This window comes from Phymastichus coffea, unplaced genomic scaffold, assembly GCF_024137745.1.
Source record: "Phymastichus coffea isolate CEN01 unplaced genomic scaffold, Cenicafe_Pcof_1.1 PCOF00239, whole genome shotgun sequence".
Taxonomy (NCBI): domain Eukaryota; kingdom Metazoa; phylum Arthropoda; class Insecta; order Hymenoptera; family Eulophidae; genus Phymastichus; species Phymastichus coffea.
In genome coordinates, this window is record NW_026707050.1 from 1 (window position 1) to 135,138 (window position 135,138).

Here is a 135,138-nt window from a genome sequence, read left to right on the forward strand (position 1 = left end):
CCGGAAGCAGCTGAGCTAACTTCGTGTTGATTTTCGCAAGATCTATTTTACTGCCCTGTTTATGTACAAAATTACACGTATGTGAAAGCCCAAGTATTTGGTTGAGTTTTTCTCTGTTCAAAGCCCTGGTTTCACTGGTATGGGGAACGGTCGGAGCTTAACATTCTTAAGGTGAGAACTGAGACTGAGTTTAGATCCTCACATGTCTCTGGTGCTCGCCTACGGAATTCCCTCCCAGCCTCTACCAAATTCACAATGACTTGCTGTTTTCAGGGATGGTGCGTGTAAATACTTTCTTGGCCTCGACCCTTAAGTCTGTATCGCAAGAATGTCTGCATTACTAGTCTCTCTGTAGTCCAAGATACATTTTACTAGTCTTGCTGAGCTGTGATAAAGTATCTAGACTTGATTTCTCTATTTATGCGTTTGACATATTTACATGACTTTTAATTGTTTGTTATTGACTCACAGAGTGTCTATACAATACTTTATTTATTCATATTTGTAATAATCTTATGATAGGTGTTCGACCAAATTATGTGATATTGTCAAACAATGTACTTTTACTTTTGCCTTTTACCTCTCTTCCGTCGGATGGCTGCACGCGCTTTCGAACGACATTTTTTTTTTCTCGTTCCGCTCTAAAGTCCCCCCTTCCTTTTCCGCGTAACGGTATAGACGATGGAAAACCTTGTCAAAAGAACGGCGTCGATCGCGCGCTCGAACGACGTCCGTCCACTCAGCTGTCCGAAAACAAGAGGCTCCCGGATAAATCCGTATTTCTCGGAACTCCCGGCTCTTCTGGCGCGAGCTTGCGGTGAGTTCCCACGCGCGTACAGGTGTAGCTGCCAAGAGCGCGCTCTCTCGGCGTGCGAGCTCTGATTTATGCGTCGCGGGCTTGGCTGGCGTAGCGATGATCGCCGAGTGAAAGGGGATCGCCCGTTGGGGACGAGGCTGCTAAGTCGGTCTTTTTCCTTTCTTTCATTGTTATTTATTTATTTATTTTTTTCATATTCGCCGCCAAGGAGAGGATAGTTCGCGGACACGACTACGTCGACGAGGATGCGCTATAGCCGACGCGCTTGCGCGACCCTGAAAAAGCGCGTGAAAGGAGGGCTCGGGTCCGTTTTGAAAACCGGGCGACTCGCGCGGTGGGCTTACGCAATCGGCCGCTACTCCACGTTGCGCAACGATCCTCCTCGCTCGTCTTCCTGGCGGCGCGCGCGCCTCCCCCGGCGGAGCTCGCCGACGAGCCGCGCCCTCGGCAAGCCAAGACGGACGAGCTGCCACGGATTTTTCGGAGCGAGAGGCGCGCGGACGCTCGTAAATCATGCTAACTCAGCGATGCGCGCCGGTTACGAGTCATTAGTACCACTTTACCGATCCCGACGACCGCGGTCGCTGTCCGACTCTTATATAGTTACACATGTATATATATATGTGCCCGCATGTGCACTCGAGCTGCCTGTCCGTCTTTCCGTAGCTTCCTCGGCACGCTCGTGCGTTTCTCGAGAATGACCATCGCAGCTTCGAGACGATGGAGTTCGATGGTACGTTTTTCTCGTACAGGGACGAATCTAGAGGTCGAGCGTCGATCGATCACCCGAATCATTCAAACGGCATCGGGGACCAGCAGTTTATCATTGCTAAAGTTACAGTCGAGAGCTCGACGAGGCCTTCGTGGCCACCGCGATGAGTCGGTTTGCGCGACTCCGACGCCAAGAGCGAGACGACGATCGACGCCCGCTTGTCGCAAAGCGGCGGCGAAGCGGGACACGCACCGCCGAGATCGCGACTCTTCGGACGTCTCGTCCGTGGCGATTCGTCGGCAAAAGAAACCGCGCTCAACTTTGAATACGCGTGACGCGACTCCATTTGCTGGCGATGCGACTTGCTGAGCCAGCCTCGAGAACGAGCAGCGGGAATGGCGAAAGCCACCGGGCAATTAGCGCGCACGACTCGGAAATTGCGCGCGTCGCGCGAGAGAGCGAACTCGGCCGTGAGTCTTTGCGCGATATTACACGAGCAAAGTGAAAATTTCCGTTAAGGCGGCTCTGCGGCCGAAAATATCGCGGGCAGAGTCACGTGGGCCAATACTTCTCGCGAAGCTCCGAAAATATTTCCGCTCGCGCGCCTGCGAGATAAATCGCGCCGCACCGAGAGGGCCGATTCTTCGCCAAGCCTGCGGCTCCGACGTGGCGCTCGTGGTCGGAGAGCTGACGGGGCTCGGTTGAAACTTTTGTCTCTTTTCTCCGAATGCTCGACGCCGTTGGATCGATTCGGAGAAGAAGCCTGGACGAAGCGCGCGGCCTCCCGATTTGCGGGGAAATATGAATTTCCAGCGACACCGTTCGACGGCTCCATCCAACGGGATTTTCACGAAAGACTCGATTGAAATCCCCGGCGACTACTGTTCGTAGGTAAGACAGATATCTTTCTTGTTATGCGCCAAGTCATTCGGAAAAGTTTCGGTGATTTCTGTGTGGACGTGACAATAATCAATAAAACGATTCGTTAACGACGGTTTATTGCAAGCACAACACTGATACAATTTATGTTTATTCTCTTCTGACGGCTTTCATTAGGATATCTTTCTTCAGCTAAAAAGCCTCCAAATGAGCCCTGAGAAGGTATATACATTTTTTAAATAATTAGCTTGACTTTACATTAAAAAAAAAGAAAAATAATCTTACAGTAATTTATCACTTACCTAAAATAGCTGGAGCTAAATTCGTGAGTATCATATAAAGACCAGCAACACTGATCATGATGGTGATCCAATGGTCTTTCATTTTCAACAGCTAGTTGATATTCAATGTAAGCTACTGTTTAATATATTCACGCTTGAAGCTTGTCTCTCAATGAAAAATATTTGAGCTGACGTAAAGTATAGGCAGCATGGCCGAGTTCAAGTATAAAGACAGAGGTAATTATGATAATTTCAATACTGCATAATCGAGTAACTACTGCATTATCATAACTGGGCTAGCCAACTATTTTATTTTTAACAATTTTTTTGCAAAGAAAATATTCAACTTAATATATAATACGGTGAGTTAATGGTATTTATTAATGATCAAAGTAATATCACATGTGTAGAAGCTTGAAAGAAGGAATTAAGCTTTTAGATATGAAAGCTCAGTTGTTTAGCAGCCGTTCAAGTAAACATTCCAGCTTTCTTCAAACAGGCATTTCTCATTGTTTGCGAAAATTGCACGCGAAAGCACGTGCATTTATCAGAAAGTTGTGCGATACGAGAATTGCCGACTGCATCCACTGCGCGTATAAGACATACGCATAAATTTCTCTTTCGAAGTAAAGCTCGAAATAGAAGCGGAAGAGTAATACAGGAGGGCCAGTCTTAGGCATTTGGAATCGCTCTGTGAAACGGCTCGAGAATGCGACGATTCATTAGCCTAAAAGATTATCTTATCCGCGGCGTGACGCTCGCTTGTCGAAATGGTCTTTTCATGAATTGCAGTCCGCACAGAGACGTATGTTTAATCCGGTCTGCTCGACTGATAAAATATGAGCCAGCGCTTGCAAGTGGAGACGCGTGTCTGCCTTGTCGGCCTGCAAAAATGCACGGCGGTGGCATTTTGCGCTCTTGCCTCTTGTGATCTTTCGATCGTTCGAACGTCATCTCGCGCGACAATTCGAAAACGAATAAAGAGTCCGCTAAATATAACTTCGCACGAGTCATGCAGCTTTGGAAGGATTCTTTCACAGAGATGCATTTATCAGTAAAACACTGCAAGACAGTGCCATGGGAGGAGCAATGTCATTGTTTTCCCAATGGCGCACACGTGCCAAGACTCTCTCTCTCTCTCTCTCTCCTTCTCGTAAGACAAGATTTTTGGGACTCGTCCGTGCTCGCGCGCGGAAAACCAGTGAGTCACAGGTAGCCAGTTGCAACGGCCGGACGTAAAGTGACTAGAGACAGATTATTTTGTTGGCCATGAGGGTGAGATATTTTTTACAATATTTAGCGAGGCAATAGTTGCGGTCGGTGTGATGTTTTATATAGATTTAGTTAGAATTCAGGAGATTATTATGCATGCAAGTTTATCACGAAATTTTTTAATCGAATTTTTCAATTGATTTTTCACTGTTTGCGGCTATTATAATATTCTATTAAAAATGCAAAGCATCCAACGTCGAAATAAATAGATCAGAATCAACAAATTATAAAAACACGTAAAACACTTCAACGTTACTTTCTCTGCGTAAATGCAACTATCGTACTTTGTTGTGACATAAAATTGATATACGAGATATGTGCTATATTACTGTGCTACGATAAGACTTGCAATTCACGTCATTGGATTTACTTTCAGACGTTAAATCACTTTAGCAGCAAAAACGAAACTTCGTTCGAAATTCTCCCACATGACAATGCACCGCACAATGAATTTCTGGATTCGTCGGTGGACGCCGAGCTCAAGCAACTCCGAATTGACGCGTCAAAGTTCCAACAACAAAATCTAGGAAGTAAGACTGAAGTGAAAAACGCAAAGGGTCAAACATATCTTCACTTGGCAGCCAAGCAGAGAAATGGAGACCTGTTGCGACTGAACCTAGATTTATACAAGCGCGATGTGAACGCAGCCGACTACAGGGGTAACACGCCGTTACATCTGTTGCTCAGCTCCAATCACGCTACTAGCAACGACGACGATTTGGTTGATTTCGCGCGAATTCTTTTAGACAATGGTGCGAAGGTTGAAATGAAAAACAACGAAGGAAAAACACCGTTGCTTGCCACAGTTGCTCATAGCTCGATACAAGTACTCGAATTGTTATTGGAGTATGGAGCTGATTTCAAGGGTTGCGACAATCGAGGCTTTGGTGTGTTGCACTACCTGGCAAGTTCACCGAATAATGCAACTGCCTGTGCGAGTCTTTTGCAACTACTATTGAAGCTTGGATGCGATGTAAATGCTAAAAGTCAACATGGACGAACACCACTATATGTTGCCGTTTGTACAGGTCACAATGTGTGTTTTGATCTCTTGATTGAACGTGGAGCGAACATTAGATGCAGAGATGTGAAATTCGACATGACAATACTGCACGTGGCAGCCAAATATGCCAAACATTACGTACTCAAAAGATTAATGAGAATCCTGAATAAGGGGGATCCTTGCGAAAAAGACGGTAAGGTAAATTAAGATTTTCTCCAAGCGTATATAAAAAAATAACTAACGTTTTTTTAGCAATGATAAATGCGAAACAAAAAGATGGCAGAACAGCTTTACATTTAGCCACACGTCACAAACTCACCTTCATCCTAAATGTTCTGCTGCGTAACGGCGCCGATGTCAAAGCCATCGACTCTTACGGTCGAACAGTTTTACACTACGCCTGTCAGTACAACAACGCCGAAGCTTTCGATATTCTAATGGACTTTGGCGCGGACATAAACGTTCAAGATAAGAAAGGCTTTACTCCAATGCAGTTGAATGAAGAAGTTGAAGCAATCGTTTGGCTAAGGGTGGTGACAAGAAATGCAAAATCGATGGCTGTCGGTCTTCCCGTCGTTGATTTTCGTAAAAATCTTCTCCAGATTATGCACAAGATGCAGAGTTATGAGAAGTATAACGTTGAGGTATTTCATATGAAGCAGACAATGATCAATTCAAGTGTGTCAGTCTATGACTTGCTACTCGATGAAGACAAAATGTATAAATACAGGAATAATGTGGTGTTGAAAGAGATTGTACTTTTTAGCAAATTATTTCCTAGTTATAGAGAAATGCTCATTGGGAAGTATCGCAGAGCTGGTGTGAGAAGATACCTTGTTATTCTTGCTATAAAAGCACTGTTAAAAATGATTGGTTATAGACTGGATGATGTTTTAGGCAATATGATCTTTGAAAAGTTGAGTAATGCAGAGTTGCATGCTTTCATAGAGGCTGCTGTGACAAACAATCAAGACTGTGATGTAAACAATTAGTTTTATGAGCATTGAAAATAATGTACATATGTTTTCTTGTGATTTTATTATTATATTTACTACTTTTTATGATAGTTATCAAGATTAAACAGTATTTGTATGATAGCTTCCATACATTTTGATAAAAATATTTCATAAGAGTTATTCAAAATATAAAAACACAAAAATTAACTTACTCATCATTAAAATCATCTTCCAGTTGTAGATAGGGTCTTATACGACTCATAATACTGTCTATCATTGACTGATCAAGATTAGATCTTAGTTTTGTCATAGTCCCTGATCTTGGATAATGTCTTTTCATTTTGTACGTTTTTTATTTGCTTGAAAAAATATAATTAATTACTACAACTTTTACTCTGTTCATCTATTGGGATCAATAGTTCAACATACCAACACAATTTAAAATATAAAGAATGTAAAAAAAAAACTTGTGTAATGTTCCTAATTAGCAACGTGACCTGTTAGTAACAGATTATAAAAGTACTTTAAATGACTTTTTGTTTACATTACTTGTGTGATTTGTCAAAATATTTCACATGAATGATACGAACAACTTTTCGACAGCTTAGCTGAACTTAGTATTTATATATCGATGTATCACTGCGTTAAGTTAGCTCATCGCATAGCAGAAATGTTGTATTGGATCGACTATTCTAGATAACTTCAATGATAATAATCTAAATTTTTGATTCACTCAATAGATTATAAGCAGTTCCAATGTATTATGGAATTTTATAAAGCACTGTAAAATGTAAAAAAAATAAAACGACTGTTCGGCCATAGTATGAGCTAAACGTATTTGCGATTCGAGCGCCAAAATTTCCGTTCCGCCATTACAACGTTAGTCATATTGCAGCTCTGTCTGATAAATTTCTACGAAAACTATCGATAACTGAAGAAACTATACTCTTTATAAAAGAGAAAGGCAACAACAAAACTAATTAAAATCCTTTTGGTGAACGCGAATTTTTTTTTCCACTTCTATATTCGGACCGGAAACGATGGTACTGAAAGTTCAAAATAATTTGAGAACGAGTTCGGATACGTTGGTTTGCCATCTCCGCATAACGGTACAAGTGGATAAGTTGTAGTGCGACTTGTTGATCGTGAATTGCTTTATCAAATTCAACGGAATTAGAAAGTTGGTGTATTACTTTCAACAATTAGTATTTAACACTTTTTATATTTACAGGAAATATCTCAAGTAAATAGATAATAAGATAAGGGGGTTTCTACATAGTGTCAAAAAGAAAGTTTTTTTTTTCAATTTTTTTTCAATGTAGGGTACATATCTGATTGTTGATAACCGACGTCCAATATCTCCTTATGTAGAAAACCTCTTATTGCACCAACATTAGTATGACGTATATCTGAAACATAAAAAATTTTATAAATTGCTAAGATGATTGAAAAATAAAATAATCCTTTCAAGTTAAAACGAAGCACTCCAAAAGTCGATGTATTTGTTTTTTTAGTTTGCATAGGCTGCCATCATGTATTCTTTTGTTGAAATTCAAAAATACGGTATCGACGTTCCTTTGGCCACTCGTGGCGACAAATTCTGCCAGACTCCACTACATCACGCTGCTATGAGCAAAAGTTTGGAAATTGTCCAGTTATTGATAGAATACGGAGCAGACGTAGAATGCGTTGCATCGAAAAATCGAACGGTGTTGAATTGCTTGCTTGACAATGAGAAAAACGAGGATCCCAGTCAAGAGGAAATCTGCATACCTATTTTAAATCTGCTGATTTCCAATAAATGTCCGATTGACGTTAAAGACAGCAATGAACAGACATTATTGCATCTAGCTGCCAAGTACAAGCAGCAAAAGATCATTAAAATTCTCTTACCATTATTAAACAAGTTTATTGATTCTGTTGATATTAATGGGAATACTGCCTTGCATAATTTATTGAAAGCTATTAAAAATGAAGATGGAATAGAAGAGTTAAAGTTTCTTTCCACAGTAAAGTTATTGTTGGAAAAATGTCCTACTCTAGTCAAAAGTAGAGATAAATGGGGCAACGCATCTGTTCATATTGCTGCTCAGAATAAGCAGAAGGCAATAATGAGACTGTTGTTGGAGTGCGATAAAAATAATAAAAGCAAAAACTGACAAAAATGTAGTGAAATAATACTTGCGTTTTTATTTTCATGGAATTCCAGTAATAAATTTTAATAATATTATAATTTCAATGTTATTGTGAATTTCAACTCAATCAGCGAGAATTAATAGGTTTTGTTTCTATAACACGATCTAAAGAATACTAGTTCACGTTTATGTTTATTTGAATGAGAATAACGATTGTATATGTAAATATACCAAAGTAAACATGCGAGTTTTCAAAATACTCAAAAATTTTCAAACAATCGCGTAAAATATTGTGTACATCTGTTTTCATGTCTAACTTACTCCTACGAATTAAAATTAAATGTTTCTTTAGTGGGAAAGTGAGAATACTTGGTAATATCTTAAAAATATAATGTGCGTGCATAATTGTAATAAAGTTATCGACTTGAAACCGTGAAAAATCTTGTTAATTTATTTTTAAGTCGAGATTAATACGTTGGACGACATCCGATCCAATCTTCATGCGAAACATTTTTTTTCGCTTCTTCGAATTTTTCGTGCGAGTTGCATCCTCTAATTATTTCGTCGAATGTTGGGTCTGCCATCGAGTGTAATTTTTCGCGGAATTAAAACGCGATCAAGAAACGGTTTCATTGGAAAGCGTTCGGCTTAAGCATTCGTCTCTCAGCGAAAGCAGCTACAGCAGCCGAAAAATTCGATAACGCAAAGCTCGAAGCTGGGAACGAATCAACGATCTGCTAATCAACGTTGCCGAGCGGTGCCGCTCCATCTCGCCGTTTATATTCTATCGCTCTCACCCCGTGACTCTCGACGGCAAGACGAAAGAAAAACGCACTCGCGCAATCACGCGTACAAGCGACGCGCTAAAAGAATTATCGACGCACGCGAAACGGGAATATTGCATCTCTCTCGCGCGAGCGCGCGCGCGCCTGGAATCGCGCCAGCAGCAGTGGCATCGCACACCTTATTAAACGCGAGGCTTTCGAAACTTAATTTTTTTTCACGGCCGAGACCGTTCACCTCGCGGGCAATGGTGGCTGGGAGTTTGCCCGTATATTTAGCTCGGTTGGAAAGTGCGCTTTTTGAACGAGGCATTGTCGGCGGGATGCGTTGACCCGCGTGAATACTGCAATGTGCGCGAGCGCCTACTTGGTTCATTGACACATCCGCGGCCGAAAAAAGCTCGGGAAATTTGGAAAAAGAGCGAGATACGTAGGGGGATCGGTGCGCGGGGTGAAACGGCGGCGGCGCAGGCTTGACGCTTGGGTGTGTATCGGCGTGGGAGGGGCAGGGAGAGAGAGAGAGAGAGAGAGAGAGGCATCGAGCGAAAAGCTGCGCGCACGGCTGGCGTCGCGACGCCGCAAGTGCGCGCGCGAGGGGGGAGCGTTCGCGTTTCGTTTAGCCGGGCGTCGCTCTCTCGACTCAGTACCTCACGATACGTAAGCTCGTGCGACGGTGGGTCGCGCTCGATCGGGTCCACGCAGGCGTTTTTTTCTTTTTTTATCTTTCTCTCTCTCTCCTCTCTCGATCTCATGGTAGTTACCCCTTCGTCGGTTGTGCTTGTGACAGTGAATCTGAGAATCGGCCAGACTGCAGCCTTCCTCGTCGTCCGCAAGTTCTTCTGACGCGCTCGAACTGGATCCAGTGATTGAAAATTGCAAGGATCGGATCAAACCTGAAAAGAAACAGCGCTCGGCTCGAGGTTCCGAGAAGCTGTACATAAGTGATCAGCGTCTCTATCTCATCAAGTGCGAGCATTGGGGGCTCGAGAAAATTGGAGCGAGCGAATCTCACGTCGTTCTCGTTCCCCTCTCTTGGGCGCTCACTCTCTGCGAGCCTCCTGGGTTTATTCGCGTGCGTGCGTGCGCGCGTACAGCCCACGTATTTCAAGATGCATGAGTAAGCGCTAAAGGGGGCGCAAAGGTCAACGCCTGCTTACATCTGCCGCGAGGGAGCCAGGTGCTCGTAAAAGCTCGACTTCGCGCGGCGGCCCAACCGAAATAGATGACTCGGGATCATAGTCTGTGCGCGTGTGGCATAACGCTTTCGCGGAATCGGCGCAGTTTTGACGAGTTGTTCCGCGGGCAGGAGTAATCGGCATCGTCGGCCGTACGCCTCGAAATAGCCGGATCGCCAGCGTGGGTGAACAGCTTCCGAACAGCTGCGGCGTTTCTAACCTCAAAATTAGAAAGCTCGGTCAATCCGGGCCGTCCGTTCGAAAAAGTCGGATACGAGGAAAAGTTGGTCGAACAGCGCGAGCGAGCGAGCGAACGAACGAACGAGCGAGCGAGAGAGAGAGAGGGAGAAAGCGGATACGCTGCACATGGTAAAAATAAAACGGCCGTGAAGCTTCGGTCTGATCTGGCGATGTGCTTCGCCGAAAAATGGGCTGCTCGGCGCGCCGGTGAAAGTTAAAAATATGCGCGACCTGTCGAGGAGGCAGCATCAGCATCAGCATCAGCAGCAGCAGCAGCAGCAGCAGCGCCGGCGGCGGCGACAACAGCCACGATGAGCGGCGACTGGTAAGGTCAGGGGAGCAGGACAGCGAGAGAGGACCGCGGAGCGATGCAGGTGGACTACGGCCAGCAGAGCCTGAGACGCAAGACGCGCTCGGCCTCGATCTGCGCGCCGGGCTCGTCGAGCATGGAGCAGATGCTGAGCGCCATGCCGCCTATGGGCAAGGAGGGCGGCGCCGGCAGGGAGCCCAGGACGTCGGCGCTGAAGAAGGACAGCGGCAGCGCCACGCCCGAGAGCAGCAGCACGCCCAACAAGAAGCGTCGGCCCGCCACGAGGTCGCAGAGCGCGCGCGCCTCCGGGGCCAACAAGAGCTTCAAGCGGCGACAGGCGCAACAGGGTGAGCGCCGAGCGTCTGCTCTCGAGCAACTGGTGGCGTCCCGCGGGCGTCGCTCGCCGGCCTTCCCGAGCGGTCCTCGTCGCGGCCCGTCCGACGGTCTACGCGCGGCCGAGGCGCATCGCGGCTCGACCGGTCCGACGACGCGACGAGCTCGCGGCATTGGCTCGCGCGATGGGGCCGGGACTAATCAAACCGAGTGGCGTGCGTGCGGCGCGTCGCGACGCCGGACCGCGAGCCGCAGGTGCGCTGATTGACAATCGTTCTCGGCGGAATGCGGAAACCGCGGGGCCGTTGATTGGCGTCGGTTTCCCAACTGTCGCTTCCCGCAGCGCCCGAATTCGCTGGCGCGGCGATTGGTACGCGATCGAGCGTCGCGGACCGCTCGGTCGGTCCGTTTCAGCCGCCAAGTGCACTCGCTCTCCCCGCCGTCCTTACCTCGGCGCGCCCGGTGCAATCGGCGCTCGCGATTCCACGGCCAGCTACGAGAACGAAATGTCTCTCGCGCTATTGTCACGGGTGCGACGTCGGTGACATTCAGAGAGAGAGAGAGAGAGAAAGAGAGGAAGAGAAAGAACAGCCGTTCTGTCGTTTGCTCCTCGTTACTCGAATCAAGGGTCGAGCGCAGTGGCTCGTTAGTGTAACCCTCGCTCCCGAATTGAGCGTGGCGCGGAGCGAACGAATCTCCCGACGGCATGGCCGTCGATGCGCGTTCGCGCGCGCTATCGTCGAAGTTGGCATCTCACGGCCGGACGATCGCCAGCGACGACAGAACGCTCCTGACAGCCGGCCGCGTGCTTCGTTTGAACGCGCGCGCCGCGCTCCAACCGACGAACATTCGCCCTCGCGTTCGTTCGCGATCCAACGGACCTCCGGGATAAGGTTTTCCTCGACTCGAGAGCGGGAAGGTTTTTAATTTGCCACGGCGCTCTCTCGTTTCGCGACGCACCGATCAACCGATGCAACGAAAGAAAACATTTTGCGCGCGTGCCAAATAACAGCCGCAACGTTGCGCGACCGGCGGGAGTCCTCGAGTCGATCGGGGAACCCTTTCGTTTCCCAACGCGAGCGTCCGCGATCGAGCGACGCTTTGGGCACAGCCACGTAGGGAATAAAAAGTAAGACGAGAGACGGACGAGCGGCGCGAAATTTCCAGAAGCTCTCGCGAAAGAATCATCCCCGCGGTCGTGATCGTCGCCCGCTCGCAGCTCGTAACAAGCCCCTCCCAGTATCCGCAGAAGGCATGCGCGAATAACGGCAGTCGCGCGCCCGGAGAGCGCGCGTTATTTTTAATCACGGTAATAGGAATAGCGCGCAGTCGTATACTTGTTCGCGCGTCGTTCCGAAGCAGCCGGCCGGGTTGGGCGGCAGCGAAGGGCGGGAGCGGGTGCTAATGGTCGTCGTTCCCGGCGCGCGGCCGATTACAAGTGTACCCACCTACACGTCGCGTGACACACGTCGAGAGCGCGGCTGCTTTTAGAAACCGATAATCGATATGTACACAGCCGAAGAGCGAGAGAGATTAGAAACGCCGGCGCGCTGGCAATTTTTTTTCGCTGCGCGCGCGGCCTTCCGACGCCGGCGCGCGTGCTCCTCCGAGAGAATTGCCCCTCTCGGCCTCCGGTCGCGGGCTTTGTTCTCGGACCGCCGGCCGACGCTGCGATTTGCCGAGGGACGAGCAACGGGTTGTGCGTCTGCCAGCGCGAGCTTTCAGCGGAAAAGCAAAGAAAAACGAACGAACGAACAAAGCCGAAAAAACGAGAGGCGAGGGCTCGTTATGCGCCGTCCCTCGCGGTAAACCACGCCGTTCTCTCTCTCTCTCTCTCTCTCTCTCTCTCTCTCTCTCTCTCTCTCTCTTTTGAGCGCGAGTGTCGTTGCAACGACGACGTCGAACGGAGCGGTCTGGTAAATTGGCGAGCGGTTGGGCCAAGAGCAAGGCCGCGTCGACGATGCAAAGCAACGATCCGCGAGCCTTCAGCGGTGGCTTTTGCGCGCGCGCTCCCGATTGAGACGGCGCCGCGAGGCTCCTTCCCGCGACGCTGGGATCGATACGTGGGCGGCAAACGCCTCCTCCTTACCCCCGCCGGCGAGAGTTCGGCATTGTCTCGTCCTCCGAGAGTCAGCGTGCGTTGGTCGACCGAAGGGAACTCGAGGCGACGGACAAAATGCACACGGGCGTCGATTAGACGCTTTGCAAAGCTTCAAGGATCGATGGGGCCTCGATTACGTGCTCCACGTGTTCGCCCCTTCTCCCTCTCTGTTCGTGTGTCGCCCTGGCGCTCTTGGAGCGCGATTCTCTCTCTCTATCTCTCTCCCTTTCTGCCTCTGGCTACGGGCGGGGCGCAGCGACGAATGTCCGTCGGATTCGCCTGCCGCTTCTCCCCGGGGGAAACTCGTGCCGATCGGATCGGCCGAGCGCAGCCGCGAGTCCAGCGCGAGTACGGAACGCGAAACGGAATGCGCCGGAGTTCGTGCGACGATCGCGCGGGGAACCGGGAGAACGGAGAGGCGCGCAGCTGGGCTCCACGAGCGCGTTAACGCGGGAACTGCTTGTGCGCGCAGCGAGGGAGCAGGAGTACCAGGACGGCGGCGGGCCGCGCTCGGCGCACTGCAGCAGCGAGCCGCGGCTATCGGAGAACGACGCGAGCCCGGGCCTGCGGCGTCGCGGCAGCCGGCGCGGACAGAGCGCCTACCAGCCGCACCAGCGCAAGCACCAGGTGAACGCCTATCTGGACGTGCCCGACGCCAACGCCGCCGCCGCGACCCTGCAGCGCGACGACCTCCTCGACGAGGACCTCTACCGCCTTAGGAGCTTCAGCCTCACCAGCAAAGGTATGCCCCTGGCTCGGCTTCTTCATCCGCTCTCTTGCTCTCTTTCCTCTGCCCTTCGGCCCCCCCCCCCCACCTTCCCGCACTGCTGCACCGTCGCGAGCCCATCTTTTGGCGGCCTGGACGGATGGACGGACGGCCCAAGTCCACCCCCGGCGACGAGGACGATGACGCAACTTTGCGCGCTACCGAGCGAACACTCTCGGCGAACGAGAACGCGACGGCGGCCACGTGTCGCGAAAGCTCCGCGCTCGTCGACTCGCGGCCGACCAATTCAGCCGCGCCGAGGCGGCCGACGCCCGCGCGCGCAATCGCTGGTCGCGAGCCACTTTTCGCAACTCACTTCCCCGTCCGATCGGCCGACGCGCGCCGACGGAACGTCCCATTTCAGGCAGCAGCGCGCACGCAGGCTCGGCACTAACGCGATCCGCAACTGGGCTTTCGCAGGTGTGATCAACCGGGGCGACTCGTTTCGCAAGAAGCGCTCGCGCTCCAACTCGCTGGCGCCGGCCGAGGGCGGCGGCGAGGCGACGGCGACCTCGGCGGCGGCGACGGACGAGCAGCAGCAGCAGCAGCAGCAGACCGGCAACAAGTCGGCGGCGGCGGCGGCGGCACAGGCGCCGCCCAAGGAGGTCGCCTCGTACAACGTGGCCGTGCTGGGCGCCCGCGGCGTCGGCAAGTCCGCCCTCGTCAGCCAGTTCATGTCCAGCGAGGGCATCAACGCCTACGACCACGTGCGCCAGAAAGGTACGCATACGAGCCGTCGGCTCCTCGCGGAGCAGTTCCGCCGGCCGGTCGCTCGAGTCTTTTCGTTCGCGTGGCTCGCGGTCGTTTCGCGGAAGATGCCGCTCGCGTCAGGCAGCGAGTCGAACGACGAGCCAAACCGTTCGCGCGCGCATCGCCGGGGAGCGAAAGGCAAGGGCGAGAGAGAGGAAGACTGGAGGGGCGCACCGGCTCGCGAGTGTCGCGATCGCGCGCGCGCGCGCAAAAGTTGGAATGTAGGCCGACGAAGTTTCGAGGCGGCGTTATAACGACAGCGACTTGGCTGGCGCGCTGCGTGGCTGTGCTTGTCTTGCAGATACGCCGAGCGAGCAGTCGGTCTTTGTCATGCTGAACGGTGAGGAGAGCGAGCTGCGCTTCGTCGACGTCACCAACATAAAGGTCAGTTCGCCCCCTCCCCCGCGGCTTCGAAGTCGGGCCCGAGAGCGCGACGCCCCCTCCCAACCCGCGCGAGCCGACTGAACGAGCGCCCGCGTTCGCAGGACCTGGAGAGGCTGGCGCAGCCGCACGCCTACGTGGCGATGTACTCGGCGACGGACAAGGCCTCCTTCCAGCGAGCCGAGAGCCTGCTGTCCATCATCCACGAGCAGGACATCCGCGGCAGACCCGTGATCCTCGTCGGCAACAAGATCGACCTGGTGAGGTCGCGAGCCGTCTCCACGCAAGGTCAGTGAGCCGCGAGCCGCGGAACGCGTCCGCGCGGACACAGGCGCGCACTCCCGAGCTCCCGAGTCGCGGGCTCCCCCCGATCTCGCGCGCCTCCGCCAGCGGCGAGCCATAATGACCGGCCGACTGCGCGCGTGCTCTTTTCAGACGGCAAGTGCCTGGCGTGCACGTACAAGGCCAAGTTCGCGGAGATCTCGGTGGGCATCAACCACAACATCGACGAGCTGCTGGTGGGCATCCTCAGCCAGATCCGGCTGAAGGTGGCGCACAGCCAGGCGGGCGCCTCGGGCTCCGGCGACGCCGAGCACTGGTACAAGTCGCGCGGGGTCGTGCGCGCGAGCATGAAGGCCAGGCAGATGCTCACCTGGCTGTTCGGCAAGGAGGACCGCAAGTTCAAGAACTGCGAGAACCTGCACGTGCTCTAACTCGCGCGGCTCGCGCGGGAGCCGGCGCTCCTCGTCGTCCTCGCCTCGGCCTGCCAGGACGACGGCCGAGCCGTGTGCGATATGTATATTTACGTGGGAGTGTACAGATGCACCTGTGTCGGGGATGCTCGCCGAGCGCACGCAGCGACGGTGCGCTGGATCCGTTTCTAACTGGTTATCGCGAGCGAGTACGCGAACACGGGCTGCCCGAAGCGTTGCGCGCTTTCTTGTGATCATTCGCACAAATTCTATCGGACAAACAGTTGATCGATCAAAGGATATTTATACGCAACTTTTATCGTACGCAATGTTGAATAATGCCGTTACAACGTTATTAATTATTATATACGAGCAGTTAACCGAGGTAATGTAACACGTTCAATCATTCGACTAATATCGTGTGCGCCGATCGATTGCGCAACGTAGAGTAACGAACACTTGGCCGGCGTGAAAGTGTAGGCGTCCGAGACAATCCATGCGAACTGCAATAACGTACTTTTCGATTTCTTCTTTTCTAACACACAGATCTTCGATGTTACGAGCTGAACGGACACCAGTTGTCTCTTAGTCTTTCGTTATCTATTTTTCTAATCAAAAGAACAAAGCCTCGACTAATGTTCTACTTTTGAAGATTTAATCTTAAGGTTTTTTGCATAAGACAATAAACAAAAAAAATAACGCGTGTCCCGTTTCCGTTGAAAGCGCACTCGTCGAGACAGTGAGAGAGAGGGGGGGGGGGCGATAGCGATAGAGTTGAATGTATTCGGAGGCACACGTTGAACTTACTCAAACAGTGTTGTAATCAAAGCTCTTTTATCTCTATTTGCCAAACTACTTGTATTATCGTCGTTACGGTGTAAAACTTGAAAAAAACATGGCTGCTAATGCACAGCTTTCAATTTTGGGGGCCAGCAAAACTCTGAGTAACCCAGGGAACAAAAGATTAATCAAGAGAGAGCGAGAGAGAGAGAGAGTGAGAGAGAGTGAGAGAGAACAAAGAGGAACATTTATATAAGAAGCGTTTTCAAACAAAAAGGTGTCTAACCGCATATTTAATTATTGTATTTATATACTCGTAAGGAAAGCCGCAAGTGCACGAAAACAAATCTAATGCTCTACGCCGCGCATACGACTGCATTGTCGCGCGATACAAGCCATGAAAATTCATAAAGAAAATCGATGGCGGCCTTATACGTGCAAGTACGTATGGACCTTCGTTTCAATATATATTTAACCGTTGCGCTTATAGAGTGGAAAAAAGAATCTATCCGAGTTGATCTCTTATTTTTTGTCCCCGATCTTCTTCCTCTTACTCTTCTTTGTTGTTGTTGTTGTTTTTTGTTCGCTGCGTACTCGTATTAATAATTTTTCATGTCTGTTTTTTATCTTCGACGACAATAAAATCAAAACAAAAAATAGAGAATTTGTTTTCCAAGTTACGTATTAATAAACCGTACAAAGCCAAGTAAAAGGATGAGATTGCCATGATTTTGCCATGCGTACTGCGCTAGTTTTTACACGCATCAGTCGAGTTGAGCCTGCCAACGATGTGCGAGGCAGTAGGGCGTAGGCGCGCTGCACTTGCGCGTTACTATTTATTTATTATTATTTTTTTTTTCCTCTTTCCTCGACGATGAAATAAAAAAGTAAGAGTATTCGAGCAAATGTGTTTGAATTTCGAAACCCACATCTCCCTCACGCTCCTCCTCGCTAAGTAAAACAGAGACGGCGAGACGGACGCCCCGGGGGATCGATGAAAGCGCGATACGCGGCTCGTTTGGGGTCGCGAGCGACGGAAATTGGCCACGCGCGCGGGCTCGACGGCCGATCGTCGTCCTCGCGCGCGTACGAGTAATCTTTCGAGTATCGCGCGCGAGAGTTTTACTTTTTTCTTTTCAGGGACGCCTGTCCCGCAGTTGGCTGATTCGCTCGCGCGAACTGCGAAGCTCGGCGAGGGGCCGGGGGAGGCTGCGAGCTCGCTTGCGTAAGGGAAAAAAGGCAGCAGTGACGTCAGTGCGCGGTTCGCGCGAACTTCGTACGTTCGAAGAGGCGCGCGCCGATCCTTTTATCCGAGAGGCTTGTTCGGAGCAGATGTCCGATAAGCAGGGCAAACGCGCGCGCCGCGCGAGCCTCTTATCGCTCGCGCGCTCGTGCCTCTTTCTCCGTGATCTTTTTTCGCCGCTGCTTTTAGTGCATTTCGGCGTCGCTCGATACACGCGAGAGCCCAGTTTCACGAGTAATCGCCGATAATCGAGATATCGCCTGATGATTAACGAAATGCCATAATGCATATAATAGCCAACTGAATATTCTCCTGAAGCTATCTTCGTTTATTTTATACGTATTTGTTACCGTTTTATTCGAGACGAGACGGTTGAACCCGATCGAGACGTATTTATTCTTGGTAATGACGTTTTTCAACGAGCTTCAGCGTTAAAAAGAAAGAGTTGATTGACATTTTTAAGTTTACAGTTTTATTTTGATATTTTGTAGATAGCAATAATAAAAGCAATCAACAAATATTGTTTCAATCATCTTCTTCTCCACCTATCAAAGGATACAACTCACATCAACATTGAGAAGTGTCATTTATTTGGAAAAATATCATAGACATTTATAATTGGCATAGACAAAATGACGCATGGCTATGTGGGCGTCGCATAAAACTGAATTAGAATCAACCAAGACAAACAAAAATTGTGATGATTGGCCGAAAATGAAAGAAACATAATGGACAACAGGATATCAATTAGCCGTCTCCTAATCCTGTTAGACGACTGAGTATACTTTCAAACGTTTTCAATGGAGACATAGTTTTTGCGCAGAACTGTCTTGCTGTCCCTGGAGCCTCAGCTGGTTTAAGACGTATTATATGCAATAAATGATATTTGATTGTCGGTCCAGCAATATACCTGTAAGTGATTGGTTTTTATGAATCACCACGTGCATCAAATCGCGGATACGGCATTATTCCATATTTCGAATATTTCTCTTTGCAAAAGCCATTTTAGCGTAGCGTACACGGGCGAATCTGAAAAAAGCCTTTTTCCACGCGTCCAGTTAGATCCAATCCATCCTCCCGTTATCCGCGCTTTACCATCGAGGCGTCGATCAACATTTTTTCAGCGCCGGCAATAAATCATTCCGGATATATCCGCTGTTTACGCAGGAAAGACAGTTCTGTTACCCAGCGGGAATTGTGCATTATTATCCGGGTATCGTAGCGCACGTTAATTCATTTTTTTCCCCATTCCTGCGTGCGATCGCTCGTCAAAGGAAAAGCCACTCGCGTAAGGTGGTTGGCCCCACTTGCTACTTCAAACGTAATCTGCTTTGCCTCTCATACCTTATGCAAAGAAGTAGCGTCATCTGTCGTTGGTTTTACGTACCGATCGGCCAGTTTCATTCTCAAGTTTGTTTCCATTCGAGGACGTCGTACGATTGCAGAGTGCAGGTATTGTAGGTGCAGATGAATTGTAATATTTAAATATTATTTTCGGAATTATTTTAGCGTTTATACATTGAATACAAATGTTTTTTTAGAAGGCAAATAATGTGTATATAACCTTTCAATTGAAGATAATTTTTTCAGTGACACTACGTGAAAGTCGATTAATTCACAATACAAAGCTGTAGGTGTTCGATGGTTTGTCGAAAATATTCACATAGCTTTGACAGTATGCAGTTATGGGGATGTATTTCCTCGATAATCCAATGTGTTTGAGCCCTCTCGTCATTTCCAAATACAATGATATTGATACTTTATGGTCAAGCCAATATTGAAAGGTTTAAGTTTTCAAATATAAGAATAAATCTTTTTTTATTCAGTACAATTATTTTATTATATTTGAAATAATTATTTAGTTCTTATTTTTCTATACTTAGTTATAATTTTTTATGAAGTGTGTGCAAGTATTTATAGAAGTAATACTTGTACCTTAATAACTCCAGTAAATTGATATTGCCAGTTTGAAATTATTGCACTTATCCAGTTTGAGTTCAATTAAATTAAAGATTTTCACGGAAGACAAGCTTTTCTCCTCAACAAACAAGTCTTTTTGAACAAAATTCAATAATAAATCATGTATGTACGATAGTCGCTTAAAAATGTTTGCTAGATAAATTAAAAATTAAATAAAAAAAAACTTTTCATATGTTATTGGAAATTCTTTTCATTTTTAGGATTAATAATGAGTGTCTTAGTTAACATAACTTAGTTTATACTTAAGAAAAAAAAATAATTTTTTGAATCTATCACAATGAATCTATCTGTTATAGAAAAAGAAAATATATTTTATAAAGTGTGTAGCTAAATATAATTTATTATACCAGGGAACTGGTTGGATAGTAATATGATAAACTTTGTTATTTGAGTATCAATTATCTTAAAATCGATGAAGCCCTAAAAAATTTTAAATTAACAGATTTACATATGGTAAATTAACTTTTGAAACTCATTATTTATTTTCTGATAAAGCATTCAATAAGTGAAAAGATGTCTCATTATAATCATTTTAGAGAATATCAATCCCGAATTAACTGTTGTAAAGTGAAAATTATATTTTTATACAACGATCGGCGAGAAATATTTTAATAATAACTATCAGCTAAATTTGAACTCCACGCCGCCCATTGATGAATGGATGTCGCATTGTAAAAAAGCTTCAGTGCGTTTCGCGAACAAATAAATGATCAGCAGAGCTTTTTCGAAAACGAACAACGTTACAGTGAAACAGGTGGTTTTACAGGATCATTTAGAATAAAAAGAAAATTTAGAGTCTGTTGACGTGGCAGTCAAGTAAGAAGACAACGACAAGTTGGTATAGAATTCACATATAGCGATTTTCAGTATAAAAATTATAAGGAGCTTTTCACGAAACAAGTATTGGTATTATTCACGCTTCGTGATTTGTAACTTTCTCAAGTGCAAGCAGAAACAGAAGGATTATCTGAAAGCATTTATTACTAAAGTACGTTCTAGCAGATAGAAATGCCAAGACCACGATGACTACTGTGATTGCGAAGTAACGAAAAAAAAACTCGAATTCGTCACGCGAACCCCATCGAAGATCCAATCTATCATGGTGAGTATACAACTTCGGCGAAAACAAATACAATTGATCGGTATTTCAGTTAAAGTTTTTTTTACGAAACTATCGTTAACATATTATTTTTTATATCGAACTATTATTCACTTCACGCGAATGTTTTTCAGCATATTTCTATAGAACTAAAACTTTCAAGCGGAGTACAGTTAATTTTTCAATAGCTAAATATATTTTACAGAATTCCATATAAGAAGAAAGCGAGAAAAGTCTACTGCTGCAATAAGTGCCATTGCAGAACATTACGAAAAACAGATTTGACGAGATGCACGATTGCTGATTCGCTGACACGTAAAAATTGCGGGAAAAAATTAAAATCTATGAGAGGATTGGAGACTCATCACTGCTGTTGTCGATTGCAATTTCTTTTTAAATGCCAGATCCGCATGGTTTCCATCACTTTTAAGCTAGCAACGAAGACTCACTTGGAGACGGCGCATATTGATTTATTTCTCGGCAGAATTCAATATAGACACTTCAATGAGATATGGATTGATTCTACAAGAGGTAATTCAATAAATAGCGATATATCCCATAGGATAAATAACGAGTGTAATACGTACATACACGTCTTGTTTGTTTTCCCTTCGCTGCAGATTTCACAGCATACCGCTAAGAGAATACGAACTAATTGGCATACTTTGCAGATGAGTTTATGGGAATCAAAAAGTGTCTAGAGGTAAGTAATTACTATTTGAAAATAAGAACACTTATAATTTGGCGAAAAGTATTAATCGTTACTTTACTACTACTTCGTTGCAGCAAGCAAATCTGCATTTATGCCGAAAGTACAATCCAACGCGAGCAAATTATTGGTCCATTAATAATCATTGGAAAACTAAACGTAGCAAGTATGACATTTCGAAAAAATTATTTGTCTCCACTGACGGAAAAAAATCGGGTATAAGAGGTCAAGACGATTGACATGTTTTATTTATTAGAAATTCACGATTGTAGTTACTACTATTATTGAGTATATAACGTTTATTATGTGCTGGGATTGTTGAGTCAGAGCAGTTTTAATATTAAATGATTTATATAAAAAAATAAAGGCTATGGAAAGAGTAAATCATTGAACATGTTTTAATCCGTAGCAGCCATTTGTGATCATCGCAGAGCAAAACCTATTATAACTGCGTAAAATGCAGATACACGTGGACGACAAGATTGCAGCTGTATAAACACATTTTAGCCTTGCACATGGTTGACGATAGGACACTTGTGAGCTCCAAGTATGGCAGCGAATTCCGTTCAAGTTGCCAAAAGCGATTAAAAAGGCATTGAAAAATTTGTGGCATTTCTATTTATTGTACATGTCGGCTTTGTTTCAGATCTTTCAATGAGTTTCGAGGTATGAAAAATCACCTTCATACACATAATTATCAGCCGGGTGATGTAAATTTTAAAGACATTATCAAAGAGAGCGCAACCTTTAGAAAGATGATTTTCTACTGTGAAGTCTCTTTTTATTAATACAATGTTATAAATATGTATATAACCTGCGTTCCTGGCTAACAGGACTAAATGTTACAAGGTTCTATGAGAAAATCGGGAGAGAAACCGTGACATGCGAAACAACTGACGATTCAAGTTACTACCTCAATGGTAAGTAGATAAACGTTAGTACAACGAAGACCGCCTTACATACTATTATCGAAAACAGGAAATTAAATGTGGTTCTAGGAATCCAGAATTTGCTCGAGTCAGTCTGTCTCCGCTATAATGCAACAGTTCCACGGCAACGTGACATTTGTATCGAGTGTAGGATACGTCCAACTTTTCGATATTTACATTGCGACGAATACTTGGTAAAATATTTCACAGCTGCTTTGAAATATGTAACTCAAACATGTGAAAATAAAATAATCAAAATACTCGTAAACAGCAGAAGCAACAAGAATATTCAAGCAGCTATAGATAGTTTTATACAGTTATACGGTCCCTTCCATCTTCTTGATCATTCCTATTCTCTTATTAAAAATTAATTGACTTCAGAAAAATGAACTTACCACGGCTGTAACTTCAGAATTGATGATTATTCAACGTTGAACATCTGTGTGATAACGCTTGGGTTATTGATTGATTATCCAAATTTTAGATTATTTTTACAAGTTTTGTTAATAAATTCATAAAGAAGTATTGATATTTTTTCAAGCGTAGACATCTTTTACGAAGTCAAAGTCTAAAAAATAATTATTCAAAAGAAAAAAATGTTAGGAAAGATATGATAAATACCGGAGAATAATGTATCACGTTTTTCCGGCCAAGATATCATTTGAACATTCCAATACATTTGTATGAAATTTGTTAAAACTGTATTTGACATTATATACCTTGAACACTTGCCACGTAAAAGAATAAATTATTGAATCGAGGATCTCTCTTCACTGAGAGAACATATGGAAGTTTGATCAATTTTCAAGATTCCATTATCAAACGTGAAAGATAATATTTATGACTTCAAGAGCGAGGTCGCAGTGTGTTGTTCGTTTTTGCTAACTAACCGAGAACGTAGAACAATACCAATTTAGTTTGTACAAGGAGTTTTTTTAACGGATTATCCAAAAGCTTCTCCGTATAAAACATCTAAGTTTTGATCTATTTGGTCAATTTTTTTGAATCTTTGCAAAATTTGGGCTATAAAAATAATTCAACACATTAAAATAAATTTCTGATAATTTTATTTGCTATAACGTATTTCTATGAAAACTTAGCTAAACATTTCGTTTGCTTCATAAAATAGTCGCAATTGATTTTTACATACAATTACAATTTAAAAAAATTCGCCTTTAAATACTTCACGCCATTTTTACTCAAAATTAGTTTATTTTCAACTAGGGTACAAGACGTGAATAACATTTAAAAAAGAGCACAATAGGAACAATGGAACATGCCAAAAGTGTACGCGTATAGTCAATGATAATTAACAATTTAGAAGAAGTCGCATTTATTTCATAGAAGTAATGCACCATGTACAATTATCATTGTTCACTAAAAAAAGAAATTACTAAAGGTTACATAGCTCTGATGGAAATAATCCACAAAATAACTGCATACGGATATCAAATAAAAAAAGTATATTGAACACAAATAATATTCGTATACAGCAGATATACACGTTCCATATACCTTTGTAAAAAATATTAATAAAATCTATAATTAAGTATACTTTTTGAGTCCACTTACATACGACAAAAATAAAAACGAACATTGCTGTATCTCATACACGATTATACATATAATATTATACATATAATATTATACTATTTCTTTCAACTTTCATTTGTCTAAATAAAAGTTGATGTCCATGCAAATATTTCTTTTCATCGATATCCAAACGAAAATGAAATAAACGTTGTATAAACTATCTTACGAAGTACAATTGCCATTTCATAGTAAGCTCGTTTGTTAAAAAAGAATACAAGATACAGTAATTAATCGACAATGTAAAATGTTGAATCACGTTCAATGTCTTAAGAAATCAACTTGGTAGACTGAAAGTTGCGCTCTTAAAACAGACTAAAAATACAGATCATCTCTTTCGAAAAATACCATTATCTTATCTCCTAGAAAAGTTTCATCCTCCGTATAGATTCGCATCAAAAGTTATAAACCTCCAACATTATAAAAAGCATTCTAATTTGTTTTTCTTCAAAAAAGGCATTAAATGCAAAATACAATATCTCGTTAAGTATAAAACTATACCTTCAATGCGGAGCATTTTCATTCGCTATCACAAAATACTGTCTCGAAACACTTTTACGATCTCGCGCTACACATTATAGAATTAACAATATCATATTTACCGAAATGTCACAGCGAATACATCGAGTATAATTTTGCACCGTTCGTTAGATTATTTTTCCTCGCAGAATTCATTTGAAGCATCGTCCCGACGTCACTTCCTCAATTCGAGAACGCGATTTTACAACAGTTACAACATTGGAATGTTTGAGATTCCAGCCCCAAAAATATCGTCGTTGTCTCTCAAAAATGCACCTATAAAATGCTATCCGCTTGAAATCAGGTCTTCAAGTTTCAGTTGACAACAGCGTCATCGCTTTCGCGCGCAAAATCAACGTATCGATTACACAAAAATTAAAAACAAAAGTCCTATAAGCTACACAGCACCAACGTTATTATGTACAGTTAAGCCGTCAATTCCTACTGATTATGCACGAATACTGTTATACCCTGGAAATGTAATTGCAAGCGAGCGACTCGTGAAAACAGTCGTAGCTATGCGATTTTCAACGGAGTAGGGGCATCGTTGCGCAAGTCGAGGCAGCGTCGGACGACGACGGCTGGCCGAGCAGATCTCAGAGTAAGCAGAACCAGGACGATCTGCGACGGGATTCCGGAGCTGGCTGCATGCGGCGCGTCAGTACCTTCAGTAGCTGGCAGTGCACTCTAAAATCCAATTAGCACGTTACACGACCATCCCGCGGAGGTTTATTTGCCAAATACGAACCGTTCCTCGCTACGTTGTCCCATTAGGAGTCTATGCACGCGAAGTCGACGGATTCGCGTCATTCGGGCTTCTATTCCGGGTCGCTTCTCGGTTCATTTTATTTGTTTGCTGTCCGGACAGCAGCGCGATTCGATTGTAAATCTCGCGGGCAATTCGCGCGAAATTAAAGATTCCAGCTGTCGGTTTGCGTCAGAGAAAGCCAAGATAAAGCGAAACTCGCGCGTACGCTCGCGCAATAAAACTGCGCTGTGCAGCGGAAGAAAGAACAAAACAAACGAAAAATCGAGTTTTTCTCTCGCGAGATAACGGCTGGCGACGAGCGCGAGCTCGCCGCGCCACAATCTCGAGAAAACCTCTGGAGCGACAAAATCCACGCGCGCAAATCGAAATTTACACGGACAGTCCGGGTAATCCGGAGACGAGCGCGAGCCTACCTGATCTTCACGCTGGCGGCGTCGATCACCTCGCCGTCGCAGTTCCACACGCTCAGCGCCGAGCTGCTCAGCTGCGACTTGAATCCGCGATTGGGCTTTGCCTTGGCGTCCGGCTCCGGCTGGTCCTGCTGCCGGCGCTTCGGCTCGGAAGCGCGGAACGTGAATTCTCGGGCTCGATAGACTTCGACGAACGGCAGGTCGTACTGTGCGATGCGAATCGTTGGTTTTTAAGAAGGCAAACGGGAAAATGGCGCGAGTCGGCGAGGCTGATTGTCCTTGTCGCGGGCGACTCACCAGCGTCTTGTCCTTGCTCCCGAGCCTCAGCAGCATGCGGATGTTGTTGATGAGGGAGGTGTGCCTGACGAGTATGACGTCGACGCAGCCGTCGCCGATGTGGCAGTGCGGACTAAAGCCCATGGGACTCTTGGCGCAGGCGCACGAGACGTTCGCCCCGTTGACCATGAAGAACTTGCCCCGCACGGTCAGCCACCCTGGCGAGCGAGCAGAGCGCGTGAGTGTGGCGCGAGGCGGCGGCCGTACGCGAGGGCCCGGCGACTCACTGGAGAGGCGGTCCTCGGGCCCGCCGGGGCCGGAGCGTTCGCTGCAGCGCGGGCAGTCGCGGGTGCACCTCGAGCCGGAGGCCGGCTCGTCGGTGTCCGAGAGCAGCATCACCTCGCCCTCGTAGCCCTTGTTGGCGATGATCTTCTTGAAGCCTGCGCGGACAGCGGTAGGCGTCGAGAGGCGTCGAGAGGAGGCGCCCCCCCTCCTCCCTCGCGGCGCCTCGGTCGCTCACTCACCCGAGTAGTCGTACCTCTGCGGCCCCATCCAGCGGAACTTCTCGCTGTCGCGCACGACGTCGCCGAGGTAGCCGTAGCTGAGTATGCTGGCGTAGATGCGCAGCAAGCCGGTGCCGTCGCCGTGCACCGTGGACAGATCGAGGCCGGCGGTGTCGCCGAAGATGATGTGCAGCGCCGCGGTCTCCGCGTCGCAGGTGCCGTGCAGGCTGTAGGCGAGCGTGTCGGTGCTGCCACCGGGGATCATGCCCACGGGCAGGCTCGGCTGCGGCAGCGGGGCACCCGGGTCGTTCAGGTCCAGGCGCAGGTCGCGCGCCGCGCGCCAGATCAGCCCGTTGAACAGCTCGGAGAAGGTGCCGTCGCCGCCCACGCAGACCGCCGCCTGCAAGGCCCGAGGCCGCCGCCTCGCGTTAGCCGGTCCGTGGGCCCGCGCCCACTGGGGGCTCGCTCTCACCTGGTAGTTGTCGAGCTCGCAGGAGAGCAGCGTGTCGCGGATGTGGCCGGCGCGCTCGGTGACCACGACCTTGGCCTCCACGCCGGCCAGCTGCATCAGCGGCGCCACCCGCTTCTCCCAGATGCGCAGGCCCTTGCGCTTGCCGCCGTACGGGTTCACGAACAGCAGGATTTTCCTTGGGCGCTGCGGCAGCGCTGCGGCCGGAGCACGCCGTCGGTCAGGTCTCTCGCGTTGCGTGGAGGACAAAGGGGACAAGCGCCCGACGCGAGACGAGCGCGCTCCAACGGCTATTCTCTCGAACGTCGCGACCTATTTCTCGAATTGAAAATCCCCTCCCGAGTGACAAAACGCAATCCGAATCATTCCCAGTCGAAGGAAAGCCGAAGGATGGGTGTCGGGGATCGATGGCGCGAATCAAACGCGAGCGAACGTAGGAAAGACGGAGGTTCTCACCAGCGAGGTAGTTGTTGATGGTCTTAACCCAGGAGGCGATCTGGCGTGGATCGTCGTGACTCATGGTGACGGTGTGCTTGCGCCACTTATTCTTGGCCGCTCTGGCAGCGTAGTTGAGGGCGAAGCTGGTGGGCGCCTCGTCCTCGAAGCTGCTGCCGCCGCCGCCGCCGCCGCCAGGCCCGTAGGTGGCCGATATCACATCCGTCAGCGCCAGCTTCCATCGCGCTGCCGACAGCCGCAGTGTATCGCATTGCGGGTTCGCCGGTCGACGCTCGCGACGAGGATCTGCCTCGTGTTCGCGCGTCGCGACGGCGGACTCGGGATCGTCGTCGTCGTCGTCGTCGCCGTGCTCCGATCACGCGAGCCTCGAGACGACGAGTCGCGACGCGGAAAGTTCGGCTGCGGCTCGCCATGCGCGCGACGCTCCTCGAGCGTGATCCTTGACGCAAACCGGTTCTCGGAAACGCGATTCGCTCTCCGGCATCCTTGATCGGCGCGACGATCGATGGTTGGGACTGCGAGACAAAAAAGATAGGAAGAAAACACGAGTGAAGAGAGCGCCTCTCGAATCTCCTTGCGCGCGATGTATATTTTACGAAAGACACGCGCGCGGATCGTAAATTAAAGATAAGCTCGGCGCGCACCGACTTTCGCAATATCACGCACGCGATCTCGCGAAGGTTCGTCGGTCGGGCCTTGACGACTTGCTAATTCGGAATCGAGTCTGCGCATCTGCGAAGTCGTATATTGCGCGCGTAGGAAAGACAAAGAGCGCGGCGACCGTTACCGACCTCGTTGTCACCGTGGCGCCCCGAGTGCCACGCGACCCACGCGAGCACGACGAAACCCGCGGCACTCTCGCTTTCCCGTTGTCCCGCACGCGTGGCGCAGCCGTACGTACGCACTTTCTCCTCGTTTCCGCGGGCCCTTTTTACTCTCTCTCTTTCTCTCGTGACCGAGTTTCGTCGTTGCTGCGCGTGCAACGCGAGATCGGAACGCAGCCGGGGGCTCGCGAAAAGGTTTGCCAGCCCCGACGGAGGATCGAAGCGCGAGACAAAAGGGAAAAAAAGAACGCGACTTCGGCGAACGCTTGAGAAGGAGGAAAAAAAGTTCGGTTCGCCGAGCGAAACGCGCGCGCGCGCGAGAGAGCGAGAAAGAGAGAGACAGAGAGGGAGAAGGAAAAAAGCGTAATAACGAGCGTTCGCGTCTATGCGGCGAGCGAGCGACGAATGGAAAGTATGCCATGCGGCAATCGTTCTCGCGTTGTGCGTTATTACCGCGAAAACGACCCGCGTTTCTTTCATTCTCATGTTTTCCTTCGGCTCCGCGGCTCGCGGACGGCTGCGAAGCGTAGCGCGCGTTACGTAAAGAATACGCGCGTACGTAGTGCGCCGATCGATCACGAGAGCGACTGCTCGCGCGCGACAGATAAGCGCCCGAGAATAGTTGCGCGCGCTCCGAGTTTTTGGCAGCAGCGCCTGCCGCACTGCCAATGACACTTTCGAGTTACGTTATCGACACCGCTATAGGCAACTGTCGCCGGTGCATGCGCACCTCGGGTGTCTCGCTTAGTCCGCGCTTGCGGCGCGTATAGGCAGAACGACTTGTCGCGGCAGGCTCGCGTTTGACACGTCGTTCCGAAAACAGTTCCGAGCGTCAAGGCGACGAGCAGTTGGTTCCGCAAATTCCTGGCGACACGACGAGCGAGAAAGAGAGGGAAGGAGGGAGGGAGGGAAGGAAAGAGCGCGCGAGCCGCCGCAGCCATGATTTGCGCGAGGATCAGCGCACGTGTACTCACTGTAAGGCGGTCGCTCGGTCTCCCAGACGAGCGTGCCCCTGTGGAAGTAGACGCGGCAGCGCTTCCGGCGGATGACGAAGGTGGTGAGCAGCACGGTGCCCCGCATGGGGTCCTCGTCCTCGTTCGCGGTACCCATGCTGCCGAGTCAGCGCTCTCTCATGCCTCCAGTCGCGTATGCTCGCGCCGTCGACGGCGTTGTGCTGTTCGACGCTTGCTCGCACGCTCGCTCGCGCGCGCGCGACCCGTGCCCGGCAGCTCGATCGAGTGACTGACTGCGCTTTCGCGGAACAGCTGGAGCGGTCCGCGCAGTCTCGCGGCCGCGCGCGTTTCCTCGGTGTGGTGGGAGGCTACCCGTAGGAGGAGGCGCAGGAGAGAGAGAGAGAGAGAGAGAGAGAGAAGCGATCTCGTTCCGTCGGCCAGCGTGCGCGCGCGATTCTCTTCTCTTTCTCTCGTTGCTTGATAAGCGCGGTTTATTTCGCCTGATTTACACCAAGGAGCGACTTTTACAATTGCAGACGAGAACGGCTGATTGTTGGCCGTCGACGACCTGGACTTTGCCTCTTGCGAAGGCTTCGATCGATACGGCAGTGGAACTTGCCTTGCTAACGACGTACTTTCATTGATTTGACGGGTTTACGTCTAACGATCAATAATCGTTAAATTTTACGATTGGGAGAGAAGTACAAGTACAGCTTGAGTTTTACGAAGTTACTCAAAACGTGCACGGACGAACACGTTGCCGGTAAGTTATAATTGTGTCAAGGTTGAAATCGCGCATTTACGCTTTTGGAAGCTCTCATTCGCTCGTACGAAGCTGCATTGCGCGAGGAAGAGTTCGAGCGCGCGCTCGCGTTATTCGATCCACTGGCAGAGTCCCTGCTGCCGTTATTACGATGCACACAGGAAGGGTCGGTGGCGAATCTTATCAAGCGTGTGTGCGCTGCTCGAGGAAACTTGACACACGCGCGATGGAATAAAGGTTCTGCCGCACCGTCGAGATCGTACGTGTGTGTACATCGCGACAAGTGCTGGGCGATTCGTTTTGCGATAAGCTTCGCTCTCTTCGACTGCGCTACCACAGCCCGAGACGATGGTTTTAATGAAAAAGGAAGACGAGCTCGATTTCTCGAAAATTTTATTGATCTTGACAATTGCTTTCAACTTGAGTTATCCATTCTTAGACAAGTTGAATCTCTTTTGTTTTCGTCATCTTGAAAGCTCCACGTCGGGTGCACGTCTGGTAAAAAATCGCAAGCACAAGCCTCGACTTTCGCGAAACCGGGATCATTGAAATCTTAGCGAAGTCGTTCGTCAATTCCAATTGCTCGGAGCTGTCGGGTGGCTGGTTGTCTTCTCTTTACATATGTCTTTGGTGACAAGTGACGAGCGCACGAAACTTGACTTTCAGAAGAAATTTGAATTTAATTTTTGTCAAAGTACTCCGGGACCGCGACAAGTTGCCGATTCTCTTGGAAAAAACTTGGCGATCCTTTTGCGCGAGTAAAGTCGTTGGCAAGTGCGATGCTATAGCCGAGACCGATCCGAATAAATCGACTTTTCCGTTCGCGGAGCCGAACGCAGTCGACATCTGCCGGGTATGGCGGCAAGCTCTCGCGGTCGGAGCTTTTACCGACGAGAATGCGCGCGATATACCGCGGAGAGGGACGGACTGCGAAGCTGTCATTAATCGACGCGCACGCGGTACAGAGGTTTCGCGGAATGATCATAGCGCCACTTAGACACACAATCCTCGAGCTCTTTATTACACATAAAAATGAAAACAAAAATAATTGACCGCGATAAAACTGTACGTCGCTATACAAATATATGAACTAATGGAAGAGTCGGCTCGCCGCGGCGAGTAACGTGCTCGCGGCCTGTGCGTTTTCACCGCGTACAGCCGTGCTTGGCCTTTATCACAGCGTGTGGCGCTCGGCAGGCTCCGTCGCCTAGGCGTACTGGGCGACTAGCTCGCGGATGCTCGGCCACATGGCGTCGGTCGTCTGGCCGGAGAACGAGCGCAGCAGGTTCAGCTCGCGGTAGTAGTCGATCACCGGCCTCGTTTTGGCCGCGTACTGGTCCAGGCGCGCTTGCACTATCTCCGGCTGGTCGTCGGAGCGCTGCATCAGCGGCTCGCCAGTCACGTCGTCCAAGCCCTGCGCATAAAGAAAGAGAGAGAGAGAGAGAGGGGGGGTAAGCGAGAGTCGCGCGCGTGACTTGCCAAGGGCGACGAGCTTGCGCCAACCTTGACTTTGGGGTCGTTGAAGCCGATGTTGTAGACTCGGCCGCTCGGCAGATGCACCCATCGGTTCTTCAACCTCTCCAGTATCACGGCGTCGGGCACGTTCATGCTGATGACCAGCGACACTGGGTGGATCCTTTGGAGGGCCTCGGCCTGCGATAGCGTCCTGGGAAATCCTGCACGCACACGCAGACGTGCAATCAACGACCGTGCATCTCTTTGGCGCGCGCAGCCGTGTAATCTCGAGACTCGACCGTCTACTCACCGTCGAGCAGCCAGTTTCGATCGCCGACAGCCTTTATCTCCTCGCTGATAAGCGCTATCATCGTTTCGTCTGGCACGAGGCTACCGGAGTCCAGATATTTCTTCACCTCTTGTCCCAGTGCTGCGTTCAAACAATAATCATCATTGTCGATCAGTAGGAGCAGACGATTGGTCGCGACATGCTAGCCCGAAATAAAGCATCGTGACGAATCATTTTTTTAAATTCATCCTCATCGAGAGGAGACATATTTTCGCGACCGACACGATCGCCAAAGTGTTTTCCTCCCATCAATTTGGACGAAGAAGCCCACGCGACGATACGCTGATGAAAAAAAACACTGGTAAGGAGTCTCACGGGCGAGACGATCAATTGGCGCGCGCGCGTTTTCGTCAATGCCGTGACCGTCGATTGCGAGCCTCAATAAGCCGCCGACGCGAGTCAGGGAAATCGAGGCTGCAATCGCGTCGATGCGCGCGATCTGAATGTTGATGAATAACCGAATGCAATTGGATTCAATATTTTTTTTCGCGCGTCACACGACGACAAAATTCGAGATGGGTATTTCACGGGCTTGTTTTGCTACTGAACCGTCAATTTTGACGGAAGCTTCGTCGCGAGCAGTAACGTTTATCGTGCAAAGTTCGTACTCTCGGTCGAACTAAATAGCGCACTGACATCTCATCGTGCGCTCTTATCGTTCGACGTTTCTCCAATAGTCCGAGCGATAATCGCACTGCGTATATCCGTTCTCGTAAATATTGCGTCGCACACTTCGCGCTCGATGCAACATCACCGAAAGCGCAAACAAAGCATTGAAATGGAATCATACCTGTACGATTGGCTATGTGCTGGCGAAGCTTGTCGCCGCTGGACAAGTGACAAACGCTGAACTGGTCGACGATGCGCGCGGAGATGGTGCCCTTTCCGGAGCCCGGCGCCCCGAGGATCACCGCCCTGAGCGCAGCCGCGCGCAGGTTTCCTGCCATCCTCACCACCGCCGCCTCCTGCCGCTCGTCCTCCGATCTAAACGTTTACGTTACGGCATTAGTGTGCTCCGCAACTAATTTTAGTCCGTTGATCGACGAGCGCACCGAGGAGGATCGCTCGCGCGTATCGATTTGTGCCCGATAGAACGCTGAAAATTTCAAACGAGCCACACTCGCCGTACCGCGAGACCATGCACGCCGCAAACTATATAGCCCCTCTAAAGCTTGGGGAACGGAAAGGAAGAAGCGAGATGCGTATGCAGGCGACGAGCGCCGGAATTTTCGCTGGGCGATGCTTGCGTTGCGTCATGCGACAATTACAATCACGCGTGCACGTGCGCCCCCCCCCCCCCCTCTCTCCCGCCCCATTCCCGGGCAGTCCGCGGTCTCGGCTCACTCGTCGTGCATATAGACGCTCACTGTTCCACGCGTATACCCGTCGCTGTTGTTGATCAGTAGTTGCACTGGGACGACAGTCGTGGGAACGCGTGAGCAGCGAGCCGAGATATATTTGGCGCGAATGCCGGCAGCGGACTGCAATACGCGAGAGCCAACTGTCGATCATCGATGTTGTCTACCCCCACTTTCGGCGCGATCTCGCTGATGACCCCCCTCCCCCTCCCGCTCCAACATCCCGCTCGCGCGTTATCAATCCGCTCGAAAAGCTCATCTGGAGGCATAAAGCGCGAGCTAAACTGTCGGCGCGACGCCAAAAATTTTTTGGACTCGGCACGACGCGCTTTCTATGTATGTATATACTTACCGCGCGGGAGAAGCTACAGGCGCGGTGTCGTCGTGGACGTAGTAGTGCAGGCAGCATGCGATCGCGAGTGTCAGCGCGACGCCGACTAATAGTAGCAAACGAAGACAGATACTGACTACTTTTGAGTCCATGACATTTGTTTCTCTCACTCCCTCGTGCAGCAAACTTTGTTTCCAAATCAACTTGGTTTATCGACTGATGTTTTCGTTTCTCACGGGAGCACGTCCAGCACAATATTTTTACTTGGAGAACGTACAGTTTTGCTTAATTAATTACTAAGTATTCGATTCTTGTTACGAAAAATTATGTTAACGATTCCTTTCCAACTCTACAGTCTCTACACTAATGTCGAAAAACATCAATAGATTCCCAAGAATCGATTATTACTGTTCGATTCGAATACTTTTTTCGAGGAATCGTACATCTCTATTGCTGTATTATCATATTTATACTATCTACTTTCATCCTACAAATTGTACTTGACTTGTCACTTGACTTCATCGTCTATTGATCAAATCAATAACAACTACATTGGTCGCAACTACTGACTTGAAAGGTTAGAGCAGTATCATCATTGTAAAAAAGCTCTCTTTGTGCAATGTAATAAAAATAATTATTACCTGGCCACGAAAAAGACATTTTTCTAATTGCTTTATAGCAATGACTGGTTGGACTTCATCATGACCCGTATCACTCTGCTCGGACTTGCATGATGATCTGGATAAGGTTACGTAATACTGCATATTCGTGTACACAAAGCGCGCGCACTAGTATATGCGAGCTACATACGAATTTGAAATTAGGCGGAACGTGAGAAAGGTTCTTTTAGCGATTGAAAACAAGTAATTTATTGTCTTTGAAAATGTTTTATTTAAACATAGCTTTCATTTTTCACGAGTGAATTGTCTGATATATATATATATATATATATCGATAGAATTAATTTTTTTACGAGTCGGCAACGCAGTCTTGAAAAGCCAATAGAAGCTACATTTGATGATTTTTGGCACCAACTCGATATCACGACAAATTTAACAATCGTTTAGTTCCTGTATGCTTAATATACATCAAGAAAAAGAGAAGGGTAAAGTATTCCTGTTTGTTAGATACAGTGAGAATTTCAAATAACAACAATTTTGAATCTTAAGACTGACGCAAATCTGCAATTCTTTGAGGATTAATCATTAACAAAGTAGTTTTATTTATCTACGCGAAAAATTATTACGTCAGGATCTAGGCCCACCTGTCTTCACATCTACAAATGACAAATCTTGCATTACAAAAATACTTATTGTTATATATTTTCGTCGTTCTTAATACTATATAATTCTGATGTATTTTTTCAATTTATAAAACACACATGCTTTAAGATACAAAACTTTTCGTAAAGTACAGGAAGACCTAGGAATAACCAACGCATCACTTTCTTTCTTTCTATAGTTTAAAATTTGTCATCTTAGTTTATAAAGTTGATTTTATGAGAGAAAAACCGATTGTTCACAATAAAGGAAAAGTGCCTGCCATCTTATGAGCTACGTATACGATTAATCGGATAACAAAACAGAACTTATGTGGTCTCAGAAATATATAGGATAACAAATATTTTATAGAGCATAGTAATGGACCGCACTTTTTTTCCTTCTCCGAACCAATTGTTGAAAACGATTAAACATAACTGCAACCATAAGTATCCAAAAAGGTAATACACGTAAACATCAAAGTCTTTTAAAGTGGGAATGGTAAATAATATCTGTCCTTCCATCTAATGACTTGGAATTACCAAAGCTCGCCATCCTTTTCTTTTGCTGGCACTTCAATCACTCGTGGCTTGTCAATGATACGCGCAGTACGACTGCCCTTCTCAACTATTCCAATAATCCAAGCTTGGTAGCCTTCCTGTTTCTCGATGTCTTTACAATACGCTGCAGCCTAACAATAGAAAAAGTACAAGTTAATACGTCATTTGCTATGCGCGTTTGCTACTATTGAATTAAATTTCTCAAATTTCACCGACCTGTTCTCGAGGTAGACAAATCAACAATCCACCGCTTGTCTCTGCTGAGTGTCCTTGCAACAATTGGAACATGTTACCGCATGCCTTGGCTACAGCAGCCATCTTTGCGATAACTGGCAAGTTGTGAATGACAAAAGACACGTCGTTTTTTTGATGTTTGGCGAGATTCTGTGCATGACCGAGAAGACCGAAGCCCGTGACGTCTGTCGCGCCATGTGCATTGTACTTGTGCATTAATCGGGCAGCTAAATATCGATGACATCATTTTTAGCGATAGTGATTCTATAATCGAGTATAACATTCTAACAAACCTATTCTGTTGAGTCTGGCCATACTATCCATGGCACGTTGGTAAGCTTTACGTACGTCATCTTCACTAACAACAAGTTTGATGCGATTCCAACGATCAGGTTGATCCAACCACTGATGGGCGTTGACGGCTACTTGCGTACCCAGAGGCTTCGTCAATACCAACACATCACCAACTACTGCGTTGTCGGGACTACAGAAAAAATAAAACATACAAAGTATACGGAAAAAAGTAGTTCGTGGAACATTGACATGGGAAAACTTACACGATATATTCATTTGGCTGACAAACTGTGGTAGCGACACCGCCGATAGTACACCAGGGGTTAACGACAGTTTGACCGCCTGTGACTGTTGTACCAGCTTCCAACGCGGAATCTTTGAAGCCTCTCATTATCAATGGAACCACAACATCTCGTTCTTTTTCCGTCATCTTTGTGCTAACTCCCAGTAGCATCAACATATTATCGCACTCGGTCACTCCCATCGCATACAGATCACTCAATACATTGGCACATGCGATCTTACCTGACAAAACGTTTGTATTTTCAATATCAATTTCAACTTGATTAAGTAAATAAATAATTACACAAGTTGTCTAAAAAAATTTATGAGCGACCTGCAACCACTTGCAGAGGTACACTAGGAAACTTCCACAAGTTGGTTTTTTTATATATTAATTAAATAATGATAATATATACTAATAATAAATTATAAGCATGGATGAGAATAAAAAGGTAAAAACGCTAAATGGGTGTAATTTACCCATCATGTAAGGATCGTCGACGAGTGGGTAGAAGAAATCTGTGGTTTGTACCAGGCTAAGGCCACCATGTCTTAGTGGGGTTACAGAGGAATCCATGCCAATACCTGCAGAAAGAAAAAAAGAGATTGTAAAATTATCACTCGGTGGAATAATAGCATTAATTTTTGAAATTTGTACTTACCTATGCGCGGCGTAGCCATATGCATGAAATGAGCATGCTCATGATCCTGGGCGTTACCATCGTCGGCCTGCAGTCCCTCAAGAAGTTTACCAAGAATCTCCTGAGGGACCTTGCACCCTCATCCTTTTAGGTCGGCGAACCGCGTTAAGCGGAAGGTTGCGTCCAGGTCATGAGCTGCTGGATCAAATGGCCTACGCAGTGCAAGGGCATTGGGATTTCCACCCAACTCCAACTGGACAGTCATATCCTGAGTCACTTGTACACTTTGTAACTCTGCCATGTTCAGGTCCACTGTGTGTATTCCGTCGGTTGGGGTTGATTCTCCTTCACAATGGAATTGAAACCAAATTTATTGTTGCACAGAATATATTTTTAATCAAAGTTTTTTTAACGTTTTAGCTTTTTTTATTTTTATGAAAATAGGTTTATTGAATTTACTTTTAGTTAATTACAATTAACATAAAATTCAATTGCCAGATTACTTTATTTGATCAATGATCTATCAAATATTGTTCTGTTTCAATAAAACTAGTGCTATTAAGCGCGCTCTTTATTTGAAATTTTTTTGTTATTTATTACATTATTTTAAGCCTTTACGTGTCAACTTGGAAATTCTAATGGGCACAAATAAATCGTGTTGTTTGAATAAATAGACTACATATATTCTTATACATTGACGAATAAAAATAGAGCTTGCACCCATTTTTTCACAGAAACCGATGAACTTTTACTCACATCACGATATATCGGAAAAATAATCCAAAAGATTAATTCCACTTGTGATCGATAAATTATACTATTATAACACACTAAACTTTACATACTTAATAGTAGTGATTATAGCTCCAATTTTGTATTAGTACAAATAACATTTAATATCGTGTGCTTTTTGCTGTCTATATAAATACACCCGTGAATATTCTTCAAATTTAACGGGTTTAATATTTTGATAATTAGTTTCCATTAATCGCATACTTCTTAATTTACAATATACGTTAGATAAAAATATATTTTCGTCTATTTTATTCTATTCGTTATCTTTCTCTTTCTACCAAATTTTAACACGACAATATTAATTTAAGTATCATAGATGGTTATAAAAATAACGATTTGTACTGATCATTTCAAAACGTAACGTCTTATAATATAAAAACGATTTATTAATGGCATATTTTCATTCTTGCAGATTATTATCCATGTTAATTATTCATAAATTCACTGAATTTGCTGGTGGAATATAAATCTCACACTCCTAGATATACAATAAAAATATATCAAAGTATAGGAAAATTCAAAATTTTGTGCTCTTAGCATCAACCAATCACAACGCTAGGTGTCAGCGACTCATCATTTTTTTAAGATAGGAAAATTGTCGCAAACGTCCTATATTTTCATGCAAAACATATTTTAACCATGATAACCCCCCTCCGAATTAACGAACTTTTCTATATTTGAGAGTTTTACTATCAATAAAAAATTTGGTGTATATTTTATCACATCCGCGTGTCAAATATTGTTGATGCTATCGAGTTAAGTAATATTTAATAACACATTAGATTTTATAATTGAAATTTTACCTTACAAAAAAATTATTATAAGTGTTTAGTAAAAACTTTTTGTCAGCAGCAATGAAAAGTTGTAAGTGAAGTATAAATCTCTAGCAAACCAAATTTTTACAGTATTTTACAATTTATTGCATTATTTTGTTGCAATTTCAAAGTATAGTGCTTTTGCGATAAACATTGGCACTGAAGATAATTAAGCATTTCTAATTTTGCCTTTCAATTTCTACAAATCGCACGCTTTCGAACACAAGCGTATGCGCTTATGTAGCGTCACTGTTCTTTGAAGACATTCGTTCCAAAAAACAAAGCGCGCTCAATTCTTATTTTGACAAAACAATTCCATGGAACTAAGGAAAAGAATAACAACTCTATTTGTGACAAATAGGGATCCATCATGCAACGTTAAAAAAGTGATGAAAAGAAATTTGATTCATTGTATTGATAACCATATTCCTTTGTAATTTTTCATTTTTATTTTTTGCATGTTTTTTTTAATAAATACCTCAGGAAGCTAGAAGTTACACTAGCGAAACGTTGTTATGAAATGTTAAGATTTTTTATTTTTATTTATTTACATAATTTTTTCTGTATTATTGACTTATAATTTAATAAAAACTCTATTCACGGTAATTCAAAGTTCTTATGCTACTTGCGTTTACCCCATGAAAATAAGAGTTGAACACATTTTGTTTATGCACAATGAATGTCCCCGCCAAATTTTAACTTAATTAACTCATTTATTTGAAAGAAAACCTGTATAAATCTCTTTCTACTCAGCCGGTAATGTTTTTCTATTGAACATGAAAAATAAAATACTATTTTCTTAAAAACTGAAATATTATCTGACATATCGTGTCACAAAAGAATTCATAAATAATTAAACAAAATATTCTATTTTTTAATATGAGTAGAATTTAAACATATTATTCTTTAAAATCTTTATTTATCCCTGCAGAAATATTTTATGTAGAATACTTTGAGACAATTATTTTCTAATCAAATTTTCTGTCGCGAAATTACATGTTTAATAGTATTTTCTTTTCCAATAAGTACTATTTTATGTTTTCTGTTCAATTACAAAAGCATTACGTTGAATAAACAAAATTTCAAAATTCATGAAGTGTTAATACGCGTGTAGAATTGATACTTGTTCGAAATGAACCCGGCCTAAATAAATATTAATAAATATCAATAAATAAATAATTTTATATCTTTTCAAAACTTCATTAGACATTAAATAGCAGGCAAAATCGACGAGAAAACATGCAATTGTTTCGAACTCGGTTTTCCTTACTACATCAAATTAAATTACTACATTTTATAAATTTAAATTTAATTAACTACCCTTTCATCGATTCCCATTTTTACGCAATGTAGAAGTAATTTTCGATTTAACCACTCGCATTTAAAAAAAAATGTAAATTAAAGAACGCGGAAAAATCGGCTACATAATAGGGCTCATCAACAAGCAACAATTAATACTCTGATTTTTAGAAAAAATTGTGAATGCAACGTTTGAGGTTAGAAAAAGCAGGAGCACACATACAATCAATTTGATTAATTCATAAAATTAGCGGAACATAAAAAAAACTTCGCATTTCACTAAGCGGCAACAAATTCAAAGTCACAATAAATCAAGTCGAGGAGCCGGCGAATAATATACGAATGATGAGAACGAGCGTCGCGTATTTGGCCCGGCCGACAAAGCCTTAAAGAAGCATCCGAACAAACGCACACTGACATAGCAACATAGGTAATGGAGCGACTACGGGCACGCACACACTAACTGAGGCAAAACGGTGGCGCGCATTTTTTACCGGCACTTTTTCATCACAAAATGAACGGTTATGAAAAATGATGACATTCTACACTAACCGCGATCTGGAGAGTCGACGATGATCAACCAATTCGTTGAGGAATTCGTGGTGAAGGCGTAGTTTCGACGAGACTGGGAAACGAGTGTGCAACGGCGTCGGAATCCAAAATGGACGTGGAGTCGCGTCGCCCGTAGCGCCTACTTCGCTGACCAGGAATGTAGCAAGACTTTGGTGGTTTCCCGACACGATGATTGGTGAGCAAGTTTGAATTTTTTGCCAGGGGCGTAGGTGGCTTCATGGAATGTGTTTTTTTTACTTTGTTTTCTTTTTTAGCATTTTCTTTTTCACTAACATGGCCTCGACGGCCTAATCACCTATTTTATAAACAATTTTTATTTGTTTCTAAAACGCAGTTTTAGACGTTTTCTAACTACATTTTTCGAAATATTTATTTACTTTTATATTACTCATTCTCCTGATGATGTATAAAGACAAAATTAAAGTTGAAAAGAAACAAGTAAAGGAGTAAAGGAAATAATTACAATTGACATTTTAATAATTTATTTCGAATTATTCATGGTCTATCAATATTTTAGTCATAAATACATATAAAATTTGCCATCAATGCCACTTTATTTTGAATAGTAAAAGTAACTAATTTTTAATGAAAATCATTTTAAGACTTTAATTTAGAAACACTAATTGAGAATTTTGAAAATTGCTGTCAATGTTATTGTTTCCATATTACAATTGGTAAATTGTTACACAAAATAAAAAATAGGAAATCTTATGAATTTCTTATAATCCCTTAACATATATAGTAATAATAGTAACATTTATTTACAACCCATGAGCAAAGATGTAGGTTGTCTTGTATTAAACAAGATAGTATCCATACTCATAAAAAATTATAAAATAATTACAATACAGATGTAAAAAGTCTGCATACTTGATGTTTTTTTATCACATTGTCCATTAAATAAATGTTTGATGATAGATTTTTGAATAATGTTATATGATTGAAATAATGCATATTTAGGCTAATATCACTAGGTACATTCACATACTTAAAAAATTATTGCTTACACTGTAATGGTAAATTTATTTATCCTACTACTCTGTCTCATTAAAGCTTCTAATGAGATATAAAGTCTGCTCGTAAAAAGTGAAATGCAATGCAGTCATAAGAGCAGCTTTAAATTGACTTGGACCCAAGCCTTTAAACAAACCTGGTACACCTTCTTGCTTAGCAGTTAAAACAAGACAGTCTACTAAACCATTGCATTTAAAAAAATTTCCAAATCCTTTTCTACCATGCTCAAATCCTTGAATTTGCAGTCGCTTTCTTGCCAAATCAAGAGGATAAACTATAGTTTTTGCCACTAGACCAGCTAGGCAGCCAGCAACCAGAGTATTTATGATACCTATCTTTTTGTGATGATGCTGAAATAAATACAAATTGAAAATTTTTACAAATTTTTGAGATGAGATATTGAGAGATTTTTACACAAAACTAACTTACATGATCTTCTGGAATATCAGCATCTGGCTCAAAGAACTTTATATCCTTTACAATTTCATATGTTCCAAATTGTAAACCTGCATGTGGTGCTATTTGAAGTAATGTAGGCAACAAACCACGGAAAAATCCTTTTGGAGATTCTGTTTTATAGATTATCCTGCAAAATTTTTTTTATTAAAAAAATTAATATAAATTAAAATAAATAAGCATAAGATACTAACGCGCATGAATCTAAAGTTCCTTTGTATGTTTGACTTTGTGTAGATTGTGCAATTAACCTTGTCCTTATTGTATCTAATGGAAAGGATGTAATGGTAGCAAAACAACCTGCTAAGCTACCAGCTAGGAAATGAGTAGTTTTATGTTTTTCTTTGAGGTATTCAAGTGTTTCCAAATGTTGATTGATAATTGTATAAACATAAAACTGAAATTTAAAAAAATGTGGAATTTATTCGGCTTTATAAATCAAGTAACTTAATAATTGCTTATACAGACTTGATTGGTTCCATAAATTACTGATAACAGTTGAGCTGGAACATGACCTTTCCAAAGTGCACGGAAACTTTCTTCCTTTGCGATTAGCTGAAATGACTGTATCATTGATTTATACTTACTGTTTGAATTTTTTTTAATTGGCTCAACTTGCAACTGAAAAGGAAAAATGCAATTTATTAAATGTCAATAATTTTCATAATTATTAATTAATCATTGCCAATTGAAGGAAGCATGATCTTTATATAACAGCAGTTGTTTACAAGCATTTAATTCATTACTACACTAGTTCTATAATTATATACCGAATGTGACATTGAAAAATAGTAGTGCATAGTAAATAAAATAGTTATGATTATTACTTGAAATCTAATCTTGACAACATCTAAAGGTTGGCAAATGAACCTTGTCAAGCATCCGCTGGCTGCCCCAGCAATAGCGTGGTGGTAGCCTGGTTCTGTGGAAGCATACACCATGATCAGTGATGTTCCGGAAGTTTTCCTCACTGAACATGAAAAGCTCTTGGTAGGCTCCTCTTAATTGGCACTCAATTTTTCTGATGAAGTCACCTGTTTTATAACAAGCTGCCACAACAGCTGTATTTGATATGTAGAAGAGTTACATGAAACACCAAAAACAGACTTTTATCACTGAACTACTGACCATACAGTTATGAAACACGTAACTTGGTTTGTTTACAACCGTGAAAAAGTCACGTAAAAAATTGTAATTCACTGTACTTACGGTTTCTCTCTAATTATTTTTCTATAGTTCTGCGACTGTTCAAAGTAAATTCGAGATCGAATTCTTATATAATTAGTACTGTTGTCTCGAGTTTTTCGAGAGTTCGTTCACTAAGAGCCGCAATACACAAACACCGAATAGATGTAACCAACCTTCCTGACTCTCATCACGTACTGTATCGTATATATAGCGTATGAAGACATCTACACTTATATAGTACTTACGCTACACAATATCATACGTGTAATCGGAGCAGAACACTTTATACACTCATCAGTTTTCTCAGTCGTAATTCCAAATCATCTGGAATGTGATTTTTGCATTTTTTCTTTATGACAATTCTATTCTCTCCATATGGTTTTAGTTTCCTTTTAAACACTCAAATGTGATACCAAATAATGTATCGCCTGACTATTTCGAAAAATGTTTGCGCGCTTTTTTACTCAATACAATTTTTAAAGATTGCTTAAGTCAGAGTATCTATGAAATGTTGATTTTGCTTAGTTAACCTTTATATAAACAATGCTCCATTGTTACAAATGAAATATAAGTTACTAGTGATAAGAGTAAATTATCTGAGATTTTTATTTATCTAGAATAATTTTGCAAACATTATTGACAATTCACGTAATTTGAGTGAATATTTTACACGTAAAGTATACTTTTTTTGAATAATTGGTAAATTGATAATTTTCTTTCCAAAATATTATTTAATAAATCATTGTTCCTACAAAATTCATGAATGTTTACTCCATTTTAGGAGGAAAATACTGATTCTTGCAATATATCAATGAGATAAGCTTGTTATTTGTAGTAAGCAAGTTAACAATTTCATTTTGTTGATAGGTAATTTTAATTATTTAATATGAACCGAAATATATCAAATTTCTATGATCTTTTAAAGCAATGTGCAAATGTAAATGCATATTTAATAAAAATAAATGTCAGACAGAAAGCTCAATCTGTCAGGGATGAGCATCCAATTAATAAGGAACTCAAAGAAATTATTGATTTTAAAGCTACAAATAACAGTAGTTGGATTGCAGAGGTATGTAGTATACTTTCATAAAATTTCATTAGTTAGATATTTTCATGTGGTTTTAATTCAAAAACCATATGTTGACATCTATTTCTTTTAGTCAAAGGTGAATTCATTATGCTTGAAGTACAACAAATTAAATAAAGATGAAAGAGCAAAATTTCTTACTTCGTTGGCTACTCAATATGCTGTTGATCACGATAGAATATGTCAGCTTGCCAAAAGACTTGCTTGCAACGAGGTCTGAAAAGAACTATAAGAGTCTTAAAAATGTTTTTAAACATTATATCTAACTTTGAAATCTTTTAGCCAAATAATCCAAACCAATTGATTGCTAGAGAACGAGCATTGAAAGATACTCTAACACCTCCATACCATTGGCTATTTACTCGAGTTGGCAGGTTGGAGCATGGAGTCAAGTTTTTGGTAGATTTAAGAGCTAATGTGCTTGTGAGTATTTTATGCAGTCATGAAGCTGAAAGTTATAGTAATCATCATTTAAATATAACGATATTGTCATTTCTAGGATATTATAAGTCAATCTTCAAAAGATTCTGATAAATCTTTGTCACTTGGTCAGATGGATGTTACTTTGAAAGAATTATTATTTTTCTGGTTTTCAGTTGGATTTTTAAAATTGGAAAGAGTTACTTGGCAAACTCCATGTGATATTTTGCAAAAAGTGAGTATTGTGAAATTTGTGTAATTTATTTTTATACAATTATTTTTTATACTTTAAAGGTTTCTGATTATGAAGCCATTCATCCTATTAAGAATTGGGCTGATTTGAAAAAACGTGTTGGTCCTTACAGAAGATGTTTTATATTTACTCATCCATCTATGCCTAGAGAACCTTTGGTAGTATTGCATACAGCTTTGTGTGATATTATACCTGGTAATTTTTAAAAATATTTTACAAAATGACTTTGAAATAAAATTTATTTTAAATTATTTTATATTTCAGATACTGTGAAAGGGATTCAAGAGGCTGAACACAGAATTCTTGGACAAAAGCAAACTTCTAATCATGAAAGTATGGAAGAGGATAAAAATAAAATCAAAACTGCAATATTTTATTCCATATCTTCCACTCAAGTTGGCCTGCAGGTCTTTTTGTTTAGACAATTCTTTAAGAATCCCTGTTAATCCCAGTAACTAACTAAAACTTGTTTGTTTATAGGGCATTGAATTGGGGAATTATTTGATAAAAGAAGTAGCAAAACAAATAACTTCAGAATTCCCTATGATTGATCAACTCTCAAGTTTATCGCCTATACCTAATTTCCGTTTATGGCTTTTGGATAGAATGAAAAGAGGTATAATTAATTATTAACATGACTAATTTGATAAAGTAGCAAAGATAATACTTTTTACAATAAATTTTTCAGATATAAATACAGTTTTCACTAAGGCTGAGCAAGATGCTATAAGAAAAGACTTGGATTATGATAATGCAACAATTGCAACCAGGGACTTGTATTTAGATTTGAAAAAAATTTTTAATAATTCTTTATGGTCAAATGACAAAAGATTAACATCTACTTTAAGAGAACCATTACTTCGAGCATGTGCATGGTATTTATACAGAGAAAAACGACGAAATTATGCCTTGAATAATGTTGGTTAGTAAAGGAAATGGATATTCTAGTTTATTTATTTGCTTTTTTTTAATTTGAGTGTTTAATTTGAAAAATCTATTTAATGTTATATTTAATCTATTTAATTTGCAGCAAATTTTCATTTGAGAAATGGAGCCGTTATGTGGAGAATAAACTGGCTAGCTGATCCTTCACCTAGAGGTATGGCAAATAGTTGTGGAATCATGGTTAATTACAGGTATGTTACAGTTTGATATTTTCTTCTACAATTTTTATTTTACTGATTATTATATAATGATTAATTCTAGATATTTTCTTGATGAGACTGAATCTAACAGTAGAAACTATATAGAAAAATACCAGATCAAAGCATCAAACACTGTGATTCACTTAGCTAAAGAGGCTGAGAAATACTTTACAACTGCTCTTGTAAGTGTAAAATGAAAAGCAAAGGTGAAATTGTAAATATTATTATTTAATCAAAATGATATATAATGATATTTTTTACAAAACATGTTATATTTTTTAAGAAATATAATTAAATTATCATTACAAAACAGTCTATTTTACATGTTAACACTGCCTCATTTTCCTATTTTATTAGATTTGCTATATTTCTTTCTTGTAATTCGTAGTTTTTTTTCACTTTCCTCCTCATTCTCACTCTCACCAGAACTCTTTAATAAGTCACCATTGGTTTTATCATTATCATCATCATCAGGAAAAAGATATAATTTTTTATCACTGCTAAGTTTTTTATTTGAATCTTCTTTATTATCACTAACAGTTTGATCTATAATAATTTCATTATTTGAACCATCTTCAAGAATTGATTCCTCTTGCCAAACTGTCTGAAACAGATTTTTATTCTTCTGTCTTTTTCTTCTTGACAGTCTCGTACCATTTTTCTTTTCTACTGGTTCTTGTAGAACAAGCGGTTTCAATTTTTTTGGATTCTTTAATGGTGTTGGATCACTCAACACTATTTCTCCCGTTTTTACCAAATATTCAGCATACTGTTCTGGAATACTTTTCAATCTGTTAATTTTGGCTTTGATTTGACGCCAAGTGAGTTGATTATAGTTTTTACGATCTCTAACCATTGCCTTGAAAAATGAAGTCATTTTGTGCATAATAGTCCTCAGAAAATAAAAATTTTTAGACATACCTTATAATCATCCCCATACTTATCCATCATATAAGTAGCAAATTGCACTTCATTATTAGGTAATCGAAAAAGTTTCGCTCTAGGATGTCTGGCTTCTTTCTCTAAACTTTGTGCAACATATAGTTTATTAGGAACATTTTCCTCTACATTTTCGGTTTCACTTTCATCTTGTTGACTATTTTTTACAGTTTCTAAAAATGTTTGTTTTAAACTGGGCACCTTTAATACATCATTAGGATCATATGCTAAGCCCATTTGTGTCAAATTTTTTATCGTTGATCTCGTTGCTTCCCATGATTCTTTAATTTGTTTGCTGAAATAAATATATTGAATTGCTCGATTTATTAAACTAAACTATAAGCTATTAACCAAATATGAATGATCAAAGAATTAACTATGAATGTCACAAAATAAACACATACCACTCAATATTTGGAAGTTTGTTCAACTTGTTCCTTAGTCTTTTTCGATTAACATTCGCTCTGAAACGCTTCCTGCGTTTTAATTTCTTTATTTTCGTCATACCGTTTTTATTTTAAAAAAGCAACCTTAAAAACTTCCTTGCTACACGTGCTTTTAATGTTTGCGATAATTGCGTCTTTGTTTTTCATGACATTTAGTGTGACGAAGAATTGTGAATTTAAAATAATGTAAAATAATCTATAATAAGATAAAATAAGTCTTGTAAAAGTGAATAATTCTCCTTTGGTTGTGATTTTCCGTCTAATTTTCTAAAAAATTAATCAACTTTAGTAATTAATTTAATAATTTCGTAAAAATGACGTCATGATACTAAAAAAATAGCGACGAGGGAAATCCAATTAATCGAGTAAGCTCAAAACGTCAATGTCTTAATGACAATCAATTTTAAATCCAACTAATCGATAAGTAAATAACAGATCTATAATTGAAATCCGTACTCGTTAAATTCATACCATGATATTTAACAGAGAAAGCAAAAGTTGACAGTCACAAATCTTCAATTTGTCCAATTCCGCAGCATTTCCTGTTACTCTCGTCTTGCGATTGGTGCTACCCCCATCCATCTTTGTCGTCTCGGTAGCGAAAGGTAAAGTGTGTGGCTGACGAGGACGACGGACGGCGCAGTTGCTGCAAACGGTAGCATTGTTTCATTTGGTGTGTGATAGACAGTTGGTGTTTGATTAATTAGCTGCGAATTATGGGGGCTGTTCATCGGAAAAAATCCACAACTTGCAGGAAAAGTCGGGTGAGTGTACGATATCTTCAATCCATCACATATTTGGGCGTATATCCATTACGAAGTGTGAGTCACAAGCGAAGGGTAGACATTACTGCAGCTTCTGGAAAGTTGAATATCATGTGCACTTGAGAGAGAAAGAGAAAGAAAGAGACGCAGATTCCCTAATTATGTAATTGTCGCGATATAAAATAGTCTTTAGCTTTGTATTTGTGGTCTTTTCGTGCGACGATAAGATAATTATCGATTATTCTTAGTATGTTTTGATTTCAATCATGGCTGCGCTTTGTTTTCTTTCTTTCGCGAAGGATTTTCGTTGAGTAACCTATTTTGCTTTGCATAAAAAGTTCATATCCGATTAAAAAAGCACACAACGCGAATATTCTTATTAGAAATAAGAAAGGGATAAATGAATACGACTGATGATTTTGTCTTACAGGTCAGTAGAATGGTGTCAAGGTCATACTCCTAGGAAGCCAATTACAAGCCCAGGAGTCTTCAAAGCAATCCAGATACTCTGGAATCTAATGCTTTTTTATCTGATTTTCATTCCTACGGAATAGAAAAAAAAGCGCTTGAGATTTGCAAATTTTTCCTTTGAACATTAGTACTGTACACACATACTCTCGCAGATATATAACTTTGGTTGTAACAGTGTCGTTTGAAACTCTAAATTGCAAAAATGGGATCCACAAGACCGACTGACAGGTCTCTTGGTGAGACTACTTTTTTACCTCAATGGATGAAAGGAAAGTTGGATAAAAGGTAATAAGCTAATATTTTATTTTAACTACTACGTCGGTTGCATCTTCTAGAGTGCAACATTATTACTTTACAAATTTAAACTTAACTCGACAATTTTTACTGCTAATTAGTTCGTATACAATTTAGTCTAAAAGTTTGTAAACTTTGTCGAGCTAGCTTATTTTTTTGCTACTTCCTAGTGCAATTTATTAAAAATTCATTAGCTCTTTACGTAAGTGTCTATGCTAGTATACACAAAAGTGTTTGTGTCACGACAGTCTTTTTCTGAATTTACACAGTCACATACTTACATACTTGCATGTTTATTGAAGTGTAATAGCTTGATTAGCTGTAAATACTTCGATTAGCCATTGATATAACTATAAATTTCAAATTGAACAAACATTCGTGGTAGGTGGAATAAAACCGTGAAACAGAATCACGCTAACGATCGCGACATTTTTCGGCACTCGGCGATAGAGAGAAAAAGTTGCCTTTTGTTTTTATTAATAGCCTGTCGCGTTTGCGTCCTTGGTCGTCGTTTCATCTACTTCTACTTGCACATGCAGCGAGAGACAAGAGAATATATATGCACGTGCCTGTCTCTTCCGTACCGTCGCGCGTAATCTCAATAACAGTTGCCGCCGCTACGAACGCCTTCATCTGCGCGCTTGTTTATTTCTCGAACTTTCTAGCGTTTTTCCTTTCTAGAAATTTTCACCGGAATAAACTAGACACATGTATCGAAGTAAAGTAATAGTTTTTATGTAATTACATTAGGCAATAAACATTTACAATTGTTTACGCGCAATGGAGCGCTCTTCAAACAAAACAGTACAACACAAAATAGAACAGACGGTCACATGTAACTTTCCTAACAATTTTCCGCGATTATTGTTATTATTATTTACTATATTATTTTTTTTTTCATCGACGATGTTTCTTAAAATAAATTGCGCACACGCCTATATCGACATGTACAAAAATCTCTAAACACGAAATTCTGCCAGTTCATACCTATCTTGCCGTTCTTATCCGGCGCGTGGTCGCGAAATCGGAGTCGAAGCCGCCGTTAGAAGAACAAGCGACGCTTGTCATAGCGTCTCCGCGTGGCCTTCTTGCGCGTGATCAATCCCGTGGTGATGATGATGGCGACGACGTACCTCTCGCATCGTGATCGTAATCTCTCCCACATCAGGGTGGGTGCATCCATGGTCTCGTCCAGCCACAGCGACTTGCAGTCGCTCCACGAGTGTTTGCGCAGCAGACCGAACCAGCGTCTGCATACACGCTCGTTGCGTACGCGGTCCAACACGGGCAACCACCGGAATATCAGGATCAGACAGTCGTCGTTCAGGTCGCTGATGCTCGTAGTCGAGTGCATTTTGTCTTGACGGCTCATGGGTCACGACTGACACGACGTTGCGTTCCCCCAAGGCAGAAGGTTCGTTGCTAAGGCGCATGGATCACGACTGACGCTGCTTCGAGTTTCCCCAAAGCAGAAGATCTGTTGCTAAGCGCATGGATCGCGACTGACGCTGCTTCGCGTTCCCCCAAAGCAGAAGGTCCGTTGTTTAAGCGCATCTTTTCTTCCTTATTGGTTGTCTGGAAAATCGGACTCGTCACCCTACATTTCTACGAAGGGTTTTTCTCTGTAGGAGCGTGACCTTGGTATGCAGGATAAAACAGTCTCCTGAACCTCCCCTCTCTTACCGCTCCACCCAGGAATCTGGTACAATCGCGTTGTTATTCAGGAAGATGGAGAGACAAAGAGAGCAGACGTTTTGTTCCTTTCTTGTTGAAACAACTTTATCTGAAAAACTGCGATGGTCGGTCGCGGTCGAAAACGAGGGTTTTTCTTTCGGGGAATCGTGACTCTCAAATGCAACAAGCGACGTCACCAGTAAATTTTTTTTAAATTACGCGTAAAAGGGTGTACTTTGATGATATGAAGCAAACAGTAATCGGCCGCACGTCGGTGCTGGATCGGCGCTGCTACCAAACTTACTGATTTATCTGCATCGTAGGCTCTGTGAGCATCCACTATTATCGCTCACTGTATTGCATCTAATGATCACTCGATGAATTTTAAAACGGATTCTCAAAGAAGAAATGTCAAGTAATTCAATGAAAAAGAAATTTTTTAAATAAAAATAACACTTTTTGTGATATGGCCAATTGTTTAAAAAAAAATGTTAATAACTTTTGGAAAAATTGATATTAAAGTATTGTTTGCTTAATATCTTCAAAGTACATCCTTTTACGTGTAATTAAAAAAAAATTTGTTTCGATAACTTGAATGGTTGCAAAGATATAAATTTTTCGTCAAACATTTTCAATTGTTTATAACTTTTGATATAATTATTATAATCGATATAATCTAACAATCCATAGTTAAGTAAACTACCATATAGGCAACATTTAGACGAAATTTCAAGAAAATCTGAAACCTACCTCTGATAAGCTAATCGTCATAGTTTAGAATGTGCCAAAGGCAGATAAGGTTTCTCGAGCGTGTCTGCATTGTTATAAGCGATTCGCCATTATCTTTCCGAAGTATCAATTGTATTCTCTCGTATTCCCATTTAATTATGCGACGAAGAAAGAAAAAGTAAATGGCTCTTGATCGTCGTATAAGTACATTCGTGATCTATTCGTCAAAAGAGAAACAGCAGTGTTCATAAAAAACTCGTGACTGAGAGACGATTCCTTATATATTTCGGTTGGATAGCTCGTTTATTCAGTTATAGTATAGCTGCTTTATTTTTTCTTTTCCTTTTGGCACGCCTTGAAGATTTTCCGTCGCGCGCAACGCGATTTGAGCTTCGCGCCGAGTGCCAGGTTTCTCCGTGACGCCTCGCTCGTCACAGACAAACTGGATGTTAGGCTGTGCGCGTGGTGACGTGAGAGAGGCGCGCAAGGACGAGAGAAACTGGTAAAAAATGTTGCACTTGCGCCAAAAAGCGATTGCAACACGCGTCCGAACGTGCTTCGGTCGCAATATCGGGGCGCGTTCCCGACGTCGAGGTTTTGCGTTTATATGTACGTGTGTGACGTTCGTTTGATTCGTCGAAATGAGGGGAACGCGCGCGTGCCGTCGCGGAAGTTTACCGAGATCCGGAGGAAGATTTGTTTTGTAAACGTTTGATGTTTGTTGGTGTTGATTTCTTATCATTAGTTCATACAGTACCGCTCAATGACACTTGCCACTAACTTGATTAAAAACTCAACACTATAGCTCGACTTAAGGTAGTTGTAAAAAACCCTGTGGGTACTATTTTGTAGGATTTTCTAGTATCTATCAAGTGGTGTAAACTACATATCTGTTTTTGTTTTTAATTTTTTTTCCAAAACTATGACGTCAGAAGTAAAAAATGAAATGATTTTTTGTTTTGCCAACTTTGATGCGATATAATTTAAAGGGAAGTGAAGTGATGGGAGGTAAAATCTGTCTTTACCATTTCAAAGCTTGTCCCAAATACTAGAATGTCCCAAATACCAGAATACCCACGTCCGCGAAATTTTTCTTCGTACGATTTTTTTGAGCTATATTGTATTTTATTAAAAAACACATGTTACGAATCAAATCGTTATATCTCGGAAAATATGCTCTTTACAAAAAAAAACTCTAAAGAAAACAGTTGCTGCATTTTGGTCACATAAAACCATTTATAAACTTATATAACGATAAAATTTTTTTTTTAACTTTTAATTTTTTGACTTGTAATTTTTTACATTTATGAAAAAAAAAAACATTTTTATAACAGTTTTACAAGTTTATAAATGGTTTTATTTTTTGACCCAAATGCAACAACATTTTTTTTTAGAGTTTTTATGTAAAGAACATGTTTTCCGAGATATAACGATTTGATTCGTAACATGTGTTTTTTAATAAAAATACAATAGTCGAGATATAAAACTTTAAAGTTTTAGGTTTTTAGTCAACAGGATGGTAAATGTCATTGAGCGCTACTGTAGTAGTGTACCCGGCTGACCGAAGAACTCACTTACTACTGCGAGCTGGATGGTTCGTGGGGATATTCGGATAAGGGTATTGCCCTCGAAATATTCCAGATCTTGTTGTTCCTCCGCGTAACTCATCTTATGTTTGATTTTCGTCCGACGATGATATGCCATTGTCACCGATAGCGTTTTGTTTACCGATCAATTGATTCAAGATAAAATTAATCATGTAACCCAACATGTGAATTCACGATTTGTAAATAGACCGAACGAGGCAAGTGGCGGCCTGTCTATGTGTGCACATGTGAGAGAACATGTGGGGGAGGGGACGAGGGTAGAGTTCAATGACAGAATTGACAGGTCAGCATCTTCAAGCACTAACAAAAGTTACCCCGCGTAGTGTTTAGAAACAGCTGTTGAGAGGGGAGAAGGCAACAAATGGCAACGCTGCCTCGGAGCAAAGGCATCGACGGTGAGCAGAGCACGATTCGGACTCAGTGTTAATGATGACCAGCTACGTGTCGCTCGCTGTCTCTCGAATCTTAGCCTTAGTTTTTAGTTTGTGTACCATTTGACGTTTCGCGTGCGCGCGCGTGATCGCTGATCTCTCGTTTTGGCTATGAAAGCGTATTGATGCAGGAGCGACGCCGCTTCCAGTGCGCCTACGTGGGCAAGGCACTGTTGAATAACCTGTGAGTGACATCTGTTTCTGTCCCGTGAACGTTTTGACGTTTGCGTTTCGTTTTCAGATTCGATTACACCGACAGCACATTCAGTCCGCCAGCCGACGAGGCAGGTTTCTTCTACATCCGCTATCCGAAGCACGAGGAGACTAGCAGCAATAACAACAAGGTCGAGCAGAAGGAAGGCTTTCGACCCATCAACGAGCTGTTCGATCACGCCGAGGCCAAGAGCGTCGATTTGAGTAAGCATCCGCTGCCATGTCAACCGTTCATTCCTCGTGACGCTGGACAAGGTGCGATTCTCTTGTAAAGTGGAAAGGAGCAAACCTTGAATAATTAAAATTTCCTTTTACGACATTTATACGTTATACGTTGAAAAGCAATCTCTTCGTTCCTGAAATTCTAGTTTACAAGAAATTGCGGTTTCGCTTGTGGCGTTATGCGTATTCGTTGCTAATCGTATCTCGTTCACTACAACAAACATTCTTCAATTTACTTCATACTTAAATTGACTTTTCTTGAATTAAGTATTTTTTTGAAACAAATTATTATCTTTTCGTAAAATAAGAAATGTGTTTTCAAGAATTTTGTTGGTAATGTCGTTGTTTCGATATTTTCCCTTTCTGCGTAACACTTTCACTTTCCATTTTGAGTGGTATTTTTATTTTCGACACTCCGTGCGGAAAGTGCGTTTTTCCCGCACGCTCGGCAAAAAACGTGCGTTGAAAATCGCACTTTCCACACGTCGTATAAAAAAATACGGTACGGCACATGTTCGGGAAAGAGTTTCTCGTCTCGTATACCTTTTCACCCTCGCTTCGCTCGAGCGTAAACGCCACACGAGACAAGAATCTATTTTCCCGCACTTGTATCGTAATGTACTATTTTATACTCTAGTATTCTAGAAGAACTAACACGTAAATCGTGCATGAAATTCCATGACATTTTGTCATAAAAATCTGTATAACATAATAATTTGAAATATTGCAGGTACCGAGCCAAAAATCGTAGTGGCGAACAAGCCGAAAACACGTCCAACGGCAAACGATGATTTTAACAACAGCACGACCTCAGAATGTGGCCGCTCGATCGTTCACGTAGCCAGTCAGATTATGTCATCAAAGTTCAGCAAATCCACCTCCTCAGACTCAACATCATCCAACAGCGAGGAAATCGCTGCTCAGGTAATTTATGCAACATACCGTCTACGTTAACGCAATTTTTAGAGTGCGCGACTATTAGACTTGCTGAGGAAAAAATTTGGAAGTAAGCTATATAGTTACTGCAGTTATTAAATTGTGAAGGCAAATTGTTTTCTTTATTTTGCGGAGTTAGCGTCCACTACTGGTGTCACCTCCGTCATATCTAAATTAAGAAATGCATGTATAATTTGAAAATTTGTTCAGGATTTTGAGGCGTTAATATAGTTTTGATATTCAACGTGGTGTCTTATCAAATTTGTTATTATAATACTGTTACTTCTTATAATTTATTTTCTGTTTACAAATATATTAACATAAAAAGCTTTCATCAACGTCTATTTTATATTTAACAGCAACATCGAAGAGGCAGTAAATCCCTTCCCGCAACACCGCTGACATCGCCGAACATAACACCAGACAGTTCGCCAAAATCTCGTCGCCGTAATCGTTTCTTCGCTGGTGCCTTCGTACCTGTAGAAGGAACCGAGGGTCGCAAGAATGGCTGGTTATTGAGCAGCATTCTTGGCCAGTCTCGCGAACTCATCACGTCAACGAAAATCGACGAAGAAGAAGAAATGCAGCCTGATCCACTTTCTCCACGAATAATAAACCGTAAGAAGTCCATCTCTTCTCAGAATCTCACTTACGTCGGCAACGAGAACAAAGTTCCCAAGGTCTATCTACAGCCTAAACCATCCGAGCTGAGAGAGATGAATTTTTGGTCTCCCACATCCATGTAAAACTACAGTTTAAGATTTTCATATGAAAACGATTTAATTTTTTTTTGTTTTTTAATTATTTTTCATTTTTTATTCACTTGAAGATACACGTTTCTTACTAAACGTAAGTGTAGCTGGATAATGTCAAGTATTATCAGTAAGCAACGATGAATTTTTATTTTAACAAAACATTCACATGATCTTTTTTTTGTTTTCGTGTGCTTTTTTCCACGTCATTGAAACTTTTGTGAATTTCACGTTCTTTTTTTTCTCTCATCGTATCTACGTAATTCGAGCGTTAATGTAGTAGGTAGTTGTTGTAATAGGCTAGTTAAATTAGAGGACGATTTAGCCGTCAGGCTAGAACCGAATTTAAGATAGTTATAATCGTGGACAGGTTGAAAGTAAGTCTTTTAATTGCCTATTATTATTGAGCAAGAAAAATATATATATATTTTTAAATTTTCTTCATCGTCATGGTTCGAATGCATCGATTTTAGTTTTATTATCTCTTCCAAAATGTCGACGTTAATTGCCGATCACTTTGATTAATTATTACACATTTACTAACATTTTTTTCTGCCATACGTTCAAGTAACCTTAACAGTTATGGAATCATTGTTTCAACGATGATTTAAGGATACTTGAACGTGCTAATTATTAAATCCAACTATGTAATCCTTACCTCTGAAAAAATGAGTCCATAACCGGTGGATTTTTCTCTGCCTTCACCCGATGTGAACTGCAAACTTAGTTGAAATGGACGCTAAAGTTAAAACGGCAATGCGATTTTGTATGTTAATCAATTGAGCAATTTTCGCGAAAAATAAATTTTAACGTCGTGTATTGCGAAACATGATATTGCTCTCTAGGTAATATAGATCATCGTATTACTGCTTCGCTAGCACGGCGATCCTTTGTAAAAAGTGCGTTGTTGAATAATCTAATGGAATATCAATCAGAGCCAAGCGACCATTATCCAATAATAAAAAAGTTTTGATGTCGAAATCTTTCACAAATTTGTATGAATCTTTGGATGCAATATATTTACATGTTATTGATTTTTATCAAGCAGGTAAATAAAATAAACAAAAGTCAGGTTCAATTACTTCGACGTCGAGACATTTTGCGAAGTATTTAGTAGCTTTATAACTAATAATTATCTTATACGATCGAGTGTGTAACGCATGCGGTGCGAGATTTTTGGATCTCGTCACTTTAATGTTTTGGAATTGTCAGTATCTATTTGAAATAATAAATTAATATATATACAAATATATATATTACACACTTTTAAAACATTGTATTTTCATTTTTTATCCTCTATAGCAAAATTCGAGATAGATATTTGTTAAGTTGTTCTTTGAATCTACGCGGTAAGCTTTCAATAATTCTTTTCACAATAATTGGACGCTCGGATTAACACCGATATCATTTCTTAAGTATTTTAAATATAGCTTACTTGTGTACATTATAGATTATTTATTTTATCTTTAGCAATAAGATTTAATCGTTTCCCGTTACAGACTTACGTAGTAAACAATATATAAATTATTTATTTTGTTTTATGTCTCGCCACCTCTAGAAATAAGAGTAACGTCAATATTTTATTTAAAAAAAGGACTTCAAGAAATACTTGCTAATAAGTCTATCAATTGCAGATTAGAAGAAAATATTTAAATTAAATATAAAAATACGTTTTTTTATCAAATGAAATAGAATTATTAATCTCTGCATTGAGCTGTTTCAGAAGAAACAATGACGAATCTACAGATAGTTATGTAATGGCGGCCCGTAATTAGACACATGCATACACACACACACACACACACACACACACACACACACACACACACACACACACACACACACACACAAACAAACAAACAAACGCACGCACACACGCACATACACAAACATAAGAGAAAAAAGAATTATAACGCAAGGTACCCACTACCAGGTAGGCCAATCACATGCAAAAATAGACCTGTTTTTCAAGTGTCAATGGTTCAGTTCTCTTCCAACCTAACAACTGATTATTTATTGCATTCATACGACCTATTATTTTCTAGTTATTATTACCACAACTAAATTTACTCGAAAGTTGATAAATTCTTCGTATCTCGCATCAATCTCCAGTTATAAATGAAGATTTCCGTAGAACCGCAGTTGTTGGAATAAGAGCCAGGGCTGTTTCAGGCCAGATCTGGTCAGAAGAGCCAAAAAATGATCGAAAGAGGTCGACGTGAAGGCAAGCTGAAGCAAGTTTTCTTGCAAGAAAACTAAATTTTTCGAAGAGGCAATAAGCACTGATCATACTCGTTGATCAACTAGTTCTTCGTCAAGTATCGCGCAACATGTCGGTACAACTTGAAACTCACTTTTATGCGCTTCCTTTGGGTTACAACAATATTCAATTTTTGAGGAAATCGGTTATTGTGTGAGTAGCTGGACATCTACGACAAATCCCCCCCCCCCCCCCCCCCCCAGTTTATCGCATCCTCAAGCCACCAAGAAATTATCAATCAAAATTTAATCGACTGCGTAGTAAAAAGAACAAGTTTTGTGAGCAATCGGTAAATTCGCCATGTAACAGACAACTATCGTAAACCGCGACACGCCCGAACACGATTAGATAAAAACTACGTACAACTTACAATTTTGTAGGAAGAAGCTCGGTCTCGTCGTCTACCTTCGTGTATATCGCACAAACATGCAGTGGTATTGATTTATGCAGTTTGTGATGTAAAATAAATAAGGGTGCCGCAAAGCCGACACGTTTTTTTTCGGTACGGATAATAGTACCAACGTGACTACTGACGTTCTAATTAACGATTTTCCTAACCTCCGAGCAGACGACGAAATATCGTTCTGCCGTGTTTATCGCATGGTAAAAGATGAGCAACTGCTAATGTTTTTCCATCGAAAGTTCGTTCAGTAATTTTTGAAGATCAATATTCAAGAGCATTGTCAGACTTGCAGACAGGGTTTTGACGCGTTTTTTTTTTCGTTAATCTTAAGTACCTAAAATAAATTGATAAGGATTTATTGAGATTAACTTTGTCTTCCTGAAATATTTCGATTCGCAAATGTTTGCATAATGAACAATATAAAGATGCGTGTGATTCACAAGATGAAAATAAATTTCAGAATGACTAAGTGTAAGCAATATTGAAGCGTAATCATTCAATCAGCAGTCAATATAGCCTTGCAGCAATATTTTTATAAGCTTTAGTTGTCATTTACATTGATGAATACACATTGATGTAGCAATTCAATGAAAAACACACGAAACGTTATTTGTTATAAAAATTGAGTATGAGCTTTTATTTGTCAATAGCTCATATAAAAATTAGAACGAGATATATTTAATGACTGAATTAAATTCAATGTGAAAATATTACAGAAATAATACAGAAAGATGGCAGAAGTGAAACTTTGTAACAATAGCATTAGTCAACCTTTCACTCTGACAACAATGAGAAACAACAGCCTGATTAGATCATTTTTATTACCCCAAGATATCCACATAAAAGACAGAGAAGGCAACAGTGCATTACATTTTGCAGCTACAAACAGTGATACACACCTCTTGCAAATGCTGCTAAATGCTGGGACTGCTGTTAATGATAGAAGAATAGATGGATGTACTCCACTTTATACAGCCATTGAATCTGGACAGGAAGAAAATATCAAGGTACTTTTAAATCATGGTGCAAGAATTGATTTGAAAAATTTATTCAGCAAGACTCCACTACATTTGATAGCTTGCTTAGATTATCAAGATGCCGATAAAACTGTGAGGCTAGCGAAGTTAATCCTTAATCGAGGGGTTAATATAAAGGTACATTTTTGTGAAATTCGCTTCAAAGAAAATAAAAGTGCTTGGATATTTTTCTAATTTTTCATTGGTATTTCAGATTTTATTGAATGAGTGTACAGATTCTGGAGAAACAGTATTGCATCATGCTGTTTTAAGTAATAATGTGAAACTTATTAAACTATTGTTAGAATATGGAGCCAATATCAATGCCAAAAATAGAGATGGCAAAAGTCCTCTTTACTTTGCAGTTGAGTGCAGTAATACCAAAATTTTAAATTTTTTACTGGAGAATGGGGCAAGAGTTAACGACAAAATGAATCATGGTTTTACAGCTTTACACGAGGCAATAATTCAGCGATCAGAAGACAACATTGAGTTACTTCTTAGTCACGGAGCTGAAGTAAATTCCAAAGATATTTATGGTAAAACGCCTCTTCATTTGGCTGCAAGGCTAAATTACTTGGATGAGAAAACTATGGATAAAATAGTGAAACTGCTTCTGGATAAAGGAGCAGATGTCAATGATCACACAAATTCTGGAGAAACTGCATTTCTTTGTGCTGTGATTAATGGCAATGAACGATTGGTCAGACTATTTTTAGAACATGGAGCAAATGTAAATACCAAAAATTATGATGGCAAAAGTCCATTACATTTTGCAATACAGTACAGCAATAAAAACATAGTAAAATTATTACTTGACAAAGGAGCTTCAATAGATGACAGAACGAGCGATGGCAAGCTGGCTCTTCATGTTGCTGTTGCAGTAGAAGATGAAAATATGGTAAAGATTCTACTTAATTATGATGCAGATGTAAATGCAATTGATAAAAGTGGTAAAACTCCTCTATCGTTAGCCTTTGAAGTAGCCCATATGAGAAGTATATATAACCCATGGAATGGCTTTAATCCATTTCACTCTCATACAGGATCGGACGACAATATCTTTGATTTGCTTATCAAACATATAGCAAAATTCACCAATGTGTGCGAAGAAAATCTAAGAATGATAAATAACAACGAGCATTTACACCAATTCTACGTGGACTGTCAGATTGAATTATCGAGAATGAAGAAGGGTCGCGTATGCGATAACATATCCATGTACAAAGTATTAACCAGAAGTACAAATGCACTAGTGTCCTATTCTAGAAACAGAAACCTCGCAAAAATCTTCGATTCAGATCGGTACGCACGAGAATTCCCCATTTATTATCCCATGTTAAAGCACCGATTTAGCAAAGCGCAATATCGGCGAAGATTAATGGAACCTTCAGCGGTGACTTTCGCATCGCTACTTCGGCCGTATTCCTTGCCAGACATCGTGACCAACGAAATTCTAAGCTACCTGACAATAGAAGACTTGATGAATTTGCAAATGAGTTAACGGGCAGTTTTTATTTCATTAAGTGAAAATTGATACTTCGAAATATTGTGATATATTTTTTAGACGTTGGTGCATCCGAGTGTACTATTTATAATTGTCAATGTTTTTTTTTTAATAAAATCGTTAAAACTGTTATTAAAAAATTAACTTGCGTTTTGTTTTGTAAGTCTGATGCAACTGTTTCTAAATAAACCAAGTGACATCACGAGAGTAAATAACATGTCGTCACTTATATTAGTATAGCTCCAGAAATAAAAGGTTCGTAGAAAAATTTCGCGTGAATGCTGCCTATACTATTGAAATTGCAAATGATGTGCGGTTTGCGGTGCTTTGTTTGAGAACATATCAAGAGAAAATCAATTCAAACGGCCGAGTATTCAAGGAGCAATGAGAGAAAAGGAAAAAATAGTGATGGGAGCGACTCTGCTCTGGAGAGTTCTTTTTTATTTATGGTATGGTTTCCACTTGCAACTTGCAGTGCAACATTTTTTTCCGACGCGACTGATGTTAACGCATAAATTCAAAGTAGTTCTTAATTAATTCATTTGTTTTTATGCACTTCGAGTACACTTTACCGCTGTGAGTTTTATAGTTCATATTTTACAAAATTAAAAAACAACTATATCATTCCTTCCGAATTTTATATATATTCGTCATTAAAGACAGAACATGATTATTGTCATTTCAATTCAATTTTAAATAAAAATTTTCTTATCATTTTGTATCTTATTTATTAAATGTGATTTTCCAAAAACCGGTTGAATATATACCCAATTGTCGATGATAATTGATTCAGCAGTATAAAAATGCATAATGTATGAAGACGAGACTCAAATTGTTCGCTCATTGCTTTTACGTAGTTCTTTAAAAATAGATCCATTCAAATCGCTTTGAAATATTTCTATCCAATCAGAGGAGCATCGTAAAAACAGCATTAATTGTTCATTTTTTCGCGCGAGATCCCCACTACCGTAATCTCTGCGGGCGACAGCGTCGCATGTCTACTCTAGCTACAGTCCACTCTGTAGCTCCTGATCAGTGATCGCGCAGTTCAGCATCGGCGTTTTGTAAAAAAAAAAAGAAAGTCGCGTGTGCAAACACAATACATGATGAATAACAATTAAACGATTTCTGTCTCCAAGTACAAAAAGTTGGAGAGGAATTACGGTGAGAAATAACGGATACACAGACTACACGGAAGAATTGTGTAAGTGCGTTTCATTTATTAATAACGAAATGCAAACACACGCACCTGGCCAAGTGACTTTGCACGCTTGAAAAGCAATACCCGTGCACTCGGGACAAGTGTAAACAGAGAAAGAAGTTGGCTGTGCACATGTAAGATATAGTGTTAGCTCGGGTGGCGACGTTGAGTGACCTCGCTTTGTCGCGCGTGAGAATCGAGAAAGGACCGCTAAAAATTGGCCAACATAAACGAAAAGGTGTGTGTGTATGTGCACAATGCGATAACGTAATAATCTGACCTCCGCGGGAAGTCAGACGTTTGATGACGAGCAGTGATAGCGTTTTATCGTTCTTTTCGTCAGTTGGTGCAGAAAATAAGCAAATCGGATTTTTAACTGCCGTTTGGTTTCGATCGACCCATAATCAATTGTAGAAATAGAGGTTATCTTGGAAACCAATACGTATTGACTCATAATAAGTATCAGTAGATTAATTAAGCAAATTTATTTCGTAAGTCACACGCATTATGAAAAAAAAATAGTAAATCATTGTAGGTTAGGTTTCTGCGACTACTTGCGAGTATGAAATTCCGGGAAAGTCCAATCCAGTTTTAGTATAAGATGCCTCTCCCTTGTAGGGCGATTTATTTATAGCTAAGCGAACATGTGCGACGTCGACGACCGCCCGGCTAATGCACAATCTCTGTACTCGCGTATGCACTGCTCTACTTGGTCGAAAAATAGTTTCGAGCTCTGTACTTTTTTTTTCAGCATGGAGCAGCCAGAGAAGCATTACGAACTGCGAAACCGCAGTCGCTCCAGATCAGAAACTCCACAGGCATTTAGTCGCACTGTCACTGAGAATGAGACTGGGGAGCATCATTATGACCTTAGGAGTAGGAGTAGAGAGAGATCTATGACTCCTGGAGAAGTCACCAGCAGCAACAGAAGATCTACTTCCAGATCATTGCAAGTTTTAAGATCATATTTGTCTGGATGATTATATTAAAAGGTTTGTTTGTGTATTTGTAGACCCAGCAGTGTGGTAAAAGCACGTACCAAAGCAATGGACACAATAGAGGAGCAAAAGGATGATACTCTGACAGAGAGTACTATGGGGACACAGAGCAAGTCTGTCACCAAGGTAACTAGAAAGTCTGAAAGACGTTTGGAGAGGCAGAGGGTCAAGAGGCAGCTGTTAGTCAATGGTCCAAATAAACTAAAAGATGATTCTTCGGATACTAAGTCTGAAACCAAGGAAGAAAGACATAGAGAAAGTATCACACCAAAAAGGAATATGACCAGTGATTATTCCTCTGAAGAAGGTGATAGGGATGACAACAGGTCTGGTTCTGCTTATGAGTTCTATAAGCAACAAGGCGATTATTGGAAGTGAGTGATGCTGTTATATAAGTAGCTGCATTGTAGATTATTTTTAGTTTTGGATGTTCATGGTATTAAGCTTCACTGGATAGGTAATGATTTCATTTTCTATGCTATAATTGGTGTTTCATAGATTCAACGCTTACAATAGATTAGACTACTATTCAGTGAATTAGAATTTCAATTTGTAATGAAGATTAATAAAATTTTCATAAACGAATATTAATTACAATTATGGAGCAATAAGCTTGAATCTCATTTTAATAATTCATTACTATTATCTAGTACTGCTAATCAATAACTGAAATTTATTAGTTCAGATTTTTCATTGCAAATTACATCAGCAAACGAAGTTGTATTATCAACTTGTTGATAACAGTAGTGAAGCAACTACATTATGCCAGTAGAATATAAATTCAAATATCGCGGCAAAAACAAATTCTCATACAATGAAAACTCGCTTTGCTTTAGCTCATCATTTCATTTCTTTGTGCGGCAGTCCGGCAGTTTCCTTCCGATTCTGTTTACAAACACCTACCTACTGGCACTGCGACCTCTCGCCTTTCTCGTGGTTCTTATAACCTTGTGTAACTTAAAATTTTTCTTTCAATTTACAGCAAATTTCCGAAGACAGATTACACCTACTCGCAAACGTCGACATGTCGATACGAGGTTGCTCCAGGAGTTATGGCCATTCCTAACATGTCGCGACGATCACTACGCTCTGATAATAGCTTTTACAGCAGCCAGTCTTCCAAGGCCAGCTCCAATGAGGACAGTAGTACTATGGACGCTAGTGAAATTCGGCGTAACTTAGCGGTAAATGTGATTTCTTTCTTCTTGTGCTGTTTGTAAGCGTAAAACAAAAAAAGTGTTCTTTTGACTCGTTGATCGCTAATAGTTCTTTAACTCTACGGTATTTTTTTAAAACAGAACTCGGTTTCTCAACTTCCACAACACATCAGAGGTTCCAGCAATTTGGGAGTCATCAAGAGAACGTATGTCGAGAGATCCACCGTCAGGAGAGAGGAGTACATTTATGACTCCTCCACTGACAACCAAATCAACGAAAAGTTCGTTCATAATTTTATTTTTTATTATTTTATTTGTTGTTTTGTATTTGTATTTTATTTGTATTTTATTTGTATTATTTTTTCACTTTTGTCATTTGTGATTTGCCACTCACTTGGAGTGTGTTTTATAAAGTTTCATTATTAAAAATCATCTATAAATGCGCTATCACAAAAATACTTAAATTATTTTCGTGGTTGATTCAATCTCCTTTTAAAGAACTAAATTATTATTGAAAATTTTTATAAACAATTAAATAAATCAGTGTATTTTGTATATTGAAGTGCACACTGAAGTAAATAAAATGTAATTTGAATTTACATTTGAACTAAATTTCTAAGTATTTATTTTGTATTTTTTCTTTATAATTAAGTAATTTTTCAGACTTATTATTGTATTACTTGTATGTGTGTTACTGATTCAGTTTTGAGGACAAGATTAATTATTAATTTTTTAGATATGAATCGTGGGCGAATCCCTTATTGAATTCAAATTCGAATACTCGCCACAGGATTCCATCGAACATAGATTCTGATACGGAATTGGACAATGCAATAGTGTCAAATCACACGAGCAGTTATCTGCGTTCCAAAAATCGTCAGAGTATTTTCAATAGTATAGTTAGTCTCACGTCGACGTTCATTTTCACGACATTACATTTGATCACATTCAACCAGTTCAAAAAGCGCAATTACGTCAGTAGTACTAGTCATTATTACCGCCGCTACGACGGTATGAATAAATATGATTTTTTTTCTTTATTTTTACTCATTTAACGTAACTGACGAACTGTTTATTTTCAGAGAGCAAATGGAACATAGTTCGCCGACAGATTGTAACGTTAATGCAGTATATGTATTTATCACTCGTTAAAGTTGGACTGCTCGACTCATGGTTACTTAGCAGAGCTTCCAATATTCGAAATCGAGTCCAAGGCCGTCGCGCTAAAATACTTTGGCTTATATTTCTTCCACTTCTTCTGACGATTGGTAAGCTCATGTCCATCTGGTAAAAAATAGATTATGAAATTTACGACCACTCATCACTTATTCGCGTGTCCATTACAAAAAAATTCTGTTAATAAAATAATTGCTATAACGTTTATATTCTTATGTTTAGTTACATATATTATATTATTCTTTTAACATACCTATTGTTAGTTCGGACATCGTTCTACTTTTGTTTCAGGCGCTTACGTTGCACATAAGTACACGAATGATTGTCTAAATTATCTGCGAAACGTTCGCGAGAGCGCCATCGAAACCGCTCCAGATCTTACAAATTTTACTTTCATTGATTACGAAATGTTATACAAGTACTTGACTACCTTGAAAAACGTATCTCTATCGGATTTGCCAGTTATTAATGTGTCTTTACCATCCCTGCCAACCTTTGGCTGGGAATAATTGTTTAAATACTTATAATTTTTTCTTTATTTTTTTGTCAGTTCATTATTATTTATTATCTAAACAACCAAATTATTTACTTTGATTTTTGGACTATTCAGATTGTAGATTTTTATTATTCCGTACTGATTTGTACGAGGATAAACACTATACTTTATTAAATAATATTTATGTTTGTGATTAGCTATTGATTTGCAGAGTAATTGTATAATTAACCAATTAACATTAACATAATATCAAAAACATATCGTTGAATATTAAAAAATATTTATAAAGTTTATAGTAAATATTTTTCTTTGTGCTTTAAAAAAATATAGTTATTTTATGTGTGACATCACACAGTAACAAGTATTATAACACTTTAGTTAAAAAATGAATAGATGTTTAGTTTTTATACCAAGTCATCGTATTCAAACAATCGTGTCTTACAAAACTTTGAGCTTCCTTATTTCAACTCAAAGACTTCAACATATTTGTTCCAACTGTTTTGTTTCTGTTTCAATAATTTACCAGTACGTTAAAAACAACTAAAGATTAATAATTATCAAAGAAGAGAATCAAAATGTAGCTATATAAGTCAATACGATATTATGCATTTTTGAGGAAAGTTATATGATATAAATGGTGTTTGTTGCTTTATTTTTTATAACACTAAGAATGGCTTATTACTAACTAAAAAGGCACACGATAGTACTAAGTTTTTCATTGTAAACCAAATGTAATTTTGATAAAAAAAATTATGTTAATTAACTAATGAAAGTAGTTAAGCACATTGACACTGACCTCGAGTAGAAAAAAGGAAGCATGCTATAAGCAAAACGTTTCGCAGCAAATTATCTTAGACAAACTATAAATTTAACGAGAGAGGAAGACTCAAGCACACCTGCAATACGATAGCACGAACTTGAATACATGGTGATTATAAAATGATTTTTCTACTAATAATTCAATTTTGTAAGTTTTTTACATTAATTTACATAGGAAAATATATTTTTAATAGATTGGTATACGAAAAATAAAAGATAAACATGTAAAATTTTGTCTTTGAAAACTATAAATGTATTTTGATTAGAGACAAACTTTTTATTGTTTTATTTGGTAGTTATGATTATATTGCTACTTTGTATTAATTGAAGGCTATTGAAACGGGTTGACATTTTTAAGAATCAAAGTTCCTGATAATTCAGATTTATTTGTTACTTTAAAGAGCGTATATTTTTTATTTATTTGTTTTCGCTTTAGTACAAGAAAAAGAAAAATTATTTTATAATCAACCAAAAATATTATGAACACAGACATAATATTAAGTGTTGTTATAATTTTGCAGGATGCTGGTGCATACCACACTTTATGTCTGCCATTCCATTGTATACCAAACAAGCCATAACCAAAATTGAAGAAATAGCACAAATTACAGAAAGTCCATATATAAGAGAAGATTTCCAATCAAATGAAGAGTTGAGGAAAACAGTTAATCTCTTGATTGCTCGAGTTCAACATTTAGAAGCCGCTAAGGCTGAACAGTTTGTAAGTTCTGATAATTTCTTATACTAAAAATTAATGGAGAATAGCCCCGTAATTTATAAAATAATTTTTAATTTCAGAAAAATTTATCCAATGTTACACGAATGTTAGATGATTTCAGACGGTCTGACAGCGAATTATGGAAACATTATGATGTATGTTACTTAATTTTAATCAATGTTGGAGTATATACATAAGTTAGAAAGAATAAAATATTACTTTACTATTTTCAAGGAAAAACTGCTGAATTTGGAACACGAGTTGATCGAACAAGACAATGTTAGGGAACAGTGTAAAAGCGAAGAGATCGATTTTATACGCGTTGAGTTTCAAACTCTCAAAAAACTCTATACCGAATTGAAAACCTGCTGTGACAAGACTATGAATCCCATCAGCGAGGAGGACATAAGGAAACAGGCAGACCAAGTATTTGCCAGTTACTTTGGTGATTCGTTTTTAAAGGACGATGTTGCCAGGTTATTCCAAATCATGAATTCAAAGATCCATCAGGAGAATATCGAAAAGGAAAATATTGAAAAAAGTGTCGATTATGGTGAACATGCAAGTTTAGGTGTAGATGAGATTCGACGAATGATTTTTAAGATTTTGAAGATCTACGATGCGGATAAGACTGGTCGAGTTGATTATGCTTTGGAATCAGCAGGTAAAGACTACTTTCGTTATCAAGATTATTCCATCAGCATTGTTAGGATCAAATACAAATAATAAAAATTTTGCGATTCTTTCCAGGTGGGCAAGTCATCAGTACTCGTTGCACGCAGCTATACAACATCCATTCACGAGCTTTTAAAATTCTCGGCATGACATTATATTATGAGAGCAACAATCCGCGAACTGTTATTCAAGGAAATACTCTTCAGCCAGGCATGTGTTGGGCATTCCAGGACTTCCCTGGTTACTTGCTGATTAAACTTCGTAGTACGATTTATGTAACGGGATTTACCATTGAACATGCACCGCGAAGCAATTTGCCAAATGGAGAAATGAAGAGTGCGCCAAAGTTGTTTAACGTTTGGGTAAGTTGTGAATCGCTGGTTATTCATAGCTTTAAGGTAAGGCCTTAATTTAATGTTAATGAAATTCTAGGGGTTAAGAGATGAAAACGATATGGAACCCGTGAAGTTTGGGGAGTACAATTTCTTAGAGAGCGATGAAAGTTTACAGTACTTTCCAGTTCAAGTAAGTAGCATTTGTTGGATGCGACTTTTTAATTTTAATTTTTTATGGCGTATATTTTTGTTACAGAATAAGTCCATAACATCGCCATATGGCTTCGTTGAATTGAGAATTCACAGCAACCACGGTCAGTTGGAATACACGTGCCTCTATAGATTTCGAGTTCATGGTGTTATAGCATGATTAACTATTGAACAAAGTGAATTAAAATCATTTTATAAATTTCGTGAACGGTTCTCAAACAAGTAGGTCTAATAATTCATCAATAAATGAATGTGCCTTTGCGAGTGAACCGTTAATAGATAACGGAAACGCATAATATTTTTTACGCACCAACGCAGATCTAAAAGAAGTTTGATCTGAATTATTTGTAATGGAGATTCAAAGAGTATTTTTTATGTAATTGAAAGACTCTTATTTACTCTTAAATACTTTTCTCAAAGTTACCGACTATTGAGCGAGAAAGATTTGTGGGATGTATATTGCTGTTGCTTCCGTAGTCTGGCGTTATTGATTGCTTGACACCCCCTATTTTTTTAACTTATTTATTTTATCCGAAAGTGATCAGTGACGACAGATTCATTAATGATAATGCTACATTAGTGATATATATCGTTGCTCGGAGCGACTCTTACAGCCGGACAAATATGTACCGACGCAAAACAGTACAAATTGTAAAAAAACACCTTCCTAGTTTAATAGACTCTAAGTCATGCTTTTTGTAAAGAAATAAAAACAAATCATTGATTAGTCGTTGAGTGATATTATGAAACTATTGAAGTCTACTCTTATTGATTGTAATATAAAAAGAAAATAATTAAGGAGCACCTCGCACGTGCAATTTACGTCGCCGCGTACTATAATAAAACAGGGAAGCAGCCTTCCTTTTTTTTACCCGAGTGTCATTCAATAATGCACGCTTCCTGTCGAGAATAGAGTTTAAGGTTTGAAAATGAATAAAGTTTGAAGAAAAATGTTTATTTTGTTGGATGAATTTCACAATATTCAAATTTATCCTGTCCCGCCAGCAATTTGTTTCTAACATACACCATTCATTTAGCAATAATATTAATATAATGTTTTCATATTTCCATTAATTTTAATGGTGAAAAGTTTTACTTTTTCTGAGATGAACAAAGTAAAAATTTACTCAACATGAGAGACATAATTCTCGGTCTTACTAACTATATTTTTTACATTGGGTGTGTATATCTACTAAATCTTATTTTAATGTTTTTCTGAGTTGGAGGTCAATGGTGCTTTGTCGCACAATTAATGTACATTAAAAACTATTTAACGCACAAAATGCTTGCCCGACCACACTTAAAACTTTTTTTTCCTTTGGTTCCAAAGTTGTGCCTTGGATACGCGAACGATACCTTTTCAATTATTACACGCAACCAAATTGATATAATCCTTCAAGTATTCATTGATTATCTTAAAAATTTAAAATTTATTTTGAAAGACTACTGCCATCAGAAAAAAGAATAAAATCTTAACATTGGTGACAGAAAGACATTTCGTACGGAAGAATGGTTACATTTTTATCGACAGAATTCATTTGAATTTAAGAAAAATATTGTCTACAATTTCATTGACTAGGCGTTTTTAGCATGCGACAAATGATGCTATAAACTGATCAGATATGGCAATTAATATCTTGTTTAAAAATTTGTACCCGATGTAATTCATTTTATATACGTATATTCTAAAAATGATTTTTTATTGACAAAGAATGTAAATCTAAGAATAGTGTAAAAAATTTCGTAACACTTACAACTTGAATTTCTAGTATCCTCGATCTGTTTATTGATGCTGTATTTTTTGAATTGATATTCAAAGTTAAAAATTTGTGCGTGTCCCAGTCAAATTGGTGCGAGTGAGTATGGCTTCAGCATTTTTATATTCTCTATCTCCATCAATACAAGTCCTTAAATAACGCTTGGTTTCGCTGATATGAATACTGGATCACACACTTTTTGCAGATTATTTTATACACTAAGTTTGTTTTATTATTCATTTTTGTTCACTCAACTTCATAATTGAAGATGTAATTCTTTTAGCTAGAAAAATAATATGGAATGTTATGCCGCTATATCATATTGGAATATGTCTGTTATATGAAATACAAATAGTGGTACTCGAATATCGAATGTTATGATTATTATTATTATATTTAGTTGATGGTTTGTTATCAATATAATACAATTTTTGACATGTCTGTGATGTGGGATTTGATAAACTCAATCGGATAACTGATTGTCACGCAATAAATTAACAACGTCTCTTATTAATCACGATAAAAGCACTCATGCGATAATAAATAAGCAGGGTGGTACGAATAATAGAGGTGAATGATTTGTTCCGATGCCATAGATTTTTGGTATCAATATATAATATCCTTATATTATGTTTCATTACTGTGACATCCAAAAAACTCAATTTTCCATCCATCACTAGTTTAAACGTGAATTTCCGATTCTTGTTGCACGCATTAAACGCACACTCAAGACTAGATCTATACTTATCGCCGCTGCACTATCAAGAACGTATCATCAGCAGTGTTACGAATGTGAATATAGATCCTGAGTTTTGTCGTCGAAATGACGATTGGGCACGTTCGGGTCTAGGATTTGCGAGTGTCTCAACACGCGTTGATGCGTCGACACCACGAGTTAAGGGAAACTCTGGAAGCTGCGATCCAGGAGCGCGAGGTGTTCCCGCGTTTTACTGCCGTGGACGCTGTTGGGGAGAACCCAACCGAAAACCGCTCGAAAAAATCCAACTCGCTGTTTCTATTAGCCTAATCAAGCACATCCAGTCTTTGTGTTTCGCGTTGAGACGCTTCTTAGGCTTAAGTTTTGATAAATATGTTCAATATTTACGTGCGTACGCTATGCGATTAAATAAAATTTAAGCGATCTATTTCAATAACTTGTCGAGAATAATTCATTGTTTTTATAACTTATCTTTGTTTTGTTAATCGAAGCTCTGATCCTCTCCCTTGCAGTTCGATCGGCTCAAGCGAATCGATACGAGCGTTGTCCTGGGGCCGTGAGTCCACCAATTCCAGAAGCTTATTCCTGGAAGATATTAGACTTCGCGAGGAGCTTGGTTCTAGAAAATATAGGAATTGTGTGTCACCCAGGTACGACAAGAAAAATCTGCAAAATTGATCCTTTGTATATTTAGCGGGGGGGGGGGGGGGCGAGAGCTCAGGAAGCCATTACCACTCGACAGTGGCTAGGTTGTACGTGTAGATCTTATTGCGCATTCGGTCGAGTACCTAGCAACGCAATCACCATTATAACAAGCAAACTAAGTGTATGAGCATGAGAATAAAATACAGCAATTACAGTTAAAGGTTTTGTGCCGATAGTCTTGATTATAGAGCGTATTCGTATTTAATCTAAACTGCTCATCGGAAAGAATATCATCAAATTAATAAATAATATTAAATTTCACTTCTGTCTATTGAAACAATTAGTAGCTGTTGATGACTTGTTAATGTTCAGTAACAAATTAACTGATCGCTATTATACACCATTGACGAAAGAAATGAATTTGATCTCGAATCAATATTGATTGAATATACCATATAGTGGCTGAAAAAGTCAATCGATAATGTAGAAATCGCTCGATCGCACATTCAAAACAAATCCACTTCCTCGCCGATCGTGTTTTCCTGGTAATTTCGCCGGTCCCGAACTCGAGTCCGTCAAACTTTTTCATTTATTTTTTTTATCTTGCGACGGTAGACCACGTTGACAACTAATATTATAGAATGACTTCTTTGCACTGAAGTTTAATTCAAATTCGCCACATGTCAAAACTGCAATGTTTGTCTATTTCTTGGACATGATGAAACTACCCTGTTGGAAATAAACTACACTCGCGGCAGAGACTAGGAAGCATGGGCTAGCAAATATAACAATGAGAAAGAAGTTTTGTGGAGTCTTCGTGATCATCTCATCTATAACCAGATAGCGTTGGCAATCCTAGAGCAATAAGAAAAAAGCTCGTTATACATGTAAAGCCGTTTACAGATACATATAAAAGATGTTTGACATAGAAAGTTCTATTGAGGCTATATATAAGGACAAATGACCAAAAAGAGCGCGTTTAGCTTGAGCTCCAAAACAATCGTGCCTTTAGTGGATGCTACTCTGACTACTCAAAACATTATATCTCTGTCCACATCGACGTCACTCTCGGTTACCAGATATTCGAACGTAGTAGCGAAAGATTCTCGAACAAAATTGCATGGCCGTGGCGATGGTATTTGATCAAGTTGACGAAAACATTCGTTTGCGATCGTTCTATTCTGTGTAAACGATGTTTCCATCAACAAATCCGATGAAAACTATATTTCAATTTTAAAAACTGTAATATTACAATAAACGTGTATCACAATTATTACAAAAGCTTAACAATAAAAAAACTACGATAAAGCTTTGTTAACTCTATCTTATAACAAATAATTTTAAATGTTACTTGAGTATTACGAGATTAATAAAGTGAATATTTTCACGGAATTTACTATTTTTCTCATCCAATTAAAAACACCGAAATACTCACAATGATATCAAATATTTATTTGTCTTTATTACAACATAAATTTGAAAAAGAAATATGTGTAAACGTTAAGATTGCTGCTGCTCTCCACCTATAAAAATACATTTTAGGGAACCGATTCTCAAGAAAGTATTTTTTTAGATTTTTCAGAAATAGAACTGGTTCTGAAGAAAGTATTTTTTTTAGATTTCTCATGAACAGAAACGGTACTCAAGAAAGTATTTTTTTTATTGACTTTGCAATCGTATAAGGCATAAACAAGCTTATCCAAAAAGAATTTTGAAAAAAATTTCTAAAAGCTCTCATAAAAATGATAGAATCGACTATTTCGAAAAATCTTTCACTTAATCTAAAGTATTGATCTGAAAAAGCAAACTGAGCTCTTCAAAACTGATTTTCGGTTCACTCTAACGTTCAGAAAAGCATGGTAAAATACTTTTTTTTCCTAAATGTAAAGTGTTACGGTTATAGAAACTTTCTAGGGCACATAATAAACTAAATTTATCTTATTTTATATTATAAAAATAAAAAATATATAATAACAATTAAGGCTAACTACTCTAACAGTTTTAAGTGATAAGACTACCTGACATTATCAACGTTTGGTATTGTGCTAATCTAACGTATTTTATTTATAAAATTAATATCCTTTTTATTTATAAAATATACAATTTTCGAAAATAATTTATGGCGCGCGCGCAGCAAAGTTTTGAATTGCCAGCGAAGTTGCTTCCCATCGTCCATGAGCTCAAGACAAAGAAGAAAAAATGCAATCACGTTTCTCGCATCCAGCCTTATGGAGGCCGAATAACAGCATTCCTTAAAATAGTTATGCGTGTGTGCGTGCGTGTGTGTGTGTGTGTGTGTGTGTGTGTGTGTGTGTGTGTGTGTGTGTGTGTGTGTGTGCATACGAGGAAAGTCGTACGTACGTTTTCGCTTGCGCGTGAATGAAACGAGCGCGGGGATAAAGGAAGAAGTGATCTCGGCGCGCATAGATAAGATTACCACTCCGGTCTGGTACGTCGTCGACTGGTCTCCAACTTGTGAGCGCAGCAATGTCGTCCGCTTGGTTGGTGTTTTTCCTGAGTTTACTCGAGCATCGCCTTGCAGAGGCATACGTTCCCCAGCAGCCGCTGGTCGAACCACTGTCGCCCATTGGCATTCGCATTTCGATCCCACGTAAGCTCACCTCAAGCACGCGCGTAATATATTTGCTTCTGTACTCGATCGAGGCGTTTCGAACGGACTTTGCGATTGCAGACGACGAGGGCATCACATTGGTAGCGTTTCACGTGAAATTCAACGAGGAGTTTGATGGACTAGAAGCTGGCACTATAGCGAGAGACATTCTCCGGAGGACTGACGGGCGCTGGACCTACGAGGATCGAAGTACCGTGCTAAAGAGAGATGACGTCGTTCACTACTGGATCCACGTTGTTTACAACGGCCTCGGTTACAATCTCATCAATCAGCAGCATATCGTCGCAGGTGTGCACGACAGAATGCGTTAGAGCCCATTGGCGCGAGCGTGCTAACGTCTTTTTTCTTCTAGAGTTCTACAATTACAAAGGGCAGAGAATCGGAAATGTGGACGCGAACGATCAGGTTAACGCGAGACCCCCTGGCTGCAATTATTCGGCAACCAAATTGTACGACTCGCACGGTAATAGCCGCTACGCGTGCGAGGGACAACTTCTATTCCAAGAGGATTTCCGCGACATAACGCAGTTTCAAAGAATGCAGTGGTCGGTGCTCGAGCAATTCAGCGGCGGTCCGGTGAGCGACGAGTACCTTCCTTATTGTTAGTTTACGGAGTCGTTTCCTGTCCCTCGCTCAAAGTCTCCTCCTACCAGGATTATGAATTCGTGGTTTACAAAAACTCGAGTGAAAATCTAAACGTGAGCAATGGCCTGAAAATAACCCCGAGGCTGAGAGCAGAGAACAACGAGTATTGCGCTGCGACCGGCAAGTTGACACTAAATCAGTACGTGAATCGTGAGTAGAACGACGTCAGCGTACGTTTTACAACTAAGAGTATTAACCGTTGCGAACGGGGAGAAAAGGTGCACAGGACGAATAGGAACGGCCGACTGCTCTCGTGAAGCCCAGGGTTGGAGCATATTACCACCCGTCACGTCCAGTCGCATCAACACTAAAAACTCATTCACTTTCGTGCATGGCCGCGTGGAAATGAGAGCTAGATTGCCACAAGGGGACTGGATTTACCCACGTAAAGTCTATTCTCCACGAGTAACTCATTCACTTGACGCGTTTATAATTAATCGATAGCGCAATCGTGTCGCAGTTCTAATGCTAGAGCCGACGAGCGCACGTGACTTGCCACAGATTCGCGTCGCCTCGGCGAACGGCAATCCGGAGCTGAGAACAGCGACGGGCAAGGATATCAGTGGGCACGTACTGTGGGGTGGTGTCACCTGTGGTCCCAGTCAGTGGGGCGCACGGTTCAACGGCAGTACAGTGGCCAAATTCAACAACGACTTGTGGACGGACAGATTCCACACGTACGAAATGACCTGGAGTCCCGACAGAGTTGTTCTGAGAGTCGACGGAGAAATCTACGATAACAGGAACCACGATCTGCCGAGTGATACGCCCGTGAGCCCGAAGCACCGTCTACTTTCTGTCGTTGCCCTGTAGGCGCAAAAACTCATCGGCTTTTCTCTTCTTGCAGTTCTATTTGACTATTGGCGTTGCTGTCGGCGGTCTGTCGGAATTCCCTGACAATTGTGCAAGCCACGGCTATACTAAAACTTGGCGGAATATTGAAGCAAAAGTACGTCAATTATATCAACTTCTAATTATTGGTGGCTACTTTTCGCTACTTCACTAAATATTTACCTATGTATGTGTATTTTAGGCTCTCTACCGTTTTTGTAAATCAACTGAACTTTGGTACAAAACATGGCACACAGACAAGATTTCGCTAAATATTGATTACTTGAAAATTTGGGCTCTGTAATGCGAATATTCCGTCTGAATGTTGAAATAAGTTCTGTATAAAGCATCAAATTCAACGGAGGCCGGAATGATATCTTTTTAGCTGTTATGGAAGTTCTTTCATATGTCGTGGTATGCTTAAATTTTCAACTATAAAACTTGAAACAAATATTTTGTAGGTAAAATATTTATCTTGTCAGTGATTTTCAGTTTTCATCAATTTCTTATTGGTCTTAACTGTTTTGAGTCTTAGTTACGCTATTAATTTCGAGCTCGATTATGGAAACTTATTCAATGCATTAATTAATTGCGTATGCGTTTTTTTCGTGTGTGATGTATCATCATGTTGACAATTTTTTACGACAAGCAAACAACTTTATTGACACAGAGTCTCATATGATTCATAACGTTGTATCGAGGTTTATTTATCGCCAAACATTTTCATATAATTAATACAAAAACTATAAATTTGACCTCAAATAGGCATATAACTGTCCATGTAACATTTATGTATTGATTTGAGTTATAAGATGAACATTTGTACGATTTTTACAAAGCTCCTTATGTATATCCATACGAGTAACCACTGTCTAGTGAAGTATAAATAAACCTTTTTTTAATTTGCAAAAATTAAATAGTTATTAAAATATACTTTAATGAAGAAAAATAATAAATTATGATTGTTTCTAGTATTCAAAATCAAAGTATAGCAAAACCAAAAACCGATATGTAAACAATTTCAATTTACATAAAAATTTTCTAGGTATATGTTTTTACGGGGAAATTCAGATAGGACTTTCTTGAAGGTTACGAAGACATAGAATCTTCTAGAGGCAATTACGAATATGGGTTCTTCTTATTAGTGCCGATGTTATAATAATTAATTATTTTAAGAAAATTATATTATTTTTCTTTTCGTTCAGAATAATAGCATCGAATGTTTTAATCTGTATTCAGAGTCAATGATACACCTTGTAGAATCCAATGCGACGGATGTTCTTTGGTAATGAGATCGGCCTCAAACACTAATCCAACGCCCATTGCGTTTCGCCGATTGCAAGTTGTATACACAGGAACTTTGATCGTGTTCTGAAATGTCAATACAAGCACATGTTATATTAAAAATAACGTTGATGCGACATAACTTTCTTTCTCACCAGTAACTTTAATCGATGAGCTTCGATAGGTATTATTTTAAAAATTGGCAATTCTTCGATCAAGACTTTCGGGTAGGATCGTTTCAAGCAATTTTCCTGCAAATCCCACCTTGCCCCTTCCAAAAATAGACCTTGCACGTAGCAGCCCTTTACATTTAATGACGTGGTAAAAACAATTTTCCAAGTGAAAAAGGGCTTCGCAATATTCGTTACCTCCTCAGGTCGTTCCTCGACTTGCTCGGCCTTTCCAAAGGGGGATACGGCTGTATATATAACTGAACGATCGAGGGGCCAATTATTTTTGCGGCAAGCCATTTGTACAAGAGCAGCTAGATATGTTTCTGGATTGTGCAAGCCCGACAACCAAACGACGACCGGCTCATTGCACCCAGACTGAAGGATGTAATTTGTTCGAGCATCATTGTGTAGCCGTAAAATGAATAAACGAAAAGCAGGAAACGATGCTCACCCAACTTGTGTATTGAGAAATCCTTTTTTCAAAATGTTCCATCCAGCTGGCAAGTCTTTTGCGCGTATCAGGGGCAAGTCTGGCCCATTCCTTGGGAAGAGTGCCATTGTAAAGTGAATTACCTACGTTCTCCAGTGTATAATCCATCCCGATTTCTCCAGCTATAGCCTAAAATAGATATCAAATAGTTCGCTCAAATTCACAACATTAAAGACAATTAAATGTTGTTTACTTTTCTCAATTGCTGCAATGTCATTGTCATTTTCGAAATCAATTTATTGAATCTTTCGAGCTCTTGGAACAGTACTATCGTCGACGGCGATACAGACAAACCAAAGTTTCTCTTGATCTTAACCATATCATATTCCGGTGGCATCTTTTGCAAAATTTCCCGAGCTACATTGTCGATAAACTGGTCTCGGCTGAGCAGTCCAGCGCCGCCAGTCACTACGATAAAAAATTATTGCAGACGGTGTTCTTGTAGCTTCTTCATTACAGCCAATGATGAATGTGTTTTCACCTGTTTGCGGCTGAAGTTCGATAAGATGGCCCCACATTTCTTTGGTAACCTGCGTAAAGTAACTGATTTCGGCGTTGGGATGAAGACCGAAAACCTCGGGTGAATTGACCAGCGGAAGTTCTTCGATGAATTGAAGGTAGATGGATCTGTCGGCGGCACCGCCAGTCGGCGGTATGAAATAATCGACCTGGTCGTCTCGATGAAAATGAAAAGGCTGAAAGGCGTCAAACAAAAAGTCGCCAAAGTACTCGTCCACGTAGACTTTGGAGACACGTCTATCATAGTTGTCGATGACGCGACCTCCGTAAATTACTTCGCCAATCAAGTACTTGAGACTGTTCCAAGGTATGCGCGACTCTTTCAGTTTCAAATTTTTCGTCAGGTAAGTAGCCAATATCGTAGTGCACACGTTAAAATCGGATTCGTTGAAATCATAATTGATGTTCCAGCCAATTTTATCGTACTTTCTCCTTTCCTGTAGAACTGCGTGATAGAATGCCAAAACGTAGACGATGTCCTTGTAAGCCCTGTGCTCGCAGTTGTCGAGAGTCTGATCGTTCATTTTGAAATAGGTATTTTTGAGATTGAGCTTCAGTCCATTCGGTGGTTCCATTACCACCTTGAAACATTGCTGCAATATGCCAATGGGAAAATTGGGATTGGGATCAGTCGTGAGCCACAGCCTAAATTCGGCGTGCGGTCGGCCAAGAATATCCAAGGATTTCTCCAATTCGCTCGTGAATTTGAGCAGCAGGTGACAATTTTGCAGCATCAGCCATTGTCCTCGCGCGACAGCGTTCTCCAACAGGTCCAAGGCTACCGGTTCTTGGCCTTGGCCAAGAGACAAGTAGCGAAATTTGCCAGCACCGAAGCCGTGTCTCTCGGCGAGTTTCATCAGCTCACTCGTGGGATCGCTTCCGGGGCTCAGCACAAAAATGATCGGCATGCTGGACGTGCTCTGCTTGTAGATTGTCTCGAGGCCAACGCTCGGAGGTGTGATGAACTCTTGGCCCATCGTCTGGCTGATGTAATTCACCACCGCGCGATAGACTCTGTCCACGCGAAAGCAGCGCAGGAGCATGAGCCGTTCGAAGGGAAGCAGCTGACGCCCCTGCGAGTCAGCCTCGTAAGGTGGAACCGCCACCTCTGGCGCATCCAAATCGAACCACTAAGAACGAGATTTCGCGTCAGCTATCTCACGTCGTTGTCGTTTTCCAGCGCGCGAACGCACCTGCTTCCACTGATCGCATCGCGCCTCCAAGTGGCCGGGCAAATCGGCAAACTTGTCGGGAAAATCTGCGGCCAGCTTCAGAAGGTCTTCCCAGCCTGCGGCTGCCAGCCAGTCGTCTGCCGGATTCGGCCTACTCGAGCGTTCCAGAGACACGTTTCCTTTGACGAAAAAGTCCAAGTGCGCTTGATCCAGCTTCCCACTGTGATCGGTTTGCAGCTCGATCCTCGTGCAAATCTGAAAGGAGAAGAGCAGCTTGTGCCGCTCGAAGAGGCCGGTGCAGCCGTAGTCATAGACGCTTTGCGTCAAGGTTTTCACGACGTTCGCCAGGCGCCGTGGGAGCATGGGATCCGGCTGCGCTCGCTTCAGCGATCGAACAAAGACCTGGGCAGTAAAGATATCGATCGCAATTACGAGGTCGCTGGCAATGTACCGATGTACGGCGTATACGCGATACCTCCAAGTAGCTGCCAAGGGAGTACTGATACATGTTGCTCACGAGGCTCATGTTTGCAAGCACAAAAAAGAGGATCGCTCCTCTTTTGGCGGCGGTTCTGTAATCTTCGCGCAGCCGATCGATTTGCCGGGACGTGAGCATAGCCGCGTCGAGCTTGCTCGAAACTTCGTGGGCGCTCGTCTTGGCGTTCTCCAGGGTCTCGATCAAGTCGATATTGTCCAGCATGTTTCCTTGGTTGCTCGATATTTCGCGCAGCAAGCTGTCCTCCAGCTGCTGTAGCAGTGCCTTCAGAGCACTGGTCTCGCTGATGAGGGCTTCCCGCTGATCCTCGATGTCCGGCCTCTCGAACCCAACCACCACGGACAGCAGCTGCGCCTCCAAGCCCTATTCGCGCCAATTATTTTACTCGCGTTCGGGTAATGTCGTTGCGTAATGCCAAAGCCGATCGATCGCTTACGCTGGTGGTGACCATGTAGTTGATGACGCAGACCTTTGCGTAAATTGCCGGATTGAATGCAGGATTCGAGTGCTTCGTCATCAGATACATTCGGAAGCGTGGGTCGTAGTCGACCTCTTTGTCTCCGAGCATGACGAAAGAGCGGCCGGCGCTCGCTGCAAGTGAAAAGGAGCGCGAGAATACGTGGAAATCGCGATCAAGTCCTTGGGAAACGCACTAGTCACGTTCTTCATCACGACGTTATCCAGAATCGGATCGACGTAATCGACGTCTTGAAAAATGACCGCAAAGCCGTACTTGATGGCGATCTCGACTTGCTTCGCAAAGTCTTTGTCGCTGAAGGTCAGCACTTTTAAATTGGCCTTCTCTTCCCGTTTCTTTATCCACTTGAGCGCCTGCTGCTGAGGATCGATGCACAGTGGAAATCGCGAGGCTCTTACCGTCAAGATTGCGTTTTGCACCGATAATTCGTCGGGCGGCAAGCCTTGCGAGCTCCAGCTGCGTGCGGAAACGCATCGGCGCGTCGTGAAAAGCTAATTAAGACGAGCTAAAAGCAGGACCAGATCGCTATCAGGGACAGTTACCCGCTAATTTCCACGTCATTGGTCAGTTGACTGTCGATTTTGAACGGTTGAGAGATTGGTACTCCCAGATCCACGATGCTCCGCAGCCAGTCCTGGTAAAGCATCTCGGCGCGAAATTCAAAAGTGAAGGGTCCGCTGTAGGCCAGGAATTCAGCGGAGAGCAGGCAATTGCCGACGATCTTCTCAGTTTCTAGTTCGAGAACATTAAGCTCTCTCTGCCAGCGCTCGTTCTCCGACGATAGGCCGCTTATCAACTTATCGGCGGCAACCAAGCGCCTCTGCAGTAGTTGCGTCTCCTCTTCTAAGCTCTGCCTCTCCGCGGTGGCGGTCTCGTACTTGGCATTCAGTTCTACCAGCTGCTTCTCCACCTTCGTCAGATCGCGCTCCTCTCGCTCCAATGCTTTCCGAGCTCTCTCCGACTCGACTTCCAGCTCGCGAACTCGATCGATTTTCGGCTTGACCTCTCGAAATACCGAGCAGTAATCCAACACGGCGAGAACGAATTTGTAGAGGCCGTATCCCGCGGTGCTTATCGTCTTCATCTGCTCCATCTTATTCGATTTCTTGAGATGCGCTCTGACCATCTGTTGCTGCTTCAAGCTGATTTCGTCGCAATTCGTCTCTTGCAGTATTCTCAAAAAGTTCGGGTCGCTCATCATGCCCTTGGCACTTTTCCACGAGATCTCCTTCAATCCGCGAATAATAGCGACGCACTCGCAGACCACTTGCACGGGCTCGGGTGGCGTAGCGAAAGACCGTATTTCCGTTATGTCGGACTTGTCCAAGTCCTCCAAGGCTCTTCGCGCGCTCTCGAGCCCCGGTTGCGCCTGCGCGAGCGCCTCCCTTGCTTCGGCGGACTCCTTCGCGATTACCTTGTTTCTCTCTTCGATTTCTCGACGCTTCTCCTCGCCGAGCGCTTTTTTGCTCTGGGCCACGCTCGTGTTTTCGCCGATGGTCGTCAGCAGCGTCTCGCAGTTGGTCGTTTGCGCGTCGACTTTCGTTTGCTGCACGGCCAGTATGGCGTTGAGCCTGTCCAGATTCTCGGACGCTTCGGCAATTTTCGTCAAGCCGCCGGACAACCGAGAGCACTGCGAACACACGCGACATCTGCGATATCCGCGCAAGAATCACGACGATGGCAATGCACAACTGACCTGCGACTCTATGTAGGCTCGCTGCTCTGTAAGCAAGTCGATGTAAATCTCCAAAGCGTCGAGGTAATGGCGGGGTGTGACGTAGTTCGGCCGGCGCAGCTTGGCCAAATAATCGCTCGTATAACGGCTCATGCTCGTGTGGGCGTGCACGGCGTGCTGCACCACTGCGTCGCGATGTGCCTCTGGTATGTCGTTGTTCTGCGAAGGGAGTGGCTGAATAAAAGCGTCTGTGGATGTGTCGATCGTGGCTTACGTCTCTCAAAGTCACGCTGGCGACGGCGAGTAAAGCTTGCTCGGGCCAAGGAAAGATCCAGTCGATGGTCGTACAATTGACCAGTCCAGGATAGCTTCTGCAGCGCGATCGGAGAATATCGCCCGCGGGACTCATCGACAGTGCGACGCGCAAGTTATCCGTACCCCTCTTCGCAAAGTAAGACCACACGTTCTCCTTCGTCACACCGTAATTGGCCTCTTTGGCTGCGTTTCTGCAGGATGCCACAATTGCGTCCTTCTCGTCGTCGCTGAACAGAGCCGAGATGACACCACTGGTCATAAGATTATTGACCACTTCGAGAAAACTTTCCTCCACTACTTGTTCGTCGGTCAGAAGAAACACCGTCTTGAGGTTGTCAACTCCAACGGTCGTCAGGACCTTCTGCAAATCGTTCGCGAGGAGCATTATGCGTCTGTCGATCGTTACGATTGTTACATTATGCGCTACATGAAGCTCTGACCTTCACGTCCTCGCGAAAGCTCGATTCGTCGTAGCCACGGCTTAGGGATATTTCAAAGATTTCACAGTCGGCGGCGAAGCTGGCTAGCCTAATGGTAGAGCGGCGGCCGCTGCCTCCTACGCCAACGACCAACGCGTGACCACGCTGCAGTCGCAGAATGCGGTGCACGCGGGTCAAATGTTCCAAAGCATCGTTGAACAGTACGACGCTCAATTTGCCGCGGTGCTCGTTATATTCTTCGAGGATCTCCATGAACAGATTGAAGACTGCTTCGTAATCGAGCAAATCTTCGTAAAAGCGTGTTTCGCCCTCGATGTTGCAAGCGTTTCGAAAGTCCCCAAAAAGCAAAGGATTTCTCAAGCTGTAACTCGATATTTCCTCCTCCCACGAGTTTTTAATACCACTTTCTATGTGTTTTTCTACGACTTGCCGGTCCTGAAATCACCAACATCACAGACTCTAATTGCTACAAGTGTATCAAATGCAATTTGACAGTACCGATTCGGAAATAAGTCGATCGTAAAATATTCTGGTGAATTCGTTCCTCCAAAGACGGACAAATTGCTGAGAGCTTTTGAAGTGACTGGCATCGCTTTGTAACAGACCAGCCATTACCCTCGACAAATCGCGCATATTAAATATGTAATGAAATTTCGAAGGGGTCGGAGGCAGCTCGGTAATAATAATCTTGTACAAGTGTAAACTCAGCTTCACAATGGTATTGGCCATCATCTGAACTGATTCTGCAAATACTTCCAAGTGTCCGGTTAGAATGCTTTCGTAAATATAATGCAATGTATCTTCAGCGGGAAAAGTGACGTTGTACACGGAAAACATAGATATGAACCGGGGATCAACATTGTGCCTGCCGCCTCCGGATCGGCCCATTGCGGCCAAAAAATCTGTTGGTAGAAACAGAAATCAGGCGTTCTATTTTATTAACGCAGTAACGTCATAAATTATAATACTCGTGTCTCTGATGGTCTTCCAGTTGAGATCTTTGCCTCGATCGTAAAAGCCATTTCTCTCCAGCAGTAACTTCAAAAGCGCAATCGGTTGTTGCGTTCCATACGTATCGACAACGGGCATATTCATGTCGTCGATAAAGACAATCAAACGTTTGCCAGGTGGGGGTCCATATATCTCTTTGGTTCTTTTTTCAATCACAGACTCGATATTGCGTTGGACGTCAAGCGAGGTTGTTCTTGATGAAAAGTTTATGGGCAAGTAATTCTAAAAAGAACCATAAAATAGGATGAACGGTGTTAAGAAAGAACAAAAAGCAAAGACAGCATTGCACGTACAAACTTCACAGGATCTACGTTACGAAGAAAATCCATAACGATGGCGCTCTTGGATGTGCCCGTGTCTCCTACAAGAATTAGAGGCTTTCGCGACTCCGTCATGAGCTTGACATACCAAGTGGCCCGCACCGTATCGACCGTGGGTACCAAGATTTCCCAAAAATTTGTCTCCCTCGCGTGCTTGTATTCATTGACCTTCCATCTCCATGGTATCCAGCAGCAGCACTTGTCCCCGTTCAAATCCAAAAAGTAATCGTACAGTTGAGGAAAGAGCGTAGGAATGTAACGATTGCCTGCGGGCTTCTCTCGAGAATCCTCGATCATCATGAAGCCAGAAGTCTTTTTCATAAATTCGTCGAAGCTGCTGCGACTCTCTAAGGTCAAGCTTGCTCCGAGCGAGCAGTAACAAGCTTCGAGATAAACAGCTTCTAAAATTTCATCTCGTGCTAAAACTTTTTCATTAAATTCGGCCTCTTGTTCATCGCTGCTGAACGCTTGACCCTCCTCAAGCATAAATTCGTCAGTTGCCGGCTTCGGATACAGCGCGTTGATGGTACAACACAACTGCACGACCTAGAAAAATAAACCAAATGAAATACCAAGGGTGAAAATGAGTTATGGCAATATTACCATGTTTAGACTTGTTTGAGGAATAATCATTTGTAAAGGAGACACGTGCTGTAATCCCAGCATGCCGTCTATTATCAGCTTGAGAGCGCTGTGCACATACTTGTCACACAGCGCACGTAGCATCTGGCGCTCCGATCTTAGTCTCGAGTTGATCCATTTGTCCATGTATGGTTGATATCCCAAGTTTTTTGGATCGACGTAGACCATTCCAGCCCTAGAAACCGTGGCCGGGGATGCGTACTGCAAATCTCCGACCTACGATTGATTACGATGAATTAGCGATTAACTTACAATCAGGGGGCATGGAAATTATTGTTTCCCACCTCGAACAAAAGGTTGCAATGGTCTTGCAACCTGATTCTTTCCTGATTGGCCAGAGTCAATAGTTTATTGTCGTCCATAACGGAATTCATATTTTCTATCCAGAGTGCATCCACATCTCCATCAAACAATATATACTTTTTCTCCAACTTATCCGCCGTTGTGTCTAACGGTTTATTAATTTCACGAAAGATATTGCTGAGCAAGCCGTCGGTCCAATCTCTCGTGGAGTTATCCAGCACACCGTATAATTCGATGACAGAGCAAGCTTTTGGATTCAAAATTGCAAGCTTGGTGGGAGTGCCCAGCAGAGTTTGCGCGTCGCAAAGAGCTTGAATAACGGTAGTTTTACCGCCACCTGTCGGTCCCACGACCATAGTCGAATGTCGCGTCATCATAACTTCATACAGTTGCACAATTTTGTCCACCTTTGAAACGCCGCGAGCAAGATTATTTATGTTAAATGGATAATTATATTTAGAATATTCCATACCTGCTCTGGTATAATTATCAAGTTTTTGTTGAACAAAGCTTTTTCCACTGCATCGTTAAAATCCGGATACCTTATTCTCGGGCAGTCGATCCCCGGGAATAAGTCCTTGATGAGCCCCAAAAACAAGGGCACGTCCTCAAATATGAACTTAGGGAGATTCATATCTCGGAGAGCGCGCATGAGCACGACGTTCTCCGGCAGATCGGGCGAACAACTCCTCTTCAACTGGCCGGCCATGTTTAGCACTGATCTGAGAGCTCTCAAGCCGAAATCATAGTGATTTTGCTTGCTGAGCTGTTCCCGTGCCAAGTGATACAAGACTGTCATCTTTTTGGCTAAAACCTTGGCTGTAAGGAAGCCAGCACTGAACAGTTTAATCTGGCATATAAGCTCATTATCGGGCACTATGCACACCACAGGGCGAAAGAAAGCCTTCACGGATTCGGGTAGCTCTGTACGGCCCGCGTATCCGGGATTCATCGTGATGAAAATACCAATTTTTGAATCCAATTTAATGTCTTGATTCTCGAATGTGAATCGCGACGCTCCGTTTTGCAAGGCAGACTTGATCGCTTGCAATTGAGTAGAAATGACAGACAATACCGAGACGTCGATTCGATTGAATTCGTCAAAACAACCCCACGCGCCGCATTGAGCGAGGCCACCTAAGGTTTTCCCAATAGCTACGTAGTCCATGCCCTCGCCGCAGTTCGTCACTACGCACAACAGGCCAAGCGCTTTCGCCAAGTCTTTGGTTGTCTCGGTTTTGCCCGTACCAGCGGGCCCAGCTGGAGCGCCACCCATATACATCGACAATGCTTGAGTGATGGTCAAATAAATACGATCGGTCAGAGGAGTGACGACCAGACGACCGTTGAGCCCCATATATTCGTAGCCGTACTCAAATGATCCAGTACACTGATTTATCCAAACATTGTCCAAATCGTGAATCCAATAAAAACTATACGTTAACAAATCAAACATTGTCATTAGCGTTAAACGTATCAAAAAATTAGACAGGCAGTTACCGCAATTGGCTCTCCCATTCAAACTCCAAAGCGTCCATTATGCTGTCCCTGACAAAGCTCTCGATAATATCTCTAGTGTGAACGTCGATTGTTAAGACGGTGTCAAATTTTTTCCTGTCGTTATTTGAGAGACTGCTCTCACCCATCAGTTGGACTACCTGATCCAGTTGTCTATTGAGCTGTTGCAGATACTAACGAACGGCAACGAGCAACCAGAGCGATCAATGACAGCAACAATCCTAGCCGGATCATGCACGCTACTTACGTTCTTCATGGCTTGTTTTTGTCCCGATGATATCTGTTTAAATACATTCTCGACCTCGGCAGTCCACCAAATTTGATTTGCTGCAAGTATCATCATTCCTTGGAAATCGAGCATCCATTCTGTTCTGGACTTGTTTACTGCACCGTATTCCAACACCGCTTTCTTTGTAAGATAGCGATTCGAGTACTTCATCTCATCGAGAGCCAATACCATCCAATTCTCGATATTTCCTATGGCAACTACAGCATTTCTAAACTCCATCGTTTCCCCCTCACTCGAGATCAGAGCATTGGCTACGAGACGTTCCTGATTATCAACCGTCAGTCTGAATTTTGCAAGGTTATCAAACATTTTTCCGACGTGGTCTTGAATGACATATGCGTTGGATCCACCCAAAATACTCAGCAACTCATCGTCACTGATGAAGCAAAATCGGGGGAATACTGAGCGTTTATTTTTAAGGTATTCGGTCAAAGATTTCTGGCATCTTTCTAGCGCCATAATCAAGGCTTCGATCTCCTCTTTGCGATCTAAACACAACAATGTGAATTTAAAATTACTAGAGATCATTGTAGATGACACGTGATGCATTGCTGATACTCACTTGGAACTGTGCAGCACTCCAAAACATTAGGTCTCTTGGCGCAGTCGGCCATGATTCTTCGAAAATTCATGTCCACATCGTCGAATCGCTTGGCCTCGTCGGGCAACTGAGATCTAATATCTCCCCCCATAAAAATACCTTCGAGATACATCCAGCGTTTCTGCAACTCCAGCCAAGCCTCGACAACGTCAGCAATTGTACGGAGAGCTTTTTCCCACTTTTGAACAACATTTAGGAATGGGCCTATAAATTGAGACGCTGACATACTTTGGAGATTTAGAGTGTTGTCTTCGAGTATCTAGAACATATTTTTGGAGACTTCTTATAACAATTACGTCATTATGTTGTCGAGCTCGTTCAATTCGCCAAACCTGATACAACTCGTCAACACTGCCGAATATAAATCCACGATCCTCGTTACCTCTGCTATGGTTCATCAACTTCAGCGTCATGTTCGACCACGTTTGCGCAACTTCTTGTACACCACGTTCAATTGCCAACTCACGACTTGCATTGTTAACAATTGATTCAGCAATATCTTGGTAATGTGTCAAGTTCATGGTAAACATATTTTCCAGAGTGAACCTTGAAAGTTGACATTTGTTAGCAAAGCAGCGATATTAGCGTTTTTGACTGAATTGCTATTGACAATGAAATATATCACAAAAGTTAATATGTACAGAAGGTGTGCCTGTTCTCATTAATTTACACGCGTTACGTCCTTACGTAGTAGGTGTCTACATATCGAACCAAGTCCAGATTGCTCACCGATTCATTGTTGAAAAGATACAAGCTTAAGATAATACATCACTAATCAATAAATACTACACTTATCACTATGAGCTCTATATAATGGTCTAACTGTCGCATTTGCAAATAATCCACAATTCTACATTGAAGAAATCTATTTTTTAACACCGCTGGCTCATGCAAATACGAGTATGTTGTCAGGGTCCTGCTAAAATCTAATAATTGTCAGTTTTACAGTAGGTATAAGTTATATTATTGATCTGATAGAAACCTGTACTGGAACAGAATTAGAAATTGAAAATTATTGTAAACGAAAACTTAATATTTCGAATAAATATTTGCCCGAGAAACTTTCGTTTGTACTCCAAAAAATTAAGAAACCTATAAACCATTTGAATTTTATGAAGTCAATGCGCTAAATGAAATTTTTTAGTTTTTATTATATATGCGATGATATGAAAAGATTTAACATACAAATAAAAATTGTGCAAATTTGTCGACGCGTATATAATTAATCCTCAAACTAGTAAGTATTTGCTAATGAGCATTTTCATAAACATACATCAAGATGAAATCCTATTTGAGCTTGGATATTTCAAATGTAATTGATAATTGTTACGCAACAACAATCGTGAAAAAATACACGTTTCACTGTTGCTCGATAGTGAAACTTCTAAATTATGACGATATTTGTGAACTTGACAAATGCAGGCTGATCGGTCGTTCAGCTTAATCTTTCTAAAATAAACAGTTTTGTTTCACTTGTCGACACACCTGCTGGGCGTCATATCAAAATGCTTTCCAGTCCGCTCCATAAGTTCCTTCCAGTGCCTCTCCCTCATTGCTTCATTTTTAAGCTCAACAAAGAGTGGCACTGAATTTTTAAAATTCTTCATGCTCGTTTCAAGAGCTCGACCAACATTCAAGTTTCTTGTGGCTTTAGGCATCTTGCGCAACTCTTTCAAATAATTGTCCATGCCGTCTATAAGTTGTTGAGGATTTAGATCTGCCCATAAAGTTTTTGCCCACGTATCTCGTGCGATTTGTTGCGCTTTGTACAGCTGAAATAACTCAACCATGGCTTCGTAGTCCCGTTTTGCCGCATGGAAACTTGAATAGTCAGCTGGAGGTAAGTCAAATAACAGCTCGGCATTTGTTAAATCTTGAAGTTTTTGGCTCAGCTCGTTTATTTGTTCTCCATATTCCTATGGATTGACAATGATTAATATTGTTAATAGTTATGCAAAAGAACGATTTCAATAGCAGCATGACGAATACCTCCATTTTTTCCAATCCTGCGTCTAAATCATCGCCACAACTACCAGGACCATCGGCTAAAAATTTGTCGACGAATTGCGCAATGTCTCTTTCAAAGTCATTGATTTCGCATCTAGTCATATCGCAAAATTGATCTTTCGTACTTTCGAGGCTAGTCGATCTGTAAAGAGCACTGAGATATAAAGATTCCCAGTCTTGTTGCAATCGATATGCAATTTTCTCCTCTTCCACTGAGAACTCAACTTTATGAAATCTTAGTATCCGAAAAGTTTCCTGAAATGTAATTGGTCGGTCATTGTCGTTGTTTTCACTCGAGACACGAGAAGTTTTAGTATTAATACTTGAAACTTTGAGTATTCAACTTCTACTCCAATGGCCGAACTCTTTATTTGACTGATACATTGCATGACGAGCTTGAATCGTTCGAGACCATTGATCACGAGTTCGATGTTATTCTTTAATTGCTCGATATTATTTTTCAACTCGTTCATCGCCTGTGTCATCTGAGTAAGTAAAAAATTAGCCAAAACTTGCTTCCATTCTCTGGCATGACGCTTAATCTCTTCGAGCAACTGACAAAGATTGATCCTTAAAGTTCGAAATTATTATTAATTAATGTGCCATCGTATAAAGGAAAAACTTCGTTGCAGATGGTATGTACCTAATGCTAAAGATGTCGTAGTAATTATCAATGTCATCCAACTCACTGATTATAGAATCGTAAAAAGTAAATTTTTCGTCGTATTGTTGCAAAGTTGGATTTGCCGCTACAAATTTCTCGCAAACTAAAGTTTTGTCCAGTGACCATAAATTACTATAGTGCTTCCACTTGTAAAGGTAACGCCAGCAATCGTGAGATAACTTGTGCCCCGCGTCTTGTAAAGCAAAAATCAAATCATTTATGCCCTGAAAGAGCAAATAAACAAAATGATAATCAGAAAATAATACACTTGCGCTTTAATTGGGCAAACCTGAACGCCCATCACATCTTCGAAAAAGCTAAATGTAGTCATTGCATCGCTCTGCTGCAAAGAATTACTACAGGACTCCAGACAAGTTCCGGACATCCATCTCGGAAAGATTTTAAGTCTCTCCATGAGATCCTTCACATCGCGTAGTATTATAGTATAAATGTCACCTACGGATGGTTTGAGCACCGCTTCGGATGCAAATAATGCAGCGTCCACGTAAAATAGCGGTTCATTAGTAAGCAGCAGTTGCTTCAAATGCTGCAGATTTTTGAGAAAGCATCTGTAACGTGTTTACAATAATAATTAGTAAAATTTCACGTGAAAGTGATGCACTCGCGTTCATTATTTACGCTGTTAGCGTGGTAAAAACTTTTTGCTCGTAATACTGATAATGGAGTGCCATTGCTAAACTTTTTCCACTGGTAGTTGCTTCTACCAGAGTTTCGAGCTTCACGAGCATTGGGTTTATTGATTGATAGCATTTCAGCATTCTACCGATAGATTGCGTTCTTTTTTTTTCAAGATCACTGAAAAAATCCTAGAAAAACGACAATTTCGAAATCATCATTACAGATCTAATACATGCCGTTAATATTGTGCAGTTTTTTTCTCGATGATAAGTTCTTCGGGCTCATATTAAAGTATGTACTCGTAGAATGGATTTTGATATATGTATACATCTGATCAACTGTAACAATATAGAATAGATTATAGGAAATTGTTTGGGATACGTACTTTACACGACTGCAATTCGTATAAATCATCGCTTGTTGCGAAAAGATTGCAGCATCCAAGTTCCTGCGAAATATGTGAATCAAGGTCAAGTCGGGTTTGCTTGATTTGCCTGACTATTGAGCTAAGGTTCTCGAGTAGTTTACTGCAAGTGTCCGCGTAATTGGCCACGCCAAGAGAATACCAATTCAATCGAGTTAATCCTGGCTGAATATGTTTTTGAACGGTGTCGAGTCTTTGGCGCAGTAGCTTCATCTGCAAGTTCAGTACAGTTTTCAATATTGCGAGACTGTTATCGGATGAATATAGCTACGTGATTACCGTGGGATCGTCCAAATTTCCAATCATCTCGTTATACTGATTAATCATTTTCTTGACCGCCCTGCAATCAACGTGTAGTCTATTCTTCTGAATGCCAACTTCTCGTATAAACACGGGTAACGTGAATCCCAAATGTTCCAATAACTCAGACTGCGCATGGTTTTTATATTATTACTCATAATTACTAGACAACTAATATGGCTGTCGGGTCGATTACCTCGTGAATGATATCGAAAATTTCATTATCAAAATTAACGAACAACTCTGTACGATTTTGAAGTAACATTGCGGCACACGCTAGTTCCGTACTGTCAGTGACGCAAGATGTTTTGCTCTTAATGCTCTTTACTTGATCGGACTTCCCCTGAAATTTGGCTTGGATCGTCATACTTTTTGACGTCGTGTCAGTCTTGATGCTGAAACTCATTGATTTTTTCGAATCTGAAAGTAATAGAACCAATGGACAATGAAAGATTTACGATGTTTCTCAACTCGCAATGTACCTAAAAACTAACCGATAGGTGATTTATGGTTAATCGAAGGATTTAACCTTCCTTCATCGCGCTGATTGGCTACAGATATTGGACGTGATAACGTAGAGCCGCTATCGACGTCTCCTTTCAACATACTCATTTTCGGAAATTTCTTTTGTGTTCTACGAGTCTTTGCTGAAAATAATATAATAAAATAATAAGCGAGCAGCTTTCGTTATGCCAACTCATTCAATGAACGTTTACAATCGACTGCGTTCTCATGCGATCGGAGTGCTAGAATACTTTTCTTCATGACATTCTGTAGCGTTCTCTGAGCCTCGGCAATAAATCTGGTAAAATGGATGTTCTCAAACTGCTTCGTCTGCTTGGCCACGGCAGCGTATTGTTCCGATATATAAACTTTCAGCTCGCTATTGTCGAGTTCTGCAACTTGCTTAAATGTTTTCACGGAACCGTCTAGTCTATGAAACAAATTGCGCTCCCAGTATATTGCTCCGGCGACAGGTAAATGGTCTCGTAGCAAAGGCGGATTAGCTTTTCCTATTTGAAACGCCAAACACCGTATTAATTTACTGAAAATTATAACGAATCAAGTGATCTCACCTTTATGGAACAACTCTTCAACTTCGTCAATTTCCCTACCGAACTGCTGCATAATCAAATCAAATTTCATAGACAATCGTTCGTGCACAGCGTCTCTCGTCTGCATGTTTCGAAACTTAATTAACATAGTCAAGGCATCTTCGGCATTAATGAGAGAGGCAAAGCACTCGTCGATGAAAATCTTAGCCTCGATTTCAAGCCTTGCAACCTCAGCTCGGAACCACGACATGGTAGCTTCCCAACTTTCTCGATTGTATTCATTGAACGCATCGACCTCGGCGTTGCGAATAGGGCCAAGTAATTGTGTAACTCGCTCTATAATACTGTCGATACGAGCCGGATCATCTACGATAGATTTGAGCTCTTCTCCGAAGATGTTGTAAAAGTCGCGTAGTACGCTAGCGACCTCGTGTAAGTTAGCGCTCACCTGTGAGCAGTTATTTGGATGAAAAAAAGGCAGAATCTAATTAATCATTTTAAATTATCAAATCACCAATGCAAGATAATCCGTCTCTTTGAATAGACGCTGTTGGTCAAATTCCCATCGCGCACCTTTACCCGAGAGCTCAATGTTGAGACGAGTGCTTAAATATGCTTCTTTCCAAAGTTTCAACATTTCGTGGGCGGAAATCGTCTTTTCTAAAATCTGTTCCACGCTATTTCTATCGATAATTGTAATTTGAAAACGTTAACCTTTGCGCATTTTAATGCTTCAAATTTGAATTCTAAGGATCAAGATTAACGTCGGAAAGCTCCTATTTTGGCATATTTTATGCTTATTTTTTGCAGGGCTTTCAACCCCAGTTCAGAAATTTTATTAGCGATGAACTGAGCTCGATTATCACAGAATTCAAATTTGAGACCAGATTAAAGTTGTAAATAACGTTTTATTTATTACCTAATTGAAAAATATCACGAAAAAAAAAAAAAAATTGCGGTATTATAATGAACCCAACCCAAGCCCAACCCCGTTTAACATTTATTAATTTATTTAAAGATACGGGTAAACACCATTTATTAGTTAAGGAAAGAATAACATTTCAAATATATAATAAGCGATATATTGGCGATTGGCGGTTGTATAAGCTTTTTAAAAAGTTTATCACTTGAATGATTTTTTACTCACTCGAACAAATCCCTGATGGCTAAATTTTTGATGACGGTCTGCTTCAATTGCCATGATATTCGCTCCAACAACGTGACCATACGCTCTTCGGTCGAGTAATACTTGGACAGAACCCAAATCATTCTTAAATGTTCGTAGATGGACGGGATGATATTTGAGATTACTTGGAAGGAATCGCTCGTCGCCACAATCTGCAACGTCTCAAGTACATCGTAAAAACGATCGTATATGGAAAAAGTCCACGTCAAACGTTAAATGTCAAACCTTAAACTGGCGCAAAACAGTGGATAAAAATTTGTTATTTTCCTTGGCCTCGGCGTAGCCATTGTTGAGCTCGCGAGCGAAATATGCAAATCCAGTAGCCACAGCCGAATGGCCGCTATTGAGAACGTCGAGTACCCGCATAACTGCTGCCGAGTGGAGCTGTTCAACGAGCACGGACAAACTGTGCTCGCGCTCGTGCCAATAGGTCAGCTCGGCCAATGGTCCCTGGTGATTAGCCTCTGGTGTCTTCGACAGGGAACTTTCCAGGACCTTTCTGATGCGTTTCTCCCAAGACATGACCAACTCTTCGAGATGCCCGATGTACATGGCATCGCTCGAATCGGTGCTTTCCGGAACAATGGTATCGGGAATGTACAACGAGGCTTCTGCCGCCTCCATGTGATCTATGGTCCTACAGCGAGTAGAACAGCATCGATTACCGGATATTTGCGAGTGCCAAGTATTTTGGTGGCAGTACCATGCGACCGATTCAATAAGATTAGTCAAATATTCCGTAAGTTCTTTTACACTCGGCTCCACGTCTCTGTCCCGACTGCCGGTGCGACTCTCGCTCGCCGCTCGTTCAGTAAGCAGAGACACCTGGCGCATGCTTGACGGCGCTACGAATGCAGTACCCTGCCAAATACCCAGCAAACAAGATACAGAACCGCTACTGCAATAAATCTCGACGTACCTGTGATTTTAAAAGATTGCACAGAGTAGCAGCGGCTCGCTCCATTCCCGGAGTTTCCGTCATCCAAGTCAGTGAGTTACGAAGAGCTTTATCCCGAGCAGCTTCTGGGCCCCTGAACTCCTTCTTCACCAGCGGCAAAAACACTTGCTGCAGTATCTGGTCCATAGCGAATAAATATTTGCCGCGCAGAAGCGACCCAGCGATGACGTATCGTGGCATTTCAGCCCAGCATTCTGCTCTTGTCTCAAAGTCGGGAAAGGCCGAGTCACTGATACGCACGAAGTAAATCAGCCGTTGCTCGTCGTTCCTGCTGTCGTGGTCCATTTCGCCGAACAGGCAGTGCAAAACCGGAATCCGCACTGTGCGGTCAACTACTTTCTGTATTATAAAAGCGGATCAAATCTCAAGACTTTTTATGATCCTGAGCGAGTTCAATGTGACGCTTACGCACCCTTGTTAAAATGTAGTTGTCCTCTTCGCCGGCCGGTGGAACGAAACTCGCTGCTGGCTCGTCTTCAAATAACAATTATTTTATAGAAAAGTTAGTGTCACAGTAAACTGCGAGCAATAATAAAGAAAATTTAAAAGAAACTAATATATACGCGAATGACTGACTTTGATCTTTCATCGTGAGTTCGGAAGCTTCATCGCTTAATTTCTCGCCATATTCGTTATCGGCAAACTGCTCGTCGCCCTCCTCCGTGTCACTAGCGCCGGCTGCACTGGTCGACTGTAATGCTGTCGATGACTCTGCGGCATTATCCGATACAATAGCTTCGTCCGATTTGGCTGATGGATCGTCACCATTCGATTTTCCCTTTCCGCCGATGATTTTCTTCGCTTTCTTCTCAGCGATCTTCTTCCCAGCAGCAGGCTTGCCTTGCTTTTTCCGCTTATCTGCGTGATATTTCATTAACTGGGTTTATCGTGAAAAACTTTATGACATATATTTTCGTTTTTTGCAATTCAGCAAAATCATCTGTAATCTGTATTATATTACCATCTGGTGCACTTTTTACAAGTCTTTGCGATTTGACCTGTGCTGCAAACGATCCCATTACTGCTATTTTTTTACGACCTGACTTGCAATAGTGTGAAACAGTTGTAATTTTTTACAAAATGAACTTTCTTGTAGTTTAATGTGTGCACTGTAATATGATTAATGGAGTACGTAGCCATTCACCTTCTTCCCAAACAGCGACTTCTTCTTGAACTATCTCGTCTCGAAAGGTTTTGTAAAAGAATACTTGTTTCTTTTTAAGATCGGCCACCTCTTCTCCATAAGTGTCCGAGTTTAAGAATTCGACAAGTTTTTTTCTATAAATGTCGTTCTGAAGCGCCGAAATTAATAGTTTTCATTTCGTCAATAATGTTATTTTTGAAAAGAAGATTAAACTTACATATATGAGATTGTCGAATAGATTACGACTATCATCACCAAGATCTAGGAAACTCAAAACTTTTTCTCTTATCCAATCGATCCTATATTATAAGGGTCAGTTACATTTTAAAAAAGAGCACTGTCAGTCAATGAATATTACTAAAAAAATCAATTGATCAAAACTTACTTTTTGGAGTTCAAAATAATCAATAAATTATGATTATGTTTAATTAACCTTGTTGTTAAATGCAATTATTTTATTTATTATTTTATAGAAATATCAAAGCTCAATAGAGATATCATATTACAAACAGAATAAAAAAAAGACTAATATGAAGTTAGATTCTTTAGAGGAACATGATCTCAATACCTATAATCTCCTGAAAAAAATGGTTGTGCTGCAAATGATGTTTCGCTCTTCGAACCAGGTACTTCATACTCTAAAAAACTGTCAGTCGTAGATGCTTTTTCAAACTCTTGCCACTCTGACATTGTTGCACACTGATGTGATTGTGACGCTTACACTGAAAGCTCAATCATCAAGGCAGTAATATTATATCGTTAGCTGCAGTAGCGATCGAAACCAACGTATGCTTACGTTTCCATGGCACCACAAACTTTCCTCTGAGCCGTCAAGTTTCATATTCGCGTGGATAAAAGCAAGCGGCTTCATTACGGCAAGCGACATTACGTATAATTTTTTTTATTTTGTATTAATGAAATTCACGATAGCCTTAAGTAAATTGGGTGCTACTGACAATATACTTAGATTATCTCAATCTGGCAGCGGATTTATCAAATGTATTCGGTTCTCGAACGAGAAAAGACGTGATATTAAAATCTCCAAAAAAATTAAAAATTGAGGAAAATTATTTACTATTAACATTATATTTAGATCTTGTTAATTTGAAGAAGGAGCGACAATATACGCTCGGTTTTTCATTTAAATAATTAAAAATCTCAAGAAAATTAATTGCTACTGACAATATATTTCGATCTTTTCAGTTTGAATGCGGCATCGACAAAATGCACATAAATCAGTTTTAGAACGACACGATTCAAAAATCCCAAGAGAAATAGGAACTATTGAGATTATACTCAGATCTTGCCAGGTTGGAAATGGAATAGACAATGTGCACTTCGGTTTCAATTTAAATAATCAAAAATCCTAAGAAACTTAAGTTTTACTGGCAATGTACTTGTATTTCGATCTTTGAAGTTTGAAAATAGGATTTTTGAAAACTTTTAGCAAATTGAGTACTACTGATATGAATTTTACATCTCATTTTGTAAGTGGAATTGATACAATGCACTTGGTTTTCAATTTAAATATCCAAACATCTTAAGAAAACTGAGTGCTACCGATGTGAAACACTTAGTTTTCCATTTAAACTATCAATAATTCCAAAAAAATTAGGTATTACATCATACTTTTATCTTCTCGGTCAATAAAACGAATTCATAATATGCACACGTATTATCACATTAAGCCTATTCTTAGTCTAGAAGCAGAATAATTCATCGAATTTACTCGAGTTTTCAACAATATCTGATACTAAAATTATATTTTCTCAATCTGAGAACAGAATTTTATTGATCATATTTTTAAGATTCACTGACTGTACCAACCAACCCTTATTTAATTTTATGCAAATCGAAGCCAAATCCGCCAAATATATCATTCTTGCTGTGTGGTTATTGTCGTGAATGACAATGCCGATTTTATATTTTTCTATGTGTAGGGTGAGTGTCCCTATTATACAGGCCCCCACCCTCTATCAATTTATAAGCAAAATAATTCGTTTGACATTAATCTATGCAACCTAGTTAATGGATCGAAACTTGTTTCGTGTCAGACAAAAATATCAAATATATTTATTTGACAAAAGTGTAAAAATGACCGGATATATAGTCGTATTCGACTTTTTTTTTAAGACGACCAATTACTGTCCATAAAGCAAATGCAAATAAGGAACGTTTTTTCTATTTCTTTCAGTTGTGTAACCTTTTTTGATATTGTATTTTATGTTCTATTGTAAGTTTATAAATTGAATAAATAGCTTAAAATGCCGATAATTAGTACATGGATTTCTTTATAAGCAGCTGGTAATTGGGACATACTATAAATGTGTGTGTGTGTGTGTGTGTACATAAATAAATGGTCGCATATTTTACTGATTACGCTTTGTACCGTGAGCTACTAGCAGTAGCAGTGTACATAGTGCAGTACGAGCAATATGATGCGAGATTGCGAGCTAAGCTCAGCGTTGTAAACCGTCATGCTGTCGGCATAAGCACTGAAATAGCCTATAACTAAGTCTAAATCTTCAGCCTTACTAGTACTTGAGTAGGTGGTTATATGAGTGATATAAGTATAATATATATTTTTATAATCAAAAAATTGGCTCAATGGCTATTTATTTTCAGTTTCAGATCAATTATCATATTTACCTACAATGCTTTCATTCATTTCCATCTCTTAACATATTTATACTATAGTAAAATTATTGAACGATTCAGTCACCTGTCATATTACTCTCATAACTTTTAAAATATATTTATAATCTCAAAATTTTGTTAATAATAGGTCAGCGTAATTGCCGATCTAAATTTTATTAAGATAATATTACAGAACTCTACATTTTGATAAGATATCGTCTATAAAATTTTAAATAACCTCAACATATAAAAATATTCAAATATATAAATACTTTATCCTACTTAATAATTATGAAATAATGATGAATCTGAATAAGTGCGATGTATTTTTGTGAAAATTACATAAATGTATAATTGATATTCCAGGGGATGACAAGCCATATTTTTGGTATTGGTCTAGGCCTTTTTGTGATACTAACACTCTGGATATCAGCTGGACTGATTTTTCTTGTGTCACTGAGAATAGAAAAGAGGATAGGAGTGGTTGCTCTTGCCATAGCTGCATTAGTTACAGTAATATTAGTTAGTGTTCCTCGAGCTCCTCAATATCTTATTGTTCATGAAAATAAGGTGCATATTCTCTAATATTTTTTAGTTAATAATTATATTCCTTCTTAGATTACTCTCAAATGTAATATGTCATTTGAATTTATTTATTATTATTTTTATTGTTACTTAAGAATATATTATTATTGAATATATTATGTTATTGAATATTGTTAAATTTTCTAGCCATATGACCATTTCTTTATTTGGCGCATGATTCTTTTGATTTTACTGGTGGCATCGTCAATAATTGGATTAATAGGGTACATAAAATTTGGATTAATGGATATTGCAAAGCCTCAAAGAATTAAGAAGTGGATCCTTTAAACTACCTTGCTGAGATATTAAGGTTGCTTTTAGTTTAGACAGCTTGTTTATCTATCACGTGGTAATTTCAAGAGATCAGAGAAAAAATGCTGTCTACTGCAAAAATTTGTTTGCAACTTTCTTTGCGTGCACTTTCATTATCAAGCCAAAGAAATAAAACATTTCAGATAAATGACAATACTGAATTTGTAGATAAAGTTATGAATAGTCAAGTACCAGTTATAGTAAATTTTCATGCAGAATGGTGTGATCCATGCAAGATTCTCACTCCTAAATTAACAGAACTGATTGAACCTATGACAGAATTAAACTTAGCCATAGTGAATGTAGAATTGAATCCAGAGTTAGTTCACACATTCGAAGTGAAAGCAGTCCCTGCTGTTATAGCTGTATCTAATGGCCTAGTAGTTGATAAATTCATTGGTTTGGTAGATTCTAATATGATTGACAGTTTGATTAAAAAATTAACAAACAATAATTCAAATACATCTAATACATGAAATGAATGAATTGTATAACTTTATTTTATACAAAAAATGTCAATCGTTTACCAATTGGATATATATTGATTGAATTTGCACTAAATTACATCCTAGATTTTTCAAAATCAAAATAACTAGGACTACACAACTGTATAGTTAAAATATTTCGTATTAATTATTTTTATATGATTTTTTGTATTTTGATTAATCATTTGGCTATTTCACTATCTTAATCAGACCAACCTTAAATAAAATAATTTTATGTGAACTGTAAAATAAATTATACAAAATAAATTATACAAAATAAATGATACAAAATAATCTAGTTTTATTTATTACATTTTAATACTTCACATTACATTACATGATTTTAATATATGCTAATGTTTTCTTCCATTTTTTAAATATTTGCCTTGTCTAAACGTAAACTTTAAGTCCCATTTTAAGATTTCCAAAACTTTTTTTTACTATTTTTAATTAAAAACTGAGTGCATTACCGTTTAAATATAATTTATCTGCATTTTTTTATACCAAACGAGTTTTGTTTATATTGCTAAACGATATATAATCCGAAAAATTAAAACGAAACGATCTTATTGAGTATACAAGGCACAAAAAATAATTCTGTTTATTTTTTTGTACTATGAATATGAAAATTTAGTTTGTGTCTACAAACTGTTGAGCGAGGAGTTCGCGTGTGCATAACATCCCCGTTATGATATAGTTACTGAGTACTGGGATTTCCGCACATGCGGTGTAAGTTGAATATCAAGATAATTGACCTATCGCAGTTTAGGTTATTTCTCTAAACATTTTGCGCCCGAAGTATTCTCCCGTGAGATAATCTCTAAATTTTTCAATGGAGACGAAAAAAAAATAAAAAATTTTAAATATTATTAAATTCAAATGTCAATAGTTTCGTTGACAGATTTGAAAATTTCCCTTTACATTCAAAAATGTATTCACAATGGAAATGACGAATGTCAATAAATGTTAAACATTAGTTTCAAATAAGTCTATTTACAATTATTCAATTGAGAAAGAACATATTATTACATATCGACCCATATATGATGTCAACGTGCGCTCAACGGAGTAGTTAAATTGTAATATTTCATTTTATGTCTATTTTTTTACAAATTCGTGGCATTAAAAATAGCTTAAGAAAAGTAAGAAAAGTGTACAAAATAACAGTGTTTAAGCTATTTACATCTTTCAAAAACAAATTAACCAATATACAAACGTATAATTACTCTATGCTCTTTTTTTTCTCTGCACGATAATACATTTATTTTTTATATTTGTTTATTGTGTTATTTATTTTTTCAAAATAATACAGCACACTATTTAATTTATATTTACTGCAAGTTAGTTAAACAAAAATCTTTTTTCTTCTTCCCACATAACGATAATGCATGTTTCATTGAAAGTGATGATTTGATATAAACTTTTATAATGTTTTCCGGTAACGGTAATTGAATTGTCTATGCACCTTGCAACTAACCAGTAACTTAAACGTCAAAATTAAGTACATGAAGTTACATAGTGTAGCAACAGCGTAACGGATCATATGCGATGGCATTAAACTGATTGGGAATCTGGTAATTTTTGGGAGACTAATAACTCGAACAGGAATAGAAATTTTAAATAAACTCAAATCATCAAAAAGATTATTAAATGTGCGCGTTATCTTTTTGAAAATATTATTTTATGTATACACATATCGTAGCCGGACGAGAATTAGAAAATAAAATTAAAAGATAATAAAAAAATTAGACCTCGGCTCCGAGATCCCGTACGCCTTGTTCGGCAATAGGCACATACTTGTCTTCGACCTTTACGAGGAGAATAATTTTGTCGACGTGAGAACGACGGTTTGGATCGCGATGATTCGGTAACCAACGGTGCACCACGCAACCCTCCATACCACGCTCTGGAACCCAATGTTGCCAGCCGGAGCGTCCACCCATTTGACGCATTTTCTCATCTGGCCAAATCACATCAATACGTCTTCCCAGATTTATAGCGTCGAAAACGTGATTCGGATCCATTATCTGTCGATTGTTGTGAGTAGCGTCAATTGAAAGCGATCGATTGAATAGAACCAAAATAGGGTAAAAGCAGCAAAGCACTCACTCGAACTCTTTGCAAGACTTCGTCTTTGTCAAGTTTGATTCCGAGATGGGCGACTGGTTGGTTGCTGAAACTAGTCTCGCTTTTAGGTTCGGACTTCACATCACCACTGCTTAACAAACCAGCTAGACTGGCGAGCGTGGAACTAGTCGGCTTGCCCACAGAAGCTAGCGAACCTCTGCAGTTGCCTGCGGCGGAGCTAGTATTGGCCCCCCGTCCAAGCGAACTCCGACCTGCTACGCTCGAGATACCTCCAACGTGGCAGCCTGACTCCATCGATTGCGAGCCCGAAGTGTTGTGACCTGACTGGCTGTAGGCTACAGGGCAGGTATACGCAAAGATTGAATACATATCCTATAACTTCACGTGTTACTCCGACATCCTTACCCGAATGAACATTGTACGTGGTCATGGCGTAAATTCCATCATTACCAAATCCGCCGTCGTCCTGCGATCCTGTGCCACCGGACGAACATCCTTGACCGCATCTTCTCCTCACCCTGTTTTATAACGAGATTGATTAGCAAGCATGAATGACACCGATATCGTTCGTTCAGAAAATAACTAAGGGCATTCAGACCTTCGCCATAAATTTAACGCATTATTTTTTATGGCTGCGAGACTGAGCGGGCCACCAGTGATAGAACATAGTTGTTCGTTGGTTTCGGCATAACTGGTGGTCAAAGGTGACACATAGATTGGATAACCAATGGGTTGGTCGCACGAGCTATTAATGATATTCCGCAGAGCTTGTTTCGCATTCTGGATAGACCCGCGCTCTGGATTACGATTGCGCAGATACACCTAAGGGCATTCCATATCAGCAGAATGTATTATTACATTTCAAGGTTGTTACAACGAACCAGCTCTTGTTGCTGTCCAGCCCACAGTCCACGAACACATTCACGATTCATCTTGATCACACGGAAACTGAGGAAGCGCTTGTTCAGCATGATGACCTTGTACTCGTCAATGCCGTCGTCCAGTACGTGCCTAAACATGGTTGCAATGCAGTTTATCGGCGATTGATTATCAAGTCGTGATTGATTATCAATACATACCTAAGGGCTAAAAGACTAGGTGCACCGCTAAGTATGGCATTTCTCCAGAGAGGATCTGCCTCGTGGCTGATGACGAGATTGCGATCATGATTGTCGATGGCATCGTAAAGGGCCGGTGCCTCCTCGTAAGTGTCGGGACTCATAAAATGATCCTGGTGGAGCTTGAGAGCCATCCTCACGCCCTTGGCTACTACGCTGCGCAGTAAATCAACGTCATGTAGGACCCACTCGTCGCGTACGGACGTGATACGAAAATCTCCTAAAAGCAGAGGCATCGAAACAAGCTTCTGGTGAGAAAGTGCTACCCTTATGTTGCAATCGCAAGTGGAACTGCGCGGCCGACCTTTAAATAATGCGTGCAAGCCGTAGAGGAAGAATTCGACGCTGGACACCGTATTATGAGAAGCTGCACCTAGGACACGTCTCCCCAGCAAGCTTAAAGCCAAGCACAGCGAGACGAGGCACGAGTCTCGCGATCTCTCGAGTGTCTGCAAGAGGAATCACAAGAGATTAATTTGTAGGTCGTAATAGTTTGCCGCCGATTGTTACGCCATTGAGTAAGCTGAATCAACCTTGTCCTGTTTGGTAGCGCAAAACTGTATCCAGTCAAGGTATACGTTGCAAAAACTGCTTCTGGTAATACCGCTTGCCCTAAAGTCAAAGTCCTCGTCGATGTTCATATTGAACACTGGGTCCAGATCCACAAAGTTCTTTTCCGAAGTCAGCTTCAGTGCCTCCACGATTTCCTGATTGTCCAGCCAGTGTTTGAGCTTGCCCGACTTGAGTACATAAAAGACGATGCTCTTCACATAGTAGGTGACCAGAACTTTTCTAAAGTCAAAGACTTGGAGCATTGAACCGGCGGAGTTATCGGATATCGAGTAGCCCTCTAAAACATATTTTGCACTGGCCACTTCCCAAGCTAACCATCGTTGACTGTAAGGTAAAATCGCCAGGTAAATCGGCTTCATATTGTGCTGTTTGGCATCGGTATACCTAAAGGCAGCATTAACGCTGAGCAGGTGAGAAAAGTGGCCCATTTCGCAGCAGCAGCAATTGTCGTTGTCCTCAATGCCCTCAGAAATGGCTTCGACCTCTCTCTGTTGGCAGTAGGTGCCACGAAACTCCAAGCCACGCAACTGAAAGGTGACGAGGCCGTTGCCCAGCTGAATCACGTGCACGAGGCAGTTGAGGTAGTCGGAGGCCAGCAGGAAGCAGTCGCCCTGCTCCACGTTACCCCAGCGACCTAGCGCCAAGTCCCCGTAAAGGCTGTGCTGTAGCGAGCGAGTTAGTTGCTCGTAGAATATCGAGTTGAGGTTGTTATCATCCGCCCCGAGATTGCGCTCCAGGTGTAGCGACATACGGGTGTTAGAGTGGTCCACCCTGCGGTAATGGTGGCAAGTACAGGTACGGCATTGGAGGCCCGAGCGAGCTTCGCTCATTCGTTCGAATTATGGACTTGTTTTACCTTCTAGTCTTGTAATCCCTCTCCCAGAACTTGACTGGTCGCACGTAGGAGGTAACGAAAATGGCGCTGCCCAGCAAGGGGTTGAGCGGTGTGCTCAGCAGAGCGGATATGGCCGCCTGGAGGAAGAGCATAGCCGAGTGCGGTACGGAAAATGGCTGGGCGAAGGCGTGGAAGGCGCTGCCCCAGGTGATCTGCCACGGCGCAATGTAGGTGACGATGAAGCGGATCTTCAGCAGCAACTCGTGCACTTTGGCGAAGACGATGGCCATGACGAAGTAATCGAGAAGGAAGGTCTCGCTAAGCTCGCGAAAATCCCTGCAGAAGAGCAGCACAGCGAACACGAGCACGAGGTAGCGCGTACTCGAGTCCGAGTAAGCTGAGCGCAGCGACTTCAAGCCACACACAACCACCACGAGGGTGCCCAAGCTTGGCCCAAACTTGTGGCAGATCTTGGGCGAGAACTCGGTCAGTGCTCCGAGGAATACTAACGGGTAAAGCACATTGCGCTCGAAGAAGCATAGATACACGTAGATCTTTTCAAACCACATTATACGAACGGGCTCCCGCACTGCAACAGATGCCGGACAGAGCGTTAATGACCGTGCATTTCTCGTGAATTTCTCCACCAACTTACCTTCGAATTGCGAGTGCTCGAAGCTGCGCAGTACGGGCCGTGCGAGGCATAGCCAGGGCAACTGCTTCCTCAGCTCCGGCAATACGTAGTGCAGCAGTAAACCGAAAAAGCCGGTGAAGGCCCACAGCACTGGATTGATTTCCGGCTGCAGAGCACTGAATACGGTCGAAGAGTGGATGCCGAAAGATAGTATACCGATAACCGAGCACGCGATCAAGTCGTTTTTTAACCTAGCTTTTACCGTGGAGCGCAACTTTTGGGGCAATGGATCGAACAGTTCCGAGTCCGACATCTGCTGCTCGCCTACAACGATCTTCATGTCCTTTTTCTTTTTCGACGCGAGCTGCTGTCGCTGCTGCTGTTGTTTGTTGCGCTTGTGCAGCTGCTGTTTGTTCGAATTCTCAATAACTTGCTGCTGCCCTTGCTTCTCCTCCACTAATACCTCTGGGGGCCACAAATTGGTCTTAACTATATCCCATATGACGCTCGGATCTGAGGATGACCTTGAAAGATGGTATGAGATGGCCACGAGCAAGCCCACGAAAATCGAAAAGAGTATATGCTGTGAAGACTTGGGCTCCATAAGGGCTCCGTAAGCGAAGCCGTAGAGGGTCATTACCGTAACGATACTTCGACAAAGGCAATAAACCGATGATGTGAGACTGGTTGTGGCGTTGCCGCCAAGCATGTGGATATCGATGTGCTCGCACAAGTACATGAGAAAAGTGTTGATCTGAGGAAAGAGGCCTAACGAGAAAACTATCGGGAAACAGAGTAAGAAAATCAGTAGAACATTGCGAGTCTGTGCGAGAACGTTGCAGTCGAGCACTTGCATCCCGTAGATCCGAAAATCTGAGTCCTTAAAGGCATCATTCTTCAAGAACAAGTCCAGAATCAAGATCAAGCTTGCCGTCAGAATGAAATAAATAGGCCTGCGAACGTAAAGTGATATTTAACTGATAAGCACACTCGGGCGCGAAATATTAATTCGTCCCTTACCTTGAGAAAACGACAATACGGTTGAAGCCATGAGTAGGTGAAGCGGCATCCGGCTGTACGGACTTTAACAGAGAATATTGACATCCGGCGGTCACAAAGCAGAATAGAAACGCAAAAATGTCCCTGTAAAATTGCTGTTGAAGAATCAATAACCCAAGTCCAGCGACGGCAACGGCTAGTATTGTCGCTATCACGGTCTCTACAGCAGTTAGATTGCGATCCAATAGAGCCAACAACGACAGTCGATCGAACCGAATCTTAACGTGTGGCAAGCTACCAATCTTCCACTTGTAATAGTGACGCGTTGATTTCAGTTTTAGTTGACTAGGATCATCGAAATTAATGAATTCGTTGATGAAGCGGTTCCACGAGAGATTTTCTTGATGCATCGGCAACGCTATTACGGGTATCTACGACACACGAGCAACAGCAGACGTCAGTACCCATAATCATTTTGTGTGTTTTTAAATGTTAATGGATCACCTGATTGCCCTGGGCATCAATGTTCGATCCGTTGGTGGATGATCCATTGGCCGAGTCGAGATTGCCGAGCAGACTTTGTAGTCGGCGGTTTCGGTCAGTGAGGGAGTCCATGAGCAGCTGGCGAAAGGGCGGTATTCGCTGGCCGACGGTAGCGTCGCTGATACCAGGAGCAACGGCCAAAGCTGCTTGGTGCGAGCTCGGACCGAGCTCGAAACCAAGAGCGCCCGACACGCCGTGGGTGTTCTGTGCCTTCAAAGCCACTGTCGCCACGGCTGTCCCCTGCGCCCCAACTGCAGCCGTAGCCGCTGCTGGTGCGGTAGCTATGCCCATTCCTGCCGTAGTTGCCGCAGATCCACTGACGTTCACTGGAAATTTGAGCATTCAGATGCTGATTACAGTTCGTGGGACAAGGCTATAGTCAGGAAGGGCGATTCGTACCAGCTGAGTTGAGCGACAAGCTGCTGCAACTGTTGCTGGACATGTTTGGTAACTGGCTGTCTTGCAATCCGTAACTCGCCTCGTAACGAGTGCTCTGATGACTAAGATGCTGGCGAATCAGGTTATTGATGAGTTTCTCGGTGTGCTCAAGACTAGGCAGGGCTGGCCTGTTGCTGCTGCTGGTGCTGCCACCGCTGACTTGCGTCGGGAACATTAACGCGGGATTCTGGATTGACGCTTGCATGTCGATCAGGGGACTGTTTCCACTAGGGCTGTGCTGGTAGACGGCGCTTGCAAAGCCAGAACTACTGGTTGCGGTAGCGGCAGTGGTGACGGCAGCAGCGGCTGCGGCGGCTGCAGCGGCCGCTGTTGCTGCTTTCTCATCATAAGTATAGGCCAACCATCTACCCGAATCATCTCGGAAGTAATGTACAGAGTCTTCAGGCGTCTCCGGATTAGTAGTGATGTGATAAAGGAAGCGCGTTAGCGTTATGAATTCTTGGTCTTGCTGGTGCTGCAAAAATTGTGAGAGGATAGGTTCAGATACCATTAGAAAGGACTGGCTAATCAGCAACGGGCAATACCGAGTGGGACTGATTGCTGGTAAGGCTGGCACTTGTACGTGGTCGCCGCTTGGTTCGACCGGATCTGTGAAGACGCTTGTAACGGGATCGAGGCAGACGCACGTCGTTGCCAGATGGTCTAATCAACCTGAGCTCCTGTGACTGCTGCTGCGACTCGTGAATGTTGCCGTTCACAGTTGTCCTCAGTGAATGGCTATTGAGCAGAGCTGCAAGCAAGGATGGCATAGGATTGGGCAACAAACCGCCACCAATGTTTATCTCGACAGTAGAGCCACCGCCAACGCCTTGTGTTTCGCATTCCTGCTCGCGTTCGAGTTCCAGCGGCGGCAGCAGCGGTGGCTGCTGCTGCAGTTGCTGTTGCTGTTGCTGATGGTGACCATGGTAACCGTGATGATGATATTGGTGATGGTGATGTTGCTGCTGCTGCTTCGTCGCTTGACGCGTGACCACTCGATTATTACCCCGGTGGATAACGTCCACACTGAAAAAGAAGAGAAAGTGTAAGATGAGCGCTTTGGCAGTAGCGTGCGATGAGACAACTTCTTACTGATTCGGCGCTGAAAAGCCTGTGGTCACGGAGGACAAGTTAGCAGTGGCTGCGGCGGTGACCGTAGCAACTGCGGTAGCGGCATTGGCTCTCTGGCGGCGCTCTCTCGTGGCAGTACTAATCCTTTTCTTGGGCTTCGACGCAAGCTGAAGGCCATCGCCACTCGGCTCCTGAACAACCTCTAGCAGCTGCGATATAGGCGAGAGCGTCAAGTTGCCACTGGCGATGCCCTCCGAGGAACCACCAACAGCGTTGTTTGCCTGGCCCCCCGTGCTGCTGCTGCAATTTTGGTTACAGTTGAAGGCGGAGCGCGATCGGCTTTGCTTGGGTATTGCGCCCTGTTGCCGCTTGCTCTCCACTTCGATGGGCAACAGCTTGCACTTCGCCTCGTTCTCTAGACTAAGGGTCGTGGTGCTAGAGGAACCCGAGTCAGGCTGCTCCTTATTGGCCAGATCTACGAACCACAGCGACAAAATATTATAAACCGTTTTCGTACTTTAATTTGACTCGCAACAATTCGATGGCAACATGCTATTCCCCTTAGCATTACCTAATAACTTTTACTATCAACTTACAATCTGTACTAGCTGTTTGTATACTATCGGAAGCATCAGTATCGTCAGATTTCTGCGAAGTCCATAAAACTGACAACATTAATAAAACGTTTTCTCATCAGTGTCTCAATTCGTTTAATTGCTCTTATACTCATATTTTAAGAGTAGTGCTAATTATTAATGAATATGTGAGAATCAAGTGAAGTCACTTACTTTTGCTCGTCCATGGCTCTCCTTCGCCATTTTCAAAGAGCCAGTCTATGCCAACAATACTGCCAGTATTAACCGAATCATCGCCCTGTTTCAATTTCACTTGCTTCTTGTCTTTGTGTTGATGTTCGTTATCGGATAAATCCCAACTACTTTGGCTTGTATTACTGTATCGTCTTTTGATTGTGGGTTTCGATTCCTCCAGCAGAGCGTCTCTTGAATTAGCTGAATCATTGTCCACGGTCGTGTCTACGATGTATCTGAAATTTTTTTCTCAACTTATAAAATGGGTGATATGAGCGATGATTCGTGCATTACCTTACAAATCTATCATCATTTTCTTGACGATCAAGTAATGGACTATAAGAATCTTGCAACTGAAAGCGCCCAGAACTTTCATTTGTAATTTGCTCATCACTCTGCTCAGCAATTGGATGCACAATTTCAGAGCCACAGCTGAGATATGGCAATAATTGCAGTTGATTACGTTTCAAAGTATTTTGTGGAAGAATCTGTATTGAAAGATAAAAATTTGAATTTGAAAAAGCTAAAACAAACAAACAAGCCTGATTACTACCTTCTTAGCATTGATTGTTTCCAAGCTTTGTGGATACAATGGCAAATTATTGTCATCATTTGAATTTGTCACCTTACTTGAAGCTCTTATTGTCTCAAGACTTTGAGGATGAACAAGTTGCTGATGTGGAGTTTTCGATATAACCTGTTGAACCAACATAAATTATGTTATTGAAACGGACAAGTTTCACGCTGAAGACTCTTGTAATATTATGGTTACTGATTGTTATTAAACATCCACTTTTATTTTTATTATTTACATTTGTTGTTTTTATGAGCTTTTCTTTGTCGTGCGTAATAGACCGTATCTTTGAACCTGCTACTTCTTTTGTAAGCAAGGCTAGAGTCAAACAATATATCTAGACACCAACAGAGCTGCATGGCGAGTCAGCAAATTATTGAATTTAGGAAATTTTTTAAATATTTGGAAAAATCGTACACCATACAAAATTAAACGAAAGTTTAGGCAAGTGGATAAATTTAAAAAATTGTACTTCAATGAAAATCAATCTTTCTTCCAGTAGATATGAAATAAAATGAATTAACAATTCAAGCATAATTACTAAAGCTTATTTAAAACAGAATCGTGTTGTAAAAAATTAAAAATATTCTCAGTTATTTCGAATTATCTTTAATTTTAATCCTAATTTTATTATTTCATTACTGAAATTTATGAATACAAGGCTAAAATAATTCCAGATAGCTATTACAGGAGAATGATTTTAATGAAACTCTGAGAAACTATTTCTTATAAAAAATAAAAATACTCGTGTTTCTCGATCTTGTCTTATCAAGATCTTTCTTTACAAGAAAACTATAAAAAAAATAAAATAGTTAAACTTATTTTTCTTAAGGAATATATTCCGCAAGTTCCATTAAAATCATTGAAATCGGTTCTAAGTAATTGTTTGGTGACATTACTATCGACTATAATCACAGTAGTGTATGAAGTATCTTTACAACTACAGTAAATCTGATAATTATATATAGTCAAAAAATTGCTAAGTCAATTATTGTTTCAACAGATTGGTAGTAGTAATCTTTATACAAAAACTTTCTAGCTGTAGTAATTCAATAAATAATTTAGACTTCTTACACTTTGATTGGATTTCCAATAATGATACTCATCTGGATGCTCCAATTCCATAGAACTAGTTTGCTTAATCTGACTTTCTGAACCTGTTTTACCAAGATTATTTGACTTGGAATAACGTGATCTAGAATCCTCTGATGCATGTCTGCTAAATTTTTTGGTTGTAGAGCGACCTTTACCTAATTTATATAAAATTTTTTACGTCCATAGATTTATAATGAATTTAATCTATTGTTAAACTGTAATTTTTAAAATTACCATAGATTCTACTTCTGTAATGATGTTCATGATCACGTTCAGATATAAGTTCAGCCTCGTGTACATTAATACTAGTAACAATTGGTTTATTCAACTGAGTAGCTTCTTCAGAACTTTCCGAGCTATTTTTTCTATGTATCTCAACTTTTAAATTAATAGTTGAATTGGGTTTTTCTCTTGTATAATCTGACGTTATACTATCAGCATCTGCATTGGGTGCATTAGGTTCAATATATGAATTACGGGATGAGCATTCTACTGGTGGTGTATCAGTTTTTCCTGAAAAGTATCAATCTAATGAATATCAATAAAAACTACTTATAATTATTACATCAAATCCAATATACCATTTAATACTTGCAACTCGATGCCATGGAAATCTTGGTTTTGTGGTTGCTCTCTTCTCTTAACTCTTGAATCTCTTTTCTTTTCACTTTCTAACTTTTGCTGGCTGACATTTTGATTTGGTTCCTCCAAGCATTCTGTTGTATCATAGACACAGTGCAATGCATGGTTGATGCATTTTATGGTACCAAATAAAACCACGATAGCTGAGCAGTAAGCAAGCCACACATAAAGTGTTGGAGGAAAATACTGCAAAATAGATCATTTCAAAAATTAACAGTAATAATCCATAAATTTAAAAATACACATTTATAACACTATATAAGAAAAATATAAAAATGTACAACTTACCAAGTAAATGGTAAAAGGCAAACAAAGTAAAAATAGCCAGACATAGAGATGAAATGTATTAGAAAAAACATCTAGATGTGGATCATAAAACCATCCTCCTGTAAGACTTGCCCAGATACCCTGGCGCAAGATTTCCAGTGTTTGTGAGCCCATGCCAACGTCTATACATCCATCTCACCATATTTTCATCTTTATATTTTATTCACATTTGGACATAATTTTAATTTAAATGAACCTAGAAAATATATACAATCAAAAGTTATAAATACTTTGTAAATATTTCTAATTTAAATGCTCAATAACTATTCATATTTACAACAAAATAAAATATTAAGATTTTTAAAATGCCTAAAATTTTTATCAGAGTAGCGATTAGTTTTTCTCGCAAGTAGTTCTTTTTTTAACTGTTACTCTACCAAATTTATATTATAGGTTATCTCCCTTAAACGTAATATATTAAGAAAAATTGATAATTTTTGTATTACACTTTCTTCGGATGTTTTTCATGCACTAAATTATCTATTTTCTAGCAAATAGTGTGTAACATTTGGTAAGTCACGTACTTGTAATAGTAAAATATAATTAATAACAACTTTTGTTAAAACTTTTGGTGCATTTAAACAATGCGTTACTACTTACTCATCTTTGGCAGTGGTATATCTTTGGATAACGTTTAATGATTTGAGAGATCACTGCGAATTAGCCGATATGAAAATATAAACAAGTAATTTAAGGTATACAATCAAATATGCAAGTAGAATGTTGCGAACCATTCAAAGAACTCAGCAATAAATCAACGGAAATCGTTCCAGCAAATTGATAGGGAAACTGAGCGTCGTTAGCATGGATAGTAAAATCGAATAATAACTCAACATAATTTCATTTTTAGTATTAAAAAAAGTTCTTAAGTTAACTAACCCCCCCTCTCCTAAGCATCCACATCATTATAACTGCATAACGTTTAGACACTGTTTCTATACAGAAATAAACGTATCATTAGCAAAAGTCACGTGTAGTTTTTCTACGCTATTGGTTTCGTGATCAGATGTTTTATTAATTTATAAATAATGATTTTCCGTCAACGTCAGAGAAATACCGAAGTTACTGACGGTACCACGGAAATGATCGATATATAAGGTAGAACTCTTGAGAAAATTATCACTATATATATAGTGATAATTCATATATATATCCCTTCTACAAATATTGTTATTATCATGGAGACTTATTAATCTCCATACAGTTAACGTACTATAATATATTACACTCTCAAATATTAATGAAAAATTATTATTTATAAATTATTCTGATCTCGAAATCATAATATATGATAACAAGCATGCGTAATTTTTGTTTCATTACTTTTTCTTTGGGTCATATATTTCATCTCGAAATATGCATCGGAGGATATTCATACTTCATAGTAACATTGCATGGCAACTGTATATTTTTCTCAAACAAAAATGATATTGATCCAATTTTATTTTAGAAATATAATTTTTATCAATTTTATAACGAGTCCATCACATTTCACTTTCTTATCTAATATTCAATTATTAGCTATAAAGTACGAGGGTCCTCTGATGTGTATTTTAGGAGAAAAATATGCCTCTAAAAAACGATAACATAATTAATGTATATTTTTAAATATTTTTATTACTGAAAATCAAATTGTGTGAAATTATATTAATCGGATTATCTTTGTTAACGACCAGCAGAGATTTTATAATTTTCCGAAACGGTTTTCATCAATTTTCTACTGAATTGCTTCACTGTTAATTTAAATTCTTCTATGATTGTTATATAACGATGGAGAAATTCGTTGCGAAATCGACGAAAAGTAACCATGAAAAATTATAGAAAAATTGTACGCGATTAGCAAAGAAAGCAAAACTTCCGTGCAATTTAATTTTTGTTAATAAAAAAATTTCAAATGTTGAACATGCCCAGATCAATAGAAATTGAATCTGCGTAGCGTGTTAATACAGATTTCATAAAAATGAATGTTTTGAATCGTTAGCAAAAAATCACGCGCAATTTTCCATCCAATCAAAATATTATTATAAACACCCGTTAAAAAATAAATATTATTTTTCATTATCATAGCAATACGCGATCGACGTACCCGAAAGAACAGTTATAACATAGATTGATCTACACTTTTGCGGGATATATACACTCTGACAAGGGGAAACACACTCTTAATAATAAAAGAACTATTGATAGAAACTGATTATTTTCTGGAATAACCTTTAATATTAACTATTTCCTAGATGTAGATTTTTTTATAAATCAAGATAAGTGTTGGACTACTTAAAATTATTGGTTATTGAAAAGATAACTCATTCCTATATATCTATATTACAGATTTTACACAGCCATTCTTATTAGGATAAGATATATATTATCTATGTTAAAGTATTGCTGAAATTTCTGGATATTTGACAAATAACCCATACTTATGGATACAACACTTTTCAGAGGGCCGTACTTACGTCAGTTACTGATCTTTCATGTGTATGCGGACAATCTTTCTAATTTTTAATTTCTTAAGAAAAAAAGTGAATTAGATAATTTTAGGAGCACGTCTTCAAAATGGCTAGAAAGTGTTAACAATAATATAATAAATAATTAGAGTTGTATGCTTTCATATGCAAGAAATGTTCCAAAAGCTAGGCCTAATATTTTTTTTATAATACAAAAAATAATCTGTCATTTCAATTATGAGTTTTTATTTTATCATGTATAGTATAGAAAATTAAAATACTTGAAAAAGTGGGTATGTGGATTTATAATTATAAAATAAAATATATTTGCTACAATTAACCGATATATATTTTTTTAAACACTAATCAAGTATAAAGTATTCATTACAGTTTCGAACTGTTTGAAGTAATAGTCCAAATTTTACAGCAGTTACAAGCAAAATTATTTTTTCGAGCTACGGGACATTTTTGTTATTTTTCTTACATTTTCAATATTCTGAAATATCACATCGATACAAAAGTGTTTTATAAAGTATCAATTACAATTTTTCCATTTGAAAGGAATGTTGATTAATGAATTTAAGTTAGAAAGAAGTTAGAAACAGTTTAAAGCTGTTACACAAAGTTGTTGTACTAGCGAGTTACATAACAATAAAATGTTAAGAGGATTTGACTATGTATCTCTATAATCAAAAATAATATTTTGATTGAATAGGAAAAACTGTGAGTTCATTTTACTGACGATTCAACATAATCATTTCTATAAAATTCAAATTAAAACGTTACGCAGATATTCAATTTCTATTGATATGGGAATGTTTAACTTTTACAATTTTTTGATTGATGAAATCATAATCTCGTGGAATTATTTAGTTTTGCTATTTTCATCAATTGCGCTCAGTTTTTCTATAATTTTTCCAGGTCAGTTTTCATCCCTTTCATCCTTGTTAGGGACTTCCTACATAATTAGTCATCGGACATCGGATGTCAGACACGAATGAAAGTGTAAAAATGACTTCTTTATTTGACATTAAATCGTAAAATAAAAATAAATGCTTCGCATAGTCTTCAGACCACGCACAATTTTTTGTTAAGATAGTAAGACAAACAATCAATTTGCTTTACCTCAGTATTTGTTCAACACCCGATGTTCGATGTCTGAAGATAATAGTTCTTATGTAGAGCAGAAAGTCCCATGCCTTATTATGATGTGAGAAAGATAAATCTTTAGACAATGTATTATACGTAGAGCATAGTAAAATACTCAATTTGCAGCTTTATTTCAGCTTCATCAAATCAGTTAATTTGACTTCATAAATTTTAGAGAAAATAATTTATAAATTTGAAGCAAAGTTGGTTAATTTTTTGACAAATTTCATTTACCAAAATCGTTGAAAAATTATACAGACAATTTTCGGAAGGATTTTCAATGCTCGTTCCTGAAATACCATCCTAAAATTGTCTCGTCTATTTGCTAAAAAGATATTCAACCATAACTTGGTTGAAAATTGAGATTTGTAAATTTTTTTTCTCCAGTTAAAAACTAGTTTTTGCTTAATTTTCAAAATATGATTTAAATGCTCGTAATTTTCTTGTTCCAAAATATATATATTTTATAAGAACTCTTCTGAAAATTAATAAAACTAATTATTTTGTATAAATCAGTGCTCAGAAGTAATAAACTGACTATGCGCTTGTGTAAAACTTATTAAATCTCGATATCAAAGTTTCCGTCGGTGGTGTGATTGCTTGTCTTGTTTTAAATATTCAAAATAACGAAACAAGCGGTCCCGTGGTTAACGGAAACTAAGATTCAACAAGTTTTACGCACGCGCATGGTCATTTAATTTACCGTGTCCGAGCACCGAATAATTATACTAAATAATAACAAATTATACGAAATAATTGGTTAATTATTTAATTGGTTTTCAGAAGAGTTACCGAAGGAAGAAAAATATTTTTAGGTCAAAAGCTTTACGAGAATTTGAATAGTATATTCAAAATTAAGAACAAACCTTTTTTTTACTGGAGAACAAATTTTACAAATCTTAATTTTCAATCACGTTATGGTTAAATATCTTCTTAACAAAATATACGAGACAATTGCAGGGTGGTATTTTAGGAAGCATTGAAAATCCTTTAGAAAACAATTTTTCAATAATTTTAGTTGCTAGGTTGATGTAGCTCTTTATTTGTACTGCAGCGAATTCGTTTTGTCACCTGATTCTTTTTTATCAAAATTAAATAACCGCGTATACACATGATTTAATCTCGCACTTCATAAAGACTAGTCCACGATCTTAGTTCTTAATATAATTTTTTATATTTATATTATATTATATACGTATAATGTAAGAGTACTTTGACGGTTATGAGTTATTAAATTAAACTCTATAATACTTTATAAAGATTAACTGATATAACATTTAGAAACAATATTTATCGCACTGGCTGTTTAATTATATGAGTCCTAATTCGTTTGTTCTGTGACATGTTTTAACGGAATAAGATGCAATGGTTATTTTGTTTTTCTCTCCTCTTTGCATCCTCACATTTTCTTTTTTTTCTAAGACTGCAAGACTACAACATCACGATGATGGATACGGAGTCGCTGTAACACCATCATCATAGTGCGGTATCGGTCACATTGAAAAAAGAGTGAAGAAATAACTTTTTTTTCTAAACACACGCACACACAGCTGTACCTATGATAAACGTGTGTATACGTCGCATGAGTGCGTGTGTGTGTATATAGCTAGTATTGTCGCCGTCGTCATTGCTCAGCACATAAACGCTCACGCATGCAACGTTCGTAGGAGGTATAGAGAAGAGAAAAAGTGTGAGTGTGAGAGAGAAAGACAGAGAGGGAGAAAGAGAAAGAATGAGTGAGTGTTATGCAGTGTGTATACCTATCTCGCCAAGCAAGTGCTTATGCTACATAGCCAAATAGCAATAAACTTACATACATTCCGACGATTCAAAACTTTAGATACCTGGTTTTCATCATTATAACCGAAAGCTTTTTATTTTTTTACATCCTTGAAATGTAATTTAGCAAGAATTTTGATGAAAGTACCGGTCACCTTCAACACCTGGAGATGAGATTCTTCATCTCACAGGTTAGTTTACGTTTTCACTATATATTTTCTAAATTTTCGATTTTGCGATTCCATGTTCACCGAATATGTATTTTCCTGCTTCCATTAATATTTTTCTTGACAAATTTTTGATAATTTATGAGCTAACATAAAGTATTTTCATATTTTAATTCTCACACTTTTTATATTTTTACTTTATACTATTTTGTTTGATTTGCTTGTAATTTTTGGGAATTATATTCTTTTCAGTTTGCTTATTTACTTTGCTCCACAAGTTTTTAAATAAAACAGAGGTCTAAAAACCTTATACTTGGCAGAAAATTATTATGAGATTATTCATTAATAATCTAGGAAACATATCTTCAATAAATGCTCTATTATTATATAAAAATATATCAACATTTATAGCTATTTTTACATATACTGTAGGTGATGAGCAGATGAAAGATTTTTTTGGAACATAATGACACATTTTTCAATCACTGACAGAAAAACTGGAAGATGATTAAAAATACAAGGCACTGATAAATCATGAAAGTTTCATTAACCTCTAAAATTATTCATGTTTAATTAAGTTTTAACCAGCATTTCTTTTGCAACGTACGTAATTATCTATTTAATAGGTTAGAATTTTTAAGGCACAATCAATAACTCTAAAATCATATTTGCAGGATTTGAAAATTCATGTGAACCATATGTCTCCAGCTGGTTTATCAGCAAGAGGCCTGTGCAGTTTAATGGACCCTGGACAACCAGAAGCTCGTCTATATGACGAGCATTTCTTACATTACTCAGAGAATGGTTGTGTACAATCAAAGTCTTCTACTACAGGAAACTTCTCACCAAGGTATCGCCACTCAATTAGGCCAAATAATTCAACAATTGGGTAAGCCAAATATATAAAATATTGCTTGATAACAATTATTTCTAATCTTATTATTTTTATTGGACGACATGCTTGTATTTATTTTAATCATGTACCATATTTTATTGAATCTGTATTACTAACAAAACCAAAAATCTTGAACTCTTTATTTTAATGCTCAACAATCAACTTAAATAAAAAGCCTGTCTGTTGTAGAATATCAATTTAATAATAATTTATCTGTAGTAATGGACATTTCTGCCTTAGTTGCAATGTCAATATTTGCTTTACATAAATATTAATTATTTTCAATAAAATATTGTACAAATTATTCAAAAGCTTTGTTCTGAGTGTAATAATCAAACACTGTAGATCTTATATTTGAATTTATTATAGGCAAAATTACTGCTATGCAAGGTCATCAAGCAATATGTCAGACAGCAGCATTTCTGACACACACAGTGGTGGTACAACACAAACATTGTCGCAACATACTAGTCCGTCGCATGGTACGCTCTCTTCTCAGTCAAGGCATGACAATTCAACTCTCTTCACTGCCCTTTACGATTATATTGCTCAAGGCGAGGACGAGCTTTCGTTACAAAGAGGTGAAATTGTCGAGGTATGAATTAACATTTTGTCTAGTCGCTGTTCATCATTGGTAGACAACGATAACGAATGATACGCAATTTTAATTCAACTCGTATTTCGTTTAGGTGCTGTCAAAAGATTCAAAAATATCTGGAGATGAAGGGTGGTGGACTGGAAAAATTCGAGGAAAAGTGGGCATTTTCCCAGCTAATTTTGTCGCCGAGGCAGAAATCATCGATAGAGTATCTTCTGTGATTGAACAAGTACAGCCAGTGGAAATCGATTTTGAAGAATTGCAATTGGAAGAGGTTATCGGTGTTGGCGGTTTCGGTAAAGTCTATCGGTAAGACTTGTACGATTACTTGAATTTACAAACATTCTTAATCAATATTATATTTGACAGAGGATTTTGGGATAAAAAAGAAGTAGCCGTCAAAGCGGCCCGCCAAGATCCAGATGAAGAGCCGAATGTGACCCTACAAAATGTAAGGCAGGAGGCCAAACTCTTCTGGTTACTCAAGCACGAAAATATCGTGCAGCTGGAAGGTGTTTGTTTGAAAATGCCTAACATGTGTCTAGTGATGGAGTATGCACGCGGTGGAAGTCTTAATCGAGTTCTCAGTGGTCGCAAGATCAGACCCGATGTTCTTGTTGATTGGGCCATACAGATCGCTCGTGGCATGGATTATTTACACAATAAGGCACCTATCAGTCTTATCCATCGAGACCTCAAGAGTTCCAATGGTATTTTTTTCTTTTGCATCAGTGTAATATTTTTGAACAATAATGACTACATTTAATCCGTAGTATTGCTGAGTGAACCAATCGAGAACGACGACTTCCAATGCAAAACGTTGAAAATCACGGACTTTGGACTGGCTAGAGAAGTGTACAAAACTACTCGTATGTCAGCTGCTGGCACGTATGCCTGGATGGCGCCCGAAGTCATAAAAAAAAGCACCTTTAGCAAAGCCAGCGATGTTTGGAGGTATTCACTAACCATTACTTGTAATTTGATAACAATTAGCCCATCTATACTTCGCTGTGATTGGTTTGGATGTAACAATATAATGAAGTGAAGGAAAACATTCTTTATTAATTAGTTCTATATCACTTCGCCCACTTAATGGATTATAGTTTGTTTAATCGGCTTAAGTGAACATTTTGACACTACAACAACTACGAGTTACAGTAACTAAATTGCAGTTAATGAGTTATTGAAAAAATTATCAGCAATGATAAATCAATTTGAACAAGCATCTTTCCTTGTTCTGCTATGTAAATGAAATTTATTTTTAAATCTATAGAAAACAACCAATTAATTTAGAAATGATTTTGTTTTCGATTATTACTTATCAAAAATTCAAATTAAATTGAATTTTTACTATCAATTTCAAATAAAAAAAATGAATATTTCATGATTTACATGCATGCAATAATCTACGATTTTAGGAAAACAATATTTCGCCAATAATTTTTTTATTCTTTTTCAATTTTTCTATAATTCTATATCACGTCTTTTACAAAAAAGTATGTTTCAGAAGTAATATCTATATGATTTAATTATGCTCAAATCGATTTTAACCATCACAGATTAATGTTTCATCAATACATACAAACTTCTAGATTTGAAATTGCATCGGCATTTGTTTATGAAGAATAATTGTTACAGTTTTTTTACTCTTTTACTTTCCATTTTTTGATTCGGGAATGACAGGATTGTTTACGTTCAAGAACAAAAATAACATGCTTATTATAAATTCGTAATCGGTTAAATTGATAGCCGATAAATTGAATTGTGATGTTATTATTGTTGAATTGAAACGAATCATGTTTTCATGATAGCATTCGAATATTGGAAAATTCATTCCAATAAAGTATAATTTAATTTTTACATAATACAATATCGGAATTCGTATAGTGAATTTGATAAAATCTACAAAAATGTATTAGGAAAGAAATTTGACGACACAACTATAGTAACCTAGAGCTCTTTCAGTTTTTTTTACACATGTATTGGATGGCTATTTGTTTTTAGCACAGTGAACTGATATAGATACAGATGTGTGTGTGTGTGTGTGTGTGTGTGTGTGTGTGTGTGTGTGTGTGTGTGTGTGTGTGTGTGTGTGTGTGTGTGTGTGTGTGTGTGTGTGTGTGTGTGTGTGTGTGTGTGTGTGTGTGTGTGTGTGTGTGTGTGTGTGTGTGTGTGTGTGCCATGGAGAATATTAGTACTACAAAATCGGACTATGAGTGGCTGGAGACATGAAATAGGAATATTTCTGCAGATTTGCTTAACATACATTCGCACGAGTGTGCATACACACATAATCTTCTAAATAATTTTTTTTAATTCCAATGATCTAAAGTTTAGAAATATTATTGGAGGGTAAACACCACAAATTTTTCACATTTGCAAAACACATTTTACCAGAATATGAATATCGTGAGAAAAGATTATTTTACTAGAATTTTGAAGATTCTATTTGTATGAAAAATTCAAAATTTGTTGAATTAACATTTTAAGGAATTAATTTTCCTATGCTATTAAAATATGAATTTTCGTTTCAATTATTATCTAAAAATCTATGTAGAATATATTCTTGATAACGGCCTTTGATGTGTACAAAATACATGTTTTAAATTGTCACATAATCAGTTGATTAACTACAATTTAATTTTTATAAATAAAGAGATTGTTAAAAAATTATATATTTATCATTATCATTTTTATCATTATTTTCAAAGCTATGGTGTACTTTTGTGGGAATTACTGACTGGAGAGACGCCATATAAAGGGATCGATGCATTAGCAGTAGCCTATGGTGTAGCTGTGAATAAATTAACATTGCCCATTCCAACAACTTGTCCACAACCATGGAGATATCTCATGGAAGGTCTGCTATTTTCCAACTTAATTTGTATCTCTTTTATTCATTTCGTAGTTAAAGGATTTCATAAATCAAACAGATATAAGTCGATTAAAAGTATCGAATTTTTTGTATCTTGATTCTCTCTCTTTTTCTTTCTTAAATAATCTGTAGGCATATCTAGACTAATGTAAAAATTGTTAAAATGTATAAACAGTAAAAATAGGGTAAAAGAATGTATCTTGATTTATTGACTAGTTATATGAGGTTTGACAGGGAAAATGGGAAGTATTGTTTATTGTCGTGTGAAAATCGTCATAATAAAGATGAGGAAATATAAATTTCATCACCTTGAAGTATACAGTAAACACTTTAATTTTTTTTACTATACGTCTCCATATTTCAAATTATGTCCTAAATAGTTTCCATTTATGTAAAATCAGATTTATTGAAAAAATCAAGTTTACTAGTCTTGACTAAAAATTAATGCGTGAACGAAAATTATTTTAAGAAGGCTTATTTTCTTTAGTATCTTCACTTTGGGATTAATGGAGTACTTTTTTTAATAATGTTTTCATGTTAAAACAAATAATTTTATTAAAAATTTTACAAAATTTTTTAAATTAACATTCGATAACACTACTTTTTAAATCCCTTTCCAAATGATTTAAACGCTTTATGTTCACTGTAATTTTTAGAAAAAAGTTACAAACTTAATGTTTTCAATAAATAAGTTATTACGTTAACGGAGATATTGTGAGGCGGCGATTTTGAGATACTTTACAATGAAAATGAAAATCTCTACTACATATTTTAAGATGAAAAAAGTTTTAAGTCGATATCTTTATTAAGGAAAATTTTACTCGACGATAAAAAAGACATGCAATTTCCTTTGTTTAACTCATCTGGCCCCTTTAATATATTTGACATTGGCTATCGATTTAGTTATCAATTATTATCGATTACTAAACGATTACTAATTGTTTTAATTTGTTATTTGTTTCAGCTTGCTGGGCCTCTGATAGTCACTGTCGGCCAGGTTTTGCGGAAATCCTTATTGCTTTAGACGAAGTTAGAAGTGCCTTTGCTGCAACTCCTCATGAATCGTTTCACACGATGCAAGAAGATTGGAGACTTGAGATTGAGCAAGTTTTGCATGGACTGCGTATGAAGGAAAAGGTTATCATTTCTAAATATCGTTACTTCTATACAATAAAGGATAGGAAATTGTTCAATTATTATCAAAATTGTCAAGTTATAAATACTTTCTATTATTTTTAAAATGCTTATACAAAGGCATGCCGGTCACTAGAAGAGGTAAGAATAAGATAATATACTTGTTTGGTAAAGTTTCGTATCATCGTTGTAATTATGAATTTAATTTTAATCTTTATTTCCAGTTTTAAATTACTATATTTTAGCACGTTTTTAGAATGAGCTTACAAGGAGAAACCCTCATGAATTTGGTGAGTGGCTTTCTTTTGCACAGAAATGAAAGCACCTAAAAAAGTGCTATGAACTTTTATTTAGGAATTAAGGGGTCTTACATCTAAAATATTAAAAAACAATTTAATAAATTTTTTAAAAAAGAATTTGATCTTAGCTTTCTATTGGTAATCCTCAAATCACGGTAGACTCAGTTTTTAACAATTATTATTATATTGAACAACAGTTATTACGGTTTAAACCGAAATTAAATTTTTTAATGTTATAAATATAAGACTCTTAGGATTCAACGTTTTGAAGAGCTTTCGTTTCTATATAAAAGAAGGCCACTCATTAAGTTTAAGCTAAATCCATGACCTGAAGATCAGGTTCTCCATTTAGGAATTCTTTTTTATGTCAATGTCATAGATTAATGTTTCTTCACAATATTCGTTATCCAGAACATTCTGCAATTAAAAGTTTCACGAGTTATAACTTTTAGCTGAAGTTCAATTTCACTCGTCGTAATAGATTATTTTGCCGGTTACTTAACAGTGTATGAAAAAATTTAATGGTGAGATTATTTTGACATAGAAATAAGTAAAGTTCGCACTGATGAAATGAAATCAAATCCGCAATCTAAAATTATATTGCGATCTTTAAATATTGTACTTTAATCGTTGCTCTATTAAATATATAAAATTGAATTTACGTAAAGTCGTAATAAATGTGGCCTACAGTTGTACATATTTAAACTCCCTCTAAAGTCTGACTGAAGACAATATCATTATTTCTTAGGAATTACGCTGTAGAGAAGAAGAACTTACGAAAGCTCAAGTACAACAGAGGCAACACGAAGAGAATTTAAGGCAACGAGAAAAGGAACTTGCAGCTCGCGAGATCGATCTGTTAGAACGCGAGCTTACCGTCATGATTATTCAGCAGCAAGCTACTCCTACGCCCAATAAAAGACGGGGAAAGTTTAAAAAGTCAAAATTAAAATTGAATAAAAAGGAACCGGGTAGTAAAATTAGTGCCCCTTCAGGTAAACCCATTAAAAATATCCTAATGACCAAATGTGTAACGAATTTTAGCTTGAAATTTGAAAAACTACACCATTTGAAACTGACAAATTTCTTTCCAGATTTCAGGCACACTATCACTGTACAGCATACAGCTCCAGATCTAGTGAAAAGTCGTAATCCCTCGCGATCGAACAGTCCACCTGGTTCGCCCAGTATTCCACGATTACGGGCGATTGCCTGTAAGTAAAAGCTTTCGTAGCTCTTATTCACTCTTGCTCCGCAAGTAATTTCTTATCAATGTCATGGAAAGTGAAAGGCAGCACAGTGTTATTATTTACGTAGTAATGTAGTTTTTTCCTGACACTTGATATTCGGCAGAATTCGACCAAAACTAAAAATTAGATTAAAAATGTTATCTTTATGTTAATTATAGATAAAGTATCACAATATCAAGTTCGTCTTGATTCGTTCATATAATTAGAATGTAATTTCTAAAACTTTTAATATCGATAATTCTAAAATTTTTAATATCGATAGCGCTGTAGCATTCTGGTGCTGCATACAATTATCACTTGATCAAGGAATTTTCTCAACTTGGATTTGGGCAATTGAACATGGCAGCAGCTTCTGTAGCCTTAACAAGAAGTTGATTGCATTTCACCGAATGTAAATAATGGCCCTTGCAAAGTTCTCAGCGCTTATTGCAATAGTCATTTCACCAATTTTGTCGATTGCCAAGTGTCTAAAGATTTTTCGAGTAGACAATTTTGAATGATTATTTATTAGTAATGTTATTGTTTTTATTCTGTAAGTGGTGAGTAAGAAACTGCATGATACATATTTATTCGAAAATTTTATCGACAATCACAATAATTTATTGAAAATGCGAAGGGTAACATTCGGAAAATAAAATACGGAATTTATAAATAATAAGACCATGATTAAGAAATGTAGTAGATTTTTCAGCGAATCTTTTACTTTCCATTATTAATTTTCTCCCCGTTAATGTTTTGTTATTTTTCGTTGAAATTTTCTGAGCTATGTAATTTAATTTGAGTTTTCTTTTTTTGTTTTCTGTTCATCTTTGTTCCTGTTCAACGCATCACAAATGCTCAAACACTCACACGGCTGGCAATTCACGCTGCCTAATGTGGCAATAAAAAAATGGAAAAAAATTTAAATGCACGCACACGCGCACAAACAAATGTACGAACGAAAAAATCAACTCTTGGCATAAAAAAATATTGACGTGATTGTCAAACGGTTCACTCTGACCGTCTGTGGGATCGATACAAAAACAACATCGGCTATGATAGTACCGGCAGATGGAGTGAAGGGCAAAACCTGGGGCCCATCCACTCTTCATCAGCGCGAACGTGGAGCGATCATACCGCCAGCGTGCTCGTCGTTGACTTCAAACGCCGCATGTCCAGGAATGAGCGCGATCATTGGCGAAGCATCCAGTAGTGTACCGGGGAAACGCTGGTCGCGCTCCGCGCCTGACCTCGAAAAGGCCCCGCTGCGCGCGGCGCTGCTAGTTGCGGCGTCGGCGGCCATTGACCATGCAGCCCATTGCCAGCTAAAGCATCAGCAACCACACCGACGTACTCCTCTCCAGGAAATAGGTAACGACCACAAGCACAACAACAACAACAACGATGACAACGACAACGAGCACTGCAACGACAACGCCAGCGCCAGCAGCGACAACTGCAAGCACGACGCGAGAAAGCTGCACTCGTCGGCGAACGATCTTGTGGCCGCGCGTTTTGAGCTCGGTGGCAGCGGCGGCGACGACGAGGACGACGACGACGAGCTCGACGACGAGGACGACGACGATGACTCCTCGTCTTCGAGCTTCGTCGTCGGCTGCGTGCGTAAGACCAAAAGGCGTGAGCGCAGTAAGTCCAAGGACTCGTGGCGGCCGCAGAACGCATCGGGCGCAACCGGCGGTAAGAGGCGCGATAGCAGTGAGTCGAGACTCAACTCGCTGGCCGACTTCTTTCGATCGCCCTCGGGCTCGCGCAAAAGCTCACTTGCCCACGGCGAGCGTAAGAACTCGTCGAGCGTGGTTAGCATCAAGATCAACGACTCCGACGGTTTCGAGTCGAGCCCCGAGAACTCGGTAGCTCAGCAGCAGCGGCACAAATCTCGGCGCGTCTCCTCCAAGAGCCCGCTGCGGGTCTTCAGTCGAGTGCGGACCTGGGGCAGCAGGGACGCTCTGGACGATCGGGCCGCGGGCGCGGGCGCGCGCGTCGAGTACAGTGTACTGCAGAACAGCGTCACACTGTCGAGGCTTGAGGGCCCGGGCCTGGCGCAGGCCCGCCGGCCACCACCCCCGCCGCAAGCCTCCGCCACGCCGAGCTTCCTCGCGGCGAATTCGCGCGAAGGCATCGACTTTGAAAGCCTCGAGACGGAACTGTGCCAGGCTGGTGGTGAGCACGGCAGCTCGCGCGTCGGTGACCTTCGGATGTTGCGGGAGCTTGGCGCGGCGCGGAGCCGCGCGAGCGACGACGACACCACGGATCTGCTCGTCGCCGACCACGATCGCGGTCTCTCAGCGCAGCCCAGTCTGCCGGCGCTCGAGCTCGCTACTGAACGCTCCTCGTCCGATCACCACCGCAGCAGCACCCTTGGATCCTCCGCCAAGCCCAAAATTCATAGCGCTAAACATTTGTTTCGCAAAAATTTCTCGGCTACTGGACACTTTTCTAAACATTGAGCGCGCTTCCAGCTTCGCAGCGCCATTTGTCCCTCTACTTCTCTCCCGCCCTCTTTTTAACGTTCTTTACGTTTATTTCGTTTGATATACGATACAGTACATCTACCTCTACCCTCCTGTTCTACGGCGTGCGACCTTTTTACCTTTATGCCGAAGTTTTTTTTCCTTCAGTCAATTCGACTTCGAAAGTAACATTGCCGATGCGCCCTCGTCGTTACAATTAAAATTAACTTTCATTAGAAAAGCGAACGAGAATTAAAATATTTTCTTAAATTTTTTCTTTCTATATAACATTCCAAACGTTTATTGCACGCAAGTAAAATTTTACTATGGATGATTGTAAAAGCAACCCTTTGTTAACTTTCACGAATATTATAGATATTTAGATGATTTTATATGCAATTTATTATTATTTTTATTATTTTTTATTATTATTATTATTATTATTATTATTATTATTATTATTATCATTATTATTATTATTATTTACGTAGAATAAGTCGTACTTGAATTTGTTTATGCATTATTACGACCTTTCAATTTCTTACAAATATCTAAAATACTTTGTTATCATACATTAGATTAACGTGGAAACCTTGAAATAACATACTTTTGATAATACATATAAATGAATGGCTACCTGTATTAATAATCTAATATTGATTGCTTATCAGATTATTATTGATTAGATTACTAGATGTTTATATAATTTAGTAAACTTTAATACTATTTTTTTATTTATAGTTCCATTGACACGTTCAGTACTGAGGCAAATTTTTTAAATTGGTGATGCCGTACAAAATTATGTTGCATCAAAATTTTGACAATGACAAGTAAATTCTTACGCATTAAATTTAATAATTAATTCCTGTATAATAATTCCTTGCCGTATAATTTGTTATCTGAAAATTGAATGCATATGCAGCCTAAAATTCAGAAAAATAAATGATAATAAATGATGCATATTCAAGTGTCACATCGTCCTGAGCGTGTTAGATAGAAAAATAATCTCAAATTATGGTCAACGCCATAACTGATTTCAATTTTAAATATGGAGTATGTTAACTTTGTTGTTCTAGTCTTTACAATAACAAAAATTTATGCGAATATTGTACATATTTGTAATTTACATATTGGTGTGACAAAATTTCTAGCTATAAACAATGCAGAATTTCACTTGTCTTTTCATGAATGAACAATTAAAACTTGTGTATTAAAAATGAATTGTACGTGTTCGTACGAAGTAAAAATTCTATATCTGTTTTCGATTAATTTAGGGTTCAGAAAAAGATAATTCTAAAAAGTTATTAATGCATGCGTTCAAGATCCCATCCTTAATAAAATATATAGAAAATAGAGAGAATCTGCCATAGGTGTCCACTAATCGCTCATTTGAATGTCTCGATAAATATTCGAAAAAAATAATGTCTACTTATTGCTTCAAACGTGGGCTGTTTGATCATTCACTGCGAAAACCCTCTACGTAGTTTCTTCCACGGTCCAAAATAAAAAAAAGAAAACAAAAACCAAGACTAAACTTCTAACTGCATTCGTAATAAAGGCAGTCTATAAGCGAGCTTTAGCTTTTAATTTTCTCTAACAAGATAGAAATCTTTCATGATATTAATCACTTCATAATATCTACGCGGTCAACGATAACTAGAAAATGTTTTCGTTTTCTCTAATATAATTGGACTCACGTTATTGATAAAATAATAATTCCTTTCATGGTTCCTCCGTAGCAGTAGATAGCACATAAGACACTCACACACACCAGACGTGCGAGATCATCTGTCCATCCTTACTAAAATCCAAAATGTACGTTTACTAAAATGGTTGAAATGAAGTTTTCTAGTTTACCATACATTTACTTTTCAAATTAGTTGGTTATCCATTATTCTCAACCAATGAGGATTTTGCTGTGCCCAATAACGATAATTCTACTTATTTACTTCTACGTCACTTTTGAAGGTGCACTCGTCATAATACAATATATCTATGAAAACTGTTTGGTTGGCGTACTGGCGAATTGCATAATTCAAGACGTTGTCGAATATCAACGATATTCAAATCCTGATGAAGCTCCATCCGGATGGAATTTACTTATTTGAAGAACACATTGAATCGTGAACTTAAGAGTATCGCGTAAGTTTAAGAGGAATTTCGTACGGATCGGAAACAAACTGAAATATAATGTTTAAACGAAATATGTTCTTTCCTACTGCGATATTGCGAATGAAGTTTTGTAGGTTTTTTTAAAAAGAGGAATTGATCTTAAAAATTGACTCCAAGGTCAAAGCCAATGTTATTAAGACATATCACCTTAAAATTTTGCAACTTTTATCTCAACCATTTTTCACGTAAACATGTATTTTGGATTTTAGAAGGGGTTAACGGGTGGTCTATAATATCAGATGATCACCCGGTATATCATATATGAGCTACCTTTTATGTGATGACCGCACTTTGGTAAAGAAAAAAAAATTAATTTTCGAAAAAATTGTTACGAAAATATGTTTCACATAATTTGCGCTAAAGCAGCTAGTTTGCCTAATTATGCCAAAGCAGATTTGACTGGGTTTGCGTGGTCGTTTGATAAAAAGAAATAAATAAATAGTCGTGACTAGAGAAAATTCAGATTTTTAAAACAATGAAATAAAAAAAGCACGTTTCAGTTTGTTTTAATGTCTATAATAGCTTAATTTATCCTTTAATTTATGTAATGTGTGATTATTTTTTTGTGGTTTAATTGTGTTCAAATGAAAAATTATCGTGCAAGGGATCAATCATTTGCATTAGAAATGCTAGTTAATGTGATTGGAGTCAATATTGATTTTTAATAACATAGTTTAAAAAGGGTAGTAAACACTTTGTTTTTATTTATTCAACTTTAACCTGTTGGCGTTAAGATGGGTTAGTTTGGATTAGTATTTAAAAATTCTGGAAATAATAATAATAATAATAATAGAACTGAAATGCAGATAATTTGAGAAATAAGTATTTTAGATTTTCAGACAGTATAGGTTTAATGATTTTCGGTATTTTTTGAATTAATGTAAAGTTCAGAGATTAGGAACGTAATAAATTTATTCCGGCACAAACGACATATCTAAACGATAATGTGAATATACAGTTGCAGTCAATTTTGTTACGTAGCAATGATCGGCCATCAAAGCCTACCAGCTTATGGCGTTACGTTTCAATAGTCTCGTTGAGTGCAAGATAAAAAGTGAGAGACCATTTTGAGATAGGGTTAGCAACGAATAAGCCATTACATGAAATCGTCAATGCCAATAGTTGAAACTAAAACCTTTGCTTATCTTATGAGCTTACGCTTTAGATCAAGAGCAGTTGAGCTCTACTAAAAAACTATCGACGTAAACGCATTTTTTATTGGAGTCAAATTTAAATATTAAATAGTTCCCACGATTTCCTACATAACAATTTGTGATAACAATACTCTCATTCTATGTTCATCGATATTTTCTTTAAATTATATAGAATAAACTTGCACGCAAGTGTTAGTTTTCGTACCAAGTTCATTCAATATGATAATGCATACGTTGAGAATGATTGTAAGAAAAATATATTGATCAAAAGTGAAGATTCAGTTTATAACGCAGTAAATATTTCACATGGTAACTCATAATAAATGTAACTTCATCGATTATAATAATGTTAATAACAGCAATTAAAACGATACAATAAATTTCGAAATTGAAATGAGTGGACGTGGTCATGTAAATGTACGACTGCCTTACTAAGTCAGAACGAAATCAATGGGGAATGAAGTTAATCGGGTGTTGGTTTTTTGTTTTTGTTCGAAAATGATAACCTTGTAATAACCTAACAACAAAGTTAATACATACCACTATTAACTATTGAATCAAGCATAATACGCATTTTCTAAAACATTTAATTTTTCTACGAGCATAACTGTTAACGTTTATGTGTACAGAAGTGACAACAATTAGTAAAGTGCAATTAGTAATAGCTATTGGACCGCCCGATTTTAATAAAATGACAGTGCAATTTCCTTGTGGGACGATCTGGCAGTACCATCATAATTGAAATATTATATGTTTTTGTTGTAATAAAGTACCATATGTATTGTATAAGCATAATCGAAGGACCTTACACTAACAAAACCAGTACAATTTCTTTTTTAATTTCATATTTGTTTTTTTTTCTCCCGTTGCAAAAGTAATCTTATGAGGTATTAACTTATTGTTCATTATTTGCTGCTTCCAGTCATGCGCACACAATTGTATTTAAAAATAGAAAGACTTGTAATAAAAACATATCCAAAATCTACACAGAATAGTTCATTTTTCTTTCATGTCTTTCTGTTTTACGCTCAACTTATCTTTATGGATTTCAATAAACAAAATAAACTTGTTTGCTTCGACCGTCAATCATATTGCAATAATTGAGTGTAATTTATTAACTATAGGCACATTTAAACTGTATAATAGAGAAAAAATGAAATCATCATCGATAAATTTGAGCGTAAAAGACCTCCGCATGTTTGCCACACGTAGCGCTTTAAACATGATCCCTGCATACATTTAATCTGCTATTTGTCTTGTAGTTGCATAAGTGCATTCTAATGAATTCGTAGTTGAAAATTTGTTGTATATTTGTTATGTTATATTAAATGCTTTTAAATTGCTTTGAAGGTGGCTAATTGTAATATATAATATTAATGTGCTATACACAACTTGATAAAACTTTCAAAATTCTACATAAAAGACAAGAAAACTTCGAAGAAATCGATATCTCTAAAGAGAAATTGAACGCATGTATATAAGAAAAAGAAACATTGCAGCAGCACGAATTTGTCAATATATCAAATCGTGCATAAGGTACATTCGATCATCCAAAGTAAAATTGGAGATGAGCTGTTAATTTTTCGTAACTTTGGAATCTAAAGTATAAGGAATATCGATAAAAAATGTTTCTTTCATATTTGATGCTTGGTCCTGACTGGCAATAAAACTGCAAAAATATTATTCACTCGCAGATTACACGTTGCTAGCTAATGAGCAGTCCAACAATGTGATCGACTGGACTCCAAATGCAGTACTGAACAATGGCAACTTAGCGATGAGTCCTCAAGATAATTCTGTGAAGGCTGTCCCATATATTGTGCCCATGCCAATGCCCATGCCCGCGATCTACAATGGAGATATGAGAAGGCCGAAACTTAGTATAATCGAGCTTGTCATTTGCAATATTGGAGCTATGCTTGCTAGCATTGCCATTGATTTTGACGTACAGCTTTCCAATCTGTCGCCTGCCAGTCCGAGGTTGCAACAAACAAAGCTAGCACCTCATATCTGCGAAGATGAATTCATGATGTGGAGACAAACTGCCGGAGATGCAGCTTTTAACAAACATTCTGGATACTTAGGAATTGAATATGAGTTTAGCTCGAGTGGTGGATACGCGCACAACACTTACCATGGGCCAACTAAGCATTACAGGTCAGTGTAAAAATATAAAGTTTCAATGAATAAAAATGTGATTATTACAATTGTTATTTTTATATCTGAACTTTTAAAGAACGTTTCAAATACTTATGTTGTTCAGATTACTTTCCACGATAATTTATTTATTTGGCGCTTTGTTCTTACTATCTTTTTTTATAACCGGTTTATTTGTACTTTTGTTCAAAACCGTATTGGTTGGAAAAGTTAATTTTTATTAATAACTATTGCCAAAGTGACGGTTGGAAATGGGAAAAAAATAAGGTAATTAGGATAAATCGATTAGAGCAAGTTTCGCTTATTTATTGAAGCGAATCGTAGAATATTAACTTAAACTGTTTACAAAATTGCTTATTAATAACTGTAATGTGAAATTTAATGTGATGCAGATGATGTTCTAAGACGAAACTTTCTTAAAAGTAAACTACCGATGATTTTGTTAGATTTTTCTATCGAGTCCGACTTCTATGACCAACGTTTAACGGTCGGTTACTAACAATCTAATAACTTTATAAAATCGTCCACATACAGTCGACGTTTAAATTTATAAACAAATGTGAAATAAACAAACGTCTTCCTACGGAAATTGGCCATTCGTTCTTTCGCTGACTCATTCACTTTTTCAAAATTGTCGTTCGTGAATACGCCAAGGATATACGAAATTTCACGTTCGAGCGAAAAGTCGTTTCTCAAAATTCACAAGAAATCGAATTACACGACTTTTATGACGCAAGCCAAGTCAGCTATGGAGCTTGCATATATTTGTGCTTGATGATACAGAAAGGTATTGCTTTACCGTGTAGTATTGCTGTGCTCCAAATCACGCGTCGCGCTATTAAAAACAAAAAACATACCGCGCTTAGAATTATGTGCTATATAGCTTCTTTCTCACTCGTACCATCAAGTAAAGAACTCAATGGAATTAAATATCGATAAAACGTATTTTTGGTTAGACTCAAAGGTAGTCCTATATAGAAGTTCACGCGACACACACGTTTTTTTTTTTTACCGTTAAATAAATCGCATCGATTTACAATTCCATTAGTTCATTTTTTATGAAAGAGTCGAAAGCGTCTTAATTAAATAATTATTCTCGTGCAAGTAAAATTAGCGAGAACTAGTATCTTACGGGTAAAAACATGGTCTTATGGTCCTAGAGCCCTGTCGGTTTGACTTAATCTCATAATTTTCAAGTAATTTCGAAAAGTGTTGAAAGTATTTGCAGTTTAATCGATCAAAAAGCGAAATATTTTTAAATAATGGTAATAGTATATTTATTTATCGGAAAATATTTATTTCTTATTTATCATTAGGATACAATTCAAGTCAGTTTATAACATCTTTGTTTTAATTAAAATTTGGTATATCTACGCCATTATTATTAGTAATCTTATTAAATTTCAATTTAATAGAATTGAGTGGTCGCAACACAATATCTGCCATCAGTTTCAATTCGTGAATTTTATCAATGGGTTCCAAGCGAAAATTGTAGATGATCTGACCTATCAATAATTTTAACTCCATCAACGCGAATTTCTGACCTGCAATATTTTCAAGAAATTCATTCTGATGATTATTGTGCAGGAAAGTTGAGCTCCAGTCGAAAAACTTTTACCCGGAATAAAAGATTTATTTAAGATTTCTACAGTGATGCATTTAAAATGATAATAAACCGTGAGCGCGGACCAACTTGCGATCAATTGAACCCTCGCAAATTCGTCTGTCAAGAGAATCCTTTGCATTTTCAATGGAACGGATATTTTAAAGAGAGCATTGAAGAGGACCTGGAAGGGTGTTTGAAATGAGCTCACTTTTAACTCTATCATAAATGTCATTCCAGTTGGAACATCAAAATTTGCAAAATGTGCAATCGATTTACACATAACGATAGCTTTAGCTTGTAATCCACGAATTTTTCATGTAAAGCGTTGTTCAGTTAATTAATACGTAATATTCGCATTAAAATTTGATTCGCGTAACTTTTCGACTTAAAAGAATGGAAAAAAAAACTGAAATAACTGAATTGCGATGAATCGAGCTTACTTTCCGACACAAGTTATGCTGGTATACCGATCGAGCGAAGAGTTGACTGGGAAGAATAGTACAAGAAACAAATCGCTGAAAGCTCGAGGTAGCCACCTTGATGAGAAACAATGATGAATTTATCGATTTACCTATGCAGTTACGTGGTCCAGCGCTAAATGGAATGTAGGCGAACGGGTGTCGATTTCGACTATTTTCAGGTAAAAATCGATCGGGGTCGAATCTGTCGGGTTGTTGCCAAAAGTGTGGATCTCGATGAGTATCGTAAAGGTGAACCATAATGTGGGAATCGGCAGGTATCAAGGCGTTTTCTGCAAATCATTAATCTATTAGACGCACTTATGCGCCACAATATTGTTATAAAACCTCAGCGTTAAGACAATACTCAGTTGGAGCTCGTTCCGCGTGTAGCGCATCAGGGTAGCGACGGGCGGGAACAGGCGCAGCGACTCCTTGATACATCTCTCTAGATAATCTAGTTCTTGAAGATCATCGAAGCTCACCAAGCCGTTCCGCTTACGGAATAATTTCACCACTTCGTTTCTCGCCAGTTGCTGAAAGCACGAGCATAACACTGCTGTGGAATGCGCTTGACCGTATCGCCCAGATTTTGCGTTAATATAATAGTAGTGATAACGATACCTGCGCCTCGGGGTTCTCAGCTAACAGCATCAGGGTATAAGCCATTGCCATCGCTGTGGTATCGTGCGCCTGCAGATTTCAGTGAGTCGCTTGCAAAGTCGAATCGAATGAATTATTATTGTAATTTGCATTGGATCTGTCGACCACTCACTTCAAATGTAAACGTGTCTACTTCTTCTTTAACGCCTTCGCGATCTATCAGCCCGTTATTTTCAGCTACTAGCAATAAATCCAGCATAGCTAATTTCTTTTTCCGAGACCTGCAACGTCCCGTCGGCTGCATTGAGAATCATTTTTTCATTGACTTACTGTACTATTTCCTTTGCGACTGCCACCTTGCCTCTTTTCCGCGGACGCGGTCAGTTCACTTTGCTCCATAACATCTTTCAAATATTCGCCCTGCGTATGCTCATGAAAACTCTTGCGATCTTCCATAACCTGCATCAATTTCCTCGACTTATTGAACCCAGTGATACTTCATTTGGAACGCAAGTTCCAATCGACAATGTACAATGATTGCTTACGCTAGTAGTAAATCGATGAAGAACTTTCAAAGCATTTTTTTGAATTCGGCCGATGTGCCGATCGAGCTTTACCATCCAATTGGTCATGTAAGGCCTTGGCATCCTGCAATATAGTAACTGCGGTGACCATCACAAATGTCAGATTGTTCTATCCGCTATATTGCAATGGTTTTGCAAGAGAAACAGTATC

General features: G+C 39.8%; 17 protein-coding genes and 3 long non-coding RNA genes across 42 annotated transcripts; 11 read left to right on the plus strand and 9 right to left on the minus strand.

The window, feature by feature from the left end:
* The first annotated feature begins 63 nt into the window (after positions 1–63).
* On the plus strand, positions 64–8,485 carry LOC131674391 (serine/threonine-protein phosphatase 6 regulatory ankyrin repeat subunit A-like). Its single transcript, XM_058953042.1, has 8 exons — positions 64–2,420; positions 2,586–2,630; positions 2,720–2,733; positions 2,802–2,926; positions 3,100–3,964; positions 4,338–5,157; positions 5,217–5,944; positions 7,444–8,485. The coding sequence occupies exons 5-8, from the start codon at positions 3,959–3,961 to the stop codon at positions 8,077–8,079; spliced, it is 2,190 nt and encodes a 729-aa protein (XP_058809025.1). The 5' UTR covers positions 64–2,420; positions 2,586–2,630; positions 2,720–2,733; positions 2,802–2,926; positions 3,100–3,958; the 3' UTR covers positions 8,080–8,485.
* On the minus strand, positions 6,133–6,964 carry LOC131674410 (uncharacterized). The gene is made up of 3 exons (XR_009302818.1): positions 6,511–6,964; positions 6,350–6,417; positions 6,133–6,279 (listed from the first exon to the last, which is right to left on the minus strand). It is a non-coding gene; the product is annotated as an uncharacterized LOC131674410 (long non-coding RNA).
* Positions 8,486–9,494: 1,009 nt separating the features above from the next.
* Positions 9,495–16,514, plus strand: LOC131674403 (GTP-binding protein RAD). 2 transcript variants are annotated; one of them, XM_058953062.1, is made up of 7 exons: positions 9,495–10,909; positions 13,469–13,738; positions 14,183–14,268; positions 14,353–14,482; positions 14,814–14,896; positions 14,998–15,181; positions 15,329–16,514. In XM_058953062.1, the coding sequence occupies exons 1-7, from the start codon at positions 10,621–10,623 to the stop codon at positions 15,604–15,606; spliced, it is 1,320 nt and encodes a 439-aa protein (XP_058809045.1). In that variant the 5' UTR covers positions 9,495–10,620; the 3' UTR covers positions 15,607–16,514. The 2 variants fall into 2 exon arrangements, with proteins under 2 accessions (XP_058809045.1, XP_058809044.1); XM_058953061.1 differs by having other exon boundaries at positions 14,183–14,482.
* Positions 16,515–20,955: 4,441 nt separating this feature from the next.
* Positions 20,956–21,582, plus strand: LOC131674411 (uncharacterized). The gene is made up of 3 exons (XR_009302819.1): positions 20,956–21,218; positions 21,308–21,390; positions 21,474–21,582. It is a non-coding gene; the product is annotated as an uncharacterized LOC131674411 (long non-coding RNA).
* A 1,803-nt stretch (positions 21,583–23,385) lies between these two features.
* Positions 23,386–29,392, minus strand: LOC131674401 (ceramide kinase). Of its 2 annotated transcripts, XM_058953057.1 has the most exons (8): positions 29,116–29,391; positions 27,318–27,542; positions 26,865–27,058; positions 26,414–26,792; positions 26,177–26,329; positions 25,911–26,107; positions 25,617–25,819; positions 23,386–25,121 (listed from the first exon to the last, which is right to left on the minus strand). In XM_058953057.1, the coding sequence occupies exons 1-8, from the start codon at positions 29,249–29,251 to the stop codon at positions 25,031–25,033; spliced, it is 1,578 nt and encodes a 525-aa protein (XP_058809040.1). In that variant the 5' UTR covers positions 29,252–29,391; the 3' UTR covers positions 23,386–25,030. The 2 variants fall into 2 exon arrangements, with proteins under 2 accessions (XP_058809040.1, XP_058809039.1); XM_058953056.1 differs by having other exon boundaries at positions 25,911–26,329; positions 29,116–29,392.
* Positions 29,393–30,850: 1,458 nt separating this feature from the next.
* LOC131674409 (GTP:AMP phosphotransferase AK3, mitochondrial) lies at positions 30,851–34,089 on the minus strand. Of its 5 annotated transcripts, none has more exons than XM_058953073.1 (6): positions 33,992–34,089; positions 33,372–33,456; positions 32,452–32,645; positions 31,623–31,742; positions 31,361–31,533; positions 30,851–31,271 (listed from the first exon to the last, which is right to left on the minus strand). In XM_058953073.1, exons 1-6 carry the CDS (start codon positions 34,008–34,010, stop codon positions 31,065–31,067), a joined length of 798 nt encoding a protein of 265 aa, XP_058809056.1. In that variant the 5' UTR covers positions 34,011–34,089; the 3' UTR covers positions 30,851–31,064. The 5 variants fall into 5 exon arrangements, with proteins under 5 accessions (XP_058809056.1, XP_058809055.1, XP_058809054.1 ...); XM_058953072.1 differs by having other exon boundaries at positions 33,372–33,613; positions 33,992–34,008; XM_058953071.1 differs by lacking the exon at positions 33,992–34,089 and having other exon boundaries at positions 33,372–33,929.
* A 104-nt stretch (positions 34,090–34,193) lies between these two features.
* LOC131674404 (inactive selenide, water dikinase-like protein) lies at positions 34,194–40,258 on the minus strand. Its single transcript, XM_058953063.1, has 7 exons — positions 40,082–40,258; positions 36,642–36,965; positions 36,460–36,564; positions 35,961–36,222; positions 35,697–35,887; positions 35,386–35,630; positions 34,194–35,300 (listed from the first exon to the last, which is right to left on the minus strand). Exons 2-7 carry the CDS (start codon positions 36,919–36,921, stop codon positions 35,148–35,150), a joined length of 1,236 nt encoding a protein of 411 aa, XP_058809046.1. The 5' UTR covers positions 36,922–36,965; positions 40,082–40,258; the 3' UTR covers positions 34,194–35,147.
* A 316-nt stretch (positions 40,259–40,574) lies between these two features.
* Positions 40,575–42,940, minus strand: LOC131674406 (mitochondrial thiamine pyrophosphate carrier). Of its 2 annotated transcripts, none has more exons than XM_058953064.1 (6): positions 42,782–42,940; positions 42,400–42,633; positions 42,041–42,193; positions 41,767–41,969; positions 41,546–41,702; positions 40,575–41,466 (listed from the first exon to the last, which is right to left on the minus strand). In XM_058953064.1, the coding sequence occupies exons 2-6, from the start codon at positions 42,511–42,513 to the stop codon at positions 41,137–41,139; spliced, it is 957 nt and encodes a 318-aa protein (XP_058809047.1). In that variant the 5' UTR covers positions 42,514–42,633; positions 42,782–42,940; the 3' UTR covers positions 40,575–41,136. The 2 variants fall into 2 exon arrangements, with proteins under 2 accessions (XP_058809047.1, XP_058809048.1); XM_058953065.1 differs by having other exon boundaries at positions 42,400–42,621; positions 42,782–42,934.
* A 176-nt stretch (positions 42,941–43,116) lies between these two features.
* LOC131674402 (malonyl-CoA decarboxylase, mitochondrial-like) lies at positions 43,117–45,969 on the plus strand. 2 transcript variants are annotated; one of them, XM_058953060.1, is made up of 11 exons: positions 43,117–43,459; positions 43,542–43,829; positions 43,921–44,061; positions 44,130–44,270; positions 44,347–44,502; positions 44,562–44,715; positions 44,785–44,927; positions 45,001–45,136; positions 45,209–45,442; positions 45,551–45,656; positions 45,727–45,969. In XM_058953060.1, the coding sequence occupies exons 2-11, from the start codon at positions 43,647–43,649 to the stop codon at positions 45,860–45,862; spliced, it is 1,530 nt and encodes a 509-aa protein (XP_058809043.1). In that variant the 5' UTR covers positions 43,117–43,459; positions 43,542–43,646; the 3' UTR covers positions 45,863–45,969. The 2 variants fall into 2 exon arrangements, with proteins under 2 accessions (XP_058809043.1, XP_058809041.1); XM_058953058.1 differs by lacking the exon at positions 43,117–43,459 and having other exon boundaries at positions 43,497–43,829.
* LOC131674407 (nucleolar protein 16) lies at positions 45,865–47,651 on the minus strand. 2 transcript variants are annotated; one of them, XM_058953066.1, is made up of 4 exons: positions 47,522–47,651; positions 47,009–47,317; positions 46,587–46,899; positions 45,865–46,524 (listed from the first exon to the last, which is right to left on the minus strand). In XM_058953066.1, exons 2-4 carry the CDS (start codon positions 47,107–47,109, stop codon positions 46,003–46,005), a joined length of 936 nt encoding a protein of 311 aa, XP_058809049.1. In that variant the 5' UTR covers positions 47,110–47,317; positions 47,522–47,651; the 3' UTR covers positions 45,865–46,002. The 2 variants fall into 2 exon arrangements, with proteins under 2 accessions (XP_058809049.1, XP_058809050.1); XM_058953067.1 differs by having other exon boundaries at positions 47,009–47,246; positions 47,522–47,645.
* Positions 47,652–47,675: 24 nt separating this feature from the next.
* Positions 47,676–56,402, plus strand: LOC131674408 (uncharacterized). Of its 2 annotated transcripts, none has more exons than XM_058953069.1 (5): positions 47,676–47,814; positions 48,245–48,570; positions 53,262–53,488; positions 54,186–54,379; positions 54,751–56,402. In XM_058953069.1, the coding sequence occupies exons 2-5, from the start codon at positions 48,488–48,490 to the stop codon at positions 55,135–55,137; spliced, it is 891 nt and encodes a 296-aa protein (XP_058809052.1). In that variant the 5' UTR covers positions 47,676–47,814; positions 48,245–48,487; the 3' UTR covers positions 55,138–56,402. The 2 variants fall into 2 exon arrangements, with proteins under 2 accessions (XP_058809052.1, XP_058809053.1); XM_058953070.1 differs by having other exon boundaries at positions 53,262–53,437.
* Positions 56,403–57,712: 1,310 nt separating this feature from the next.
* LOC131674400 (putative ankyrin repeat protein RF_0381) lies at positions 57,713–60,891 on the plus strand. The gene is made up of 2 exons (XM_058953055.1): positions 57,713–58,960; positions 59,037–60,891. Exons 1-2 carry the CDS (start codon positions 58,538–58,540, stop codon positions 60,324–60,326), a joined length of 1,713 nt encoding a protein of 570 aa, XP_058809038.1. The 5' UTR covers positions 57,713–58,537; the 3' UTR covers positions 60,327–60,891.
* Positions 60,892–61,348: 457 nt separating this feature from the next.
* Positions 61,349–69,058, plus strand: LOC131674390 (klaroid protein-like). Of its 8 annotated transcripts, none has more exons than XM_058953039.1 (13): positions 61,349–61,533; positions 62,282–62,479; positions 62,543–62,902; positions 63,511–63,712; positions 63,827–63,966; positions 64,476–64,696; positions 64,768–64,953; positions 66,698–66,897; positions 66,975–67,049; positions 67,129–67,558; positions 67,645–67,931; positions 68,002–68,094; positions 68,161–69,058. In XM_058953039.1, exons 2-13 carry the CDS (start codon positions 62,283–62,285, stop codon positions 68,272–68,274), a joined length of 2,505 nt encoding a protein of 834 aa, XP_058809022.1. In that variant the 5' UTR covers positions 61,349–61,533; position 62,282; the 3' UTR covers positions 68,275–69,058. The 8 variants fall into 8 exon arrangements, with proteins under 8 accessions (XP_058809022.1, XP_058809023.1, XP_058809024.1 ...); XM_058953040.1 differs by having other exon boundaries at positions 63,827–63,891; positions 64,422–64,696; XM_058953041.1 differs by having other exon boundaries at positions 63,827–63,891.
* A 4,600-nt stretch (positions 69,059–73,658) lies between these two features.
* On the plus strand, positions 73,659–76,472 carry LOC131674399 (beta-1,3-glucan-binding protein 1-like). Its single transcript, XM_058953053.1, has 8 exons — positions 73,659–73,845; positions 73,927–74,154; positions 74,219–74,442; positions 74,520–74,650; positions 74,730–74,896; positions 74,972–75,282; positions 75,359–75,460; positions 75,545–76,472. Exons 1-8 carry the CDS (start codon positions 73,722–73,724, stop codon positions 75,644–75,646), a joined length of 1,389 nt encoding a protein of 462 aa, XP_058809036.1. The 5' UTR covers positions 73,659–73,721; the 3' UTR covers positions 75,647–76,472.
* Positions 76,473–76,566: 94 nt separating this feature from the next.
* LOC131674396 (dynein axonemal heavy chain 10) lies at positions 76,567–96,135 on the minus strand. Its single transcript, XM_058953050.1, has 46 exons — positions 96,014–96,135; positions 95,663–95,744; positions 95,446–95,593; positions 94,878–95,159; positions 94,714–94,775; positions 94,263–94,640; positions 94,047–94,204; positions 93,569–93,980; positions 93,305–93,495; positions 92,672–92,840; positions 92,179–92,605; positions 91,819–92,115; positions 91,597–91,749; positions 91,299–91,522; positions 91,082–91,231; positions 90,764–91,015; positions 90,379–90,566; positions 90,029–90,308; positions 89,719–89,963; positions 89,399–89,645; positions 89,058–89,330; positions 88,554–88,984; positions 87,401–87,614; positions 87,030–87,327; positions 86,426–86,955; positions 86,161–86,351; positions 85,133–86,093; positions 84,642–85,067; positions 84,319–84,573; positions 83,689–84,261; positions 83,353–83,617; positions 82,883–83,286; positions 82,385–82,819; positions 81,904–82,305; positions 81,651–81,848; positions 80,497–81,584; positions 80,130–80,410; positions 79,913–80,067; positions 79,456–79,839; positions 79,002–79,382; positions 77,747–78,938; positions 77,483–77,697; positions 77,251–77,418; positions 76,995–77,174; positions 76,782–76,928; positions 76,567–76,713 (listed from the first exon to the last, which is right to left on the minus strand). Exons 1-46 carry the CDS (start codon positions 96,133–96,135, stop codon positions 76,567–76,569), a joined length of 14,661 nt encoding a protein of 4,886 aa, XP_058809033.1.
* Positions 96,136–97,857: 1,722 nt separating this feature from the next.
* LOC131674395 (uncharacterized) lies at positions 97,858–99,029 on the plus strand. 2 transcript variants are annotated; one of them, XR_009302816.1, is made up of 3 exons: positions 97,858–97,990; positions 98,449–98,652; positions 98,815–99,029. It is a non-coding gene; the product is annotated as an uncharacterized LOC131674395 (long non-coding RNA). The 2 variants fall into 2 exon arrangements; XR_009302817.1 differs by having other exon boundaries at positions 97,874–97,994.
* A 126-nt stretch (positions 99,030–99,155) lies between these two features.
* LOC131674397 (thioredoxin, mitochondrial) lies at positions 99,156–99,455 on the plus strand. The gene has a single exon (XM_058953051.1). The coding sequence runs from the start codon at positions 99,156–99,158 to the stop codon at positions 99,453–99,455; it is 300 nt and encodes a 99-aa protein (XP_058809034.1).
* A 310-nt stretch (positions 99,456–99,765) lies between these two features.
* LOC131674393 (pecanex-like protein 1) lies at positions 99,766–116,760 on the minus strand. 3 transcript variants are annotated; one of them, XM_058953044.1, is made up of 26 exons: positions 111,942–112,143; positions 111,811–111,863; positions 111,172–111,406; positions 110,823–111,069; positions 110,476–110,754; positions 110,221–110,396; positions 109,126–109,269; positions 108,867–109,060; positions 108,552–108,808; positions 108,360–108,428; positions 107,785–108,238; positions 107,238–107,718; positions 106,654–107,167; positions 106,216–106,580; positions 105,733–106,142; positions 104,734–105,665; positions 104,100–104,667; positions 103,628–104,014; positions 103,204–103,567; positions 102,975–103,119; positions 102,632–102,890; positions 102,434–102,563; positions 102,151–102,374; positions 101,958–102,070; positions 101,574–101,887; positions 99,766–101,491 (listed from the first exon to the last, which is right to left on the minus strand). In XM_058953044.1, exons 3-26 carry the CDS (start codon positions 111,322–111,324, stop codon positions 101,210–101,212), a joined length of 7,461 nt encoding a protein of 2,486 aa, XP_058809027.1. In that variant the 5' UTR covers positions 111,325–111,406; positions 111,811–111,863; positions 111,942–112,143; the 3' UTR covers positions 99,766–101,209. The 3 variants fall into 3 exon arrangements, with proteins under 3 accessions (XP_058809027.1, XP_058809028.1, XP_058809026.1); XM_058953045.1 differs by lacking the exons at positions 111,811–111,863; positions 111,942–112,143 and adding an exon at positions 116,651–116,760; XM_058953043.1 differs by lacking the exon at positions 111,942–112,143 and having other exon boundaries at positions 111,811–111,937.
* Positions 116,522–130,552, plus strand: LOC131674394 (mitogen-activated protein kinase kinase kinase 10). 3 transcript variants are annotated; one of them, XM_058953048.1, is made up of 13 exons: positions 116,522–116,542; positions 117,185–117,355; positions 117,427–117,641; positions 118,017–118,242; positions 118,337–118,554; positions 118,615–118,955; positions 119,019–119,199; positions 120,957–121,105; positions 122,085–122,257; positions 122,375–122,395; positions 123,302–123,548; positions 123,648–123,767; positions 124,845–130,552. In XM_058953048.1, exons 3-13 carry the CDS (start codon positions 117,451–117,453, stop codon positions 126,248–126,250), a joined length of 3,273 nt encoding a protein of 1,090 aa, XP_058809031.1. In that variant the 5' UTR covers positions 116,522–116,542; positions 117,185–117,355; positions 117,427–117,450; the 3' UTR covers positions 126,251–130,552. The 3 variants fall into 3 exon arrangements, with proteins under 3 accessions (XP_058809031.1, XP_058809029.1, XP_058809032.1); XM_058953046.1 differs by lacking the exon at positions 116,522–116,542 and adding an exon at positions 116,560–116,776; XM_058953049.1 differs by lacking the exons at positions 116,522–116,542; positions 122,375–122,395 and adding an exon at positions 116,560–116,776.
* A 2,534-nt stretch (positions 130,553–133,086) lies between these two features.
* LOC131674398 (cytochrome P450 4C1-like) lies at positions 133,087–135,065 on the minus strand (the record flags this gene model as incomplete). The annotated part of the gene is made up of 7 exons (XM_058953052.1): positions 133,087–133,280; positions 133,914–134,093; positions 134,168–134,336; positions 134,425–134,493; positions 134,576–134,701; positions 134,734–134,862; positions 134,949–135,065. Coding segments are annotated over 7 exons (984 nt in total), but the record flags the coding sequence as incomplete, so codon positions are not given.
* Positions 135,066–135,138: the final 73 nt, after the last annotated feature.

Coding starts and splice junctions, on each gene's coding strand:
- LOC131674403 (XM_058953061.1), top strand. CDS start 10,621: ATGCAGGTGGACTACGGCCAGCAGAGCCTGAGACGCAAGACGCGCTCG. Junction 10,910..13,468: donor GCGGCGACAGGCGCAACAGG/GTGAGCGCCGAG, acceptor TTGTGCGCGCAG/CGAGGGAGCAGGAGTACCAG. Junction 14,897..14,997: donor TCGACGTCACCAACATAAAG/GTCAGTTCGCCC, acceptor CCGCGTTCGCAG/GACCTGGAGAGGCTGGCGCA.
- LOC131674409 (XM_058953072.1), bottom strand. CDS start 33,502: ATGGACTCAAAAGTAGTCAGTATCTGTCTTCGTTTGCTACTATTAGTC. Junction 31,743..32,451: donor GCACATAGCCAATCGTACAG/GTATGATTCCAT, acceptor GTTTGAACGCAG/CACTGGGACAAGAGGTGAAG. Junction 31,272..31,360: donor TCAACGACCCCAAAGTCAAG/GTTGGCGCAAGC, acceptor CTTTATGCGCAG/GGCTTGGACGACGTGACTGG.
- LOC131674401 (XM_058953056.1), bottom strand. CDS start 29,251: ATGGGTACCGCGAACGAGGACGAGGACCCCATGCGGGGCACCGTGCTG. Junction 27,543..29,115: donor GACCGAGCGACCGCCTTACA/GTGAGTACACGT, acceptor GGCTGTCGGCAG/CGCGATGGAAGCTGGCGCTG. Junction 25,820..25,910: donor GGAGCAAGGACAAGACGCTG/GTGAGTCGCCCG, acceptor CGCATCGCACAG/TACGACCTGCCGTTCGTCGA.
- LOC131674396 (XM_058953050.1), bottom strand. CDS start 96,135: ATGTCAGAGTGGCAAGAGTTTGAAAAAGCATCTACGACTGACAGTTTT. Junction 87,615..88,553: donor TTTGATATGACGCCCAGCAG/GTGTGTCGACAA, acceptor TCAACTTTCAAG/GTTCACTCTGGAAAATATGT. Junction 86,956..87,029: donor GGAGTGCTGCACAGTTCCAA/GTGAGTATCAGC, acceptor TGTTGTGTTTAG/ATCGCAAAGAGGAGATCGAA.
- LOC131674402 (XM_058953060.1), top strand. CDS start 43,647: ATGAACCGAAATATATCAAATTTCTATGATCTTTTAAAGCAATGTGCA. Junction 43,830..43,920: donor ACAGTAGTTGGATTGCAGAG/GTATGTAGTATA, acceptor TATTTCTTTTAG/TCAAAGGTGAATTCATTATG. Junction 45,657..45,726: donor GGAATCATGGTTAATTACAG/GTATGTTACAGT, acceptor GATTAATTCTAG/ATATTTTCTTGATGAGACTG.
- LOC131674399 (XM_058953053.1), top strand. CDS start 73,722: ATGTCGTCCGCTTGGTTGGTGTTTTTCCTGAGTTTACTCGAGCATCGC. Junction 74,443..74,519: donor AGCAATTCAGCGGCGGTCCG/GTGAGCGACGAG, acceptor TCCTCCTACCAG/GATTATGAATTCGTGGTTTA. Junction 74,897..74,971: donor AGGGGACTGGATTTACCCAC/GTAAAGTCTATT, acceptor ATCGTGTCGCAG/TTCTAATGCTAGAGCCGACG.
- LOC131674393 (XM_058953045.1), bottom strand. CDS start 111,324: ATGGGCTCACAAACACTGGAAATCTTGCGCCAGGGTATCTGGGCAAGT. Junction 110,755..110,822: donor CGAGTTGCAAGTATTAAATG/GTATATTGGATT, acceptor GATACTTTTCAG/GAAAAACTGATACACCACCA. Junction 108,809..108,866: donor AATGATGATAGATTTGTAAG/GTAATGCACGAA, acceptor AAAAAATTTCAG/ATACATCGTAGACACGACCG.
- LOC131674391 (XM_058953042.1), top strand. Junction 5,158..5,216: donor GGATCCTTGCGAAAAAGACG/GTAAGGTAAATT, acceptor ACGTTTTTTTAG/CAATGATAAATGCGAAACAA. Junction 5,945..7,443: donor CAAACAATCAAGACTGTGAT/GTAAACAATTAG, acceptor TAGTTTGCATAG/GCTGCCATCATGTATTCTTT.
- LOC131674408 (XM_058953069.1), top strand. CDS start 48,488: ATGGGATCCACAAGACCGACTGACAGGTCTCTTGGTGAGACTACTTTT. Junction 48,571..53,261: donor AAAGGAAAGTTGGATAAAAG/GTAATAAGCTAA, acceptor TTTCGTTTTCAG/ATTCGATTACACCGACAGCA. Junction 53,489..54,185: donor TCCTCGTGACGCTGGACAAG/GTGCGATTCTCT, acceptor GAAATATTGCAG/GTACCGAGCCAAAAATCGTA.
- LOC131674394 (XM_058953048.1), top strand. CDS start 117,451: ATGTCTCCAGCTGGTTTATCAGCAAGAGGCCTGTGCAGTTTAATGGAC. Junction 118,956..119,018: donor AGACCTCAAGAGTTCCAATG/GTATTTTTTTCT, acceptor TTTAATCCGTAG/TATTGCTGAGTGAACCAATC. Junction 123,768..124,844: donor ACGATTACGGGCGATTGCCT/GTAAGTAAAAGC, acceptor CGGCTATGATAG/TACCGGCAGATGGAGTGAAG.
- LOC131674390 (XM_058953037.1), top strand. CDS start 62,283: ATGGAGCAGCCAGAGAAGCATTACGAACTGCGAAACCGCAGTCGCTCC. Junction 63,967..64,421: donor GACAACCAAATCAACGAAAA/GTTCGTTCATAA, acceptor TTAATTTTTTAG/ATATGAATCGTGGGCGAATC. Junction 67,050..67,128: donor AATTATGGAAACATTATGAT/GTATGTTACTTA, acceptor ACTATTTTCAAG/GAAAAACTGCTGAATTTGGA.
- LOC131674400 (XM_058953055.1), top strand. CDS start 58,538: ATGGCAGAAGTGAAACTTTGTAACAATAGCATTAGTCAACCTTTCACT. Junction 58,961..59,036: donor ATCGAGGGGTTAATATAAAG/GTACATTTTTGT, acceptor TTGGTATTTCAG/ATTTTATTGAATGAGTGTAC.
- LOC131674407 (XM_058953066.1), bottom strand. CDS start 47,109: ATGACGAAAATAAAGAAATTAAAACGCAGGAAGCGTTTCAGAGCGAAT. Junction 46,900..47,008: donor AAACTTCCAAATATTGAGTG/GTATGTGTTTAT, acceptor TATTTATTTCAG/CAAACAAATTAAAGAATCAT. Junction 46,525..46,586: donor AGTATGGGGATGATTATAAG/GTATGTCTAAAA, acceptor TCATTTTTCAAG/GCAATGGTTAGAGATCGTAA.
- LOC131674397 (XM_058953051.1), top strand. CDS start 99,156: ATGAATAGTCAAGTACCAGTTATAGTAAATTTTCATGCAGAATGGTGT.
- LOC131674406 (XM_058953064.1), bottom strand. CDS start 42,513: ATGGTGTATGCTTCCACAGAACCAGGCTACCACCACGCTATTGCTGGG. Junction 41,970..42,040: donor TAATTTATGGAACCAATCAA/GTCTGTATAAGC, acceptor TTTAAATTTCAG/TTTTATGTTTATACAATTAT. Junction 41,703..41,766: donor GGAACTTTAGATTCATGCGC/GTTAGTATCTTA, acceptor AAAATTTTGCAG/GATAATCTATAAAACAGAAT.